General features: G+C 41.6%; 2 protein-coding genes and 1 long non-coding RNA gene across 3 annotated transcripts; 1 reads left to right on the top strand and 2 right to left on the bottom strand.

Annotated features, from left to right (window-relative positions):
• Window positions 1-18702: 18702 nt before the first annotated feature.
• On the top strand, window positions 18703-63175 carry LOC129479635 (uncharacterized). Its single transcript, XR_010120104.1, has 5 exons — window positions 18703-25193; window positions 42950-43812; window positions 49957-52691; window positions 53476-53577; window positions 62321-63175. It is a non-coding gene; the product is annotated as an uncharacterized lncRNA (long non-coding RNA).
• Window positions 39602-50106, bottom strand: POU2AF3 (POU class 2 homeobox associating factor 3). The gene is made up of 5 exons (XM_055273072.2): window positions 50035-50106; window positions 48006-48100; window positions 43658-43712; window positions 42030-42259; window positions 39602-40268 (listed from the first exon to the last, which is right to left on the bottom strand). Exons 1-5 carry the CDS (start codon window positions 50039-50041, stop codon window positions 39900-39902), a joined length of 756 nt encoding a protein of 251 aa, XP_055129047.1. The 5' UTR covers window positions 50042-50106; the 3' UTR covers window positions 39602-39899.
• On the bottom strand, window positions 62128-92982 carry POU2AF2 (POU class 2 homeobox associating factor 2). Its single transcript, XM_055273073.1, has 4 exons — window positions 92873-92982; window positions 67032-67074; window positions 64156-64457; window positions 62128-62889 (listed from the first exon to the last, which is right to left on the bottom strand). The coding sequence occupies exons 2-4, from the start codon at window positions 67036-67038 to the stop codon at window positions 62488-62490; spliced, it is 711 nt and encodes a 236-aa protein (XP_055129048.1). The 5' UTR covers window positions 67039-67074; window positions 92873-92982; the 3' UTR covers window positions 62128-62487.
• Between the last annotated feature and the right edge of the window lie 23741 nt (window positions 92983-116723).

Here is a 116723-nt window from a genome sequence, read left to right as displayed (position 1 = left end):
ATCAGTCCATGGAGTGAGTTACAGTTTGGAAGGGGTCTCCCTTTCCTGGTGATTTTCTGAGTTTCTAAAGGCCTCTGAGCTCACTGCCTTCATTGTTAATCTTCGTTGGCGTAATTGTTTTAAAATTATCCACACTATTCTGCTATGTGTCTTATTTCCAGATTTTGGAGGTGAGAGCACATCCAGTTATTTAGCCTTCTTTAGATTACCAGCATCATTGTCTTTTTGGCTTATTCTCCCTGAAAACCAGAACCTAGAAAACTGACACGGAAGGAAAGAGTTTGAGGTTTTATCTTCAGCTTTAGTGAGGCTCAAGTGAAAGGGAAGATCTATTAAAAATGCATTTGCCTTACTCTCTTTTGAGGTAGAGGCATGAAAAACTTGATCTGCAACTTGAAGAAGAGCATGGACAGTGCGATGTAGATTAGTGCTTTACAAGATTCTGATCCATGAGGCTGTCCAATTCCAGCATAAAACAGGGTAGCAAGGAGACAAGTATGTGGCTAAGATGAAGAAGATAGACATCTGGAAAAGAACAAAATCACATGACCAAGTGGCTCAAATTCTCTGAACATCAGGCTGCACTCATCTGTAAGTGGAAATCTGAAGATGTGTTCTAAAGCTAAACACCAATTTCTTGAAATCAGAAACCATAGATAACTTATTTTGCATTAACTTACTTCATTTGAGTGTCAAATATGAGACTCTCTCAATAATTTCTTGTTGAATTAACCGGGGGGATTCTCTGTCCACTACTTCTAAATATTGATATAGATGATTGCAAGTTGATTATAATGAAGTCTCCTTTATTGGATGGACAGAGACATGATGCTTGGCAGATGTTTTTTCTGAAAGCTTGAGTAGAAACATTCATAAGGTGGTGCTGTTAATCTGTTTGTCAGTTCTTCTACAGCTGTGGCTGCTGTGGAAGGTGTTTCATTCATTCAACACAGATTTTTAAAAAATTTATTTTATTGAAAGTTGACAATTTAAATATGTTTGTGGGATATGAATATAATACATTATGGGATACAATTTACAGATTGATGTTATAATTTATGAATACAATATGAAATACTTAAATCAAGCTAACATCCATTATCTCCAATGCTTGTTTTATGTGGTGAGAACATTTGCAGTTTACTCTCTTAGAAATTTTGAAATGTACAATACATTATTATTAATTATATTCACGATGCTGTGCAATAGATCTCAAAAAAAAAAACGTATTCCTCCTTTCTAACTAAGACTTTGTACCTTTTGAACATCTCTCCATTCCCCCATACCCCATCCTCTATAACTACCATTCTACTCTCTGCTTCTACGTGTTTGATTGTTTTAGATTTCACATATAAGGGAAAACATGCAGTATCTGTCTTTCTGTGTCTGGCTTGTTTCACTCAGCATAATGTTCTCCATTCATCCATGTTGTTGCCAATAATAGAATTCCCTTAGTTTTAAAGGCTGAATAGTATTCCATTATGTATATATGCCACATTTTCTCTATTCGTTCATTGCTTGAGGGACACTTAGGTTGATTTCATAACTTGATTATTGTGAATAGTGCTGTGATGAATATTGGAGTGCAGATGTCTTTTTGACACACTGATTTAAAATCTTTTTGGTAAGTTCCCGGAAGTGAGATTGCTGGATCATATGGTAATTCTAGTTTAAGCTTTTCAAGGAACGTCCATACAGTTTTCCATAATGGCTGTACTGATTTACATTCCCACCAACAATATACAAGGGTTTCCTTTTCTCTACATCCTTGCCAACACTTGCTATCTTTTGTCTTTTTGATAATAGCCATTCTGACAGGTGTGAAATGGTATCTCATTGCGGTTTTAATTTGCATTTCTCTAATGATTAGTGATGTTGAACATTTTTTTCATAAATATGTTAGCCATCAACACATATTTATTGATTGCCAACTCTGGGCTAGGCAGGCATCTTGGATTATTACAAATGTCTGCTTTGAAATAGTTTTCTAGCTCAGTGATTTCTTTTCAGTATGAGTGTTCATTCTTATATATGTATATTTAGTTATTTGTAAATTGTATACCCTACAAACATATAGCTAATTGTATGTATTATAAAATGTTCACAATAATAGGAATTTTAAAAGAGGTAAATATAAAAATAAGTATTTTAACTATTGTATTTATTGACTACAAAAATTCATTTGACCTCATTAACTGTAAATAATATCTAGAAGGAGTATCTTTGTGACATACTGATTTGAAGATCTGGGTTTAACTTCAATTGATTTTGGTGTTTTGTCACAGCTGAAAAAGATACCATACAAAGATATTTAGATCCAAATAAAAATAGTATATCATTGGCTATGCTAAATAAATTGCAAAAATTATTTTAAAATGTCTTCCATCAATCATGCAAAGGTGTTATTTTAAAATTTGGTCAGTAAATTTGCATCTTAGCTGATGTCAGCTGGTCTTACACACTTATTGAAGGAGTTGCCTTTTTAACCTATTGAGTTAAAACCACTCAAACTCTTTATTTGGAAAAATTTTCAGCAACCTAAAAAATTCTGTTTCTATATATTTTTTAAAAAGGCTGAAGATATGGAAGTTTTTATGGGTGACGCACACCTATATTGTTGTTAGCAACAATATCACATGATGGAAACATTCCTAAACATCTACTAAATTTTCACTTGCTAAATGTTCCCCTCGTTGCATGAATTTCAAAAAGCATTAATGTTATCTTGATCTTGATGGGCTGGATTAAGTACAAATTGTGTTTACTACTTAAAAAATATCTGCAGGTAATGTATTTTGGACAACCAACTTATCAACCAAAAAAGATCAGCAAATTTAGTGTGCTTGTATTTGTATTAAGTAAATAGATATTTAATATATAAATTATAATTCATTTAATTTAATGATATATAATTCATTAATTTAATTATATGATTAATTTAATTATATATAATTCATTTATTTAATTATATATGATTAATTTAATTATATATGTCATTGCTTTAATTATAAATGATTGATTTAATTATCTATAATTCATTGATTTTCTTATTTATATGTGATTCATTTTTAAGTTTCACAGTTCTTTGGGTGTCTTTAGTCAAGAGATAATCAGTGATTCTTTTTATGGCACAAAAGGGTCTCATATCATTATAAAGACTGTACATTTAGAGATGTTGGGTCTATAAAGTTAACCACACTGGTATCATCCTTAAATCTCACTGTGTTGCAATATGATGGGAGTGAATTCACTGAGGGCATCACTGTTACCCCCCATTTCCATGCATAACTTCCTCTTGTCCCTGAGGACCCTCTCAGAACCATGAGTCACACATAACTAAAGTGTGGAGAGCACCAGCACTATGGTGACCAACTCATCTTGGTTTGCCTGGGAATTTCTTGGCTTTAGCATTGAAAGTCCTGTTCTAATATATCCTTCAGTCTGGGGCAAGCCTGGACGTTTGGTCACACCAGTCCACATTAATATTGTCTGGTCCATGTTAATGTGGACTCGTGTGACCAAATGTCCAGGTTTATTATTTATATTTATTATTCAAATACAAATAAATCTTAATTTCCTTTTCCTTTGCTTATTTTTTCTTTTACTTCTTTTTCTTTTTTCAATAAATTAGGAGTTTCTTTTTGCATTCCAATGGATTGCCTCATGTGGTCCCTAAGACACACGCCTCCCACTTTGGTCTCTTTGGAGCTTGTAAAAGCAATTCTTGCTTAATAGATTTCTCACTCAAATTCCCTCTGGAGACCACAGGAGAGGAGTTGGCTCTGGCCTGAGGAACCCTGACATTATTTGTTCTAAGATGGGACTGGGTCCAGGGGCATCAGTGGTTCTGCCAGGGGGCGATCCTGGTGTTTGTCAGGAGTGGCAGTAGCATGGGATACACCATCTTTATCTGCTCTCCTACAACTAAAATCCACTTCTCATTAAAAGTTTTCTTTATCCAACCTATCCTAAGGTGACACTTATATGATAATGTTAACTCATCTGGGAAAACCTTAAGAGGAAGAAAACACACTTTTCGTAAGATCCAGATGTTGTCTTCCCCCACCCAAGCCCATTAGGTGGAAATCTATAACAGCAGTTCTCAGCCTTGGCTGCACATTAGAATCACTTGGGAATTTGAAGAATCCCTGTGTCCAGACTGTGCCTTTGGCTGATTAAAATGGACTTGCTGGGAGTGGATGCAGACATCAGGAATTTTTAAACCTCTTCCAGGTGACTCCAATGTGCGGTGAAAGCTGAGAACCACCACACATCTACCTTTCCCCTCCAGTGGTGGGTGGGACTGTGGTCGAGTCTGAACGCTAAGAAAGAGTTCTCAGAGGCAACTGGTGAGTGGCATGTAGCATGGATGCTGCCCTGTTCAATTAGAGGTTTTTTTTCCCCCTTACTAAACCAGGCAGGGTTATGGTAATTCTTACTCTCTTCATTAGAGAGTGAAAGCCCAGTGGTCTTAGCAGTCACTATAGGAGGTCTTTAGTGTAGACTGACTCAGCAAGGAGGTATCAGCTAAAGTGATTTTAAATGTCTTTTATCTGACAGCATGACGATTTCCTTTTCATGTGTGTAGACCCATAAGCAAATGCAAGAATGAAACATAAAGAAAATAGCAAGATGTCGGAGGCATCTGCCCCTTCTCTCACCTGTGTACTTTTAAACCTCAGTAGTGGATTGACATATTCAAATATGGGGCAAGCTGGGTCAGGTAAAAAGATAATGGAGAAAGCAACTATGGTAGAACCCCACATTTAAGACTTTATTTGAAGTCTACTCATTGCCTCCCTGGGCAAAGGGCTTTATGACATTCAAGCCAAACCAAAATTTAAAGAATGAGCCATATAGGACTGATGAATCTGCTTTTCCTAATTATAAGAACTAATGTTCCACAACTAGTGTCTTTATTTCCTATTTTCTATTCTACCTATTTCAGTGGAGAAAGGTTTTGGTGTCTGTAGTAGCTGAAAGAGCTGGAGGACTTGGGGCTCAGGAGCCTAAAGAAGATTGTCACCAACTTCTGGTAGATGAGAATGGAGACTCTTGCTTCCTTTACAATGTACTATAGCATTCATGTGCTGCATACTGTGCTACCTGCTAAGGAATTCAAAGAAAAGTCAGGTGCATCCTTGATCACAAGAAATTCAGAGTTATTGGGGCAAATGGAAGGTTATAATATAGTAAAACAAGTAGAGTGGTAGATATAAACACAGATGCTTTACATCTCACATTTGCTAAGGAGATGTTACCACGATCTCACTTAAGCCTCTCAGAAAGCAAATAAGGGATACACTACTTTATAATTTCCAAGTATAGGAAGAAGAAACAGATTTAAAGAGGTTAAGTCACTTGTCCAAGTTTACATAGTCAGTAAATGGTAGTGCTGGTGTTCAAATCCAGCATGTTCAATGTTCGTTCTTTTAATCCTGTAGCCACATAGAAACTGATGTTATTGGTGGCCATTTGGATGGCTACTATTTTTATTTTATCAAGCCTTAGCTCACATCAATACATCAAGTGTTTGTTGAGTGTCTTTCTGTCGTGGCAGACGCTATGGATGAAGAGGACTGGATGGTTGGAATGTTCCCACCTGGAGTGCCTCAGATCGTAGTAACTCAGCGGTCTATATAATGGGAGAATTCACTCCAAGAGGAGCAGACAGAGAGAAGTGGACATGAAAGTTTCATGCTTGTGCTTTGGGACATCTAGCCAGTTCTGAATTCAGAGTGGATATGCAGAGAGAAGGGCAATATTTTCTGCCAGCGTGTTGGTTGCTCTGTGCCCCTGTGATCTAGACTCTGCATGGTTAGTGGTGCCTCTCTTCAAAATCATATATAGGCTCTAGTAGCCTAATGGCATGCTAAACTTTCATCTTACTGTGCTGATTGCCTATGTATCAATTTCCAAACCTCACGGTTTTTGCTACCAAATGAAGTAATTTTATTTTCAACCCACAGTATACACACTCAGTAGATAGAGGAATAAATATGAATCTACATAAATAGACATATTTAATGGATACCCACAGATTATAGCTGGAATTCTTATCTTCTGGTACTTTTGTGGTCTCTTTTGAACTTTGTCCATCAGTTGACTTATAGCCAATGTATAGGTCAGCAGAGGCAGCAGCATGGCTGTGTGCAGGGGCTTTTTTTGGGTGTTTTGATCTTGCAAGTTGCAATTAGAATTCTGAGTTTGCCATGCCATCTTGGGCTCAGGTTCTTTTTCTCCATTAATCAAAGAGAGTATCATTTGCCCATTTCTTAGAATGAGGCATTTTGAGATGTGTCTGCAAAAGTACTTGATGCAAGTTGATGCCTGGGTGCTTTACGAAATCAAGGGGCCCGATTGTGGCAGCTTTATTTTCGTTATGCTCCTTTTTTGGGGATATATTGTTCACCGATTCAACAAATGCTTAGTGAGTAACTACTACATCCAGCCCAGAGCTTGGAAACTTCACAAGTCAAGAAGATGTTGCCTTACTTCTTTGTTTCCTGACATATTTAACACAAGTCAGAATATTTAAAAGACTAAAAGTAAATGTATTAAGCATTTTGGTCAGTTTCAACACAAAATACAGTTCTGATAAGTTATCTATCAAAATTTTCTAATCTGTAGATTTGGTTTAAAATGCTTTTCAGGAGATGGAAAGATGTGATCAATGTGACGTTTTTACAGAGAAAATTCTAAGTAGGTATTTCTCTTTATTCTAAAAGTGATTGTCTTTTGTTTTTCCAAATGACTCAGACTTACATATCCATGTTCTCACCTTGTAAACTGAAATCAGCAAGCCATCTTACTAAACAAAAATAGTGTAATCCTTTGTGTATATACCAACACAGAGTCCCAGGGCCTTGGGGAAAAGATGCAATAAAAATGCCTAAATAACATGGCTGACCTGATTTCCAGAGAAATTCTCTCTGCCTTGGGAAAGTGAGTTAGAGGAAAGCTTTTTCAGGGTTGCATCATTTGGCCCTATGCACCTCTCAGGAACAGTGACTTTCTGGTCTGTGTACTTGAAGACCAAGAGGAAGGCCGGAGATCCTAGTGAGGCTCAGGGATTTTGAGGAGCCCTGCCAGGTCCCAGTAGTGACTCAGCACTAATACACAGGGAAGAGTTCAGACTGCTATGCATCCGTTCACTGCTGTGTTCCATTATCACGTGGTTATATACATGAAATGTCCACTGATGACATGTCATAAGCAGAAGATTAGGCCTTGAATCTTAAACTTTTAAAATTTAAAAACAGTTGTCCAGGCGCAGTGGCTCATGCCTATAATCCCAGCACTTTGGGAGGCTGAGGTGGGTGGATCACCTGAGGACACCAGTTCAAGACCAGCCTGGCCAACATGATGAAACCCCATCTCTACTAAATATACAAAAAAAAAAACAACAACAAAATTAGCCAGGCAAGTCAGGCGTGGTGGCAGGCACCTATAGTCCCAGCTATTCAGGAGGCTGAGGCAGGAGAATCCCTTGAACCCATGAGGAGGAGGTTGCACTGAGCCGAGATTGCACCACTGCACTCCAGCCTGGACGACAGAGCGAGACGCCGTCTCAAAATAAATAAATAAATAAATACAGCTCACAGGTATGATAGAAACACTTTATAAACAAAATTTAAATACAAATTATTTTTCTTACAGCTGATATTGAAATAGAATCTCCTGGCTGGAAAATAATTACTTTCTTCCATATTGCAGTCATTTTTCACCAGTTTTTAGTCTGAAGTGAAAGTACCTTTTATATACTTAAATTATATGATTGTCAGAAGCTTTATCATACTAGTAACTGCAGTTATTAAAATTAGAATGTACACACAGTCTTACTGAAAATCCTGCATATTCTTTTGCTGGGAAAATGCAATGCAATAGTCCAGGTTGATCAGAAGCTTGGGTGTTGGATAACCCATTCAAGACACAGGTGCGCTGGTAAGCAGCTGGGGGAGGTATACCTACTGGGACTCGATTCTTTAGGTTTATGCCCCAAGGTTACCATAGAGAGTTTTGATACTTCACATCAGCGTTACTTTTTTTTTCTATCTATCATTTTATTATGAAAAATTTCAAACATGCAGAAAAGTTTAAAGAATTGTACAGTGAATGCCTGTAATCACCTAGATTCTACAATGAACATTTAGCTCTAGATGATCAGAAATCTATCAATCCATCTATTGACTCTGTATTTTTCTGTTAGATGCATTTCAAAGTAAGCTAAGCCATCAGTGCACTCACCCTAAAGACTTTAGGATGTATATATTAAACTGATATTAACTTAAGGTTCTTTCTTTTTTTATCGTGAGGTCAAATTTACATAGAGCAAAACATACAAATCTTAAGGATATCATTCAATGAGTTTTCGAAAATACGTACAGCTGTGTAACCCAAATCTCTATTAATATACAAAACAATACTATTAATCCTCAAATTTCCTCATGCTCCTTATCAATCAGTCTCCACCTCTATCTCCTTAGAGGCAACCACCAATTTCTTTTCACCATAGATGAGCATTGCTTGTAGAATAAGTGTGAACGGAATTACACAGCATGCAGTCTTTGTGTAGCTCTTCTTTCACTTAGCATAACGTTTTTCTATATTCATCTATATATTGTTGCATGTATAGGCAATTCCTTTTCTGCTGAATAGTATTCCATTGCATGAATCTACCATACTTTGGTTATTTATTCTCCTATTGATCGACACCTGGGCTGTTTCCAGTTTTTGGCTATTATGAATACAGCTGCTAAGAACATTCTTGAACAAGTTTTTTTTTTTTTTTTTTCAAGTTTGGCCAGATGTTTTTATTTCTTTTGGGTAAATACTTCGGAATGAAATTACTGGCTCATATAGTAGATATATGTTTAGTTTTACAAGATAACTGCCAGACTTTTTTCCGAGGTCGTTGTGCTATTTTATACTCTCACCACCAACAAATGAGAATTCTGGTTATTCCACATCTTCAACAACATTTCGGGTATTTCACCTAGGTTATAATTTGCATTTCTTTCATGACTAATGAAAGACATTTTGTCATATACGTATTTGATGTTTATTTATCTTCCATTGTGAAGTGTCTGTTTAAATCTTTTGACCACATTTTAATAGGGCAACTTATCTTTTTGTTATTGAATTATAGTCCTTTATCTATTCTGAATACAATTCCTTCATCAGATATACGTTCTGTGAATATTTTTTCCCAGGCTGCAGCCTGCCTATTCATTTTTCTACTGGTGTATTTTGTGAAATTTTAAAACTCAGTGCAGTACAATTTATCATTTTAATGGGTATGTATTTCTGTTTCCAATGTAAGAAATCTTTGCCTGCCCCTCAAATAGTGAAGATAGCTTATTTCCTTCTAGAAGACTGATAGTTTTATGTTTTACATTTAAATTTATAATTCATTTTGTGTGTGTGTGTGTGTGTGTGTGTGTGTAGTATGAGGCAGGAGTCAAGGCTAAGGATATTTCGTTGTCTAGCACGTTTATGTTGAAAACCCTTTTCTTTCTTTATTAGATTGCTCTGATGCTTTTGTTGAAAATTAAATTATATGTGTGATTCTATTTCTAGACTCTTTTCTGATCTATTGATTAATTTATCTATCCTACATCAGTATCATACTGTCTTAATGAATATAGCTTTATAAGAAGTTTTAAAATCAAATAAGTTCTCTAACTTTGTTTTTTTTCCAAGATTACTTTAAATATTTTAGATCCTCTGTATTTTCATATAAATTTTAGAGTCAGCTTGTCAATGCCTACAAAGAAAACCTGTTGAAATTATAATTGGGATTGTAATAAATCTTTAGATCAATTTTTAGATAATTGACATCTTAAAACATTGTATCCTCCAACTCATAAACATGGTATGTCTCTTCACAGATTTAGATCTTTTAAAATTTTTCTCAGCAAGGTTTTGTAGTCTTCAGTGCACAGGTCATGCACATGTTTTTAAAATTTATTCCTAAGTATTTTATGTTTCTGTAAAAAGAATTTTTAAAAATTTCATTTTCTGATTGCTACTAGTAGATAAAAATATCATTAATTTTTGTGGATTGACCTTGTATCCTGCAGTCTTGCTAAGCTCACTTGTTGATTCTAGTTGCTATTTATTTTACTTTATTTTATTTTATTTTTGAGATGAAATCTCACTTTTGTCCCCCAGGCTGGAGTGCAATGGCACGATCTCAGCTCACCACAACCTCCGCCTCCCAGGTTTAAGCAATCCTCCTTCCTCAGCCCCCAAGTAGCTGGGATTACAGGCATGTGCCACCATGCCTGGCTAATTTTATATTTTTTGTAGAGATGGGGTTTCTCCATGTGGGTCAGGCTGGCCTTGAACTCTCAACCTCAGGTGATCTGCCCACCTTGGCCTCCCAAAGTACTGGGATTTCAGGAGTGAGCCACCGCACCTGGCCGCTCTTTTTTTATTCCTTAGGTTTTAATATGTAAACATTTTATGTCTCAACTGAGATTTTCCTTCTTTTTTTTCCTTCCAATTGGTATTCTTTTTAAAAAAAATTTTATTGCATTGGCTCCAATCTCCAGTACAATGATGAATAGAAGCAGTGAGAGACAGCACTGTTGCTTTGTTCCCAATCTTAGAGAGAAGTCACTCAATATTTCACCATTATGTGTGATATTAGTTGTAGATTTTTTTTTATGGGCACTCTTCACTTCATCAGCTTGAAAAAGTACCCTTTTATTTCCAATTTGCAGAAAAGAAAATCACAAGTGGCGTTGAAGTTGTCATATGACTTTTTTGATCCATTGGGATGATCATGCTGATTTTCTCCCTCATTCACCATTAATAAAGTGAATTACATTGATAGATTATTTTGAAAGTTAAATTAACCTTTCATTCCTGGGATAAATCTGACTTAGCCAAAACATATTATTTTTCTGGTAAAGATTTTTTGTCTACATTCATGAGGACTATTTGTCTGTAATATTTTTCTCATAATGTCTTTATCAGATTTTTGTATAGCTGCATAAACTGAATTAAGAAGCATTCTTTTTCTGTTTTCTGCAATACTTCATAAAACATTGGTGTTACTTTTTCCCTGAAATGTTGATATAATTCACCAGTGAAATTATCTGGGCCTAGAGTTTTCTTTGTGGAAATGTTTTTGATGACAAGTTCAATTTCTTTAATAGATAAATGACTACTTAGATTTCTGAAAAACCTGTGTCATTTGTGGTAATTTTTATTTTTCAAGGACTTTGTTCATTCACCAAAGTTGTCAAATTTATTGGCATAAAGTTGTTAATACTATGTTATTGTTGTTCTTTTAACGACTGTAGAATCTGTAGTGATGTTTCCTCTCTCATTCCTGATATTGGCAACTTGAGCTCCCTCTCTTTTTTTTTCCTCAGCTTATCTAGCTAGGGTTTATTAATTTTCTTGATCTTTCTTGATTTTTCCAAAGAATCAGCTTCAGCTTTGTAAATGTTGTCTTTGCAAATGTTGTCTATTGTTTTTCAATGTTGTATTTCATTGATTTCTACTCTTTTATTATTTTTTCTTTCTACTTAATTTGGTTTTACTTCACTCTTCTTTAACTAGATCAGTGTTTCTCAGCCTTGGCACCATTGACATTTTTGATTGTACAATTCTTTGTTGTGAGGAACTAGCCTACACATTGTAGGGTGTTCAGCATCAACCCTGACCTCTACTCGTTAGATGCCTATAGCTCTTCCCCACCCAGTTGTGAAAACAAAAAGGTCTTTAGATATTGGGGAACAAAGTAACTTCTGGTTGAGAATTATCGATCTATATTTTAAAGATATAGCCTAAAGTCATTGATTTTTCTTTTAGTATCGTTTTTCTTTCCTAATATACATATTTAAATCTATAAATTTCCTTTAACACTACCTTAGCTGCATTTAAGTTTTAATATTTTTTATTTTCATTATTATTCAATTAGAAATATTTTCTAATTTTCTTTATGCTTTCTTGTATGGCCCATGATTTATTTAGATATATTCTGTTTAATTTCCAAGTATTTTGGCATTTTTCTAGATCCATTATTACTTCTTTGCAATTTAATTCCATTGTGAGAAAATATACTCTGTAAGATTTCAATCTTTTTAAATGTATTGAGACTTGTTTTATGAACAAACATTTAAGATTTATTGGGGAACATACCATGTTCTCTTGAAAAAAGGTAAATTCTGTAATGGTTGGGTGTAATGTGCTTAATAACAATTAACTAACAAACATTAATTTAGTCAAGGTGATAGTGTTGTTCAGGTCTTCTATGTATTTATTGATTAGTTTTTATGAAAGTGTTAAAATCTCTATTATTCTAAATTTATTTCTCCATTTAATTCTGTTGACTTTTGATTCGTGCGTTTTGAATCTCTGTTATTTGAGATATACACATTTATTATTGTTATGCATTTCTCATGAGTAGGCTGTCTTATCATTGTAAAAGATCCCTTTTTATCTCTGCTGATACTGATTGTTTTGAAATCTACTTTATTTGATATAAATATAGACACTTTAGTCTCCTTATGCTTACTGTTTGCTCAGTGGCACTTGTGTTACTTTTGTAAGTAGAAATAATACTGTAATATTTTATGTTTATATGGTATAGTATTTATGAAGAGATTCGCTTCTATGCTCTCCTTTGATATTCTCAGCAATCTTACAGATAAATAATATTGTGATCTCCATTTTACAGAGATAAAACTGAGTCCACAGGAATTAAGTGACTGTCCCAAGATCACAGCGGTGAGTGAGCACCAGCCTGGTCTCTGTTTTACCCTGATGCCTGGACTCTTTACCATTATGCTATGCCATTCTCTATAGATTAAGTGGAAGGAGAATTGGAGAGATCCTGTGTAGTAAATCACAGGATAGGTGAGGGTGAAGGTAGGAAGTGTATGTGGAGAAGGTGTCTTCTAAAGACACAGTGTTCATAGTTCCACTCCAGGGCTCAAGAGTGGCTGTAAAGGCCAGGCGCAGTGGCTCATGCCTGTAATCACAGCACTTTGGGAGACAGAGGTGGGCAGATCGCTTGAGCCCAGGAGTTCAAGACCAACCTGGGCAACGTGGCAAAACCCTGTCTCTACAAAAAATAAAAAAAAATTAGCCAGGCATGTTGGTGGCATGCGCCTGTTGTCCCAGCTACTTGGTGAGCTGAGATGGGAGGATCGCTTGAGCCTGGGAAGTTGAGGCTGTAATGAGCTATGTTCATCCCATTGCACTTCAGCCTTATTAACAATGCAAGACCCTGTTTCAAAAGGAAAAAAAGATTGGCTGTAAAGAAGAAACTTTTGGTTATAAAGTTGGTGAGGCATTGTCAGTAGTACTGGAGTGAATGGAATCAGTAAGTTCTGTCAGTGTCAAAGGAGGGGCTGGGCTGTAAATGTCACTGTCACAACATACACACATAATGGCCATCATCCAATTACCTTCATTATGTTGTATGTATTATAGTTTGGCCTAGAGGCAGAGGGCAGGATAAGATGGTCTCTGCTGGGCTACCTACCCTAAGATTCCATGACTCCTTCTTAGGGGAGCCACAAGAGAATCTGATGTCTTGTGGTGCCAGTCAGATGGATAAACTGACTTTCCTTGCAGGAGCCCTTCCTTGCTACTCATCTGGCAATCTATGTCCCAAGTGGCCAAGCTGTGGGTCCCTCCCAGGCTTGGCTGTTCCAGTTGGACCCAGGAGCTCAGCTATGCAAATACCCATTATGAGTTTGTATTTGTGGCAACCTCACCTCTTGTTTTTAAATCTCCAATGCCCACTAGGAGATATTCTGTCTAGAAAGTCTGAACAGTAGTTTTTAATTAATTTGTTTGTTTTTTGTTCAAATGGTGAGTTTCATAACCCATAGGCATGGACTTGTGATTTTATTAGATATTCTTAGCTTCATTACGGTGATTTATCTAACAAAATTGTATTTTGCTTTCATTTGCCACCTAGTCCAATGCTATAATCTACGCTTCTGCAATTTGCTGTTCCTAAGATAAGCTGTGACCTTCTGTACCTATGTTTTTGACATGCCCTTTTTCTCCTCATTGACTCACATCTAATGCCCAGTTCAAATACCACTTTATCTGAGAGCTACCCACAGACCCAATATGGCCAGGGTAAATGACTCTGAACTCCCAAAGCCTGTTGAAGAAATCCTTCCCCTTCCAGTGAACCTTGAGCATCCCCAGGAGGCAACTCACTCCCCTTTAGAAGGTGTGTATAGGGAGGGGCTGGGCTTTAGACCCCGTGGGGCAAGAACAAACCTGCTGGGAGAGGTGTGCACCGGTCACACCAGTCCTGAGTTGTCACTCTCGGCTCATCAAGTTGTCACGTCTGGGGAAGACTCTTTGCATTGACCAGTGGTGTCTATTTTTATTCTATAGTTGGATAGAAAGGGTTAAGCAGTTAGGCAATCCCCCTGCGGCTCAGTAATTTCTGGAGAATTGGCACAAGTAACTTGCATAATGCAGACTTATCTCCTGGATGATGCAGTGCCCTGCAACTCCAATGCAAATGAGCTCCAGCTGTCTTGGCCTCTGAGACTAAGGGGTCTGGCTGGGCCATTCTTGGGAGCCCTTGCAGATCACTCTTGGGAGCTCTTGTAGATCCTCCAGCCCAGGGGACAGACAGCAAAAGTCCAGACAGAACTTCTTCCTATGTTGTGGGTGAGAATTATGCTAGAGGTGACTATCACCACCTTCTCACCAGATAGGGTTAGGAATAAGGCACAAAGGGCTGATGGGCTCTTCAGTCTTGCCCCATTCTATTCCTTTTCATAGGGTTTATCCCAGCCACGCAGGTGTGCAAAGTCATCTTCTGTTGTCCTACAAAGCCTCTAATTATTTAATAAGCACTTATATAGGACTTACCATGTGTTAAGCACTGTTGAAAGTATTTAACAGATATTAACTCATTCCCTCCTATAGCAGCCTCAGCGTTCTGGCTCGGAGTCTGTGAGTGGCTATGGCGAGCATGACCTTTGAGGTCAGACAGATCTAGCTTCAAAGCCTGGTTCTATCACTTAGTAGATCTGTGACCAAGGGCAAGTTGCTTGGTGCCCGTCTGCCCCAGTTTCCCCATTTATAAGATGGGTCCTTAAGAGATTTTGATGAAGATTAAATGGGAACGTGCATGCAAAGCACTCAGCCGAGGACCTGATATTTTGCATGATGGGTGGCTGTGATGACAATGAGGAGGAAAACCTGCTTTCTTAGGGATTTCTCTCCGAAGCCTTGGGATTTGATGCCAATGTGCAATCCCCTGAACAGAAAACTGTCCCCTGTGTTCTAGGGAGATGTGGCCGCCACCCTTCTAAACTCTGGAATTCCACTGGGGGTGATCAGAGGTTCCACTTACATGGGGATCCCCATGGCCTCAGGAGATCTGCTGTCTGGTGAAATGATAAAGAAAGTACAGGAAGTCGTTAAACCAGAGATCTTACCAGAGAGTCTTAGGACACTGTCCAGGCAGAAAACTCAGTTCCGTGCATTTGTGCTTCTGATCTGATTCACTTCTTTGCCAGGTGCAGCAGAAACCTTGGCTTATGCCTGCAGAGGGAGTTAAAAGGGCCAAAGCTCATCACCCTTCTGAACATTTGCCCCTCCTTAGCTGGAGTGCTCTCTACCATGAGAAGCCCTCTTTGTGAAGAAGATCCCGAAGCTCTCTGTTAACAAGGCAGCCTAGGACATAGGGTCCCCCTCGCCGCATCTCCAGGCAGAAACTCCTATTCCAATCCTGCTCCTTTAGTGGAAAGGAGGACAGGAGTCTTGACCATCCTAAACCCATTCGCTGTGTTTTCACTTGAATATTCAGGGATCTGGAATGCTCTCAGGGAAAGCACAGCGAAGAGGCCCAGGTCCTGGATGTCACTGAAAGGTCCAAAGGCACCAGCTGGGAGCTGAGGATAACCTTTGCCCCTTTGTAACTTCACTTGAAGCCTGTCTTTTGCTAGAGGCCTGGGACTCTTAGACTCCCTCTGACCTCTGGGCTGGCCCCACTGATCTCTGGGCTGATAGGCCTGGATTTTGTTGGCAGCCTCAGACACCAGGAAGCCTGATGATCCAGCCCTCTACCCACTCCCAATCCCTACTTCCCCACTTACAAATTAGCCCGCTGGCAGAAAGTTAATGAGTGATTTATTAAGTTCCACAGGAATATCACCTCGCAACCCAAACCCAGATGACTAAAGAAGACTTTTATTTTAGGGTCTAACTAGTCATAAAACGTATTTTGCCGAGGAGCACAGATGTGGATTTTGTGCCTCAGAGCAGTGTTTTCGCTGAGCTGGTTCAGGAGGACATCTGTGGCTGTGGTGTGGGAGGTAAATCCTGCCCTGCACAGCTCTCCGGGGACTGGGTTTCCACTGAATCAAGATAAGGCAGGTAGAGCTATTGTCAATATTTAATCAGGATGCACAGGATTCGGTTCTGTAAAGGCAGCACTCAGGCCTGTGTTTGCAGACTCTGGAGGAGTGCCAAGGAAAGTGTTAGGCCCCTGGCCCGTGCTGTAAGGGCAACATGACATAGTTATTTGTCCCACAGTCAATCCCAGGAATTCAGATGAATATGCCATGCTGGATAGCACCTCCCAGGCTCCTGCATCTTTCATAGCAATGCCAAGGCTTTGTGTCTGTGCTTGGCTGGAAGGGACAAAGGTGGGAGCTCTAGCCCTTACTCTCCGGGAAAAACCCCCGTTTTCTGAATTGGATGTTCCCGGGCCCTTTCTTATTGTCCCTGCTGCTTTGTCTACCTTCTCTGCTCAGCCAGTGCTCAGCAGGCCCAACCAAGCCGGGGCCTTGCCCCTTTCTATTTCCCAATGACTCATCCTAGGGATTTTGTTTCCCTAGGGCTGATCTGCCCTCAGAGCTGAGGGGATTCCTGGGCTCTGCTGCATTGGGGACAGGACGGTGGACCCTGAGCAGCTGAGTCCTGGCTTCCGTGGCCTGCTCCATAGCGTCCTCTGACCTCAACACACAAGCACATCGCCCTTGGTTCCCACCCAGATTTCCTCCTGGATGTCACTTGCCCTCCCATTTCTCCCCTTGAGTGTGTGTGTAGGGTGCTGGGCAGGAATGAACTCTTGATATCCCCTGATAGAAGTCCTGGAGGTGTGACAGACTATTTAATACTTCCTGACAGATCTCCTCCAGTACCGTCACCCAAATCACAGTTCCTCACAGGGCTTTGGGAGCAATGGAAGCTTCCAATAATGATTGATTGCTTATTATGCTCTAGGCATACAGATAAGAGCTTTAAGCATTACCTCATTTAATTCCTCACTACCTCTGCTGAGGTATTTTCATCAACTTCATTTTATAGAAGAGGCGAAAGAGATACAGACAGGTTAGGTAGCTTATGTACAGTCACACAGCTCTCGAGTAGCCAAGCTGGGATGGAAGCTAAGGCCTGTCTGAGTCCACGCTGCATCCTTGATCACCACATGCCACCATTTCTCTACTGTAAAGAATTAGGACAACCTTATTTTAAATTTATTATAAGCATACAAGTAACATATGAATACATTATTCTTGGCCGGGCGCGGTGGCTCATGCTTGTAATCCCAGCACTTTGGGAGGCCGAGGCGGGCAGATCACGAGGTCAGGAGATCGAGACCACGGTGAAACCCTGTCTCTACTAAAAATACAAAAAATTAGCCAGGCGTGGTGGCGGGCACCTGTAGTCCCAGCTACTCGCAGAGGCCTTTCTAAGTGTGCACTTTGCCCTGGACTGTGACCTTGGCACGTGCCCAGCCCCTGTCTGGGCTGGCGGATACCAGGCATCATCATAAAGGCATGGAACCAGTCAGACGGTGATCCCTGAGGCCTTCAGACCTGGCCCTCTGCCCCAGTTATGGTCTCATCTGCCCTCAGACCCCAGATAAAGCAACTGAGCTGCCAGGCTGAGGTCTGTGCAGGCAATGCTTCTGCTCAGGCCTGAATGTGATGTACTCTGGCCTCTGATGGCGTATGAGGGAAAGCAGCCAAGTGTTATGAAGTGAACTCTGGCCCAGTCGACCTGGGCTCAAACCCTGACTCCATTTACTAACCTGATGACCCTGGTCAAATCACTTTACCTCTCTACACCTCAGTTTCTTCATCTGTAAAGTGAGGATAATACTACTGGTCTCAGCGCTTGTGGGTGGTTCAGTTAAAGGTGCCCACATTTGTCAAAAGGCTTGGCATAGAACAGGAGCTCCTTTTCTTTTTTACCTCTCTTTGGAATTGCTCCTTGTCTGATCAAGACATTGGTCCTGAGGCCACCTTCTCTGATCGTCTACTTTGTCTTCCTTGAGTCTAAAAGCATCAGGAAGGACCCAAAGCACCCTGGAGCTGGCCCTGTGCTTGGAGCCGGAGTGACTGACAAAGCCTAGCCAGGTTCCCCTTCCAAGTAGCCTTGAGAGGAGAGGCCAGACTGGGCTGAGACCCAGAAGGCAGCAACAGTCTCTGCAAGGAAAGTACCCAGAACCACTGGGGTAGATTCTTGTAAATTTCAGTTATATCTCCTGGGAACGAGTCCTGGCTTGCTTTGATAGATTTTTTTTTGGCTTTCAAGTTACGGCACATGATTTCTAAATCTCAAAGCCCTCTAGCAATATGCAAATGGTTTTAATTTGAGGTGTAACAGACAGGTGCAATTAGCACTCTGAAGCCAGCACTTTCTTGGTAGTTCCGGCCATGAAGCAGATAACTCAAAAGCAAGGTGATTTTTTTTCCTATAGAAATCATTTAGGTCTCTCTCATCTGGCGGTCTTTCTAGGCTGTGGTGTTGAAGAGGGTAACATTTAAGAACATTCTAAGAAGAAACTTTATTTTCCTGCTTTTGAATATGTCATAATGTTTTCTCTGAGTGTGTTTAGCAGGAATAAACTGGGGGCTGTTGCTTGGGTGATAGTTGGGTCAGTCTTAGATCAAAGAGGAAGCTGCCAGCCAACTCTGGGCCTTCCCTGGGGCTTGTTTTGGTGTTTCCTTGTCTAACTTTCCTTTTTTTCCTCAAACTTTTTGTGTGCTTTTCTTTTTTTGTGAGACGCTCTGTTCCAATAGGGGAATGGCCCTGACTACATTACTGGGTTTAAGATAATGGTTAAAAGCATGATCTTTAGAGTTGAACTAATGTGGGTTTAAATTCTGACTTTTTCCGTTTTCAGTCCTTGTGACTATGGACAGTTTATTTCACCACCCTAAGACTTGGTTACTTCTAGGATGGACATAAAAACAGCACCTGTTTCACTTTGCCAGGATTAAAAACATAATTATGTAAATCACACAGAACAGCAATAACACTTAAAAACTCTTACAGAATGTTTAGTAGTACAGGTTGAATATACTTTATCCAAAATACGTGGGATAAACCGTGTTCTAAATTTCAGATTTTTTCAGATTTTGGAGCATTTGCATTATACTTACCTTTTGAGCATCCCTAATCCCAAAATATGAAATTTGGAATGTGATAACGAGCATTTTCTTTGAGTATTATGTTGGTGCTTAAAAATGTTTCAGATTTTGGAGAACTTTGGATTTTGGATTTTTGGATTAAGGATGTTCAATCTGTATTATCAATATACTTAGGAGCGCCAACCCACCAGCAGCAACTGATGAGTCACATGACGATTCCGAACTGTGCTTAGTGGTCTATGGCGAAACGAGAGAAAGAACAGCCTGGTTCTTGGTTCTAAGGAGATCAGAGAAAGACGAGACTTACACATGCATGGAAAATGATGAGCTAAACAGATGTGAGTCAGTGTTTAATAAAATGCTAGGTTGAATTAGGCAGGTGATAAGAGGAATTGAAATGCAGGAAAGAGAGGTCACTATGAGAAGTGGGGGCTGCCTACAATTTACTGTGCATATACTATGTGCCAGGTTTCACTGGGCCTCTCAATCATTACCATAGCCCTGGGGAGTGGACATTTTTACCCCCACTTTATTCACAAAAGGGCACTAAGAGACGTGAAATGAGTCATCCAAGGCCATACAGCTAGAATTGGCATTTGAACCTAACCTGTAATGTGGCCGGCAGGCTTGAGCTGACCTTGAAAGAAGGGTAGAGTTCAGAAAGGCAGAGGTAAAAGGGAGCTGCATTCCTTGGCTTGCAGGTTTGTGGGGCTGTGGAACTGTGCCCAACAGGGAAGACATTAGGACTGTTGCTTGGGGCAAGAGAAGGCCCCGTTAGGGAAGACTGCCGGGCTTGTCATGCCTGGCAGGCCGTGGGCATCAGGGCCAGCCAGTCCTGGCAGGCAAAGACCACATATGGCTTCTGTCTTGCCACAGCCAAGAAATGAAACCTGATACTCACCCTGGCCCCGCAAGACGCCAGGTATTTGCCTTCTTATCAAGCTGGGCACATTCCATGGCCAAGTGGCCACCTGGGTGACTTCTGTCAGGGCAGATCTACTTTAGGCTGTGTGCGCATTTGCATTCCTGCCTGTCTGGCAAGTTTTGCATTTTGAGAGTCTGCCCTGGCTAGAGGGGGGCTGGCAGGATGGTGTGCTACCCATACTGCCCTCCGCAGCAATGGGACTGACGGCACCCTGGGACAGGCACTGCGTCTGGTGTAAGAGGACCTAGGTTTGAATCCTGTCCTACCTTTCTTAGTTGTATGACCCTGGGTGGGCCACCTCATCTCTCCAGGCCTCCATTTCCCTGACCATAAAATGGGAATGGTTAAAAAACCCCTACTTTTGGTTTCACGTTGAATATTAAATATCATAAAGAGGCTGACCTACCTTGGTAGGTGTTCCACAAAATTAATTACCATTTTTAATGGTATTAGCTGTTTCTGGAACATTGAGAGTCCTGAGCTTTAGAACAGGGTACAGGCAGCAGGGTTGGGAATGGTGGGGAGTGGTCAAGAATGAATACAAAAATGTGGTGTGAAGCTGCCATGATACCTGGCTTGCTTACCCTTGGAAGAGCCCCAGCTTCCCATCCTGAGCTATGAGAGGAAATTTGAGTAAGGTTTGGGCTTTTTGGAACTCTATGCTTCACCTGATTGCTCAGAAGGGCTGTGTGTTGCAATGAGACTTTGCCCCTAAAAATTCTCTGCTGGGCTGAAGTTGGGCTTGAGGAGAGTTTAGCTCAAATGTATTACCCAGCTGGGAACTACATCCCAAGTGAGAGACCATAGCAATCATATGTGCAAATGAAGCATGCATTTGGACATTATGCATAACAATATGCAAATAAGCATAATATTTTTTATCTTATATCTAGGGCTTAGTGGAAACAGAACACAATATGTGTCAGACACACTTAGATTTAAACCACAGCTTGCCTCCTGTATGAACTTGGGCAAGCTCCTTAATTTCTCTTAGTTTCCTTTCTCATGTGAGGAGGGCCATATTCCTTTACCTTTTGTTTCTCTAGGCACTCGCAACAGCCGTGTAAGGTTGGCAGTATTATGATTATTATCACGATGAGCAAACAATCTCAGATCACTTAAGTTGTTTGGCCAAGTTCACTCATCTAAGAGACCCAGGGTAAGAACAAGGTCTTGCACTAGGATCAAGCCCTACCTGTTGAAAACCTCAGCCAGGTCCCCAGGGACCCTGACAAAGGAGTCCTGAGCTGGCTGTCCAGTTGGAGACCTTGAGCCCTTCCTCAGACTTCCCAATCCCTGTGCTTTTCCCAACTAAATTCCTGTTGTCTGGTGATACCAACTGGATATTTGCATAGTGTATCTCAGAGAACAATCTCAGGCCAAAACCCTGATGTGTTATGAGAGGCTGGCTAATGATATCAGGCACCATTTTTCTGTTGCCGTGGAGCAGATGGGGTAGATTGACTATTCCAGGGGGGTGTAAAAATTTTCTGGATAGCTATTGCTAAGAAAGCTCATAAATGGGCTGCAAGGTGTTTCTATGGGGACCTTTATTGGGCTTTATGAAGAGTCACTAGGGAATCATCCAAAGGGCCCGAGGTTTTGATTTTGACTATTTCAGCCTGAAGTCAACTTTATTCTCAAAAACCTGCCTGACCAGCCAACAGCTCTGATGAACACAACACAAAATTGGGTGACAGTGGAGACAGTAGTTCTGGTTAATTCTGGGTTTCAGAAAATGGAACGACTCCTTAGAGGTGGCAGACCTGTAGATCAAATAGGAATTTTATTTTCCTCAGTAAATGAGGGGAAAATCCAAAGTGGCTAGAGGAGATGCTGTCGCTTTTGTGAATGCATTCTTAGTGTTTTCTTCATTTGGCCTTGCACTTGTTAGCAGGAGCACGTGGATGCTGACTGCGGTGAGGTGCCAGGGGAAGAGGAAGAGAGGCTGCACGATGAACTGCATTAGGCCAGGAAGAGCAGGTTTCTACTAATCAGGTTGCACACCAGCGTGAGATCTCAGTTTAATGTTTTGTCAAAGAAGCAAGATTGTCACAGGTAAGGACTAAAACTAAGGTATAAAAAGAAAGGAGAAAGGTTGAGAAGAAAAATGAAGAGGAAAATCAAGGAGGCAGAGGAGGATAAAGGAATGAAGGGAGAGAAAACAAAAGAAAAAGAGGGAAGGAAAGAGGAGGAAAAAGAGTATGGAGGGTATTCCATGACTACATCACAAGCAACGATGGAGAGAGGAGGCTGGAGAAGAGGCAGGTGATGGTTTCCTGAGTCAGCCCAGGGCTGGAGACACAGTGGTTTGATTGACAGTTTTGGAGGCTTCCGATTAGGGCTTAGGGGCTGCTGACCTCTTAGTTTCAGCTCCTCCTCTTACTCCCCCTATCCTTCCTGCTTCATGGGGTATAGGTGAAGGGAATAGAGGACAAAGAATATTTATCAAAGTTTTCCTTTAAGAAAAGGTAACTTATCTTAGTCCTTTTGTTCTGCTATAACAGAATTCCCGAGACTAGGTAATTTGTAAAGAACAGAAATTTCTCACAGTTCTGGAGGCTGGGAAGATCAAGGCACCAGCAGGTTTGGTGTCTGGTGATGGCTGCTGTGTGCTCCCAAGATGGCGCCCTCATGCTGCATCCTCCAGAGAGAAGGAACACTGTGTCCTCATGGCTGAACACGGAAGGGCAAGTGGGGGCCAACTCCTTGTGCCAAACCTCTGTATAAGGGTACTTAATTCCAAGCCCGAGGAAGGAGCTCTCATGGCCTGATCACCTCTTAAAGGCCTCATCTCTTAGTAGTATCACATGGGCTGACTTTTGAAGGGGACCCATTTAAACCATAGCATAACCCAATTCCGCCCTTCCCAGTGTGATAAGCTGCCAAAACCCATCATGTCTGTCTCTGAGTGAGCGTCTCTTCTTTGTGGCTTTTAAAGTGAGTTGTTTCCTTTTTCCTGGGGTGTCAGGTTGCAACACACAGTGCCTGCTTTCGCGTCTTCACAGGTTTCTCTTCTTTTCATCAATGCTTGTGATGTACTCACGAAACAGAGTCCATACTTTTCCCCTTCTCTCCTTCCCTCTTTCTCTTTCTTTTCTTTTTTATCCCTTCCTTTCTTTAATCTCTGCCTCCTTGATTCTCCTCTTCTTTGCTCTCTATCTTTCTCCTTTCTCTGTATACACTAGTTTTGGTCCTTACTTCTGACAATCTTGCTTCTTCAATAAAATTGTGGGCTCCCTGAGGCCAGCAACCATGTCCTGGACATTTGTCCACATGGTTCTCAGCGAGGTTTTGACCTTCCTGGTCTGTGACTTTGCTGCAAATACCAAGGCAAGATCACTGTCTTTCCTCACCCAGCCCTCCTGGGATGCATTTTTTGATTCTTTGAGCTGTCTGCTGTTGAAGCAGCTTTGGTAGCTGATGGTTGCCTTGTCTCTTTCCTGGATGGCTGGTGCCTACTCTCAGCCCAGTGTTAGCAGCCACAGCTGCTTGTTTTGGCCGCACAGACCCTTTTTCAAAGGAAAGAAGTGGTTTTGGATAGCAAGCAGGCAAGTCTAACACTCCCCCTTCTCTGCATTTCTTTATTCCCTTGCAGGCAACAAGAATTCTTGGTGGCTGGAAAAACTAAAAATATCTCTGAGCCTTACATTTCTGACTCACCGTGTCTGAAAACTGAACAAAAACAAACAAAACCCAAAACAAATTCTCTAGCTCTACTCCTAGGATATTATTGCAGACAAATACCATTATCCAGATTTCAAAGAGTGAAACCTTGGCTTTTCGTTGCTTGGGTTATGACCATGATGCAGAGATGCATGAGAGTAGGAAACAAGAAGTCTCCAGAGAAGGGTGGATTCGAAACCTTAAGGTTAAATAGCTAATGTTGCTGGTGCCCTTGATACGTACCAGGCACCGGCACCAGGATAACTGCTTCACATACATTTTCTTTTTTCTTTTTCTTTTTTTTTGAGATGGAGTCTCACTCTGTCACAAGGCTGGAGTGCAGTGGCACGATTTCAGCTCACGGCAACCTCTGCCTCCCTGGTTCAAGCGATTCTTCTGCCTCAGCCCTCCCGAGTAGTTGGGACTACAGGCATATGCCACCATGCCCAGCTAATTTTTGTATTGTTAGTAGAGACGGGGTTTCACCATGTTAGCCAAGATGGTCTTGCTCTCTTGACCTTGTGATCCGCCCACCTCAGCCTCCCAAAGTGCTGGAATTACAGGCATGAGCCACCGCAACCATTTTTTTTTAATTTTTTTTATTTTTTGAGACGGAGTCTTGTTCTGTCACAAGGCTGGAGTGCAGTGGCACAATCTCAGCTCACTGCAACCAGCTTCACGTACATTTTCATTGAGTCCTCAAACAACTGTAGGAGGCAAGCCAATGTTCCATATATGCCCATTTGTAATGAGAAAACTGAGGCTTAAGAAAGGCTAAGTAGTTTACCTTAGCTTACATACCTAGAGATGCAAACGTGGGAGGGACTCTGGTTCTCATTCTCTTCTTAGCTCTTATATTGTGCTATCTCCAAAAGGAAAACGATAATTTCAAAGTCATAGAAAGCTTTTAGGAATCAGGCTCTGGAGGGAGACAATCTCACCTAAAATGAGCTCTCAGAGTAATAAATCATCGCAAGAAGATTCTGAGGTTTGCCTTTATTTTGTATGTTTGGGTTCATTCGACTAGCCCTGTAAAAGTATGCTGTTTACTTCTGGACACCATTGCTACAATTTTTTGTTGCTGTCACTAGGTAAACAAGCCTCTTAATTCAGAACCAGTGGCACCAGCATCAACTGGGAGTTTGTTAGAAATGCAGGGACTCAGGCCCGACCCCAGACCTCCCAAGTGAGAATCTCCGCTTGAACGAGACCTACAGGTGAGTCATGCGCATGTGAAAATGTGGGAAGAGCTCACAGTCTCGGGATGTGGTTCTGGACCCTAAGCGCTTAGGCTTTTTCTCAGGAGTAGAAATAACTGAAAGCAGAGAAAATGGATTCACAATTCAGTCCCTCCTTTTTCCTATAGGAAAATAAATTTTGATTATTTAAAAAATATTTAACTACGCATGATGTAACTCATAACAATGACCAACTCCTAAGAATTGATTATTTAAAAACATCTTTTCTCCCACGTATTAACTCATTTAATATTCACAAAAAGCCAATGAGGTAAGCACTTTTCTCACTGTCATTTTGCAGAAAAGGAAGCAAGGCATAGAGAGGTTAAGTAAATTTTCCAAGGTCAACACACTTAATAGCAAGTAAAAACAATCTTTTTAAACAGTAAAATTTACCTGAAACTAAATACCTGGGAACACTTTAAGCATTGCGTGCACTGAACATCACCTGTTTCCAGTCTAACACCTAGAGACTTTCTGAGTCACTCCACAGGATGAGGTCCTCATAGCTCAACGAAAGCATTTAGCCACCTGTATACACTTACTAGAGAGAAGAACAGAAACAACAACCACTTATTAAGTGCTTCTATTTATAGCTAATAGTGCTTTACTACTTGCATTTATATTATTTTGTTTTTGTACTTCTACTTTTGCATCTTTTCTGATTTACTTTATAAAAGAAAACTTCACATGGCATTTTGAGGTTTTGTCAAAGGAACTGTGTCTGAATCATCTTTCCACTGCCCGGTGCTTGGTGCAGCATTTTGTAGCTGCGCAATAAATGCCTATTGAATGCAGAACAGCCTAGCAACTTCAAGCCCTTTCCTCTACAAAAAAGTCTTTCCATCTTTTTAGGGGATTTAAAATAAATAGTTCAAAGACATCATTTGAAACACAGATATGCTGGAGTAGTTTCCTCATGGAGGGCATGATACCATCTGTGCAGAATATCTTAGTTCTTTCTCTGTTCTGCGCCACGTTTTACTGCAGAGCTTTCCAGTTCAGCATTTTGTTGTCAGAGTCAATGATGCTCTCATTTTGCTGATTGGGAATGAAGTGGGTCAGTTGTGTGAACCACCCACCCCAGGAGAATTCTGTTCCAGAAGTATCCAGGAACTTTCCTAGGGGAAGAAGACACAGGCTATGGAATAGGCTGTGGAATTACACGGATTTAGGTTTGAATTATGTTGCTCTAACTTACTGGCTTGGGCAGTTGACTCAATCTATCTGAATCTTGGTTTTCTCGTGTATAAAATGGGATAATAATATCTGTTCCATTAGTTTGGTTATGGAGACGAAATGAGATAGTGCATGTAGGTAGTCTAGCAGAGGATCTGGTACACAGCAGACACAAAATACCAGGGGTTGGGGGGATTTTCAGAGGTGACTAGATGAAGTCAGCAAAACCATTATTTTCTGCTGAAGTGTGGGGAGAACATAAAACCCAGACAGGCAGAGAAGTCTTTTCCAAAGGCATGCATAGGACACTTCTCAGACTTCCATGTCATTGACAATGCTTTTACCATCTCCATTCCCTCCAAGACCGGATGACTTCTTGTCTCAGCATCTTAGAGGATCTGAAAAGGTCTCAGATGGTGTGGGCCATGCGATGATACCTGATTCCCGGGGATGACACCTAGTGTAACCTCTTTTTGCTCAGTGCAAGAAAAATAGCATTCTGCAAGTTGTTCCCAGGATGGCATCAGTTTTGAAAAAATTTTCTGAATAAGGTTTTACTCCATTGATTTCTGTCACTAAGTTGTAGCCCGGGAAGGTTAAGGCACTTGACCATTTTTATGTCCCAGAACAGATAAGTGATGGAACCAGGACTCAAACCAGGTCTGTGTGGCTCCAGAACCCTTAGGTCTGGGCTCTATCGCTTTGTGTGGAAATGGAATTGGTGTCTGGGAAGTTGGGTTTCTACTCTCTCTTCCTGCCACAGGAAGGAGAACTGTGGAAATGAACCCACCCTTCTCTCGAAGTAGAGTGAGAAGGAAAATCCAGGCTCAGGTCTGCATGGCTAACCAGATCAGAAGGCTCTTTCTGTCCTCCAGAGATGGCCTCCTCTAGTTAATCATTGAGCTCCTGCTCCCCAGCCCAGGAGAGGTGACCTGTCAGCACCGGGGTGGCATAAATGGCTGCTCACCAAGCAGAAGTTGTCCTCCAGCCATTCCTGGAGAAGGGCAGCCAAGCCCATTGTAGCTTTGATCCTTCCTTTTACCCCCTTGGCAAATGCTGGGGATGGAGAGAAAACTTCAGCCTTTGTAACCTTTGCTGCTGGTGAATGCTTAACATTCTCCAAAGAGAAATTTAAAGGAGCTGCCCAGAGAGTTCCCAGCTGTCTATGCCCAGTTCTGCTTAATAAGCCAATGGCACAGCGGACAGGCTGCTCATAAATAGTCTCGCTTCTCACACCCAACCGACTCTAACTGGCTGTTGCTGATGGACTGACAGTGGGAAGCTGCCTTGTGAGCCGTGAGCAAGTCCCAGGAACAGAGGCAGAGGAGGAAAGCCAGCTGAGCTTAGGTGCTGCAGAGTTCTAATCTGCCACACCCACTCCAGAGACCCTCCATGTACTGCAGCTCCTCTGGGCTCAGACTCCAGACAAAGTTTAGATGGATGTCCTTGCTGTATTTTTCTGTCTCAGATAAACGTGGTATGTAGAAGTGTTAGCGGAAAGGGGTCCGGATCCAGACCCCAGAGAGGGTTCTTAGACCAAGTGCAAGAAAGAATTCAGGGTGAGTCCCTAGAGTAAAATGAAAGCAAGTTTATTAGGAGAGTAAAGGAATAAAAGAATGGCTACTCCATAGACAGAGCAGCCCTGAGGGCTGTTGGTTGCCCATTTATATGGTTATTTCTTGATGATATGCTAAACAAGGGGTGGATTATTCATGCCTCCCTTTTTTAGACTACATAGGGTAACTTCCTGACGTTGCCATGACATTTGTAAACTGTCATGGCTCTGGTGGGAGTGTAGCAGTGAGGATGACCAGAGGTCATTCTCTTGGTTTTAGTGGATTTTGGCCAGCTTCTTTTTTGTTTTTGTTTTTTGGAGACAGAGTCTTCACTCTGTCGCCCAGGCTGGAGTGCAGTGGTGATCTCGGCTCACTGCAAACTCCGCCTCTTGGGTTCACGGCATTCTCCTGCCTCAGCCTCCGAGTAGATGGGAATACAGGCACCCGCCACCATGCCTGGCTAATTTTTTTTTTTTTTTTTGTATTTTTAGTAGAAATGGGGTTTCACCGTGTTAGTTGGCTGGCTTCTTTACTGCAAGCTGTTTTATCAGCAAGGTCTTTATGACCTGTATCTTGTGCTGACCTCCTATCTCATCCTGTTACTTAGAATGCCTGACCGGCTGGGAATGCAGCCCAGTAGGTCTCAGCCTTATTTTACCTAGCTCCTATTCAAGATGGAGTTGCTCTGGTTCAAACACCTCTGACAGAAGGATTTCCAGAGACAGGTGAAGTATTTAGGCTGAGAAGAGCTTGGGCTGGAGCCATTGAGCCCTTCCACATACTTCCCTGGATATGCTGCTTTCAACAGAGGGCTGTTGTAGAAGGAAGAAACATTTCTGTGTCTTGTTCAGGCCAGGAAAGCACATCAAATGAAGACATTAAGTCCCACAGAGAGTAAGTCAGTTCTCGCACTTGCCTGGCTGCATGCTGCCAGTGGAGAGGGAGGAATATTCCCAGGACCAGCATGGCAGGAGGTCATATTAACAAGCTTGACCGTGGCTCCTCAACCTGTGGAGTGATGATCAGGAGAATGCCCTCAGCTGCTAGAAGTCCCTTTGCAACATGGAGCAAATAAAATGAGCCACAGTGGAAGAAAGCCAAAGAATAAAATAATTTCGACAGGATGCCCAACTCGTGATCCCTCTAGGCCAGAATTCTCTAATAATACTAATGAATTTGTTGTGGGAGTTGGGAAGGAGGGTGCTTACTATTGGCCGGGGCCCATGCTTTTTATGAATTTATTTTAGAAATGTCTTTCGATAACCTTATAATGTTAGAAGAACTACCAAAAGTTGTGTTTTTGTGTTTGTCTTTTAATTAAGGCAATCTAAAAAATTGACACACTCCCCTTCTACCTCCTGCCCCTGCCCCAAGAAATCAGCTCTTCTTCAGTAGCACATTAGTGACCTGTAACCCATAAAGGAGCAGAGGTAACTTAATGTATAGCAAAGAACACTGGACTAAGAAAGTCCACTGCCTTCCCTCCAAAAGATGATTGTGTCCTTGGGCAGGTCACTTTGCCATTCTGGACTCAGTTTCCTCACCTGTGAACTGAGGATTGGCTGGACTAGACCCCTAGTTCTCAACCTTTACTGTGAATTAGGATCTTCTGGAGAGTTTGTGAAAAATACTAATTTTTATTGCATAGGGACACATACCTTTACAACACATAAATGCATGCATGTAAAAAATGGTGAAAAATGAATAATCTGTAGTCTAGTTAATAGCATTGTACCAATGTCAGCTTCCTGATTTTGATATTGTCTTATATATATTTAAGATGATAGTCACCATTGGAGGAAGTTAGGTGAAGGGTACATGAGACTGTATGTATGATTTTTGCAACTTCCTACAATTTTAAAATAAAAAGTTAAAAAAAAATCCTAATGCCCAAATTCCACGCCAAAGGTTGTGATTAATTAGTCTGGGACTTGGACGTCAATGTTTTTTTAAAACCTCCTCAGGTGATTGCAATGTGCAGCCATGGTTGAGAACTACTGAACTAGGTGATCTCCAGATCCCTTTCCAGCCCTAAAATATTATCAGTCAAATTTATCTAAACCCTTCTTGAAACTATTTACATGTTCGGTGTGCAGGGGTAAGATGTTAAGTTTATTACCTGCTGTATAAAAACTTTCTTGAATTTGTCCTAAAGTTACCCCTTCTTTGAGTGACCTAAGCTCTAGCCTCTTTCACTCCCAAGCATTGTCATCCTCTAGCTGTGTCCTGGAGCTGCATCTTCTCAACGGATGCCCTTTGCCATGACTCTGACCTTCTCCATGAGCCACCCACCACTCACTGGCTACCAATCACTTCCTATGATCCCTTGATTGCAACTCCCTGCAATAAGATGCTACCAGCTCCATATGATTCTCAGCAGAGAGGGAGGAACTGGGCAGGCCATGCTGCCCTTTGCAGTTTCTTCACTTTATACTTCCACCGAAAGCCTTATGGTATACCAGAATCAGAGGGAGCCCATTTGAGGATGCACTCCAATTCCTCATTCAGCTCCATGTCCTCTGATGAGTCCTCCTTTCAGAGAACTCCTTTCTTTGTACAGCCACTGTGAAATTCTTCACCCCATCCCCCTTTAGGGAAAGTGATGTCTATCAACCAAATTGATCCCTTTCCAGGATTCACCCCTTTCTTTCATCAGGATAATCCTAGAACTTCAGTAACCCACAGAGGAACTACTCTCAAAATCTGAGATAATCAACCAAGAATTACATAATGGAGGAGGGAAAGTGGTGGCTTCGCTAGGACTGTCCCAGGTGAGCTTTGGCATTCCAAGTCCAATTGTGACAGGTTAGGGGGCCAATGTCTCCTCTTTCCTCCTGATTATCCAGGTGGTAACTAGTGGAACACACACACACACACACACACACACACACACACACACACACACACTCTCTCTCTCTCTCTCTCTCTCTGTTCCATATTTCTCAAATAACAATTGTATGTTCTCTATCCATATTAAGCAAAAGAAACTTTTATTTTCTTTAAATTTTTTTTTTTTATTTCCATAGGTTATTGGGGAACAGGTAGTGTTTGGTTACATGTATAAGTTCTTTAGGGGTGATTTGTGAGATTTTGGCACACCTATCACCCTAGCAGTATACACTGCACCCAATTTGTAGTCTTTTATCCCTCACCCCCTTCCCATCCTTTCCCCCTGAGTCCTCAAAGTCCATTGTGTTATTCTTATGACTTTGCATCCTCATAGCTTAGCTCCCACTTATGAGTGAGAACATACTCTGTTTGGTTTTCCATTTCTGAGTTACTTCACTTAAAATAATAGCCTCCAATCTCGTCCAGGTTGCTGAGAATGCCATTAATTCATTACTTTTTATGGCTGAGTATTATTTCATCATATATATATATATATACCACAGTTTCTTTATCCACTTGTTGATTGATGGGCATTTGGATTGGTTCCACATTTTGGCAATTGCGATTTGTGCTGCTGTAAACATTTCGTATGCAACTATCTTTTTTGTATAGTGAGTTCTTTTTCTCTTGGTAGATACCCAGAGGTGGGATTGCTGGATAAAATGATAGTTCTACTTTCAGTTCTTTAAGGAATCTCCACACAGTTTTCCATAGTGGTTATGCTAGTTTACATTCCCACCAGCAGCGTTTAAGTGTTCCTTGTTCACTACATCCGTGCCAACATCTATTATTTTTTGATTTTTGATTATGACCATTCTTGCAGGAGTAAGGTGGTATCACATTGTGGTTTTGATTTGCATTTCCCTGATCATTAGTGATGTTGAGCATATTTTCTTATGTTTGTTGGCCATTTGTATATCTTCTTTTGAGAATTGTCTATTCTCAAGCCAATGTCTAGAAGGGGTTTTCCAATGTTATCTTCTGGAATTTTTATCATTTCAGATCTTGGATTTAAATCCTGATCGATCTAGAGTTGATTTTTGTAAAAGGTGAGAGATGACGAACCAGTTTCAGTCTCCTACACGTGGCTTGCCAATTATCCCAGCACAATTTGTTGAATAGGATGTCCTTTCTCTACTTTATGTTTTTGTTTGCCTCGTCAAAGACCAGTTGGCGGTATTTGGGTTTATTTCTGGGTTCTCTTTCGTTGGTCTATGTGCCTATTTTTATACCAGTACCATGCTGTTTTGGTGAGTATGGCCTCATAGTATAGTTTGAAATCAGGTAATGTGATGATTCCAGATTTGTTCTTTTTGCTTAGTCTTGCTTTGCCTATGTGGGCGCTTTTTTGGTTCCATATGAATTTTAGGGTTGTTTTTTCTAAGTCTGTGAAGAACGATGATGTTATTTTAATGGGAATTGTGTTGAATTTGTAGATTGCTTTTGCAGTATGATCATTTTCACAATATTGATTCTACCCATCCATGAGCATGGGATGTTTCCATTTGTTTGTGTCATCTATGATTTATTTCCACAGTGTTTTGTAGTTGTCCTTGCAGAAGTCTTTCACCTCCTTGGTTAGGTATATTCCTAAGTATTTTATTTTATTTTTGCAGCTATTGTAAAAGGTATTGAGCTCTTGATTTGATTCTCAGCTTGGTTGCTGTTGGTGTATAGAAGACTACTGATTTGTATACATTAATTTTGTATTCAGAAACTTTGCTGAATTCTTTTATCAGTTCTAGGAGCTTTCTGGAGGAGTCTTTAGGGTTTTCTAAGTAAATAATCATATCACCAACAAACAGCAACAGTTTGACTTCCTCTTCACTGATTTGGATGCCGTTTATTTCTTTCTCTTGTCTGATTGCTCTGGCCAGGACTTCCGGTACTACGTTGAAAAGGAGTGATGAGAGTGGGCAACCTTGTCTTTTTCCAGTTCTCAGAGGGAATGCTTTCAAGTTTTCCCCATGCAGTATTATGTTGGCTGTGGGTTTGTCATAGATGGCTTTTATTACATTGAGGTATATCCCTTGTATGCTGATTATGCTGAGAGTTTTAGTCATAAAACAATGGTGGATTTTGTCAAATGCTTTTTCTGCATCTATTGAGATAATCGTGGGATTTTTGTTTTTGATTCTGTTTATGTGGTGTATCACATTTATTGACTTGCATATCTTAAAACCATCCCTGCATCCCTGGTATGAAACCCACTTGATCATGGTGGATTATCTTTTCAATATGTAGTTATATTCAGTTACCTAGTATTTAGTTAAAGATTTTAGCATCTGTGTTCATCAGGGATATTGGCCTGTAGTTTTCTTTTATGGTTATGTCCTTTGCTGGTTTTGGTATTAGGGCAATACTGGTTTCACAGAATGATTTAGGGAAGGTTCCCTCTTTCTCTATCTTGTGGAATAGTGTCAACAGGATTGCTCTCAATTCTCCTTTGAATGTCTGGTAGAATTCTGCTGTGAATCCTTCTGGTTCTGGACATTTTTTTATTGGTAATTTTTAAATTTCCATTTCAATCTTGCTGCTTGGTATTGGTCTGCTCAAGGTATCTTATTCTTCCTGATTTAAGCTAGGAAGTTTGTATATTTCCGGGAATTTATCCATCTCCTCTAGGTTTTCTAGTTTATGTGCATGAAGGTGTTCATAGTAGCCTTGAATGATGTTTTGTATTTCTGTGGTGTTGGTTGTAATATTTCCTGCTTTGTTTCTAGTTGAACTTAGTTGGATTTTTCTCTCTTCTTTTCTTGGTTAATCTTGCTAATGATCTATTAATTTTATTTATCTTTTCAAAGAACCAGCTTTTTGTTTCATTTATCTTTTGTATTTTTTTTTGTTTCAGTTTCATTTAGTTCTGCTCTGATCTTGGTTATTTTCTTTCTTCTTCTGGGTTTGGGTTTGAGTTGTTCTTGTTTCTCTGGTTCCTTGAGGTGTGACCTTAGATTTTTTGTGCTCTCTCTGACTTTTTGATTTAGGTGTTTAGGGCTATGAACTTTCCTCTTAGCACTGCCTTTGCTGTATCTCAGAGGTTTTGATAGATTGTGTCACTATTGTTGTTTAGTTCAAAGAATTTTTAAATTTCCATCTCGATTTCATTTTTGACCTAATAATCATTCAGGATCAGGTTGTTTAATTTCCATGGATTTGCATGGTTTTGAAGATTCTTTTTGGAGTTGATTTCCAGTTTTATTCCACTGTGGTCTGAGAGAATGCTTGATATAATTTAAATTATCTTGTGGCACTACTCATGATAGCAAAGACTTGGAACCAACACAAATGTCCAACAATGATAGACTGTATTAAGAACATGTGGCCCATATACACCATGGAATACTATGCAGCCATAAAAAACGATGAGTTCATGTGTCCTTTGTAGGGACATGGATGAAGCTGGAAACCATCATTCTCAGCAAACTATCATGAGGACAAAAAACCAAACACCTCATGTTCTCACTCATAGGTGGGAATTGAACAATGAGAACACTTGGACACAGGACGGGGAACATCACACACCAGGGCCTGTCATGGGGTAGGGGAAGTGGGGAGGGATAGCATTAGGAGATATGCCTAATGTAAATGATGAGTTAATGGGTGTAGCACAACAACATGGTGCATGTATACATGTGTAATAAAACTGCATGTTGTGCACATGTACCCTAGAACTTAAAGTATAACAAAAAAAATTTAAAAAAAAAATTTATTGAGGCTTGTTTTGTGGCCTATCATATGGTCTGTCTTGGAGAAAGTTCTACTCACTGTTGAATAGAATGTATATTATGCAGTTGTTGGGTAGAATGTTCTGTAAATATCTGTTAAGTCTGTTTCTTTCAGGGTATAGTTTAAATCCATTGTTTCTTTGTTGACTTTCTATCTTGATGACCTGTCTAGTGCTGTAAGTGGAGTATTGAAGTGCCACTATTATTGTGTTGCAGTCTATCTCATTTCTTAGGTCTATTAGTAATTGTTTTATAAATTTGGGAGCTCCAGTGTTAGGTGTATATATATTTAGGATTGTGATATTTTCCTTTTGGACAAGATCTGTTTTCGTTATATAATGGTCCTCTTGGTCTTTTTTTTTTAACTACTGTTGCTTTAAAATTTGTTTTGTCTGTTGTAAGAATAGCTACTCCTGCTCACCTTTGGTGTCCATTTGCATGGAATGTTTTTTCCACCCCTTTTCCTTAAGTTTATGTGAGTTCTTATGTGTTAGGTGAGTCTCTTGAAGGCAGCAGATAGTTGGTTGGTGAATTCTTATCCATTCTATAATTCTGTATCTTTTAAGTGGGGCATTTAGGCCATTTACATTCAATGTTAGTATTGAGATGTGAAGTACCATCCCATTTATCGTGATTTTGTAGCCTGTATACCTTGATTTTTTTAATTATATTTTTGTTTTATAGGTCCTGTGAGGTTTATGCTTTAAAGATGTTCTGTTTTGATGTGTTTCCAGGATTTGTTTCAAGATTTAGAACTCCTTTTAGCAGTTCTTGTAGTGTTGGCTTGGTAGTGGCGAATTCTCTCAGCATTTGTTTGTCTGAAAAAGACTGAAAAAGATCACACACACACATGCTTCCATATTTCTCAAATAACGACTGTATGTTCTCTATCCGTGTTAAGCAAAAGAAACTTTTCTGAAGTATGACCTAATGGAATGGACACAGGTTCCTGTCTTCACTGAGTTTAGTGCATTATTACCATGCAAAGCTGTGTTGTCTCAGGTTTGTTCATCTTCCAGCCTCCACATCTTTCCCAGAGGCCTATAGAAGCATAAAAAATGAGGTCAATTACTCTGCCTTAAAGCACAGAGCCACCTGTCCCTGGATGGCCACCCTCTGGCCACCCTGAAATCTAGCCCCCATGGCTCTGAGATACCCCATTGCCCAAATGATGCTATTAGCAGGGCGTTTCCATACTGTCACCTGTAGGAGGAAGCAGGGAGCCATGAGGGGGGCTTCTCAGAAAAGCCTCACCAGTGAGTTGCTATGGGGTTAGTTATGTAGGTTGTGAGGATTTGGAAAGAATGATAAGTTCATGTTTACTTTCATCTAATTATTCACAATTTCACTGGCTTTGATCCTAACCCTTTTCAGCCTTCATCTTTCTAGAGTAAAGAGTGATTTTTAAAAGCATTTTTTATCCATGGGTAGCCTCCCCTCCCTGACTCAATCATTTCAGTTTTCCTTATCTGTCTATACCTTGCTCCCAAGTGTTCACCTGCTGGTTTAGGCCAGCTGCCAATATGTCGTGCTCTGGCAATTTCTTGAGATAATAGTTTCCAAATGTTTACTACCTTCAGCTTTGTCTCCTCTCTCTCGAGCTTCAAGAGTTGACTCCTAACTAAAGTTTTCTAAGAATTTTAAAATCAGTCCATGCCCATCCTGCCTGAAATCCTCATAATTTTAAATTTGTAAAATCACATCCCTTTTTAACCTTTGGCTTTGCATTTTGAAGGCATATAACATGTAATCAGTCTTGCATACAGCAAGCACTAAATTCACATTTTGGATTATTGATTTCGATAATGGTTCTGAATAACAAAATATATTCCTTCATGTAAACTTCCATTTATAATGTTATCAAATGCATTCGTGGTATGAGGAACTGGCTGTAGATATACCTGTGACATTTAAGGCAAAAGATAAAATTCCAGAGAAGATTATTCTTCCGTGTATAATGCATGGAAAGTGTACTGAGGCTATTGGAAATTCAGACAGTAACATCGGATCACCTGCGTTAGAGAACTCTTTTCCTGGTATATCAGTGCTGTGACATTGGGCAAGTTATCATATCTCTCCAAACTTTAGCTTCATCATCTATAAAAATGAGGACAATAATAACATATATCTTGTGTGATTTTTTTTGTGGATTAAGTGAGGTAATCTGCACAGCACCAGCCCATAGAAAGAGCTTAATCCATGTAAAGCTATTATTATTGTGCTGCTGGTCCTTCAAATAAACAATTTGGACATTGACTATATCAGTGTTTTTCAAGTGTAAACAGAAGATCATCTCTATCAGAATCAACTTAGGTATATTTAGGCCAGGCATGGTGGGTCATGTCTGTAATCCCAGCACTTTGGCAGGCTGAGGCAGGTAGATCACCTGAGGTCGGGAGTTCAAGACCAGCCTGGCCAACGTGATGAAACCGTGCCTCTACTAAAAATACAAAAATTAGCCAGGCGTGGTGGTATGCACCTGTAATCCCAGTTACTGGGGAGGCTGAAGCAGCAGAATTGCTTCAACCCAGGAGGTGGAGGTTGCAGTGAGCTGAGATTGGGCCACTGCACTCCAGCCTGGGTAACCGAGTGAGACTCCATCATACACACACACACACACACCGTCATATGCACACACACACACACACATACATTTACACATAACAAACAAACAAAAAAACAAAAAGTATCAACTTAGGTACATTTAGAATATGCAGATGCCTGGGCCCCACCCTGGATTTATTGAATTCCCCTTTCTCACACAGAGGTGTAAGCCCCTGGGTTTTACCAGATGCCACAGTATATATTGATGAGACGTGCTGCTGATGGATGTGCTGCCTGAGGCTACAGGGCTCCTGAGCTGTTCTGTGTGAGCTGCAGCAGCTAAGAGACTGAGTGGGCAGTGTCCACCCACTTAGGAATGCACCAGGTGACCCATTGGCCCAAATTTCTAGCAAGTTCTTACAACGGTTTTAAGGTGGAGTTACACATCGTGGTGCACAGGAGCTGTGCTCTCCCTTGTCTCACATTCCTCTACGAATGCTTTTCTGCATTAGATTTAGGGAAAAACTAGGAGCATGCGAGGAAAGAGTAAGTCCTAAGGAGGTACAAAAATGCTCTCTCTTTAAGCTGCAAGAGAATTGATTCAGGTGCCAGAGGACTGACATGGGGAATAAAAAAAGAATGGCATCTAGAAAAGGGGTATATCGGTGCCAACCACTGGACAGCTTTGGATTCTCTGCTCTCTATATCTTGGGAACACTTGCTGGGGGTGAGGTGGTGGGTGGACAGTATGAAGGGTCTTTGGTCTGTGTGAATAGATACTTGCGACAAGAGGCTAGTTTCAAGCCATTAAAAATCTAGTTTTACTGGCATCTCAGAAAGGCAGCAATTGTTCTGTTTCCCTGGCATGATTATCCTGTGAGGCAGGCTGCAACTTGTTCTATTTGCCCAAGCCTTAGTTGAGTCCTCAGGGAGGGCGGTCAGATGGTGACATTTCCAAAGTACATTTGTCTCCTGGTAGGAAGAAACCCACTGAAGTGGCAGTGAGTCAGTTTCTTCCTGAGTCCCCAGAGTATAGGACCTAATCTGGTAGCTCTTGTGCCTGGCATCTCTGTGTCCTGTGGACAATCCGGCCCTTTTGGTGAGGTCTGAGTTGATTGTTTTTGGGACACACCTTTGTGTATATGAGGAAGTTGGCATTTAATGATGCCATGGGTTCCTGAATGGTCTTTCACGAATGGTGGCTCAAATTTCTCAGCCCCGGAGAGGAAGGAACAGGGCTTTGCTATCTTTCCAACCCAAGCTTGGGTGCCTACTGGCTGGGTGACACTGGACAGGTGAACTAACTTCCCTGAGCCTCAGACTCCTCATTTTGCTGTCAGTGTTGTGAAGATTAAATTAGATAATGAGTGAGAATACTCTTAGATAATTGGGGCACATAGGACGTGCTCAGAAAATGGTAACTGTGGCCAATGCTGAAGGTACCCGTATTGCTGCCATTGTACTGGCACTTGAGACATGGCAAAGGCTCTTCAGACTTCACTTCAGGGATTAAGTCCTGTGCCTTAATGCCTTCAGCAAACAAGATTCAACAGTCTAGTCCCGCATAGGTAGATTAAATAACTCCTCTTTACCTTGAAAGACAGCTGGGCTTCTTCAAATAGATTAATCAGAGGAAGTAAACTCTAAAATTCAAGTGTAAACAACATAGTCAATCCTATAAATCAATATGTAAACATGAGTGATGTATATTTAAGAACCTAAAGCCAAAAATTCAGAAATAGAAAATAATGACTTCTAAACTTTGGGCTGCATTAACTGTATGGCAGCTCTCAAGGAAAAGATCAACTATTTGCTCAGAAAGTTTCCAAAGCAATGCTTTGGAAAGGAAAAAGAATGATCTACAGGCTAACATAGCTGTAGGCAACATGTGCTTTTTGGTTATCCTAACACTTCATTGACTAATGTTAGATAAGAGAAACTAATGGTTCATAAATGCATTTTTGTGATGTTGCTGTACCCCCTCATGAGGCAGGGTTTCCCTTTTCCAACATCCTAGCTGTGCCTACCCTCCATCCCATGAAAGCCAAGGTATCTCACTGCATTTTAAATGAATATATATATATGGAGTCTTGCTCTGTTGCCCAGTCTGGAGTGAAGTGGTGCGATCTCAGCTCACTGCAACCTCCGCCTCCTGGGTTCAAGTGATTCTTCTGTTTCAGCCTCCTGAGTAGCTGGGATTATAGGAATGCACCACCACGCCCAGCTAATTTTTTGTTTTTTTGTATTTTTAGTAGAGACAGGATTTCTCCATGTTGCTAGGCTGGTCTCGAACTCCTGATCTCAGGTGACCCTCCCACTTTAGCCTCCCAAAGTGTTGGGATTACAGGTGTGACCCACTTCCCCTGGCTCAAAGAAAAATAATTTTAAATTCATGAATCCATAAGATTAAACACTTGAGAGTAATTAGCAATTTCCAGAATTAATGGATAATGTTCAAATCAATTAAAAATTGGAAATTAAAAAAATCCAACAGTTAGTAATACAAAATTATTTATTAGTAAAAAAGGAGAGAGCATTTGTTCTTTACACAAAAAGTAAAACAATTGAAAGTTTCCTACAAAAATTTAAACTATGAGCATACAAAGTAGGAGTGGCACTGTGACTGGGTTTGAGGACTTCATACGAATGCCTAGCATCAGAAAATTGGAAATAGTGACATGTAAACTGTGCTTGGGATATTGTGTTACCAAGTTGCATATTTTGCAGTGTCATCTAGACGTGGTAGAAAAATAGATATACCCATGCCATGTTCTGAATTACTGTAATTTCTATTAACTATAGCAGATGTCACAGTTTGTTTCCCTCTTATAGAAATCACTGGTGGCGGCTGCTGAGGGGGCAAAGTCCACACAGTCTGTGCTCGGGTAGAAGTACTCTGCCGCCTGGAAAGCATCCAAGTCCTCGGCCTCACATGATGCGCAGTAGCAGATGGAGGTGGTGGCTGGGGAGAAGCAGCTGTACTGGGCGTGTGAGGACAAGTGGTGGTAGGAATGGTCCTCTGGGGGGTAGCCACAGGTTCTGGTGTCCAGAGAAGCAGGGGAATTGTAATTCTCTGGAGCATATGAAGGCAGCTGCACTGGTGAGTAACTGTAGTCTAAGGAGCCAGAGAGAATGGAGGAATTTGAAGGTGATCCTGGGATCTAGAGAAATGACAACCAAGAAACAAAGAGCTTAAGAACTTAGACAGGATCAAAAGAACCGAACAGCGTGAGTTTACCAACGCAGAGTGAGAAAATAAGGGGTAAAAAACCAAACCAAACCAAACAACACCCAACCCAAGTCTGCAGAAGTAATTTTATTTGCAGACTACATGATTTCATGACACCACAATCTATAGTTACCTATTTCTTTCCGAACAATAAATTGCCTTGCTTCACTGGCTTCCTTTGTTATAATCCTACTTTAGAGGGTGCTCTGTTCTGAAACCACAAAATCCCATTGTGCTTCAAGTCACCTGCACATCAAATCCTGCTGTATGCCACAATCTAAGCTGTAGGTGGCACCCTGGATGTTTCTCCACACCCTCACCATGGAGAATCAGGTGATCAGGCAAAGGCATAACTTGGATCCTCAAGGATCTTGGAGTAGCCCCGGCATATGCCAAGATGAGTCACTACCTGTCCCGCCACTAAAGTCTTGTTCCCTGGAGTGAGAGCTACTGTCTGTTTTCTCTTAAGCAAGCCTACAATTGTTACTGAGAAAACCTAACTTGGAGGCTGGGAAGGAACTGGGTCACTGGGGCCCCATATTTTCCCCGTGACAATGTGCATATTCTGCAGAGTTAATTTCCTATCCCCTCTAAAATTTAGTCTGATGCCCACACAGGCTTTCGACAATCCAAAAGCAAAAAGTATTTACATTCCTTAAAAAAGAAAATCTTGGCCGGGTGCGGTGGCTCACGCCTGTAATCCCAGCACTTTGGGAGGCAGAGGCGGGCGGATCACGAGGTCAGGAGATCGAGACCATCCTGGCTAACACGGTGAAACCCCGTCTCTACTAAAAATACAAAAAATTAGCCGGGCGAGGTAGCGGGCACCTGTAGTCCCAGCTACTCGGGAGGCTGAGGCAGGAGAATGGCGTGAACCCCGGGGGGCGGAGACTGCAGTGAGCCGAGATCCCGCCACTGCACTCCAGCCTGGGTGAAAGAGCGAGACTCCTTCTCAAAAAAAAAAAAAAAAAAAAAAAGAAAATCTTACAATTTAAGGTTTACAAAACAAACCTGTGAGTCTCTAAAAGACAACTGAAATAACTAATTTCCACTAATAGAAACCTTACTTCATTTTGAAGGATAACACATTTTCAAACATTTGAGATCCACCGAGAACAACCAATTTAATTTTTTTCAAAGATTACAGCTTCATTTTTACTAACCATCTCAGACCCAAACGAGTCATTGTGCTTATAGCAGACTAAAACAATCAGTTAGTAGAGCCAGTTCAATGACAAAACAAAGCAAAACCTCCCCCTAATGAAATGAAGTTTGTTACCATATATACACAGCCTTAATTCCATTTCCACGAACTCAAAATTCCGTTAAAAAATCCAAGAGCCATTGTTTAAACCACTGACTTCCAATTAGTAGGTGTCTTGACTTCACAGTTTAAAAAACATTAAATGAATATTGCCAGGAACCTCTTTTTATTGCTACACACCAACTTACTTGGTGGCCTAAAAATCTAAATCTTAGGAAATCTAAATTATGTGTGTTTCCACAGGTTTATGCCCTGCAGTGTGTGGCTACTTCTATACATTGACTTTTAAATTCTTCTCTGCTTGTTTCCTTGGATGATTTCCTTGCTGATAGTTTTTGTATGATTTCCCATGAGATGGTGCAAACTCACAAAGCACTATTACCCCATAGTTAGCGACAATCAGGTATATAAAGAACTGAGATAAATTACCAGGCTCTGGTTAAAGCAGAAAGGGGTGGCCTGGAAGCCGTCTGGGAAATGGTGTGGAGCACTTTGTGTGGAATTGAGCAAAGGCTCTGGGTGCATCTCTGTCTGAAGGTAGGAATCAAAGATCTGGTCAAGGCAGCTTGAGTTTTCTTCACATGAAACACAACTGGAAAATTCTCCCCGTTGAAAATAATTGGGCGTGGAAGAAATTGGTTCAGGCTCAAAATACAGTCCTAGAGGAGAAAGGAAAAAGGCAGGTTTTTGCAAAACACAGATTTGAATGGAGATCTATACTCTGAATATTTACTATGTCTGGGGGAAAAGGGGCTTAACAAGTCCAGAAGAGTAAACGAGAATGCAATTTTAACTTTTTAGTTGTCCTAGCTAATTCAAGCTCCAGGGAAATGAACATGGTTAATAATGTGGAAACTGGCTGTAAAACTGGTTAGGGCAAAAATAAAAGGATGGTGACCCAATTTGTGTCCAAGTGTCACAGTCAAATAATGGCTCAAGTTTCCCCTTTCTTGGGCTGTAAAACCATGGACATCCAGCCCCTACCGGCAGTTCACGTAAACCTCTCAGAAGTAACTGACAAAGCTGTTGAGGCTTTGAGAAAACTTCTGATGCTATGGGAAATAATTCTCTTGACTTAGGGTGATTGCTTTTCTGAACTTTTCACTCTTACTCAGTAACTTAAGTTTGGAGGAGAGAATTTTGAGAAGTGATTTAAATGAGAATGCAAATAATAATCATGGAAACCAGGAACATAGAGTACCAATTAGCACGATTGGCTCAGAAGTACAAAAAGCAAAAATGTTTTCTCAGTGAACATGTTAACATCATAATGTGATCAAAGTAAGTTTTTAAACATCAAACAAGAATAATCAGCAAACATTACTCCTTTTCCATTTTATTATTAATAGGCCCAATTTGTGATAATTATCTGTAAATGCTGGAAGAAGAGAGGATTCGAGGGTGCTCATCAAAGGGACTAAAGGACACTGGGTTCTTCTTGAGGTCTCAAGTTCCTTTAAGGTGAAGCTACAGTGACACATTTAGTGGGGAGCGGCCATAGGCAGAGGTTTCCTTATATACGACCTCCTTAAACTCTTAGCTGTTGAGTAGCAGAGGTAGGAGTGTTTATGTAATTGAGTTATTCTTATTGGGCTGAGAAAACCTACACTTGTTTGAACTGCTTTCTGGGAAGAGAGAAGGGGAGGGAAGCCCCTGTCGGCTGGAAACTAAAGGAACAGAGCAAAGGCATTATTTGAGTGCCTCGGGATGTTCTGTATTCCATCTAACAGTGCACTAAAAAAAGATAAGTTCCTGAGAACAATTCTGATTCTGTAGTTCAGTTTAGTTACTTGGCGATGAGGAACTGGAATAAATGTGAAGAACAAACTCTTGGGACAATATAGCAGAGAGTAGAGAGTTCAGAAATGAAGACAACATTTGCGCTTGTTTTCTTGCTGGGCTTGCATGTGGAGTGACTATGCCTTTTTCACCTTCTGATTGGTTGGATTCCAATTAAATGGTGGTGCCTATCTTAACCCCTGAATCAAGACTGAAAGACTTTTGAGATGGACTTTTGAAAGAGTGTTTGAGGGAACTGTAATGCCGGCTGTACTGACCTGCAGAAGATGGTGCAACTGGTTCTGAAAGGCGGACACTGCTGCCTCCGGACCGCTGTCAAAGCAAGAATATCACCGTGAAGCAGGCTGAAAGAAAAGCTCTAAAGGGAAAGCTAAGACATTTTGATGAGGACGATGTTTCTTTCTGCTGTAAGGTAAGCCAGATTCTTCCTTCTCAGAAAAAGTTGCCTCCTTTTTTTTTTCAGTATTTGACAAATTTTTATACAAAATATATTGTAAAAAACAAGTGAAAGGGAAAGTGTCAACAAATATTTTATAGAATTTGAAAGACAGATGCATAGAACTGCAGTAGGTGTATTAAGTCCGTGTAGAATTTAAAATGACTTTTGAGGTTTATAATCCTTTTAAGATTCAATCTGGAAAATTGCATTGGAACAATGAAAACCTGAAATCAAATCATAAAACAGACTTCTTAAATACAACCAAGATTGTGTTTTATCTAGATTCAATATTTATGTTTGCTTGCTTGGGGAGTTTTTTTCCTAATATCAGATTCTTCTACTTAAATTTTAAAAGTGATTAATTTTGACTAAAAAATTTATGTAAATAATTTTATGTGGTAAAAATGTAACAGTTTGAGAAAATGCAGCAAAAGGCTTCCTATTAAACTATTCGATTTAAAATTATTAAGGACTAACATTTATTTAATCTCAACTATCTATGGCTTAGTCAATTATTTTTCTCAAAAATTTCATATACCATCTGGCTACTTAGCCTTAGGGATTCGTTTCCCCAAAGAACACAATTCTTAATTTTGTTAATCCTGAGTAGCTAAAAATATTCACATGTTCTTAGTATACATGAAATATTAAAATAGAAAATATTTTCTTAAAGCTGTAGTTGGTGAGTTGGAACCTACTTTCATTCTAGTTAATGGTCGGGAATTATTCTAGTACTTTGTATGTTTTGTACTATTTTCTATAAAAGTTGCTTTTATTTAAACTACTCTATTTAAATACTTAAAAGTTTATGAGACTGCTCTTTTTAACTATTTAAAGTAAAGCAGCCTGCATTTTTCAGTTGAATTGATAATTATACTGAGTAATTTAGGTTTTTTTTTTTTTTTAAATTTCAGGTGGTGGCTTTAAAGTTTAAAGGGACCTGTATTGCTCTGTGATTCTGTGCTGGGAAGTCGAGCTTATCACACCTCTTTTGGGTTACAGGGCATACTCACTCCCATACTCAGAGCCACAGGGAGAGCTGTGCAGGCAGCCACTGCTGAAACAGGAGGCAGTATTAATTTTGAAAATGATCCATGCTGTAATGTCATGAACCAGGAAGCTGGAATCCTTTACCAGCTCTTTATGCAAATATTTGGCTGCAGCTTGAGCTGAAGGACTTGGAAGGAGTGGGTATTAAAAAATCTGCCTCATTGTAGAGCTTTCCTTAACCCCATTCCTCCCCCAGATTGGCCTGTTTGTCTGCCTCCTCCCCATGTTATCTCCCTGAGGTGTGTTTACAATATCCTACTTGATATTATCTTTCTAGTCATGGGTTCATTTTCTACTTTGCTCCAAGAATACAAAGAAAGGCAACTCTCTCTTAGATTTCAAACAGCACAAAAATTCACAATCTACAATTTATAAAAACACATCAAGGCTGTTTAAAAAATTAATGATTTAGAAAAAGAAAGGTAAATGATATCTTTTGATAACGACTAACTCAAGTTTCCTTTTACCCCAAAGGCAAGTGTGTGTGTGTGTCTGTGTGTGTGCGTGCATGCGCATGTTTGCAAATTGATCTGGCTGAAATAAGTTTTTTAAAATCAAGTGTTCCAATCTGGCATACACACAGTTTCTTCTGGCACTGCCTGAAGAATAGTTGAATTCTTTACTGAATATCTGTCTCAACCTATAACTGCCATTCATGATTGCCTTCTTAAAATTTCAAATTGTGGATACTACTCTGACTTTATAACAAATTAAGAGATTTCTTGCCGCTTTGCAGTATTTGATACAATTAACCCTCCCCTTGGCTTAAAGTTTCCCAGAGGCATCCTTCAACAAATGAACAAACTGGGGATCATCTCTGTTATACCAGAAAGGTCTACTCTAAGAAGCAGGCATACATCATCCCTTGGTATCTGCTACCCTTGCCTACTAAGTACACTCTCACAGCTTCCTTAGAATCCCAGATCCATCCGATGGCTTCCAGTGAGGGATTTTACATCTGGCTCTTGTAATTAAATTATATGCGTGTTACACCTGCTTGCTTGCGAGGGCATGGGCTGATGCAGTCTTCTGGGAAGCAAAGTAGAGCAGGTTTTACTCTGCCTGTTCCTATAAGATGCTGGTTCAGAAGTCCTGCTTTATTTCTCAGGAGGGAATTCAGAAAAATTTAAATAAGTGAAACTACTCTGGGGAACAGAAACTGATCAGATACACAAGTGAAGTGTCTGACCCTCGCATTAGCTCCTGTAGCCAGCTAAGAAGGGAGCAGTGGCTAAACTGATCTGTAAGGGCCCAGTAGCAACAGAAGTGCCACACTCACATGGGGCTCTCCAGGTGCAGCTGAGCAGACCTCTGGCAAGTACCAAAGCTCCTTAAGGAAACGTTACATTTTATTATGAAAGTCTTGATGACGTTTTTCTCCAGAAGCATTTTCCAGTTCCCTTGTACCTGGTTTTATTAATTATATAACCATCTCTGAACTGAAGGGGTTGAGGCTATCAGACTCCTGCTTAGTATGGTCAGATCTGCAGAATGATGAATTTAGAGAATAAAGAGCCAACGGAAGGGTTTTTATATTACACTGAGAATAAGACCTTAGTCCTACTTTTAGCAACTTCAAGGTTTTGAATTTTGCCTGTAATCGAGGTACAGATCTCTGATCTACTTACCTCTGCTGGTTGTTATAAAAACTAAATGAAATTGTGGCTGTGCAAAGGTGCTTTAAAAGAAGAGCCACTGTGAAGTCCTCTAGAAATGTAAGGGAGTGTTAATGTGTTACCTGAAATTCTGCACATGGAGGTCCTAACTTCTCCAGCTGCATGTGCTGTATACGCCAAATTGCAGCTGGCTCACATCTGAACTCTAAACTCTGAGCAAAGGGTGTGAACGAACATTACCAAGTAGCTGGCTTTCAATCCTTGGTTGGAATATTAGTTGCTTTCCCCAAATAATATTATTATTTCTCAAATAATGACAACTAACATTTATTGAGCACTCACTATGTGGAAGGCATTCTTCTAAGGGCTTTGCGTGCAATAACTCCATTAACCCTCACAAAATCCTATCATCCCCAATTTGAAGACGAATAAACAGAGGCAAGAGAAATTGGGTAATTTGCTTGAGGATACACACCATGGAGGAGCTGAGACCTGAGCCCAGTCCATCTGGTTCTAGAACCTGTGTTTACCTCCCCTACATCAATTGCTCCCTCCCATTTCATGAAGTCCCACTGTCAAAGGCCTATTTCATGAAGTCATGCATTGCACATGAACAGCATCAGGCACAAAAACTGTTGTGGGGCAGATGCCAATGGGCTGGAGAAGGACAAATCCTAACATAGGCAATATGAGCCCCAGCTGTCAGATCCTATGTTCACACCCAAACCAACCCCCAAGCAATTGTATGATCGAGGCTTTTTAGGGATGAGCTGCCCCCTCTTGGGCAATAACCCCACCTAGTTTATTTGGTTCTGCTGCTGCCCTGAGTGCCTTTGGCAGTACTTACCGTAGGAAGGTGTATAAAGTGTCAGGGTATACCCTTATGACTGCTCAGTTCAATTTTGTGATAACCTGAAACTGCTTAAGGTGTTGATACATTTTAACGAAGTGGTCCTGTACTCCAGCTGTCTCTTCTGCAGAGATAGGGCCCTTTGCTGCTAGATACTTCGGGTAACTGATGATTTACAGATAAATGATCTCAGAGGGTGAGTTCCAGAAGAATGAGGAGGGAAGGGAGGATGTTCTACACAGATGCTATCCTGGAAGGGGCCCCTAAAATGAGGTGAATTTCTGGGAGAGATTTTCTATGGGTCTGCAAGGGCTGTGCATACATACACTGTCTTCCTAACAAAACGATGTCTACTTACCTGCTGGCTGCTTCTCCCCCTGCAGAGGACCAACACACTTTTCATACTTTACTTTCACCCATGGGGAATGGATGGGCTCCCCCAAATCCTGAGCCCCACAACATGCCCCAGCTGTCCTCTGTAGCTTCCCAATTGGGATGCAGCTGGGTACAGAAGTCATAGGAACAGCAGAGGAAGGCCAGGTCTGGGGATGGTGAGTGCACGGGGCCTTGAGTGGCCTCCACAGCTTGCAGACACAGGGTTGAAAGAGGCCTGGCATGGGCTGGGGAGTGAGGGAAGGGCTTATGCTTACCGTTCCCCCGGAGGCCGCCTGATGTGCCCGTCTTTGCTGCAGCAGCTCCTTCACTGTGATCTTCACTCGGACACCTTGATACACCTTCGGTTTTTCTGGAGAAAGGCAACTGAGTCAGTGGTCAAGTCCAAGGTCTGGGTTCCAGGGTGCAGAGTGGGGGCCCCTTTTATAGGCTATGGCACCCAAAGCCAAGTTTCTAAGTTCAGAGAACACACACAAAAAATGTCAAAGGATGGTAAAAACCCAAACATTTCAAACTTGAAAGAACGAAGAGTGGCTGAGCAGGTTTCAGGGCCCCAGTAGGAACAGAATCCATGGAAATTTGTGGGGCCATCCACCCCTGGCTGGGCCTCAGTCCTAGGCCAGTAGCAAACGGGTTTTTCTGCTCTGGAATGTGGAGACCAGTGCAGCGCAGCCCACCACTCTGGTTAGGTCGGGGGAACCTTGGCTTTCAGACCCAGACAGCTGAGAGAGGGTATTATGGACCTGGGGAGGGGCCAGGTCTGGGGCAGGGGGCTTTCTCTGATTATGGCGGCTGACGTAGCCCACCCCACTGTGATGTTCCCACTGGCATGGAAGTCCCGAGTCCCTTCCTTCTCCACCTGGCCAGGTGTGGCTTCTGGACAGGCTCCGACCTCTGCGTGCCCTTGGTCTGGAAGCCAGCCCGGGAGCAAGCGGTGAGGTTTGGCCAGCCCAGTCCTGGGCCGGCGAGGGACCTGCCAGACTGACCCTAGTAAAGGGGCCAGGCCCGAGGAACTCCCTCCCTCGCTCCCTTCTGTCTTTTCCTTCTGCCTGCTCTCTCTCGCCCCTTTTCTCCGCCTTTTCCGCGCTCCATCTTGCCCTCCTCCCTCCTTCGCCCCCGCTCCTGCTCTCCCCTTCTTCCCTTCTCTCCCCACCCCCTCCCTTTCTGGAGCAGGCGTTTCTCCGAGGCGCACTGAGGCTCCGGGGCGAACCCGCGCAGCGCGAGCTGGGGAAAGCCGTCCGGTGCTCCCGATGACCCTGCACTCCGCCGGGAGGCCTCCCTTCGGTAGGGGCCGCCCCGGGGCTGGCGGGGCCCGGTCCGACTGCCCCGGCTAGCGGCAGGTGGCGGGCGCGCGCCAGAGGGGTTCGCTGGGAGGGACCCCTGCGCGCTGGGAGCAGGGGCAACCTGGGCCCCCGGCCCCGAAGAGCCGCAGTGAGTAGGTTGGGGACCGGCTGTTAGGCCAAGCCGAGCCGGGCGAGCTTTCAAGGTGGAGGTGGCCGCAGGAGTCCGGGGCGGCTCCGGCCCTGACCACGACCCTGCAGTGAGCGTCCAGGAATCGCGCGGGGAGGAGCTGGGTGCGGCGGCCGAGGGTGGCCGCGCGTTCAGCCTGGGCGCCTGGCGACAGTGCCAGGATGCCAGCGCCTCGCCTGGCCACTGCGGGGACCGCAGCTGGACAGCAGGGATCCCCCTCAAGCCGGGTTCCAGGAGTTAGGGTCTCCTCAGGAAAGGAGATTGCGCTCTTCCTAGCCCGGACCCAGGGAATCCGGTGCCCCGCCCGCAGGGTCCAGGCGCCGCGCCCTCTTCGCGCTCCAGCCTACTGCAGCCCCACCACCCGGTTCCTCGATCGGCTCCGGACTCCGCGGGCAGCGGGCGCCCCTCGGGGTCCGCGCAGGACCGCCACAGCTCGGCTCAGTGCAGTCGGCGCGCTCTGCCCCCGTCCCAGGCTCATTGTGAGCCTCTAGCTCCCCCCGTCGCCGCTTCTGGGCGCGCAGGGTCCGCGCCGCGTGTCCCAGGACACAACAGTGGATACGTGGGAGGGTGGGCAGGGGCCTGGGGTACGCGGACGTCCGGAGCGGCCAACTCGGCCTCTGGGCCTCTGCCCTCCGGGACAGGCGCTGAGTGGGAGCGGCCACAGCGTGGCCCGCGTCCTCTCCGGATCCCCGGCCCTTACTCGCATGCCTTGACTTTGTGCCTCTCTGTTCTATGCAGGAAAAGCTGTGGAAACACCCCCGGACTGAAATGCCCCTGGCCCGCCTGACCCGACCCCAGGAGAAGCAGTCGAGTTACCTGACATCGTGGTCAGCAGGAGCTGGGTCGGTGGCTGGATGCTGCAGCTGCAGGGACTCAGCGCCTGGGAGGGCTCCTGGGCAGGGAGAGAAGCAGAGATGCAACATTTTTAAAGTTTCACAAAGCATCCGGCTGCACTCAGGTCCCTGGAGCAGGAGACAAACAGAATTAATGTTTTATACCTTCGGGTATAGGTTTGAGTTTTTTCCCCCTCATGCCAAGTATTTAAAACCTCTAGAAACCCATGATTTGACAATCAATGATTGCGCGATACTTTCAATTTGAATATTCAAAGGCTTAACAAAATGGACTATCTTCTGCAGAAATCCTGCACACAGGCACCCCACAGAGAGTCCAGAGAAACAGGGAGTGAGACCCCTTTGGGTCCTGGCCCTTGCTTTTATTATATTTTGAGCATTTTGTCCTCCTTCCCACAGATAGAGCAGATGTCCTCAAAGATGCTCTGTATTTCAGCCTTCAGGGCAGCTAGGGAGCCATGAGTGACTTAGGCTGCCCTGGCCATGAACACCAGAGCCAGACTGGCTGCCCAGACTGATTCCCGCATCCCCCATCTGTGTTTTGAGGGGAAATCTCAGGTTTTGGGGAATGAACATGGCAGCTAGTGGGTGTGGCACAGCAAGAAGTCGCTCTGGGCCCAGGTGGCAGGCCAGCGGGCCTAGCAGAGGCCTTTGCTCTGCACCTCCTATTTTTCTGGCTCCGCCTGGCTACCAGCGGGCTTCCCTCGCCCTTTCATCCCGCTGCCTATTAAGACCCTTTGCTCCTCCCCACAGAGCTGGGAATGCCAGGAGCCTCATCCTCTGGAGACTTTCTGACTCTGGGTTTCACCACTGCACTGTGAAGTGCCCTCTTTGCTTTTTCTCACTCTAGAGCCACCCCTGCCTTTTTGCTGTAGGAGCACATGTTAGGAAACAGTGACAAGTTTGGCTCCTGCTCATTTTAACTGAAAGGACGTGGACTTAGGTACAAGCCTTCTCCCGTTGGGGTGAGAAGGGGGAGGGACTTGGGATCAGGCTTCTCCCATGGTCCAGGCCCAAGCCCCTCACTAATGGCTTGGGATTCTACTGGGTCATCTTCTGTGAGTACTTACTGTGCCTCTTCCATGTGATTTGGAAGATGAGGAGACAGGAATGGTCCACAGAGGGAGAGAGTGCCAGGCCAAGTCCTCTCATAGCCACCCACCCCCTCCACAGAAGGGGACAGCAAGAGAAGACAGACAGGCATGGTGGGGTTCCTTTTGCAAATAACCATGGTATTTCCAGGATTCAAGACCAGGCCATGGTTTTAGGCCTCTGCTGTTTGTTCTCTGAGTTCTCAGAAATGCGAACAGTGTAGTTTAGCCCCAAAGGCCTCTAGAAAAAGATTGGGGTGCCCCCAAATGTGTCAAATACAAAGGGAAACTCACAGAGCTTAGGGAAAGGGCAACTGAGAACGACAAGACTGATAGGAATTGCTTGGCAGCTGAAACCACATCTCTGGGAGAGAGTAGCAGGCCTGGGAACACCTGAGGTGGCACCTGGCAGTGGAGGGCAGGATGGATGTATTGAAATCTGACAGCTTTTGGAGCTTCTTTCTACAAATGCCCCTGAGCCTGTGTCCTAGGTTTCCCTGATGGACCAGACCTGAGGAGGGGAAGGACAATGGGAGTGGAGATAGCACCTCTCCTCCCTGCATACCTTCTTCCCCGCTGTGCCTAGGCATCGCCCCTTCTGAAGGAACAGTGAACCAAGCAGCTTGGAATCTAGGGATGGTCTCTTGTCCTCATAGCTTCTTCCATTCCTTCTTTTCTTTGCTGCTCTCCTCCTTTTTGTTATACTCTTTTTTTTTATTTGCTTTTAAAAACTTTCTTCTTTGTTGCATTTTTGTTTACTTCTTTCCTTGTTTCTTTGTCTCTCTTCCTGTCTCTGCTTTCTTCCATTTCTTGTCTGCACTACTGGTTTTCTCCCTGACTTCACGTGTCTCTGTGTTCCCCTGTGCTGGGGTGTCCTCCCAATGCTTTCAGGCTTCATCTCCTTCCTAACCTCTCCTTTCATGTGGAGATGGACAGGGATGGCAGGAGCATTGAGTGCTCTTGGCAACACCATTGAAGATGATGCTGACGATCAGCTACCCTGTGGAGAAGGCAGGCCAGGCTGGGTGAGAGGGGAGCTCCTGGGAAGTCAGGGGGTCTGTAAGGACAGCAAGGATCTCTTTGTCCCAACCCCCAGCAGCCTTTGTGGGTGCTTCTGTGTTGGCCTTGTTTCTGGGATGGCCATCTCAGTGCTGTTGCTGGCTAGCAATTTCGGAAAACTAGATTTGTCTAGGCCTGAGCCCTGTTTTGAGAAGGAAGCTTCCCTCTGGTTTGTAGCCCAACATTAATGAGTTTTGGTTCCTGTTGTTTCTATAATTACAAAACTCCAGCACAGGTATTTAAGAGCCAAAGGCCATGCTTGTGGAAGTAAGGGAGAATCTTTCTAAATGGATCCTGCAAATCCTCCTTACAGATCTGAGTGGATGATCAGGCCCAGAGCAACCCTGAGACCCCAGGTACCCACAGCATTGGCTGTTCTTCATAGGAGACTCAGAGAAGACCTCATAGGAGACTCATTATTGTTTACTGGACATCAGGTGCTGTATTGTGTAGCATTCACATTCCACAGGTGAGGAAACAGGCTCAGAGGAATAAGTGGCATGCCAAGATCATCGAGCATATCAGTAGCAGAATTAGGATTCAGACTTTGATAGGTCTAACTTCAAAGCCCTGGCTTTTTTTTTTTGAGACGGAATCTCACTCTGTCACCAGGCTGGAGTGCAGTGGCACGATCTCAGCTCACTGCAACCTCTGCCTCCCGGGTTCAAGTGATTCCCCTGCCTCAGCCTCCTGAGTAGCTGGGATTACAGGCATGCACCACTACACCCAGCTAATTTTTGTATTTTTAGTAGAGAGGAGGTTTCACCATGTTGGCCAGGATGGTCTCGGTCTCTTGACCTCGTGATCTACCTGCCTTGGCCTTCCAAAGTACTGGGATTATAGGCGTGAGCCACCATGCCTGGCCTTTGCTCTTAGCTATTGATGTTGTCTTCCTGATCTTTTCTACAAGAAGCTTTTAAACTTTTTGGACTTTAACCTACAATAAGAAATCTGTTTTACATGTTCACGTATATCTATAACAACATTTATATTTCTAAACAAAACTTTTTGTGAAACAACATATACCTACGTATATGAGGCACTCTGATATTTTCTATTGTAGTCCACCTTTTCCGTTTCATTCTATTTATGGAAAATATACGTTGGTTGGGTGTCACTATGTTAATTTAATGACCCACTAATAGGCTGTGAGTGACACTGGAAAAATACCTGCTTGTAAGATATGCGAACACATGTTTCAAGGTTGTTTGTGCATGTGGAAATATTTTGGGGTGTATCTGTTTTACCATCAGTTTGTACGAGGAGACCAAGACAGTGTAGCCTGCTGACTTGAGAATGTTCTGTAAGGACTGGAAACACTAGAAGCTTGAAGAAACGCCTGGCTGGAGGTGAGGGTGAGCTGTTAATTACACTGATTACTGTTTGTGCCTCTCAGACTGAGAACTCTTCCTTCTTGCTGGGAGCATTGCTACCTCTAGGATGTTTGCCCTGAAGTCCTGATAGTCTCTTTGGGGTTTTAATAAATGGCTGAAAAAATTGTTGTGGGGTTTCAACAGGCATTCATAGGCACCCTTGCTTGGCAATATAACATGGCTTTTGATGTTTAGGTGTTGGAAGGGATCTTTGAAGTGCTGAGAGGGACTCAGTCTTTTTCCAAAATCTCTGCTTGTGTCTGTCCAGCCTCTGGCTCCACTGCTTGGCTGAGATCCTGGCCCATAGTAGAATCTGTGTAGAGGAAATGAGAGCTCACTATTTGTGAGGCAGCCTGTTCCACTATTGGACTGCTTTAAATGTAGTGATCAGTGATTATGCTATAATCCAATCATGTATGAATTGGGCACCAACTATGCACTAGGCATGGTATCAAGTACCAGGAGTACAAAAATAAGTAAACCTTGATTTCTGCTATCAATTACTCTCTTCTCCTACTTCTGTACTACTGCTTTTCTATTGTGAGTTTGTTTAGTTCATTAATTGGTTCATTCATTCATTCATTCAACAATCATATACTGATTAGCTACTCTGACCAGGTCCAGTACTAAGTCTAAAGAAGTTATGCTCATCCCATCTCCACCCCAAGCCTTCTCCTTTTGAGACTCCTCATCCAGTTTCTCTAGTTCTTCACATATCACTGTTTTTCAGATCTCTGGCTATCCTTGCCATTGACCTCAGAAATCCTGTATTTGACCTTGACCTTCTTATACCCAGTCCCTACCCAAAGTGATGGGAATGGAATAGATTTCTTTTGAAAGTTTTAAACTGAATATTTTGACTGAAAAATTTTGGCAGTCTTTTGTCTGCAAATGACACTGCAGAGCATTGTTTTCTACCCCCCCACGTAGGAGATTTTATTCAACTTAAGCACAGGACTTTCAGTATAAGGAAAAGGGATAGTTTATTCCCTCCAAATTTGACTACAGCTCGAAATTGTCTTTATTAATGCAAAGTTCTTTTGTCACCTTGACTTTGGGACACTGTTAACAAACCTTGTGAGAAATATCAAGTTCCAGAAGATTGAATACGTGCAGGAAATAAATGTTTTTTGGGTCCTAGAGTGAACATTTGGTCCATATGAAAATGACCAAGAAGACAATTAGGTGAAGGTTTTTTAAAGATTTGTGCTACGTCAGTCTCTTCCCATAAGACATATTCAAAGTTTTAACTTTTCCTTAAGAGGCTTCCATGGGGAGCAAGCATTTGATAATTTATCCTTTAACTAAGAAAAACACCACCGTACACTGCTTGAAGAGTTCCTCTTCTATTACTTAAAACGTTTTTATTGTGCAACATTTAAGGCATACAAAAACATATAAAGAATACCATGATGAAAATCTATGACTATATTATCAAGCTTAAGAAATAAAACAGTTGAATGATCTTTCATTTATGACTAAATTAACTTATTAAAACCATTAAAACTTTTGGATTATTCCTGTTAAGATATTTTCTTTTTTTTTATTATTATGCTTGGTTCTTGGGTACATGTGCACAACGTGCAGGTTTGTTACATATGTATACATGCGCCATGTTGGTGTGCTGCACCCATTAACTCGTCATTTACATTAGGTATATCTCCTAATGCTATCCCTTCCCCCTCCCCCACCCCATGACAGGCCCTGGGGTGTGATGTCCCCCACTCTGTGTCCAAGTGTTCTCATTGTTCAATTCCCACCTATGAGTGAGAACATAAGGTGTTTGGTTTTTTTGTCCTTGCGATAGTTTGCTGAGAATGATGGTTTCCAGCTTCATCCATGTCCCTACAAAGGACATGAACTCATCCTTTTTTATGGCTGCATAGTATTCCATGGTGTATATGTGCCGCATTTTCTTAATCCAGTCTATCATTGTTGGACATTTGGGTTGGTTCCAAGTCTTTGCTATTGTGAATAGTGCTGCAATAAACATATATGTGTCTTTATAGCAGCATGATTTATAATCCTTTGGGTATATACCCAGTAATGGGATTGCTGGGTCAAATGGTATTTCTAGTTCTAGATCCTTGAGGAATCGCCACACTGACTTCCACAATGGTTGAACTAGTTTACAGTCCCACCAACAGTGTAAAAGTGTTCCTATTTCTCCACATCCTCTCCAGCACCTGTTGTTTCCTGACTTTTTAGTGATGGCCATTCTAACTGGTGTGAGATGGTATCTTATTGTGGTTTTGATTTGCATTTCTCTGATGGCCAATGATGATGAGCATTTTTTCATGTGTCTGTTGGCTGCATAAATGTCTTCTTTTGAGAAGTGTCTGTTCATATCCTTTGCCCACTTGTTGATGGAGTTGTTTTTTTTCTTGTAAATTTGTTTGAGTTCTTTGTAGATTCTGGATATTATCCCTTTGTCAGATGAGTAGATTGCAAAAATGTTCTCCCATTCTGTAGGTTGCCTGTTCACTCTGATGGTAGTTTCTTTTGCTGTGCAGAAGCTCTTTAATTAGATTCCATTTGTCAATTTCAGCTTTTGTTGCCATTGCTTTTGGTGTTTTAGACATGAATTCCTTGCCCATGCTTATTCCTGTTAAGATATTTTCTTAGGGGGAAATTTAGCAGGTATATCTATCAATTTTCCTAATCCAAAAGAGCTAATCCAAAGATACTGTATGTTTGGTCCACATTTTATTCCTCTTGGAACTTCTAACATTTTTTACTGTTCTTTTTTTTAATTGTACTAACAATGACATTGCATATTACAAATGCACGTATGTTATTTATCAGAGATTATAATTAGAGGATACGTTTTTTTTTCTTTTTTGAGACAGGGTCTCATTCTGTCTCCCAGGCTGGAGTGCAGTGGTGCAATGATGGTTCACTGCAGCCTTGACCTCCTGGGCTTGAGCAATCCTCCCGCCTCAGCCTCCCAAAGTGCTGGGATTACAGGCGTCGTGAACTGCCACACCTGGTCAGAGGATACTTCCATATCGAAAATCAAATATAATATAATGTCATCATTTGCAAATAACTATAGAAGATTTTAATGTTTATTTAGCTTGACCTTTGAGGATTCTTGTTCCTGATTTATTTATCATACTTGTTTTAGTCACACCAGAGATAATGATCAAATATTGAATAATTTTTATTTATAAAATTTCTTAGCAACAGATCATAGTACATGTACATACTAAATGAATATATCAACATTTTTCTGTGCTATTTCAAAGGTTCAGTAATTTTACTTCATAAAGGTATCTAAAAAGACTAAACCAGTCATCTTAAATATATTACCACTAAAGCCCAATATCCACCTACTGTCTGAATTTGGAGAGAGTATGGCTAATGTTAGATACTAAACATGGTGAGAATCCTCTCAGATACTGGTTTCAGAGAGCTGTCACCCATAGAACCAAGGGCTAAAAAGTTACTCATCTTTATGGTGTAATTTTAGTTCAATCTAACAAAAATTTACTGAGCATCTACAATGTTCTGGGCCCCGAGCCAGGTGCTGGGACACAGAGGTGAGCCATTCATGAGTCCTCCCCATGAGTCTCTTTAGCTGGAGAACCACTTTGTCTAGAGCGTGTGATTTTGCACTTAACCTCTCTAGAGTCTATGGTGTGTGAGATGAACGGTGTAATATTGTTTTGCATAAAGAGGATACTGTAGACAGAACCCAGTGATGGAGTGTTAAGTAAAGAGTATAATTTTGGTGTGTGGTTGGTAGAATCACTATAATGTAATGTGACTTAAACCTTAGACATCAATCGTTATTTTGGTACTTTAAATATAACTGATGTTTTATTCCTTATGACTATACTATTTTGATATTTAGATTAAATATTGAAAAACTGATCACAAAGATACTATAATACTTTTATACATGTGTGTACGTATGTATAGATGTATGTACATATGTCAATGTATATTTTACTATTGGCATTAGTAATTATTTTCCCTTTGTGCAATTTCTTTTAGAGTGCTTCTGTCTTCTCCTCCTACCCCAATAGTACCATGAAATTGTATTATTAACTGAGCTATAGCAAGTCATAATGATCATTTGAAATCATTTATTAAATAACCGAGGTAAAGATGTAGTTTTCTTCTCTCCTTGTTTTGGGGTTTGTATAATATTGTAAGAGGAATGCAAATGCCTTCAACTACATACTGCATGTGTTTCATGGCATGATTGTCTATATTGCAGCTTTTGCATGGGCAAATTGTGCTTGATTTCTTTTTGGCATTATCATCTAGTCAGCTTTCTTTAGTGGCTTGAACTTGACATACCATCTCTGATTACTTAAGTCTTAAATATATCCTGTGTCCTTACAAGACCTGAAAGAGATGGAGGGTTGAAACAGAGCTCTTTAATTTTCTCTAACTTTCTCCGGAAAGTTGTAAGTCAGTGAGTCAGTCAGTGTAAGCAGGTTTAAGGAAGGTGAGGGAGAGAAGAATGCACCTATTTTTGTATGTTGGCACGGTACATTGTTATGAAAAGGTGCGGTTAGTCCCCACATGTTGTAGAAAATTGGCTGGGCGTGGTGGCTCACGCCTGTAATCCCAGCACTTTAGGAGGCCAACATAGGTGGATCACTTGAGGCCAGGAGTTCCAGACCAGCCTGGCCAACATGGCGAAACCCCATCTCTACTAAAAATACAAAAATTAGCTGGGTGTGGTGGTGCATGCCTGTAATCCCAGCTATTCAGGTGGCTGAAGCAGGAGAATTGCTTGGACCTGGGAGGCGGAGGTTGCAGTGAGCCGAGATTGTGTCACTGCCCTCCACCCTCCAGCCTGGGTGACTATCTCAAAAAAAAAAAAAAAAAAAAAAAAAAGAAAGGAAAGAAAACACAGAGTACTTGAAAGAAAAATGGGATGGGATAAGGAAATAGAATTAATTTTCCTGTCATAATTTTGTAGTTTGATTTCACCTTTTAACAAAGTATTCCCTGAACAATAAAACAGAATCAAATTAAAATATATGTAAAACAGAGACACGTTGTCAAACTAAACAGAATTCTTTTTTTTTTTTTTTTTTTTGAGACAGAGTTTCACTCTGTCGCCAGGCTGGAGTGCAGTGGCGCAATCTCGGTCACTGCAACCTCCGCCTCCCGGGTTCAAGCAATTCTCCTGCCTCAGCCTCCCGAGTAGCTGGGACTACAGGCGCCCACCACCATGCCCAGCTAATTTTTTGTATTTTTTAGTAGAGACGGGGTTTCACCATGTTAGCCAGGATGGTCTCCATCTCCTGACCTTGTGATCCACCCGCCTCGGCCTCCCAAAGTGCTGGATTACAAGCGTGAGCCACCGCGCCCGGCCCAAACTAAACAGAATTCTTAAAGATCACTTATTATTTGGAATTATTAGCACCAGCCCTACTCCCCAAACCCCTTTTAGACTAGATAACTGAAGTGGACACTAGCAGGCATATGTGGGCCTGAGTGCGTCTCTTTTTTATAAGTTAATTTAGTCAAACGTTATGAAAGGGATTGGATGCTTTAAGAAGAATGTAAACATCGTCATCCTCCCTGTATTTACCTCCGTTCCAAGGTCTGGTTGTTGAGCTCTCTTTGTCTGAGAGCCAGTGCATCTTCAAGTCATTAGGAGATGAAGGAATGAATGAACATGCATAATATGTAGTGTCACTTCTCAAAAGAAGACATTTATGCAGCCAACAGACACATGAAAAAATGCTCCTCATCACTGGCTATCAGAGAAATGCAAATCAAAACCACAATGAGATACCATCTCACACCAGTTAGAATGGCGATCATTAAAAAGTCAGGAAACAACAGGTGCTGGAGAGGATGTGGAGAAATAGGAACACTTTTACACTGTTGGTGGGACTGTAAACTGGTTCAGCCACTGTGGAAGACAGTGTGGCGATTCCTCAAGGATCTAGAACTAGAAATACCATTTGATCCAGCCATCCCATTACTGGGTATATACCCAAAGGATTATAAATCATGCTGCTATAAAGACACATGCACATATATGTTTATTGTGGCACTATTCACAATAGCAAAGACTTGGAACCAACCCAAATGTCCAACAACGATAGACTGGATTAAGAAAATGTGGCACATATACACCATGGAATACTATGCAGCCATAAAAAAGGATGAGTTCATGTCCTTTGTAGGGACATGGATGAAGCTGGAAACCATCATTCTCAGCAAACTATCACAAGGACAAAAAAACCAAACACCTTATGTTCTCACTCATAGGTGGGAATTGAACAATGAGAACACTTGGACACAGGGTGGGGAACATCACACACCGGGGCTTGTCATGGGGTGGGGGGAGGGGGGAGGGATAGCATTAGGAGATATACCTAATGTAAATGACGAGTTAATGGGTGCAGCACACCAACATGGTGCATGTATACATATGTAACAAACCTGCATGTTGTGCACTTGTACCCTAGAACTTAAAGTATAATAATAATTAAAAAACAAAAAACAAACAAAAATTCAGAGTCATAATCACGTGAAAGTTAAAGTTATGTGGACACATATTTACGATTTACACAGCCACTACTGTGTTATTGATACCCAGTAAAATGGTAAGCAGTAGAGGACAAATCATTTTAAACTTTACAACACCAATCTAGGAAAATGACCCTGAGACCCTTGGGAAGACCTCTATACCTGCAGAGAGGGCCAGATCTCTTCTTTCTGATGCACAGGCCTGCTCTTCAGGTATGAGTAACTGCTGAATGACAGATGGTTCTACCAGCCATATTGGAAACCAGGACTGAGGTTGCAAGTTCCTGGATTTAGGAAAGAACAGCTCCTTTCTTGCACTGTGAACATTGCCATTTTTCACTGAAGAGCAAGCACTAAGCAAAGCAAAGTTCAGGCTGCCCAAAGTTGCTGGTAGAGGGGGAGGAAGTTGGGCAGGGGGCCTGGCAGTGCTGCCTAGGAGCAGAGAGACCCATGCGTTCACTCTTGATCTACTCCCTGAAGAATGCTGTGCCTGGAGGGAGCCGAAAGGATGAGGTGAAGGAAAGCTCACTACCCAAGCATTTCTGGTGGCACTCCATAAACTAGAAGTGTGTTTGCTTAACCAGAAAATACCCTGAAGGCCTGGAAAAAAAAGGAATATCAATTATTTGCTTGTAAGTGTGAATTAATCCCTTTATTGGAATTTCTGGGCTTCTACCTTGCTGAGGTAGAGTATGGGTCAGTCACAGAGGATGTGATGGAGATTGTGTTGAGGGTCTTTGGGCAACTAGAGGGAAAATGAAGGCCTTGGCCTCCAGAAGATGGAGAGAAATGGTATTGGATCAGGAGGGACCAGAGGGTGGAAAAGATGTGAGAATGAAGTGCAGAAAGACAGGTGGTAGGAAGCTAGGAAGAAGGGTGCAGGTACAATCCGGGGGCCTCCACTCATGCATCTGCAGTCTCAGTGTATACCAGGCATGTATGACGAGCTTGGCCTCAGATAGGCATGCTGGAATTATGCTGGGAACCCAATTAGCCAAGGAACCTACACCAATCAAATGTGGACAGATTCATGCTTCAGATGTCAGTATCTTCATTGACACATAGTAAGAGCTGTACATTTCCGACCAGTAAGCCACCAAATAGGAGGTGCTGTTTGTCAAGCCATTGGCTCACACATGGCGATATGTCCTTCTCCAAAGTCCTTTTGCTTCTTGGTGTTTTGTGGTCTGTTTCTTGCCAACAGCTTAGTCCTATTTTCTGTATTTTCTTTAAAGGGTATGAATTTGGTTGGGTGTGGTGGCTCACGCCCATAATCCTAACACTTTAGGAGGCCATAGTGGGTGGATAGATTGAGGTCAAGAATTCGAGACCAGCCTGGGCAATATAGTAAGACATTGTCTCTACAAAAACTTTAAAAAACAAAGTAAAAAATAAAAATACTAACTGGGCATGGTGGCATACACCTGGGTCCTAGCTACTTGGGAGGCAGAAGTAGGAGGATTGCTTGAGCCCAGGAGATTGAGGCTGCAGTGAGCCATGATTGCACCACTACACTCCAGCCTGGGTGACAGAGTGAGACACTGTCTCAAAAAAAAAAAAAAAAAAAAAAAAGAATAAATTTCCATTTGATTACAGAATGCCTATTTTATTCATTCATGCTGATAACTGTAGGTTTATTCCATCAGAGAGACAATGTCTGGTTTAATTAAGGCCATCACTGATCAGAAAAAATTTTTGGCCTTTTTTGGATTGAACTAATTTGGGGACATCCTGGGCTTTAGGATAGAGTCAAAAAATAACTTTGTTATGTACAAAGCCATAGTCTCCTGATCTCATCCTATTTTATGGACAATAACGTATTTATAGATTGTGCCTTTTTTTTTAACTGGGCTTTTACAAGTCACTATAATACGCCATAAATATATGTATATAAAACACTTCAGTCTTTCAAGTCACATGCTATGAGTTTTATGTGGTCATAGCTATATTATGTCCTATCCAGTGTCTTTTACTGCAGAATACACATAGTTTATAACTAAGAAACATTTGACAGAAAAATCAGTATTTTTTATGATCTGCATAAACTTTTTAATGTAATTTAAGAAAAACAAATCAGTGCCAAAAATGATACTTCAAGGATAACAGAAGATTCAGAACGTAACGGGTTACAACAGTTCCAAAAAGAACACATTGTAAGGTTATCTTACTAGAATACGGGGTCTCTGATACATTTAATTAACATTCTGTTTTATTTCAGTGGGGCTACGGTGGAGAGGATTACAGATAAATGCCCTCGTCCACTAACAAAGGGCGGCATTGAAGCTTATTCTGAAAATCCAGTCCTGGATGAGCTGACACACCTAAAACGATCTTTGGAATATACCTCAAGTTAAAGAAAAACCCAGAAGTCCTTTGGCCCTCCCCTCAATAAGCTCTGCGGCATTCATATGACCCCCAGGCAATACTCCCGTCTTCTTTCACCCAAGGAGAAGGGTCATGGAGGGAACCGGTGTCTGCTTCCTCATCTGGGGAGAGCGGCCCCACCTTAGGCGGTAGGTCGTTTGACACTGTCATGAAAGGGGTGAAGGGGTAAGGAGGCGGGGTAGGGTACCCTGGAGTGTGGTGCAGATCTTCCAGAGCATGCAGCGAGTAGGACTGAGTCCCAGCCAGGGAGGTCCCCCAGCTGGAGCCCCTGTGCTGGGCGATGCTCCCGGACTCAAGCTGGGAGAGGCAACTCGTGCTGGGTGGCAAGGTCTGCAGGGCATCGGCAGACACAGGGTCGGGCTGGCTGAGACCGTCGGGCAACGTCTGCTCCCATGAGTCCCTCTGAGGAGAATGGAAAGGCCACGGAGGTTATTCACTAGGTGACACTCTGATGATACGTTGCATGCTGCCAGACTGTGGCTTCAGGGCAGCCTTCGTCCCCTCTCTCTGCTGCCTGAAGCCTGGCTCTCAGGCTGCTCTTCTCTCTGGCTTTTGACACCAGCAGTGAAAGTTTTCCTCCCTTCCTACTCTAGAATTAGATTTGCTATAGCTATTGAGATTTCTTTTCCCAGAAGACAACATTAAATGAATGAAATGTGAGACTAATAAAATGCACATCTATGCAACATTTTACTGTGTACAATGCACTCTGTCTTGGATTCTTTTTGAGTCTCCCATTAGTCTGGGTCCTAGAACGCCCTTTACACAGTGGGGAAGGTCAGCGCTTGGCCCGCTCCTCGGAGTAGGCCTTCAACTCCATGGTGAGCTTTTGAGGGGACTAAGAAGCCCACTCTGTCCTCAGTAAGGCAGGAGGAAAGAGGCAGGAATCCCGTAAGTTTGGAGCTAGAAAGATTTGGATTCATTCATGGCTCCTCCTGACTCTGAGCCCAACATTGCTCATCTGCAAAATGGGACTTCCATACATATATCCTGAGTTGTTGCAAGTACTGAATGAACACATCACATTTCCCGGCATAGAGTATACTTAATAATGGGAATTCTCATCCTCTCCCTTTTGTCTAAACTCCTGTCTTTAGAGATTCATTCCTTTGCGGTAGAAACCTTTATGATTCTCTATGAGCATTAGCAATCTTCAGATCTTTATGAACTCACCTGTTTGGAAGGATTGAGAGAGAACAAGGATTTTTAGGCTAAAAATATGGGGAAGGGGAGGCAGGGGACTTGGAAAGAAAGAGGACCCTCCTTGGGAGATTATAATCCATCTCATTACTGCCTAGCATGTCTGAGATGCAGCTTCAGTGTTCCTTCCTTAGGGGCTGCAGGAATGATGACGACTGGCACTAACAGGGTGGGGGAACATCAGGCAATATCAGTAGAGCATTAACAAAATGGATATAAATCCTGCTGTACATTCCTCCCGGTTCCAAGCCCTGCGTAGACGCTCCTGGCTGTCATGGCTAACAGGGATCCTTGAACAAAGCTCCCTCGGAGGTTGTACTGGCATCTCCAGGCAGCTGCAAAGCAGCCTCAGGAGTCTCTAGGGTGAGCCAGACCTGGCTTCAACCCGGATGCCAAGCACGGCGGCTGGGCCAGAGGGCGAGCCTCGCCTCTCTTCTACTCCCTCACAGGAGGTCTCTGCATACTCACAAACAGGAAGTGAGCTGGGTCTCCGGGGAAGGGCGGCGGCAGGAGCGGTGGCAGGGGCGAGGCGCTGAACAGAGAGCCCGCGTTGGGCGTCAGCGCCGGAGGCCGGTAGTCTCCGTAGGGCTCCTGGGGGAAGTAGGGCTCCAGGAGGGCCGCATGGCTCTGGCCTGCGGAGGACTCACAGGGAAACGGCTTCCCCACGCTGGAGGTGTAGACGTCATTTGAAAACTGTTTACTGTTGTGGAAGTCTGAGTCAGATAAGAAAGATCTTCTGACACCGTAGTAACCTGACGTGACCGGCGAACCTGTTGCCAAATGAAAAACACATGGGCAGAAAGTTCCTCCCAGGGCGGTCAAGGCCTCGGTTGCAGCTGAGTCTCTGCCTGGGAAACGATATTACTAACGCGTGCCTGACTCCAACGCTAACATGGAAATAGAGAAATGTCTTGAAAAGCGTGAAATATTCCTGCATTAGCCCAAATAACTAATGTTCGAAAACATTGTCGCTTTTAGGGGTGAGTTCATTTTAGACAGTACCGTATCCGTTCATTCATTCACATTTACTGAGTACCTTCCAGGTGACCGGCGCTGTGCTAGGAAGAGATAAATGAAATAATCTCTTGGCATTCATATTTTAACCAAGGAAGCATCTTTTTCACAACATCGGAGCTTCCTCTCCATATACATAGAACTGTTAACGAGAGGCTGCTCCTGCCTGTTATCTGAGATCACTATCTCTGGATAAGGTAACACATATAACCCCACCTCAAATCAGAGGCAGGCTGTACTCTGTCTTCTAATTCTTCACACATTGACCTTACACTGGGTCGCACGCCTGGCAGACATCAATAAATGTCTTGCTTTAGGATTAGACGGCTACACAGAAGCCAATTTTAGAGTCCTGTAGTTTTAGGGCTTTGATGAGTTTTATGTTATTTGCTGCCCTCTTGTGGCCTCATGGAATCCTTCACTCAACTCACCAGGGCCCAGCAAGTCTAGGAAGACAGTGCCGGCTACAGAAAGTTTCCCTTGGTGGGGCAGGCTCGGTGGCTCACACCTGTAATCCCAGCACTTTGGGAGGTCCAGGCTGGCGGATCACGAGGTCTCGAGCCAACGTGGTGAAACCCCATCTCTAGTAAAAACACTACAAAAATCAGCTGGGCCACCGTGCCTGTAATCCCAGCTGCTGTAGTCCCAGCTACTCAGGAGCCTGAGGCAGGAGAATCACTTGAACCTGGGAGGTGGAGGTTGCAGTGAGCCGAGATCTCGCCCCCAGCGAGAGTCCGTCTCAAACAAAAAAAAAAAAGGAAAAAGTTTCCGTTGGTGGAGAGAAAGAGGGACAGAAACTGATAAGAGCTTCATTTAAGGTAAGCCCAGCAGTGAAATGGTTTCCAAAGAAAAAGGTGTGTTTGCTCAACACTTTCTAACCCCCGTAGCTCAGTTGTAGCAGAAAACACCGATGATTCAGAACATGTTTGAGGGCATAGACTTGAGTGTGATCTAATGCTAACACTAACACCCTTAAGTCATAGGTCACAAAAAGGCTGAACTGGAGAGAAGATATAAGTGCCTGTCTTCCTTACCTCACCCCAACCACAGCAGCAGACCACTTCTGAGCTTCTGATTCTATAGACACAGAATTCCAGCACGTTTCATAGGACGTGGCACTTTATATTATGCTCATTCCTCTTTCACCTGAGTCACAATGATCTTTCCAGTCAACCTGTGAGCCCAAGGGGGGCAGAGCTCATGCCTTATACATTTTCTTTAAACCTAGTAGTATAACACTGTGTTCAAGAATGACATGTGAATTTATTCATCCAGAAGAAGAAATCAAAATTCCCCATCAAAACCTATAGCACGATTCTACTCACTTCACTTTCATCTTATATTCTATAACTTCTAACCTGCTCTTGCATTTGAAAGCTGCAGTTAGGGTTTTCATTATAAGCATACTTCCTTGAGAAAAAACTCTGTGCAGCTGAACCTTAATATAAATAGATCAGGTTCTGTTTCACACAATGAAATTATATTTATGAGAGTGGTTAAGGTTGAGAATATGAAAACAAGGTTTCTAGGCTCTCATCTATACTCCCAATTTCCAAATCAAAACCACCACAAAGAAAAAAGCCTCTGCTCTCTTAGCATGGATTTTTCTCTGTACAAAGAGAAAGGATAATTTCTAGGTAAAGAGAAGCTATAGAAATTTTTTTTTTCTGTAGAAGGCAGGAGATGCAACCAAATTTCAATGGCAGTATATATGATTTGGAAACAACATACAGACATTTAAATATTCGGGATCCTCGATTGATTGCTCTTATTCCTTTCCCTTATCCAGCTCTGAAGGTGATAAAACTATTAGGGGCTGTGCCGCTTCTGAGTTGAACTAAATGAGATTGTCTTTGCCTGTGTGTGTTTATACGAGAATGTCCAACAGTATTATTAGGAATTCCCCTTTTACATCCCCACAGGAGTATTTAATGAGACATAGGCATTGAAATGAATTCAAAATGCTGAACCAGGTGCCTGACTCCCTCTGCTCGCAGGCTGCTTTCCTCTTTCTGTTTGAAAGCAGATGCCTCATCTATCAGATCATGGTGTCAGAACTTTAGACAATTTAAAACTGTATAAAGGGCATAATTTATATTGCCTTTGCCCCAAAAACTTGGGATAAAAGGGCTGCTTTCAAGACAAAATGAATTTTAAATTCAGAAATGACTGCATGAGTTCTGTCCTTCGCTGATTTTGTGTTTTAGACAAAACTATTTTAAAGGAGCAGAGTTTTGGAAGTGTTATAAGGTCGTTATGAAAGAATGGAAGCCCAGATGCTTGATTTAAATTCAAAAGGGAATAATTGCTTATTGAATTAAAGTACTCACCTGGCATCTGCACAAATGGAGACGGAGAGGAACTGACACTGCCCTGGAAGGTAAACAGAATTCAAGTGTTTTCTTTAGTCGTTAGTTTGAATTTGATAAAAATTAGCAATATACCTTACAAGCCTGGTTTTATGATATTCAGAAATATTATCTGGGGAGTTGGGTTGACCCTCAGGTCAACCGAGAATAAGAATTCAAGTACCATAGAACAAAGTTTTACAAGGGACGAAGAGAAACCACACTTTTACATTTTGATAAACATGCCAGAAAGCGCTGGCTGGATGAAATGTGGTAATTTATCCTTCATTTTCTACTGTTCCAGTTAACATTCCCTCATCCAATATATATTAAGTGACTATACATATGCATATCCAGTAGCCTCCCGTTACCCACGAGGGATATGTTCCAAGACTCCCCAGTGGGTTCCTAAAACTGAGGATAGTACCACACCTGATTGCCATCATGTCATCCACCCACAAACTCAATGCCTTTTCCATTTTAGCTAAGAATTTATCATGCACTGCGGCCACAGTTTTGCAGTTCGAGGTGCAACAGCAAAACTCGCATGAATTTCTTTCTCCTTCTTCACAATTTCACAGACAAAAGATTTGTTCTTACCACACCAATGTCTGAGCTCACCATACATTTTTTTTTCTTTCCTTATTAAGTTGAGAACGTTTACTTTTTCATTTAAAGGAAGCACATTCCGGCTTCTCTTTGGCGTATCTAGATTGCCAGCGTCACTACTCTTGTGCTTCAGGGCCATTATGAAATACAGTAAGGGTGACTTGAACACAAGCACTGCCATACAGAGACAGGTGATCCAATCACCGAGTCGGCTACTGAGACACTAACGGGCAGGTGGTGTAGACAGTGTGGATCGGCTGGACAAAGGTAAGATTCAAGTCCTGGGCAGCACAGAGTGGGACTGAATGAAATTTCATCACACCACTGAGAAAGGCATACCATTTGAGATTTAGGAATTGTTTATTTCTGGAATTTCGTATTTAGTATGTTCAGACTGCAGTTAACCATGAGTAGCTGAAACCTCAGAAAGGGAAACCGTGGCTAAGGGGCGCCTACTGTATGTGTGTATGTGCATACATGCACTTAGTGTTTGGCTTCAGCACTGAAGGGCCACTTCAATGTTTTCTGTCTGAATCCATGTGGAGGAAGAAGCTCCACCAACTGTGGGGACCTTGACTGTGATGTGCCCTCAGTGCCTAGAACAGGGTGTAGTTCATAATAGACATAAAAATATGTGGAATGAAGACACAATCTTCAAAGAACCCACAGGCTAGAGAGCAGGGAGAGGTTGGGGAATGTGGTGGGTTGCATTATGTGCCCCCTCCAAAAGATATATATATATCTATATAGATATATATATCGATATATATATCTATATAGATATATATATAGATATATATATCTATATATATCTATATAGATATATATATATATTTTTTTTTTGAGATGGAGTCTCACTCTGTCACCCAGGCTATAGTGCAATGGCATGATCTCGGCTCACTGCAACTTCCACCTCCCGGATTCAAGTGATTCTCCTGCCTCAGTCTCCTGAGTAGCTGGGATTACAGGCACGCACCACCACACCTGGCTACTTTTTGCATTTTTAGTAGAGATGGGTTTCACTATGTTGGCCAGGCTGGTCTCGAACTCCTGACCTCAGGTGATCTATCTGTTTCGGCCTCCCAAAGTGCTGGAATTTCAGGCATGAGCCACCCAAAGATATATTGATATCTTAATCCCTGATACCTGTGAATGTAATGGTATTTGCTAATAGGGCTGTTAAAGATGTAACTACTTAAATTAAGATGAGGTCATACTAAATTAGGGTGGGTCCTAAATCTCACTTAACTGATGTCCTTATAGGAAGAGGAGAGGGACGCACAAAGATACAGATGCAGACAGGGCAAGGTCATGTGAAGACAAAGGCAGCAGTTTGAGTGATACAACCTCAAGCCAAGGAACATCGAGGATCGCCAGCGACAATTGCCAGCTAGGAAGAGGTAAGGAAGGAGTCTCCCCAGAGGCTCCAGAGGGAGCATGGCCCTGCTGACACCTTGATTTTGGACTTCTAGCCTCTAGAGCTATGAAATGATACATTTCTGCTGCTGTAAGTCATCCCATTTGTGGTAACTTGTTACTGCAGCCCTAAGACACCAGTACAGGGGTGATTGATGACAAAACAGAATATTCGGTGTAGTATGAGAAGTGGCAGGGTCGGAAAGATGGGGTGATGCGGGCACCTAAACTGGTGTTAGTGTGTCCGGAATTGGTGGGTTCTTGGTCTCACTGACTTCAAGAATGAAGCTGCGGACCCTCACGGTGAGTGTTACAGTTCTAAAGGTGGCGTGTCCAGAGTTTGTTCCTTCTGATGTTTGGATGTGTTCGGAGTTTCTTCCTTCTGGTAGGTTCATGGTCTCGCTGGCTCAGGAGTGAAGCTGCAGACCTTCGCGGTGAGTGTTACAGCTCTTAAGGCGGCACGTCTGGAGTTGTTCGTTCCTCCGGTGGGTTCGTGGTCTCGCTGGCTTCAGGAGTGAAGCTACAGACTTTTGCGGTGAGTGTTACAGTTCTTAAGGCAGCGCGTCTGGAGTTGTTCGTTCCTCCGGTGGGTTCGTGGTCTCGCTGGCTTCAGGAGTGAAGCTGCAGACCTTCGCGGTGAGTGTTACAGCTCATAAAAGCAGTGTGGACCCAAAGAGTGAGCAGTAGCAAGATTTATTGCAAACAGCTTTAAAAGAACAAAGCTTCCACAGTGTGGAAGGGGACCCCAGCGGGTTGCCGCACTCACAAACCCCGAGCTAGACACAGGGTGCTGATTGGTGTGTTTGTAAACCTTGAGCTAGATACAGAGTGCCAATTGGTGTATTTACAATCCTTGAGCTAGACACAAAGGTTTTCCAAGGCCCCACCAGTGTAGCTGGATACAGAGTGTCAATTGGTGCATTCACAGACCCTGAGCTAGACACAGGGTGCTGATTGGTGTATTTACAATCCCTGAGCTAGACATAAAGGTTCTCCACATCTCCACCAGACTTAGCAGCCCAGCTGGCTTCACCCGGTGGATCCTGCACCGGAGCTGCAGGTGGAGCTGCCTGCCAGTCCCGTGCCGTGCGCTCGCACTCCTCAGCCCTTGGATGGTCGATGAGACTGGGTGCCGTGGAGCAGGGGTTGGCGCTCGCCGGGGAGGCTCGGGCCACACAGGAGCCCACGGAAGTGGGGGAAGGCTCAGGCATGGCGGGCTGCAGTCCCGAGGCCTGCCCCGCAGGAAGGCAACTAAGGTCCGGTGAGAACTCGAGTGCAGTGCCAGTGGGCTGGCACTGCTGGGGGACCCAGTACACCCTCCGCAGCTGTTGGCCAGGGTGCTAAGTCCCTCATTGCCCAGGGCCGGCAGGGCCGGCCGGCTGCTCCAAGTGCGGGACCCACCAAGCCCACGCCCACCCAGAACTCCAGCTGGCCCGCAAGCCCCACGTGCAGCCCCGGTTCCCGCTCGCGCCTCTCCCTCCACACCTCCCTGCAAGCTGAGGGAGTGGGCTCCGGCCTTGGCCAGCCCAGAGAGGGGCTCCCACAGTACAGCAGTGGGCTGAGGGGCTCCTCAGGTGCTGCCAAAGTGGGAGCCCAGGCAGAGGAGGCGCCGAGAGCGAGCGAGGGCTGTGAGGACTGCCAGCATGCTGTCACCTCTCATTAGGAATGGGGTGGGAGACACATCTTGCAGTATGCAGTGCCTAAGCTGACCTCTGAAGGAAGAGTATCTAGGTGTGTAGAGTCTTAAAATACGCAAATCATGGCTCCAAGATGTCCTGGAGCAAAGTAAGTGGAGAGGGTGTAACTTCTGTGGAAGTTAAGAAACCTCAACATCCAGTTCATTGAATCTGAGCTCTTTTGCAGTGACTCTAATGATTCTATAGACTCTCAAGAGTTGGAAGAAATTTTATAGAGTCTCATTCAATGATTACATTCTCTCCATATTACTAACACCAGGTGCATCTAATATCCAGGCACAGAGAACTTAGCACTCTCTGAGGAAACCCATTTCTTCTTTAGGAACTTTTACCAATTACAAAGTTGGCTGGAAAGAATAACTTTCCTAGTTCTAATCCCTTTGGTCTTTATAGAATAAGTTTAACACTTCTTGCATACAGAGCCTTTCGAATATCTGAAGACAAGCCTATGAAAAATACCATAGACTGCGTGGCTTAAATAACAAAAATTTATTTCTCACAGTTCAGGAGACTGGAAGTCTGAGATCTAGGTGTGGTTTTTAGTGCGGGCCCTCTTTCTGGTTTGCAGAAGGCTGGCTTCTCACTGTGTGTTCACATGGCTGAGAGAGATAGAGATAGAGAGAGAGAGAGAGAGAGACAGAGAGAGACACAGAGAGAGATCATCCCTCTGGTGTCTCTTCTTATAAGGACATTAATCCCATTAGAGAGATTCACCTGCAAGATCTAATTACCTCCCAAAGGCCCCTCCTCCAAATGCCATCACACTGGGGATTAGCACCTCAACATTTGAATTTTAGGGGAATGCAAACGTGCAATTGCAATCTGTAGTATCAACCTCGAATTCGAACTTCTCCAGGCAAAGTATCTTCCAACAACTCAGAAGCATCATGGTAATTAAGAGTAAAGCCTCTGAAACCAGAGTGACTACATTTGAATCCCAGCTCTACCTCTTATTAGCGGTGGGATCTTGGGCACATGAAGATTAAATGAGATTATTACATTGAGCTCTTAGAATAGTGTCTGCGACAGGGTAAACAGCATGCGTGCCTTAGCTATTATTACTGTTATGCATTTGTTGGTTCCTTCAAATCTGTGGTATATTTCTCCAAACCTTTTGATTTATGGGTTTTCCTGTTTAATATTTTAACACTTTTAAGTGGCAGAAGGTAACTCTTGGGCATGTAGTGGTCAGAAGTAGGTCCCCTAATATTTCTATGATAAGTAAAGGGGCAGTGATTAAACCATAGATGCACTTGTATTTGGGCACATATTCCCGTGTTGCAGGCACCCATGTTATCCAGTGTTACCCTCCCGTTTTCAGCTCTGTGGTGTGGCTGGGTTCCTTTGAAGACCTGTGCCAACACATATGCCTTCTGGCTTCAGCCTCAACCTCCTTCCATGTTAAGTAGGATGTGGCAGGGGGTGATAGCTGTCCTGGGTGCTGCCCAGGGAGATGTCCCGTTGTTCTTCTCCCACCTTCTCTTCCTGCCTGCTTCCCTTAAACTGCTCTGGCCAAGGCTGGGGCCAGGATCAAGGCCCCTGTGAAACACAACACATCTGCCCAATCTGATGAGCATCAGCATCAGCACCCTATTTGCCCTTAGCATGTTAGCGATTTATTTATCAGCTGGAATGGCTCTGCCTCCTGCCTCTGCCCCAGGCAGGGAGAGAGCCCAGTCTATGTCATTGTGGCTGACACAGCTTCTTCACCTTTTGACATCTCTGCTCTAAAAGTTTTTCTGTCTTTCTCCTCCACTGCCAACAATCTCCAGCATCTTCTACAATGCCTCCTCCATCTTCTGCCCAGGCTTAATTATTACTGTGGAACTGACAGTACCAACTCCTCCCCAGCCCAATTTTTATACCAGAAGTCTCTACAAAGATTTCACAATTAAAGGTCTAGTGGATTTTATTTATTACTTGATGAAGCTTTTTGTACTCTTGTCTCCTGTATGATTTTGTTCTCTACCTGCTGTGGAAATTGTACTCTCTATTTTCATTCTTTGTGATTACCCTTACAATTTTACCATGTATATTTAACAAAACCTACAAACAATATCTTAAACCTGCAATTGACAGATAAGAACTGTCCCTCTTCTAATTTATGGGTGTGCTATTCTCTTTTCTTTTAGCTTGTTTCTTGTTATTAAGCTGTCACAAATTAGACATCAATATCATCATTTAACTCAGTAATTCTGTATTAGATTTACTAATTTGAATTAAGGTTCAAATGTCTACCATTTGCTTTGCTTACTCCTTTCCCAGACTTTCTTTCTAGGTTCATTTCCTTCTTCTGAAGTAATTTTTTGGAAAATTCCTTAAGTGTCAGTGGTGTTGACAGTAAACTCTTTCAATTTCTATTTATCTGAAAATATTATTTCTTTTGACCTTGTATTTGAAAGATAATACTGCTGGATTCACCGTTTTAACTTTATAGTTTTTTTTTTCTTAGCACTTTGAAGATACCATTCCACTGTCTTTTGGCTTCCACAATTGCTGTTGAGGTGTCTGCTATCAGTCTTTTATACCATTATCTTTTTTTTCTTTTTTTTTGTGAGGCAATCTCGCACTGTCACCCAGGCTGGAGTGCAGTGGCGCAATCTCGGCTCACGGCAACCTCTGCCTCCTGAGTTCAAGCGATTCTCCTCCCTCAGCCTCCCGAGTAGTTGGGACCACAGGCATGTGCCACCATGTCCAGCTAATTTTTGTATTTTGTATTTTTTTTTTTTTAGTAGAGACGGGGTTTCACCATGTTGGCCAGGATGGTCTCAATCTCTTGACCTTGTGATCCGCCTGCCTTGGCCTCTCAAAGTGCTGGGATTACAGGCATGAGCCACTGTGCCCAGCCAGTATCTGCTATTGGTCTTTCAGTTATTCTTTGTGGCAGTCTTTTCTTTATTTCTGACTGTTTCCAATATACTCCCTTGGTCTTTGAGGTTCTTCGAGTTCACCTCATTTTATCTAGAGGCAGATTGCATTTTATTTATCTTGCTTGATATAGAATGGGCTTCATGAATCTAGGGATTCATGTCATTCATAAATTCTGAAAAAATGTCAGCCATCATCTCTTCAAATATTGTCTTGTCTTTATTATGACTGTTCTCTCCTCCTGGGACTCTCTTTAGATACATGTTAGAACTTTTACTATTGTCCTCAAAATCCCTTAACCTCTCTTTATTTTCTCTGTGTCTGTGATTCTTTCTTCTATATTTTGGTAGAGATTGGCATAGATTTCTTCAGATGTGTTTTCAGTTCACTAATTCTTTATTCAACTATAGTTAATTTGTTATTTAACTCACACATTGAATTTTTATATTCATGATTTTATATTTTTTTCATTTCTATAAATTCCATTTTATTTTTAGAATCTATTTTGTAAATTTTGATAGCCTCTTGTTGAGTGCTCATTATGTATTAAGTGTTATGTATTTTGTATTCAGTAATTCTAATATATGAAAGTTCTGGGAATTTAAATTTATTGTCTATTGTTCATGTGGACTCATTCGTAGTGGTTTGTTTTCTTATGCATGGGTGATCTTTGATTGAAACTCACATCTTGTTGGCCTAATCTGTGAAGATCTGGGGTCCTGAATTGAGGCTGCTTTCCTCTAGAAGATTTATGTTTCTATCTATGGGGAGCCAGCTGCCTTCCAGGTTCCCCACATTAATCCTGGAGTCCAAGGTTCAGCCTCCCAACCTTGGAAACAGTTCAAGAACCAGTCTTCACATGTAAAGCCAATTGGACACCTGTCCTCAGGAAACCTGTCTTTTTGGAATGATCACCTTCTCATCATTTGGTGCTTTGCTTTCTGCTCAAACCCTTTTTTCAATCTCCCATGCCAACTCCTGCCCCTACCCCCAGCTTTGGAGATTTCCCTTACTTTCTGCTAGCTCAACAACTCACTAAAATTTGTATTATGTAAGATCCAGTTTTGTTGTGGGAGAGCTCTTCTCAACTCCCCCATACCAGAGTTGAATCTGTAAATATTGAACCTAGATGTAGATACCTTCCTGGTTTTAACACAGCACAAAGCTTTTATTTTTCCATGACTTCCAACATTTTCCAGCAGAGATTTAAGTTATAACAGAAATAATTCATAAGCACTTACTTATAGTAATTTCATAAACACACTGTTGGCCATTGCTATGGTCAACTGTGTTATATGTATCATCTCATTTAATTCTCACGACCACCCCAGAAGATAAGTAATATTATTCTCATTTTGCCAACGAGGGAACCTGAGCATAGAGAGAATAACCTGATTTCCCTTCTAGGAGAGGATTGGTTGTGGCGATGGTGGTAGTAGGTGGAATTAGACAAGGGCCTTTCTGATATCAGAGCCCGTTTCTTAACCACCACACCAGTCTGCTTTGGAAGCATTTTAATAACTCAACAATTAAAAATAGAAAAGCATCCTAGTTTGAAAAAATTTAGTATAATGGAGACTTAGGGACGTCCAGAGAGATCATATAATTATATAAAAGCTCACAAAGAGGATTGGGTGGGATGCTTTCCTGTCTGTCTGTCTATCTGTCTCTGTCTCTCTCTTTCTTTCTTACACACACACACACACACACGCACACACACACACCCTTAATCCTTTGAGTGACATTCTACTTTTGAAGGGGTCAGCTTTATTGAGATATAATTTACATCTAATAAAATTCACAAAATTTAAGGGTACAATTTGATGAATTTTGGCAAAATTTGATGAACACTTGTGACCTACCACCACAATCACGATGTAAAACATTCTCATCAGACTAGTCAGTTTATAGCTATAATTAATGCTGCCCCCTCTGTGGTGACCTGGGAAATATTTTGATGGATAAACACAAAAGTCAGTGATAATGGACCTCTTCAGTTGGTATCACAGACCCTAGAAGACTGCTAAAGGGCCTGCATGGGGCTGGGAAGGATGCCACTGGGAAGATTTCAGAGCTGCCACTTGCTTCTCCACCCCTTTTCCAGATTTCACGGGTCAGGAGAGAAAAGCCTAAACCAGGGTCCTTCAGCATGCGCACTCATTGTCATTTCCTATGTGAAGGGAAATCTTACATTTCTTTCCTGGTTCAATATATTGTATTCACACAGTTGCCTCTTATCCTGCAAATCCTCCAAAAAATAACATTGAAATTAATATTGAAGAGCCCATAACTTTTGACCAAGCGAGATGGTATATAATTTTTATTTTGCATACTGCAAACAACAGGATCCTGCCATGCCAGCTAGCCAAATTTAGAGGTTTATATTTGAATGAAATTTGCCAGCCTGCAACTTCCTGCAGCTAACACGGCAGCCTCACAGCTGCCCCCAAAGCCCCTCCATGAAAATGAGTTAATTTGAACTAATAGGTCACCAAGGTAGTAAAGTGATAAGATTAGGAGTTTCCCTTGAGTACATTTATAGTCATTTTATTATCCTATAATAATATTTTTAGGTGCCAACCTAGTTGAAGGACATATTGAAATGTACTAAGAAAGTGATGTCTGACTAGCATGACATGTTTCACACTGCTGTATAATTTTATTTCTTAATTCAAATTGAGATAAAATTTAGTTTAGAAAATAAGTCTTCAAACTTAAAGGTATTGCTACTAATGCTTAAGTAATAATAATCATAGCCACTTGTGAATAGGTGATATCTCTCTTTGAGACATTCATAGTATTTTATACATTTAATTTTTCATTGTCATCATTTCTATGGTTGTGAGGCAGGTGGAGCTGATGATACCATATTGAACATTCTGACACTACATTTTAATGTCTACATTTAGATCCACCATAGGTCATATGGTTTTCCTCCAACTTTGGAATTAAAGGAAGGTTAATGCCGGATGTCAACACAGTTAGTCTTTAAATGGGCACTGATGTTAGGTTGGAACATCTCCCCAGGAAAAAAAAAATGGGTATAGAGATTTACATCCCTTAGTTAACAGGAAAAGTATATAGTAGAACCAGGGGCATTTCAGTTGGTGTGAAATATTGTGTGTTGGCTAAACTATCTCAAACATATTCTTATAAATCTTATTACTTTTGCAAAGTTTGAAACAGGTTTTGATTTATAGGCCACTTATCTGAGTTATATATTTAATTGTAAATAGAAAAAATACTCTATAATAAATATAAACTACAGTTATAAGCATCTGCTATGCGTCAGAAAAGGGGGAAGTCAATGTGTGGAGGATTTGAATTGGGTGCTGAAGGCTGAGAGGATGCAGAGAGGAGAAAGGAAGCTCCCAGGAAGGAGGAATTTTGTGAACCAAACACAAGGTGGGAAAGCACAGCTCTTCTTCAGGGAATAATAGGCAAGTTGGCTTGTCTAGAGCAGAAGTTTCATTTCATTCATTCTATTAAAATGTATTCTGTGCCTACTCTGCACCAGGATTGTGGTAGTTTCCAGAAATACAAAGAGGAGTAAGACATAGATTCTATTCTTGACAGCACACAGTTTCATCGCAAAAACAGGTGCATAAATACATATGTAATTGGTGTAATAATAGAAATAAGAGTTGTGGTTGAGAAGACTAGCATTTCCTGGTGCCACTTCCTGCCAGACTCTGTGTCTGGCACTTTACATATGTTAGTGTGTCTGTGTGATCATTTTTAGTGACAACTAATGTCTGGGTTCTTTATGTACTCTGTAGAGTGTGAGATGATTTACATGCATTATTTCATTAGTTCATCACCATTAACCAATGAGATAGATTGTTATAATCCCTAGCTTATTGATGGGAAAACTAATAGATACTTCTGAAGGACTTGTCCAGGGTCACAAAGCTGCTAAGTGACATAGCCTGAATTCTAAATGTGATTTAGTGCAGGTATGGGGGTGGGGGCAGGGATGAAGGTTGCGGGGGTGATGAGGTGATTTACTGTCTTGGGGGAATGTGATTTAGCACATCAAAACATAGGTGATATCTGAGTCTGGTTCTGAAGGCTAGATAAAAGGAAATCAGTTTAAGGGCTATTGTTGCTGGAGGGAGAAGCAAAGGCTTAAAATGTGAGGAACTGCATGTCACATACCTGGAAATGCGGGCAGGAAGTGTGAAGACAAGAAAGCTGAAGAGAAGCTGGAGGAAGATGCAGGAACCAGGTTATAAAGTTCTTTTTTTTTTGAGATGGAATTTCACTCTTGTTGCCCAGGCTGGAGTGCAATGACACAATCTTGGCTCACTGCAACCTCCACCTCCTGGGTTTAAGTGATTCTCTTGCCTCAGCCTCCCAAGTAGCGGGGATTACAGGTGCCATTCACCATGCCCGGCTAATTTTTTTTTTGTATTTAGTATAGACGGGGTTTCACCATGTTGGGCAGGCTGGTCTCAAACTCCTGACCCCAGGTGATATGTTATTCACATAAAAAGATTAAGTGATTTGCTCAAGGCTTTCAAATATATAGGGGTAAAATGAAGACTAAAATGTTTAAATTCTCTCTCAGGAAGGGATTTTGCCACAAAAACATTAATTTATGCACTTTTTGTAATAGTGCATGTAATTATCTAACAAATTTTGATTTTCATTAACTTGTTGGTGCAACAACTTAATTTCTCTTTAATAAAATGCCATAGCAAATTTTCTGGGAGAATTTACATGAAACTCACTGGGGTGGCCTTTGGGATGTAGAACAAGAGAACTAGGGACAGGGAAGACTTTAGTGAGCTTCTGCTTTTCACTTTAACTCTTGTTCTGTCTGAAATTTTACACTGAATTTCTTTTGTAATTAAAGCAACTATTTAACAAAAATTAATAAATAGACTTTAGGTCATATATTTATTGCAAATCTCAAAACTTTTGAAAACTGTGATGTCAAGTGTCTTCAGTTGCTGGGATATAAACTATTTTATGTCATTTGGAAAGCTCGGATGGTTGCAGAATTCCCATTTTCAGATAATTTCTTAAAATTTTACTGTTAAAACTCTCCTGCTTGGCACAAAATAATGTCCAGGCTGTCTCTGTGAGAAAGTGATTTCTGTTGCCTAAGTTACAAAATGAAACACGTTTTTTACCCCTGGATCTTGGCATGCCTTTGGAATGCTATTTGTATTTATGTAGCTAAGTTAGAACAACAGGAGTCACTGAGATGCACTTTGGTCAGAACGGAATCTGCAGAACTACAGCCCTGCCAGATGGACTTGCCACGGCTGTTCCTCTGCAAAAACTGATTATTTTTGCAAGCTGCATGAATTCACCACCAGGAATTATTTTAAATTTTATGACATTAAAAAAACCCTGCAGAACCAATAGAGCAGCTGAAAAAATAAGTTGCTTGCAAAAGGTTTGCCTTTATTATTATTTTTAAAATTTCTGTGATTGTGAGGGAGCAGGTGGTTGGGTGGGGAACACGGAAAGCACTGGGAATGTGGTTCAGATCTCTAAACAGGGCAGGACAGTGGGCTAATTAAAGTCAGACAATAGGCCATTTAGAAAGCCTTAGTAAAGCATTCATTCAAATGAATGCCAAGAATATAGTGTGTACCTCTGTATTCAAACATTGGTGTTTTGAGTTTACTAGACACTGCCTGCTCAGAAAATGTTTCTTTTTTTTTTTTTCTTTTTAAATTCTTTGTAGGCTCATGGAGGGGGTTAGCTGGCCATGTTAACAAGCAATATGCAAAGCACTGTGCTATGAGATGGAGCAAAAGGTATGGGGAGATGTTCCCTGGGCGAACACTGATTCCCTTTATCAATAACCTTGCAAAATTTCAAATGAGAAATAGATTCTTCTGCTGGCATTCATGAAAAAGTAGCAAGGATAAGTAAGAATATTTATAAAAGAAAAATTGCAGGTTTCTTAAGAGCCTTAGCAGTCAAACACAAAGAGAACAACAGGGATTTCTAAAAATTTAAGAAAAATAAAGATGATATGGAAAGAAATAAAAAGCTAAGAGAAGATAAGAAAAATAAAGCAGGCTGGGTGCGGTGGCTCATGCCTGTAATCCCGGCACTTTGGGAGGCTGAGGCGGATGGATCACCTGAGGTCAAGAGTTCAAGACCACCCTGACCAATACGGCAAAACCCTATCTCTACTAAAAATACAACAAACAAACAAACAAACAAAAAAACAAAAAAACATAGCCAGGCGTGGTGGTGTGTGCCTACAGTCCCAGCTACTTGGGATCCTGAGACAGGAGAATTACTTGAACCCAGGAGGTGGAGGTTGTGGTGGGCTGAGATCATGCCACTGCACTTCAGCCTGAGCAACAGAGCGAGACTCTGTCTCAGAAAAAAAAATGAAAAAAAAAATTAAAAAAAAAAAGAAAAATGTAGCAATAACCAAGAAAACACACACTGGGCCACCTGATGCCCATTTGCTATGCCTAGGCAAACACAGACAATCTTACTAAAATCAAAACATGTTGTAGGGTAGGTTCAGGTTATGAGTTGAAGAGGTGAAAAATAATTTCTATGGTAAATTTTAAGAAATCAGAGAAGATGGTATTTCCTGTAATTGCAGTGGTGCCAACTGTTTGGCACTCATGCCTGCAGAGCTCAGGATGCCTCAGTCCAAAGCTTATCCTTTTTCCAACCACAGATTCAATATACTATCCATGTGTTATGTTCTCAGATGTGACAATATGCTGATGGCTGCGGAGTCTGTGATTTCTTCCTTGGATTTATGTATGACCAACTCCTTAATTTTAAGACCTGTGTACCAGTTTTTGCTCTTACTTGTATTCAACTTCTTCTTCCTTTTGGCATTGTCATTGTTTTTTAGCACAACCATTAGAATGCCAAAGAGAAGTAGTACAGTATTAGATTTCTACATAAATATAGGTAGATAGATAAAGGGTTCTATCTGTTTCTAGCATGGAATCCTGAAAACTGGCTTAGTATCTAGGAAATGAGAACATTGGTGCTCTTCCTCTCCCCATCTTTTCTCATACTTTCATAAGAAGGTGAAGCCTTAGGGAAATTATTCTCCCCTTTCCTTATCAGCTGTTATATTTATTGAGAATATATGTAAGGCTCCATAGTGTGTACAACTATGAGAGAATTCCAGATACCATGGGGGCTACAAGAGCATTGAAGGGGTGGGTCACCAGAGACAGCAGGTCAATTGAGCTGGTAAACTCTATGTTTCACTGGGCTCAGGAATCTCTTCCAGCCCTCAAAAGGGGGCTGATATTGTCTCTGCCTTCTAAAGTGGAGGAAGTGGCATTCTGCATCCAGTCCCATGAGTGAGTCATGGATGCCAGCCTCTCAAATAACTTGGCGATATTCAGAAAAGAAATCCAAAGACATGCCAGGGGGAGTAAGCTTCAGGTAAGAAGAAAAGCTCAGAGAGAAATGGGTCACATGAGTAGGCCCCAGTGGTCTCTAGAGAACAGAAAAGAGGCTTCTGCAAGGTCAGGATGGCACACTCTGACTCTGGTTCAGGAAGCGATTTCATCTCATACAGAGACGGCCAGGTGCCACATACAGCCCCACGAGGCCAGGGGGTCCAGGAGTGGTGGAGAATGACCAAGAGGGACTCTATTCAGTGTTCTCCATATATTCCCCCCGCTGGATGCAGCTGTTTCTGGGACAGAAAACAGGTTCTGGGATAGAACTGGAGATAAATTCTATAAGGAAATTGAAAACTTCTTGGGTCTAGTGTCTTTTAAGATGTCTGAGTATCATGGGAAAGGAAGGTCCTGGTACTGGTTTGGGCTGGGTGTGGCATCATCTCTTGAACAGTCTACAGGCACACTGTGGGGCTGATTGGGGAGACAAATGTGTTCCCGAGAGGGAGCAAAAGTCATAATTGGGGCCACCCGTCACACACGAAATCTAGAAGGTGACATGATTGCTGAGCAGGAGGGCCTGAAGCAGAGTGACCACTCCAAAGCTCACCCATCCTTGGGCTGGAATCATAATGTAAGACGGCAATAGGGTGGGTGAAGTGAAGACCTGGAGTCCCACAAACCTCGTTCCAAATCTAAGCCTCATTACTTTCTACCTGATTCTTATTTTTCTGATCTCAAAAATAGATATGGGTACCACCCTCTGAAAGCTGTCGTGCTTGTGTTGATAAATGAAATATATTTTAAAATAGATAAAAGAAATTATTTGTAAAGTTCTTATTTCAGAGCCCAGTGGTAAGTGATAGTTATTGTTATTATTCATTATTATTTACGCTAGAGAGAACTGAACAGGTGGGAAGGGGACTCAGGTCTGAACGTCAACTCAATTGTACCCCCATGCCCATCTTTGACTAAATATTAACGTTAGCATCAGAACTTTTGGAGGCTACATAATCATTTTTCTGCTTTATGTGTTTTTTCTATTCCCTATATTCCTGTCTAACTCAGATTGCAAAACTCTAGTTGAACTAGAGAAAAGGGAATTTATCTTTTTCAGATTACAGAGGGGGTTCAGCTTGGCCTTGGATGTTGGGGGTAGGGGTGCCAGTGGGTGGGACATGTTCTGAGGTCTGGGAAAATCTACTGAGTCAGGAGGAGAAACAGCTGCACCCAGCAGGGGAAACACACGGAGAACACTGAATGCTGACCCTCTCCCATCTGCACCACTCAGAAGATTTTTTAAATTCAGGAAATGCAGGCTTCAGAAAGTCACATCCCTTGTTAGGTCAGCAAATTGGTGGCAAATCCTGATCAAAATATTCAGACTTTTATTTCTTTCTTCTTGTCATTTGAAGCTGTTTTTTTTTTTTTTTAAATTGGCAGTTCATGATGGATAAGTATAATTATAGTTTTGTTATCCTAAACTGATTGAGGTTTGGGATATTTAGTACTACAGAATGGGAGCAGTTGAAATTATCTTAATGAAATGCACCAGTTTGGAGTTTCAACTCTAGCCATCTCGACTGGAAGAATGGAGGACAGTGGTATAGCTCAGTCAGCATGTGGGTAACTACAGCTTCCACTGTTTTTTTTTTTTTTAATTTATGCCTAGGAATAAAGTCTTCAAACCTACAAAAGTTACCCAGTAGGCTTTCTAATGGTTTCACTTATGTATATTATATTAAAATTAATAGTAGTGATGACAGGAGGATCTAACTTTCAAAGCTGCTCTCCAGAGCTCCCTATAATCCAGTGCCTATCTACCTTAGTGTGGCATACCTTTGCTGAGACATTTATCAAGTACCACTATGTACCAGATACTGTAAAAACCATAAAAGCTGCCGTTTGCTGAGCATTTACAGCATGCCATATGCTATACTAGGTGCTTTGTAGACATTATCAAATTTCACTTTCACAGCACCTTCCATGGTAGCTATCACCGTTCCCATTTACATGGGAGGAAACTGAGGCCCAGAGAAGTGAGATCAATTTCACACACAAGAGTCAGATCCTTGGTCTGTCTGACTCTGATATTCAGGCACTCAACCACTTTACCACACTGTTATTCTTCCTGGGCTGGAGGCTCCGAAAGGAACAAACAGAAATAGCAAGATGTTAGCCAGCTGAGGGACAGATTTAAGAAAACAAGAAGTGACAGTGCAATGCAAGAATATTTAAGCAGAAAAATATGCTGGAGGCTTTGGGAGCAGAGGGGAGTGTCTGAGAGACCTTAACAGGCAAGACGAGAACTGAATTTTGAAGGATTGTGCAGGCCTCCCAACCTTCTCTTTCACTTCTCTACGCTGCAGACAAAATTGGTTGACCCGCTGCATGTCACAGGGAATTGCTTCCTTTCCCCTGCACCTTTGCCCCTTCCGTGTGTTCTGCCTGGATTCTACTCCTGCTCACTGCTCACCTGGGTCATCTTCTTCCTTCAAAGCTTAGCTCGTGGCACACTTTCCTCCAAGAAGTCTTTTTCTCTTTCCTTCCTTCCCTGCCTTCCTGCCTTCCTGCCTTTCTTTCTTTCTTTCTTTCTTTCTTTCTTTCTTTCTTTCTTTCTTTCTTTCTTTCTTTCTTTCTTTCTTTCTTTCTTCTTTCTTTCTCTTTCTTTCTTTCTTTCTTTCTTTCTTTCTTTCTTTCTTTCTTTCTTTCTTTCTTTCTTTTCCTTCCTTCCTTTTCCTTCCTTCCTTCCTTCCTTCCTTCCTTCCTTCCTTCCTTCCTTCCTTCCTCCCTTCCTTCCTCCCTTCCTTCCTCTCTCTCTCGCCTCCCTCCCTGCTTTCTCTTTCTTTTCTTTCTTTCTTTCTTTCTTTCTTTCTTTCTTTCTTTCTTTCTTTCTTCTCTCTCTTCCTCTCTCTCTCCTTCCTTCCTTCCTTCCTTCCTTCCTTCCTTCCTCCCTCCCTCCCTCCCTCCCTCCCTCTCTTGCCTCCCTCCCTGCTTTTTCTCTTTCTTTCTTTCTTTCTTTCTTTCTTTCTTTCTTTCTTTCTTTCTTTCTTTCTCTTTCTTTCTCTTTCTTTCTTCTCTCTCTCTCTCTCTCCCTCCTTCCTTCCTTCCTTCCTTCCTTCCTTCCTTCCTTCCTTTCTTCCTTCCTTTTTTCTCGTGAGTCTTGCTCTGTCACCCAGTCTGGAGTGCAGTGGTGCAATCTCACCTCACTGCAACCTCCGCCTCCCGGGTTCAAGCGATTCTTGTGCCTCAGCCTCCTGAGTAGCTGGGATTACAGGCATGCCCCACCATGCCCAGCTAATTTTTGTGTTTTTAGTAGAGATGGGGTTTCACCACATTGGCCAGGCTGGTGTCAAACTCCTGACCTCAAGTGATCTGCCCACCTTGGCCTCCCAGAGTGCTGGGATTACAGATGTGAGCCACTGCACCCAGCCCAAGAAGTCTTTTTCTGCCTACCTGCTTCATGCTTTGCTCTCCCTCCTCTGAACCTCCCTCATGTTTACTGATGGTCACACTCAACTCTTTTGGCATTTGGAGCAAAGCCATCTTTTTATTTTTAATCACTTATAATTTCTTACCCCACAACTGAACAGTACATTTCTTAAGGCCAATGAATTCTTATATTGTTTTGAATTCTAACAAACATCACTCCTCACATGCAATTGAGTGTTTAATAGCAATGGCATTGATTGAGCACCTACCATGTGCCAAGCCCTTGGCAAATATTAAATGTAATCCTTATGACAACCTTGCAAGGTAGATGTTATTATCTTCCTTTAGCAGCAAGGTTAAGTAACTTTACTGTTACATCGCAGTTGGCAAATGGCAGAGCTGGGATTTGAATTCAGGTCATCTGGATCTAGAGCCCAAACTCTTCGCTATGCTGCGTTTTCTATGTCTTAGAATATGAACTTCAGGCTGGGCACAGTGGCTCACGCCTGTAATCCCAGCACTTTGGGAGGCCGAGGTGGGCAGATCACGAGGTCAGGAGTTCAAGACCAGCCTGGCCAATATGGTGAAACCCTGTCTCTACTAAAGATACAAAAATTAGTTGGGCATGGTGGCGCTCGCCTGTATTCCCAGCTAGTCAGGAGGCTGAGGCAGAAGAATCACTTGAACCCAGGAGGCGGAAGTTGCAGTGAGCAAAGATCACGCCACTGCACTCCAGCCTGGATGACAGAGTGAGACTCTGTCTCAAAAAAAAAAAAAAAAAGAACTTCAGTAAACCCGAGTGCTGTAGGTTCCCAGACAACAGAGTAATCTGAAACATCAGCTCAATGGTGCTTCAAATTGGGTAAGAGCTAGTTGTCTGAGACTCAGGTCTATTTTAAATCCTAAACAATGAGATTAGGATTTAAATATTTAAAGAAATGGAAATATTTGAAGTATGAATAATGATAATAACAAAGATAAATGGAATAAACATTAAAAAATTTAAGTCTTAAAAGTGAATACTGAAATATAGCTCAGAAGCTACAAAGCAGCTGATATGTAGGATGAACAAGTCTAGACATACAGTGTACAACATGAGGGCTGTAGTTAATAAAGTTGAATTGTTAGGCATTTTTGTTAAATAAGTAGATTTTAGCAGCTTTTGCCACAAAAAGTAACTAAGTACCAGTAAGTAATAATGATTCGAAAAGCAAACACTTGAGGTTGGAATGAAAAAAACAGACCACTTGGAATAGTTAAATTTTGGTCTGTACTTGTACAGTATATATATAAATCAAGGCCTTGATGAGATAGGGGATATATTAATTTGCTTCACTATAGTGGCAATTTTACTATATATATGTATCCCATAAGGTCATGTTGCAAACATCAGTTATACACAGTAAAATTTATCTGAAAAAAATAAACACAGAAACTAGAGAAATCTTAGACGCACGGCCCAACTCTCTGCTTTTATGGACAGGGACACTGAGGATCAGAGAAGAGAAGGGAATTACCCAAGACCATTTGCAGCCAGAAGAAGGGGTTCAAACAGACGAAAGAAGGAGCAGCTTCTCTTTTGGTGGAGGAGAGATGTGTTACCCAAAGTTTCAGGGAAATCAAAGAAACTTGGAGATGATAGAATATACAACTTCCAATTGCATGTATTTTTTCCTCCTAATACTTCACAAGAAATCCAAATGCAAATCACAGATCTAGACGTCACAATGTTTACACTTGTGGTAACTGAATTGTGCACATGATTGGTATAGCAAAGCAGCAGCTGAATGTGTAACTAAACAAATGTCCAACTAGCAGTCCTGCTGGAAGGACAGACAGTTTTAGGGACTAAGATAGACAGTGCACATCTGTTCTGCAGTTAGAGTCTGCCCGACTTTATGGCAATTGCTGTATGTCATAAACACACCAAATGGTGCCTATTCACCTTCTGTTCCTCCAAAATTTTCCATCAAATACTTACTATTGTCATACTTCTATCCATTGCTTGTAATATTAACCCTCCAAAATAATTAGGAAAGATTATTAACCGAGAAACCCAGCTGACGGTATTGCCTTATCCTGTATGCCCTTGATGTAGAGATTTTAGCAGCGAAATAATTTCAATGTAAGAATTTAGGATAATGTACAGAAAGAAAATAACTGTAATTCTGATTTGAAAAGCAAACACTTGAGATTGGCATGCAAGAATCACGCTGTGCGGAAATAGTTCACTTTTGGTCTCTATATGTAGAGCATGTAAAAATCAAGGCTGTTATTATCCAAATATATTTCTCACTTGGGATATTTCTCCTTAACATTTTACTCAATTCAGACCTTCTAAAAACAGAGCCAGAAATCTTCATTTATTTTTCCTTAGGTTTATGTAGGATATTAACTTGAAGGAACTTTCATGTCTATTTTCTTACTGTTCCTGGCTATAGCATTTTGATGAATGAGCAGAGCAAGAGAGCTGTTACTTTGTCCACAAATCAACAAAATAAATTGAACACCAAACCCTGATTCCTAGGCTCAATCTTAACCTCCCCTACACTACACGGCACTTCCCCATCTCCCCAACAGTTTCAATTCCAAGCTGATTTCCTTTTCCTACACAGCAAGTTTTACATTTTTTCCCCCTCATGTCAGCTGATGTATATTCAATAATTATAAATAAATCCATAAGATAGCTTAAGAAAAACTTGATTAAAAGGAACAATGGTCTGAAAATCACTCACCAACTTTCAAAACAAAACTGAACAATTGTGGCTATTAGGCTTATTGCTTTTTTTCCCTATGTATACTAAAGAGGTTATTGAATTTTATGATGTTATTTGAAAATAATTCGATGATTAGCTTTTATAGAACTCAGTTGAAATGGTGTAGTTGAAAAAATGCACCAATCAGAACTTAATTATGTGTGTGTGTGTGTGTGTGTATTTGGTACTAGATGGTGCTGAATGGCTCACATTTATATATCTTGGTAGAAGATCTAGTAGTGTGGTAAAGAATAACAGAAAAATTCGAGAAAGAAAAAAGAAAAGCCATTATTTAAAGATAGACATACGGCCGGGCACGGTGGCTCACGCCTGTAATCCCAGCACTTTGGGCGGCCAAGGCGGGCGGATCGTGAGGTCAGGAGATTGAGACCATCCTGGCTAACACGGTGAAACCCCGTCTCTACTACAAAACAGAAAAAATTAGCCAGGCGTGGTGTCAGGCGCCTGTAGTCCCAGCTACTCGGGAGGCTGAGGCAGGAGAATGGCATGAACTTGGGAGGCAGAGCTTGCAGTGAGCAGAGATGGCGCCACTGGACTCCAGTCTGGGCGACAGAGCGAGACTCCGTCTCAAAAAAAAAAAAAAAACAAAAAAAAACAAAACCAAAAAAAACCCCAAAAAACATGCATAGCAATAGTTGTGAAACCACAGAATTGTAGCTAAAATGTATAGAAGTGGTTTTAATTTCTAGACTATGGTAAAAGTCTCTTTTGGTGCAAGGGATATTTTTTCTTGTTCCTACTGCAAAGATGTGAAAACCATTTCATGGTATCAAAAACAGATGTTCATGAGGGAAGCTGCGGTAAAGATGGATCAACAGAGTCTTGTTTAAATTTATCAGTGTCGTCACAAACAAAAGAGCAGCAATTTGGGCATCCAATAGATACTTCCTGAAGTATACCTATCTGTGGGGGACATAGTTTTCAGAATATGAGGAATATGTGAGTATTAGTTTTCTAGGACCGCTGTAACAAATTATCACAAACAGGGTGGGTTTAAACTAGTAACAATGATTCTCTCATAATTCTGGAGGCCAGAAATCCAAAATCAAGGTGTTGGCAGGGCTGTATGCCCACCAGACTCTAGGGGGGAATTTGCCTTTGCCTTTTCAAGCTTCTGGTGGCTGCTGGTAGATATTCCTTGACTGTGGCCTCATCACTCCAATTTCTGCTTAAGTGGTCACATTGCCTCCTCCTCTTTTGTGTATCTTCTCCCCTGTGTGTGTGTTTCTGTCTCAAAACTCCCCCTTGTGAGGGAGGATACTTGTGGATACATGTGATTATACTGAGAACTCACCTAAATAATGCCAGGTAAGGGCCTCTTCTAAAGATACTTCATTTAACCACAAATTCTGCCATGTAAAGCAGAACTCACCGGTCCCAGGGATTTGACATGGGATATTTGGGGCTCCATTTTTTTTAACCTATCACAATGTGCTTATGGTAAACCACATGGTAGGGCCTCTGACTGGTCATTACTCATGCTGTCAGCTGCAAATTTTGAGCATGTCTAATGAATGACTTCTCTAACTGAACTTACTTGAAATATGAGAATCATTGTGTCCTAGTGCATTGGTATGAAAAAGGGGAGGTGGTCTCAGTATGAGCCATCGAAGCAGAGCCCCACAGTGTCTCCCATAACATGATGTTCCATGATTCTTTCTTATTGGGTTGCATTTGCAACGGGGACAGAAATAGGTCCTCAAGAGTCAGTGACTAATGCATATGATATCCTTGAGATTTATAGATATTCTAGAGTAGTGGTTGAGAGGATGAAACATCAGTAGGTGGACAGTAAGGGCAATTCATGCAAATGTCTAAAGTCCAAATAAGTGCATTTTGGGACTTTATGCATTTAATTATCTGAATTTAAAAAGTCAGTGAAGTGAGGATGAGCGTAAGATAGTAGTGTTGAGATGCTGGGTGATATGATGGGGACGTGAGGTTAAGGATGAGTTCATATCATCTATGCACTTGATGCCTGAGAATAAATACCATGGTTAGAACCGGTGCGTACTGTTTTTGTTCTAGAAGTTATCTCTACCTGGTACATTTTCTTTTTAAAAAACCCCTTTGTTTGCATGTATCAGAGATTATTCTGTTCTAGTCCCCACTGGCCATTCCCTTTAAATATGGAATGTGGGCTAGGCATGGTGGCTCACGCCTGTAATCCCAGCACTTTGGGAGGCCAAGGTGGGTGGATTACCTGAGGTCAGGAGTTCAAGACCAGCCTGGCCAACATGGTGAAACCCTGTCTCTACTAAAAATACAGAAATTAGCTGGGCGTGGTGGCACACACCTGTAATCCAAGCTAATTGGGAGGCTGAGGCAGGAAAATTGCTTGAGCCCAGGAGGCAGAGGTTGCAGTGAGCCGAGATTGTGCCACTGCAGTCCAGCCTGGCTGACAGAGCAGGATTCTGTCTCAGACAAAACAAACAAACAAAAAACAACAACAACAACAACAACAACAAAAACAGGAATGTGGAATTGGAGTCATCTGCTACTTGTAAATTGTGCAGCTTTGAAACAGTTACTTCCCTTCTCTTATTCTCAATGCACTCATCTGTAAACTGGGAAACTGTGTAAATATCAATCTCAGGGTTAGTGTGTCTATCAAATGAAACAACACATGAGAAAGTACACTTTAAACTGTCCTTACATAAATGTTATTATAGTCTTCATATTACATGACTATGCTGCCTGGTCTTTTGTCTTCAGCATTCAGTCTAGGGCTTGGTTGCTAAGTTCTTGTATTTTTCAAATGTGTAAGTATTTTTTCTTTCCACCAGGTTATTTGGTGTTCAACGGCACAAACTATATATTATATATGTTTCTTGTATCCACTTTATCCGTAAGAGACCCAGTATCACTGGGTCAATAGCAAGAGCTCAGCAAGTTCTTATCTGAAGAGAGATGAAAACCTTGGCTGTGACATGTGAGGCTTAGACACTTGCTCTTTGCTCTTTGGCAAAGTTCTCAAACAACGATGTGCAAAGGCACCATCCAAGGAGCTTGTAAAAAAATGACACAATGACCATGCCTTGGCTCCAACCCAATAATAGTAGATATGGGACAGGTCCAGGGATCTGTATTTTAAAATGAAATAAAATAATATGGCTTATTATTAATTATGTCTAGATTGTCTCATTTTATAAAAAGTAAAAACTCACCAAAAAATAAAGAAAGGAAACAAAATCCGTGACTTGATAGTCACAGATCTTGAGCAAGAAGTCATATTAGGTAAATTTTAAAGAAAAAAGTATGTCCACCATTTGGATATATGCCTTCATGCCATTTAATATAACTTTTCTTTTTCTATAACTCTGGTATAGTGCCTTATCATTTGTATATAGGCATTGATAATGATACAAGGTGTGAGTTACATACTCATTCACCCTGGGCAGGCACCATGTTTGTTCCTTGACAATGGATATTACCCTTATATGTAACTCTTGTCTTTCCAATTGATAGTTTGCCTGAAACTTTCATCAGCTTTCATAATTTAGTTGCTGTTTCATGTTAGTTGCAGTTACTGTGGTCAAGCAACCCATGTGACTTCCGCTTGAAGCTGTGGTTCATTTTAAGAAGATTCTGAATTCCTTCTCTCTCTCTGTCAAGAGACTAGATTTGGATTGATATTTTATTTTTATTATTATTACTATTTTTGAGACAGAGTCTCACTGTGTTGCCCAGGCTGGAGTGCAGTAGCATGAACTCAGCTCACTGCAACCTCTGCCTCCCAGGTTCAAATGATCCTCCCACCTCAGCCTCCCGAGTAGCTGACATTACTGGCACGAGCCACTACACCCGGCTAATTTCTGTATTTTTAGTAGAGATGGGGTTTCACCATGTTGGCCAGGCTGGTCTGGAATTCCTAGCCTCAAGTGATCTGCCTGCCTCTACCTCCCCAGGTGCTGGGATTACAGGCATGAGACACTGTGCCCTGCTGTATTGATATTTTTATCACACACCCCAGGTGATTCTGAGCAGGCACTGTGAGAAGCATTGAACTAGGAGCAGACAAGGAGCCAATTATTCAGATTTCTCTGTAGCAGATAAGCTCCATTTATTTAACTAGAAGAGAGGTGGTGGCTTAAAAGAAAGGATAACGACTGGGCGTGGTGGGTCATGCCTGTAATCCCAGCACTTTGAGAGGCCGAGGCAGTTGGATCACAAGGTCAGGAGTTTGATACCAGCCTGGCCAACATAGTGAAACCCCGTCTCTACTAAAAATACAAAAAAAACCCAAAAAACAAAATTAGCCGGGCATGGTGGCAGGCACCTGTAATCCCAGCTGCTTGGGAGGCTGTGGCAGGAGAATCGCTTGAATCACTTGAGCTCGGGAGGCGGCAGTTACAGTGAGCCGAGATTGCGCCACTGCACACACACACACACACACACACACAGACAAAGGATAACATAAAATATGCAACTAAAGTTGTTCTTGGATGGGAGGAAATTGAATGTTCATTTGAAATATGTCCCAGGAGTTTGATTTTGGAGCAGAGTTGAACATGGTGCCAACATTCTCAGCAGACATGCTGGAAGAACCAGTACCCTCTGTGTATCAGCCCCTGCACTAGGTACTGGACATGGTTGTCTCATTTATTTCTGGTCATCTGCTCTCATGCTCTGCACCCAGCAGGTGCCAACAGTTGCCTGACATTCATGTGATTATATTTTACTTGATAGAATAGGTGTTTATATATTGATCTTGGTAACCAAATGATATTGCCATTCTAGAATCATTTCTGGAGATCTGGTGCAACTACTTAAACATTTGGGGTATACAGTAGAACTATTTATAAAGACATGGATGGCAGATAAAGATTTTAGACTCAGAACTAGGATTTTAGACTCTCCTACTAGGATTTTAAAATCTCATTTTGCATGTTGCAGAGAAGATTTTTTTTAAGTTATCTCTGTTGGGTTTATAATAACAATTATGTGACTGAAGGTGAGTATTATTCCCACCAACCAAGCCCTTGGTAATCCATGGCTTGGGGAAATGAAAAAGTCAGGACACACCATCTTTTAATTGCCATGAACCACAGTAGCTAGCCAGTAAGATCACAGAGCTCCTGGCACGCCTGCTGGCTGCTAACAGACGTGCCATGATTAGAGATATTTATAGCTGGAAGGGACCCCAGAGGCCATTTTGCCTAACTCATTTCATATTGGGTCCAGAAGAGTAAAGTGACTTTCCCAGGGCCACATGACTGGTTCCCGGCAAGGGCCAGGGCCCCTCTCTACTGGTGTTCCTCCACTCCACCAGGCTCCTCAGTCAGGAGGAGCACCAGCATTTATTGACTATAATTTATGTGATTTACATGACATCCAGTTATGAGGAAATAAGAATTCTGTTTCCAAGGGCATATAGTCAATAGCAGATGAACAAAGACATGAAAACTCTTTCAAAAAGGGCATGAAAACCAGCATAAAATAGACTAGGATGAGACTGAAGTAGAGGGAGTGTAAGTTAAGGTGTAAATGCTGGCACCACTAAGTGAGAGAAAGATTGTCCGTCACGGAGTAATTCTATACTGCGTGCCAGTTAAAGGAAGGCTTTGTTTTGAGAATATCAGACCCAGGAAGTGGGGGATTGGTGTGTGGATAAAGGGAGAGGAGAGAGAACCTGCAACCACCTCAGAATGTATTAAATTGGGACTTACGTTAAGTCTTGAGTTACTTGTCTGCCTGGATCGTTTTTCTGCCAGGAGATCTTTGACTGTGTGCTTCACTCTCACGCCTTGATACACTCGTTTGCTGTAGTCTCCTGGGACTTAAGCAAATGGAATAGTCACAACGAATGTGGATGGAATCATTAGGTTAACCTCCCAAAGGACATATTTAGGGGTTGATCATTGTGGTCATTTTCTTGATAGAATGATAGAATTCTTGGATTTGAAGTGTCTTTGATAGAGTAGCTTCAGTAGATTCCTGTCTCCTGATCTTTGATAGAGACTCATCTAAGCTCTACTAAGTGACAGAAACACCCTTCCATCATCTACACAACAGCTCTTCAAAGTCCCTTCCTTATATTCTGGCTTGTCAAGATTTACTCTGGCAAGGTTTACAAATTATGCTTTAATCACAAGACCAAAGATTGGATGCAACTTGAAATGATGCTTCTAAATACATGAGGTAGAAGTTAGATTTGTATGATTCAGGTTACAACATAACAGTATTCCTGCCCTATTATACCTGATGGGAGTGAGCAGGTCAACAGGAGTTTTAAGAAGATTATGTTCCTAAGAAGAAAGTTGTTTGTTATTGGTTTACTGCACTAAATAAATGTTTTGTTTTTGAAAATCGGTGATTCAACATGAGGAGTTACTGCTTCAAAATAAGGCTGAGGATAAATAAGGAATCATTCATTCATTTAACAAATATTTATTGAGCACTTACTATATTCACTTACTGAAGATGTTGTAGTGCTTGGCAATTTACATGTATTGCTTCATTTGATCTGTTTTACAGATGAGGAAACTGAGGTCTGGGACTAAATTATTTGCAAGGTCTCACAGCTGCTTATAAGCAATAGAGCTGGAATCCAGACTTAGGTCAGTTTGTAGTATCAACAACCAGAAAAATATGCTGTTTTCACCATGAGGGAATTACAGAGAGATAACAGACTATAGAGAAAAACGTTTCCCCAAGGTTCTAAAATTGACAGCATTGCTTCTAGGGATAGCAAGAACCTTATTACTGAGGATGGTGAAGAAATAATAAGAGAACATTTTGTTTGGCCTATTCTAGAAAGCATTTATACACCGTATTAGTGGTTCCACTAAAGGAATTCTAAGATGTTTCCTAACTCTATAATTGTTATAATTGTTGTTCTGTAGTAGGTTAGACAACTTCCATTTAATTAAAATTAAATACATTATAGTTGAGGTGTTGCTGGCTTACCAGCAAATTCAGCTGGTACAGAATTCAGCATCAGTGTGTATGGCAGAATATAACCAAAATTATTCTCTAATCTGGTTGAATTTGTAGATAGTCTAGAATATATTTGATTTGTGAGTCAAATTGGATTGTAAAAAGAATGAAAGGAAGGAAGAAAGGAAGAAATTAAAGCTACAACCAGAGGTAGTACGGTGCACTGGAGAAAAGAGGTTGCTGGTAATCACAGTTACACATTAGTCACTGGCTTGGAACAATAACAATCTCTCAGTTTCATTTTCCTCATGTGTAAAATGGGTGTAATCACCTCTTCTTAGCTGTCTTCAGAGGATTAGAAGGCAAAAATAGGATATACATGTGAAAATTCCTTGAAAACTAACAAGCTTCATACAAAACACCGATACAAAATGAAGAAGAAAAGCAAATCCAGGTTCCAAGACAATGAATTATTTAATTCAAGTAAAGCCACATGCAGCCTTATTTCAGCAAAACAAAGTTATTTGAATCATCATTTGTGTCTAATTTTGACAGGATTTGGTCTATATATGCTGTAATTAAAGAAGCTTGAAATACTTCTTTGAAATCAGCCTCAAATCTAAAGCTTACTGACCTTATGATTGTTCTAAAGGAATCTAAATGTTGCTTCTAGAATTGTGTGTGATGCTCTACTTTTGGAAAAGCCTAAGGCCACATTGATTTATCGATTATTGATTGTTTTCTGTGTGTCAGAACTGGGGACACAGAAGAACATGGCTATCTAGTGGGGAGAGAAATACTTTAAAAGAAAATAATTGTGATGCAAACGTGCTAAGTGCAAGAACAGAAATACACCTAGGATAGTCAGAGAAACCCAGAACGCATCACTTCCTTGCAGCGGGGAGAGAGACTCAGGGAAGGCAAGGTGATACCTGAGTTGGGGCTTAAAGCAAGGTAGGGTGTGTGTGGTGATGGCAAAATAGGTAGGAAGACAGCACAGGCAAAGTCCTGGAGGCAAGGACAGAAAGAGGAAGTGGCAGGAAGTGAGGCTGGGGAAAAGAGTAGGGGTCAGTCATGATGTTTCTGGTACAGGGAAGAGTTTGGAATGCATCCTGTAGGCAATATGCCATTGGGGGCTTTTAAGAAAGAGATGATGTTGGTTGGATTTGCACTTTAGATAGACTTTTCTGGCAGCTGAAAGGAAGGTGGTTTTGAGAATCACAAAGCTGTGGGAAGATCAGTCAGGAGGGTTCTAGAATAATCCAGGCAAGAGCCGATGGGGTCTGAGTAGTGGTGGATGGGAGGGCAAGGATCAGACAGGTTTGAACATTATTTAAACATGAGAGAGAAGAAGATTCAAGGGTGAATCTCAAGTTTCCACCATGGAATTGCTCTCAGTACATAAGTTTCAGAACCATCGTGATGTGGATGGTAATGAAACCAAGAAAGAGGATGAAATCCCTTGGGGGAGTGATTGAAAGATAGAGTCACATGGTGGCACACATAGAAAAGAATAATGAGCACCTGGCATACTGGGGTAAACAGGTCAGGCTACTTCCAAAAGCTGAGAGGATCAGTATCTTTGGAATGCCTATAACACTGATTTCTGACACACAGTTTTGGAAGCTGTGGACTAAATGATTAAAGATGGAAGCCTGGGGAACAGTGACATTTGAATGGTTGTCAGAGGAGGAGAGGAGAACCCTATGAAGAAGATATGGGAAGACTAATTGGAGAAGAAACAGGAAAAACCAGGGGAATAAAGCATCCTAGAATTCTGGGGAAGAGATTTCAAGAAAGAAATTTAAAAAAATCAGAGGCAACAGAGTAGTTCAGGAAGATAAGGACAGAAAAACATCTCTTGCTTTCAATTCAGTGGTTGGCATTGAGTTTACCAAGAATAACTCAGAAGTGTGGGGTGGCTGGAAGCCAGACAATAATGTCAATGGAGGAGGTAGACACAGGAAGGGGAGACTATTTATTCTTGAAGTTTGAATGAGAAAGGGAAACAAGAGATTGAGTGATAATTAGAATTATGGTGTCAAGGAGACGTTTGCTTATGTTCTTATATCTATTTATGCATTTATGAGTTGGAGAGAGTTGAAAATACTTGAACAGGACAGAGGGAAGACTAATGGCTTAGAAGAGAGGGACAGCATGATGGAAGGAGGTCTTGAAAAGGCAGAAAGAAATTAAGGTCAAGGGCACAAATTGACCCTCAACTTCTGAGACTGAAATACAGAAAGGGTGTGGGTGGGGTGGTGGTATGGCCAGTGACTACGACGGCTCTAGTGCACATCAAGCAGGCTGGCATAGGAGAGCAATTCAAAACTGGGCAGAACCAGGCAGGGGTCAAATTCAGACAGACAAGTCAAAGAATATACATCGGTGATTCTCAAATGTGATCCCTGGACCAGCAGCATCAGCATTGTCTAGGAACTTGATAGAAATGCAAATTCTCAGACCGTACTCCAAATGTACCGAATCAGAAACCCTAGGGTGGGGCCTAGCCTTCTAGGTGATTCTGATGCTCTCTGACGTTGGAGAACCACAGATATACGTAAGAGTAAGGCCTTTAGAAGGTTCCTGTGGGGTGGGGTGGTCAACTCTAATCTATGCAGTCCTGGTTGAGCAAGAGGGGGAGTATCTGACTGACTGAGGTCGATGTGGACTTAGACAACTCTGGGAAGGAGGAGGGCCTGGGAGTTGAGGTCCAGGCTGGATCCTTTGTATATTTGCAGACTGTCTCTGCTTTGCTTTTAAAAGTGCTTTTTAATTGATGATTTTAATCTGAATTAGCAATCTATACTTTGTGTGTATGCCAAAAAGCCTAGGGGAAATACATCTATTCTAAATAAGTTTAACAAATAACCACATGGTGATTAATAGAGGAATAAAATTCATGAGATGGCAAATATCCAGATCAAAACTTCTGAAGTTTTGTCATAAAACAATCAGTCTTATGTACCAGTTGGCACCGACTTAGTGCAAAGCATGGGGCTATATGCCACAGGGGATGCAAAATAACTTTAGAACATATAGCAGATGTCCTCAAAGAGATCTTATTTTAGTGAGAGAAATCAGACATTCACGTGTGAAAGAGCAGGGGAGGGGGAAGAGTACACTTTGTATTGTTGATGAAAGTTTTGTGGGAAGGGATGGGACTTAGGCTGGATTGAGAAGCATGTGGACAGGTTAGGAGGAAGGAGAATGGCCTTGTAGACAGCAGGCATCTGTGAGCAAGAACAAAGAGACAGGAAGCAAAAAAGACGTGTGCAGGGGTAAGGAATGAGTACAATTGGAGATACTAGATTTAAATGCCATATAGATGCCAGACCTGGACTTCAGTCTTGGATATCCATCTATGATTGGATGTCTAGTAGACATCTCAAACTCCACACATCCAAATATGAACTCCATTCTTCCTTTCCATATTTGTTTTATCTGAAACTTTTCCTATCTCAGTTGATGGCAGCCCGTCTTTGTAGTGACTCAGTCCCGAAGCTGTAGAGTCATTCTAGACTCCTCTCTCTCATCTCTCACAGCCTGTTCTTTAGCAATTCCTGATGGTGCTACCTACAAAATACATCCAGAGTCTGCTGACTTTTCTTTACTCCTCTGCTAATATCCAGGCTCCATCCACTGCAATTTCTATAGTAATGTAGATTACTGCAGCAGCCTTCCAACTGTTTTTCCTGCTTCCACCTCCACCCTGCCCTGGTCTAGTTTCAACACAGTAGACGGGATGATCCTTTGAAAAAGCAAGTTCAATTGTGTCACTGATCTGCTCTAAACCCTACAGTGGTCCACCATGACACTCACAGGAAGAACCAAAGTCCTCATAATGGCTTTAAATGACCCTGTTCCCTGAAACAGGGTTTCATCTCCTAAGACTCATCTCCTTGCTTACTGTACCCCAGCATTTCTGAAGCACCCCAAGCACCCTTCTGCCTTAAGACTTCTGCGCTGGCTGTCTCTACTGTCCAGAGTACTCTTTTCCCCATTATCCACATGGCTAAATGATTTTGTCTACTTCAAGTCTTGGTTCAAATGTCATCTTCTCAAGGAGAACATATTTCAAGTTGCATCCTCCCCAGAAAATATTCCTGATCCCCTTACTCTACTCTAGTTTTTCTGTCTGTGCAGCACTTGCCACTCTATTATGTCCTATATCGTTTCCTTATGGAGTACATTTATTGTTTATTGTCTGTCTGCTTCTTGCTAGAATGTAAGCTCCACGAAGTGGGGGCTTTGCCTGTTTTTACTCATGCATGCATCCCAAGTGCTAGTGCCTGGAACACAGGAAGCTTTCAGTAAATATTTGTTGAAAACATTTGTTTTTGGTTGAAAATAATGGACATGTTAAAGGTCTTAAAAACTTGGCTGCAAAAATTTACAGTTTATGTTGTAAGGTATGGAAACCACTAAATTTTTTGGACAGAGAGTATTATGGCTCTTATATTTTTTGGAAGTTCAGTCTGAGGGTAGATTCTAGAATGGGCTGGGGATGAGGAAACCGAGAGGATGGGAAATGGTAAAACAGGCTAGCCAGAAATACTGTAAATGACAAGGAAGGGACATACTCAAGGGAAAACACACAGACACACACACACACACACACACACACACCCAAAAAACAGCGCTATGATTAATAAGAGAAGTCAAGAAGGTCAGGGAAAGAGTTGGTTTTGATGGGGAAGAAGAATGCAGTATTTTTAATATGTTGACTTTGAGGTTGTGGTGACATGATAAAATACAAAATAAAAATATTCTGGAGATATGAGAACCTGGACCTGGTAAAAACTGTACATCTAAGAAGCATCTTTAGAATTATGGTAATTGAAGCTAAGAAAGTAAAGTTCTCCAAGGAAGACTTTGTAGCCAGAGAAGAGTAGAAATTCAAGCCTGAAGTCTTGGGAAATGCTACCATTCTGATGCCCAGGGGAAGAGAGGGGCTGGAGAAGTACTTCAAGAGGGAGGGGTGCAGGGAGGAGAGGCCAGAAATGTAGGAATATACCAGAGTAGAGGCATCAGGAAAATGAAAGAAAGAGGGTTAGAGAGAAAAAGGAACAATCAGTGTTGTCAAGTATCTGGTATTTAGTAGTTGCTCAATAAATGCTTACGAAATAAATGAAATGCCTTAGAGAAGTTGAGAAAAACGAAGGTAAGAAAGACGGTGGAGTTTGGAAAGGTGAAGGTCTTTAGAAAATGGGAAAGAGCAGTTTCCTAAGATGTGAGGGTGAAATCTTTCTCTGGGGTTTCATGGGAGTTTGAGTGGTAACAAACCAGGACCAATGGGATAACCAAGCTCTGAAGCAGGAGTACAGGTAAGTGAATGCTTACATTTTGCAACAGCACAAAAGGTGAATTAAAGTAAATTTGAACAAAGCAATGGAAACTGGTACAAATTATTTAAAATATCATGCTGAGTATTCTTCATGTTTTTGAGAATTCTGAAAGTTTCGTAACCTATCCTACCTCCCACCTTCTTTTTTTTGGAGAGGAACGATATTTAGAGTTTAAAAATTTTACCAGGATTCCTACTCCAAAACATTTTTTTCTCCTGTGCATTTTCTCCTGTGTCTATTTAAAGAAACCACACCTGCATACACCAGGAGAGCTTAAGAGTTTTTATTCAAATACTCTAGATACAAACTTGCATTCAGATCAGTTGTTGAGAAAACAAAGACATGTGCTTCCGAAAAGAAAGCACAAGCAAATTTAATAGGAATCGACTCATCCTCTAGAATTTGGAAAAAGATGTTTTTTTGCACTGTAGGACTGTGTTTGTGTCTATGCAACAAGTTGTCTCAGTCACGTCATCTCCTTCTCATTTACTTTAATGATGAAGAATTTAGTCCATAGTAGATTTAATGGTGATGTTACCTTAAGATTGTTTTTCAAAATTAAACATTTTCTCCGTCAAATCAAACACATATTCTGAAATCAATTTGTCATTTAAAATGCAGGTGCTTTTTAAACGTTTTAGTTATTAAATATCAAATACACTTATGGCACTTAAAGCACCTTCTTATTTTTACTGTTTTTGATGACATTCTCTGAGGTACCTGTTACCGCTTTTAAATTATTTAATGTTTTTAAGCAAGTTTTTGTGACTTTACATGAGGGAATAAAGAGACAGTTCAAACGAAGAAAAAGAAAGAAAAAGCAAAATCATCCCATAACTTTAGAAATAAAGAATTTATATTCTGAGTTATGTGATGGACAGTGACACAATTAAGATGATAGAGAATGTCTCTCCGAATTATAGTCCCTCTTGACCCTAGAATGTAGCTACACTGTCACTCAAGACAGAGTAGAATTAAAATCCAGAATGGGTCATTGGTGGATGGATCTATGTTTGGTCCATTCTCTGCCTGTCAGGGAAATGCCAAGAATCAGGTCCTGGACGGTGCAATGGCAGTATAGTGTGTTGGGTCAGCGTCTGGCTCAGGTACCAGCTCTGGTGTTGGCATCCCTCCCCTCACCCCACTATCCCAGCTCAGTCCGCATTACTCAGGATCAGACTCCTCTCACAGAAGGGAAGGCAGATACCCATTAGGAATGAATAGTAAGCCTTACGCCCACTAGGAGCTCAGGGTTAGTGGTTTCACTTCTAATCTGGGGAGATGATATGTTAGTTGTATTGTGGAAAACCTCCAGGAGAGTACAAGAAAAGGCCACGCGGATCACGAGGTCAGCAGATAGAGACCATCTTGGCTAACACGGTGAAACCCCGTCTCTACTAAAAAAAAATACAAAAACATCAGCTGGGCGTGGTGGCAGGCGCCTGTAGACCCAACTACTCGGGAGGCTGAGGCAGGAGAATGGCGTGAACTTGGGAGGCCGAGCTTGCAGTGAGCCGAGATCGCGCCACTGCACTCCAGCCTGAGTGGCAAAGTGAGACTCCGTCTAAAAAAAAAAGGCCACATATAGTCTCCAAGCTCATAAACTAATCTTGAAATATTCAAAATATTAATTATTAAGCAGAAAATAATACACATGATGAAATCGGTTTTTTTTTTGGTTTTTGGTTTTTGGTTTTTTTTTTAAATGGAGTCTCGCTCTGTCACCAGGCTGGAGTGCAGTGGCATGATCTCAGCTCACCGCAACCTCCACCTCCTGGGTTCAAGTGATTCTCCTGCCTCAGCCTTCCGAGTAGCTGGGACTACAGGTGCCCGCCACCACGCCAAGCAATTTTTGTATTTTTAGAAGAGATGGGATTTCATCATGTTGGCCAGGATAGTTTCGATCTCTTGACCTCATGATCCGCCCACCTTAGCCTCCCAAAGTGCTGGGATTACAGGCATGAGCCACTGCGCTTGGCCTATTTATGAAATCTTAAACTTGAAATAAAGACTAACTTTTAAAGAAGCTAGGTCAAATCAGTTAACGTATTAGGATTTTGTTGAAGTTTGATTTGCCTACACTGTAGGTATCCACAAACTCCTCCCAATGTACCTTCATAGCTGAATCCAATACCCAAAGAAGGTGTAATTAACACCTTGTAAAAATAGCTGCACTCTCATGTTCATTGCAGCATTATTCACAATAGCCAAGATACGGAGACAACCTAAACAGCCATCTGTTGATGGATGAATAAAGTAATATGGTCTCTCTCTCTCTCTCTCTTTGTGTGTGTGTGTGTGTATGAATATATAAAATTCAGACTTAAAAATAAGGAGATCCTGCCATGTGCCACAACTTGGCTGAAAGTGGAGGACATTATGCTAAGTGAAACAAGCCAGACATGGAAAGAAAAATATTGCATGATCTCACTTGTATGTGGAACCTAGGGAAAAAAAAGGTCAAGTATATAAAGAATAAAACTAGTCACCATAGGTAGGATTGAGATGGGGGAGGAAATGAGATGTAGATCAGAAAATACAAAGTAGCCAATGTGTAGGATGGAAGTCTAGAGATATAATGTACCACATAAGGACTATAGTTAATAACATTGCAGTGCATTAGGGATTTTTGTTAAATAAGTAGATTTTAGCTGCTCCTGTCACAAAAAAAGTAACTAGGTGATATGATAGATATATTAATCTGTTTCACTATAATAACCATCTTTACTATCTGTATGTATATGATAACATGCTGTGAATCTCAAGTATACACAATACAATTTATTTTTTAAAAATTGCCACAGCTAATAACCAATTTTATGTTGCAAAAGATAGATGCTTTTAGGGCTCTTTCTATCTTCTTTTGAGATCAGACTTTGAAGAATTGCAGCATTTAAAAAATATTAGTTTTTCTTTTAAGGTACTTTACAAGGCATTTTTGAAATGTTCCCTCTGTCATCATTTGTTAACATTTAAAGTGCTGACTTTTGCAATCTTACATTTGTTCCCGAACAGGTGGGCTTTGCTCTCTGTTGACCATTCACATTTGTATGTCAGGATGAACAAGTGGGGAAAGATCTATATTTAGTTAGAATTCATGAAATAACAGCTCAGACTCTTCCTTATCATATGTAAATAGAATGACCTTGCTTCTTAGCCTTAAAGGCCTAAAGCAAGATGCATGAATAAGAGGTGTTTCAGGTTCTATATGAATGTGAATGCTTCTTCTGCACTTTCTCTATAGTTGAGAGCTTACTGAAAATTGTTAAAAAAAAATTTCACTATATATTCGAAAAGAATGCTTTGATATTCAAGTCCTCATTTTATGAAAATAATGTTCAATTGAGTTGATCTTTCAGAATATCTCTGTAAACTCAATGAAGCAAAACAAAATCTAACAATTAGTAATTAAATGTAACTAGAATTAGGAAAATGTTACCAAGAGTTCTAAATAGCTAATCCTTGATCTGTGTTTTGTATTTTTATATGTTCTAGGCCAGAGTTAGGAGATTTCTCCTTAACCTTTGTTTTATGTTATGACTTTGTGTTATCAAAAATAAAAATTAGGATTAAAGTTTTTTTAAATTACAATAATTGATGTTGACTTACCACTCTCCATTCTGGATGTTTCTGGTGGATTTCCTTCTTAACAGCAGTGCAGAATTTCTTGTGAATGGTGTTCACTCCTTGGTAAGGGGTCCTGGTTTGCTAGAAAGTTCAGCCTGACCCTGGTGGGAAAGCCTTCTGCACACGATAGTGATGCTTCTGAAATGACTTGCTCTAGATTTGATTAAATGCAAATCCTTTGGTGTGTGTTTCTCTACAATTTGCATCCTCAATGTAGATGATATATGAAGGTACTTTTTCCCTCCCTATGAAGATTTTTATTCCCCATGAATGAATTTCCATTAGGAACAAACTCTCTTAAAAGTTTATTATGAAAACAAGGAATCTCTTATTTCTTTTATGAATAACAGTGGAATTTTCCATCCTTTTAAATTTAGAGGTTTTTTTTAAAAAATAATATGTATGTATATATGTATGTATGTAAAAGCCCATATTTGCCAGTAGATACTATGCGTATAGTACTTAGGTTATGGGTACATGACTTTTAAGAGATGGGCATCTTGCAGGTGGAGATGAAAATTCTAAGAAAATGTTTTCAATTAGGAATAGGGATCACAATTAATGTCACTTTAATACAATTGGTTTGCCTTTTTATTATGTCTAAAACATAAATATATGATGTATAGCTGAGGTCCCTAATCCTATTAGTACATCAGAATCAGTTGTGAAGCTGGTTAAAAATATCTTTGTCCAGCTCCCACTGCTGTAGAATTCAGAATCTTTTGAAGTAGGGCCTGAATAGCTATGTTTCAAAACAAGCTTTCTCATTTTTTAAAAAAGAGTCTTTTTGATACATAGTCAGTGTTGTCAACTCTTCTAGAGCAAAAAATTTTTAAAAACCAATTTTTAGGTACTTTCTGACATTCCTCTCATTCATCTTCAACTGCTCACAGTTGCTGCTTAACCTAATTTTGGTTCTACCTCCCAGTTCTAAACAGAGTTAGAGTTCCTTGACATCTTCCTAGGCATTCTAGATTTGTACAACACGTGGCATTTCAGGACTTCCAGTGGGTATCATCTAGTGGTTCTCAAGCTTAGCTGTGCCTCTGGTACTCTTGCCTGATGTCAGACCAATGGAATCTAGAATCAAAATATGTTCTAGAGACTCTGGAGTCCTGGAGACTGGTTGAGGGGTTTTGCAAAAGTCCAAACTATTTTCACAATAAAACTAGTCAGTCATTTGCCTTCTACTCTCCCATTCTCTCATGAAGGTACAGGGGAGTTTTCTAGAGAAAACTCAGTGATATCACAACAGATTGTGGTATCTGATATTGGAGAAGCAGATATGAAAATCCAGCTGTTTTCTATGAAGTTAGTTATTAAGAAAGTTTGCAAAAATGCAAAGCAGTTCCACTCTTCTCATTCAATTTTTGTTTTGGTTTTGGAAATATATTTTTTAAATAAAAGTTTATGTTAACATAATGATTTATTATTGTTTTTAAATGAATTGTTTTAAAATTCTTAGCTTTGATTTTTAATATAATAAATAATATGGCTATAACTCATATTAAGTAAAAAAGCTCTTGGGGGTCCTCAATAATTTATAGGAGAATAAAGGAGTCCTGAAACAGGAATGTTTGGGAACTGCTTCTCAAGAAGGACATCTGTAGTTTAAATGAGCTTCTAGGGCATTCTAATGCACAAATCTGAAGGTGTCTGCACTTGTGGTTTCCACATTTATACAAGAATATCAAAATACATTTGTCTCAATTTCCCAGCTTCCTGTACCTTTTTCCTTCACTCCTTTAAGCAAATGAGAAGAAAAGGAAAGCGTGGTCACACTGACCCGACAGCCACCAAGATTTGTATTTTTTTCCAAGTAGGGGAGCCCTAGGAGTCATCCCAATCTATTCTTGCTAACTCTTTGTACCAAAAGCTCTATATTCAAATGAAACGTAACATTATTAAGTGAACTAGTTACAATTTCTTTGTAGATACCTAAGAAGCATGTGGATTCTTCTAAATACTGGGCTTTTAAAAGTGGCTAGAACTTTTTAAACCTTTCAAGCAAAAAAGGGAACCATTTAAAAACAGATATGACTCCCCATTGCTGATAGAATAAAGATGAACCTTCACGGCATGGCACCTAAGGCTCTCCGTGACCTGGTCCCATCCTACCTTTCTACCTCATCTGTGCTTGCTTCCTTCCAGGCAGCCTGTGCCCTGGTGCAGGTTTTTCATAGTGTGGTCTTGGGCCACCTGCCTCAGAATCACCTGCAATGCTTATAAAATTCAGTCTACCCTAGATTGACTGAATCAGAATATCTGGTTATCATGCCAGATAACCTGTGTTTGAAGCAAGCCAGATGAGTGGCAAGATTAAAGTACTACAAATCTTTCAAGATTCAGCACAAATGCTACCTTCTCCACGTAGATTGTAATTTGCTTGTCTATTCACCAAGATTGAGTTAATAGCCCATTTCATGGTGCTCCTTGCATGAATCTCTGTAACGGAACTGATTTCATGCTGCTTTCCATTCTTGTCAGTGGTTTGCATATCCATCCCCCAGCTCCAACTGTATTGTCTCTTTGTCTCTTTTCTTCTCTATAGTCCCACAGCACTGCACTGTGCTTATGGTGCTGTGCACACAGTAGGGCCCCAGTGAGGGCCAGCCATGCTGAACCCTCTGCAGAATGCATCAGAGATGATGGTTTCTGGGTAAGCAGCAATGTATAAATGATAAAGTATATCAAGGAGGAGTCCATTATTTTTCATGGTAAAGAAACATGGCCATGAGTACAGTAGTCCCACCTTATCCACAGAGGATATGTTCCAAGACCCCCAGTGGATTCCTGAAACCATAGATGGTACCAAACCCCATATACACTATGTTTTTTCTTATACATATATGCCTATGGTGAAGTTGAATTGACAAATCAGGCACAGTAAGAGATTAACAATAATAACTCATTATAGCAATGTACTGTAATAAAAGTTATGTGAATGTGGTCTCCATCTCTCTTTCAAAATATAATATTTTTGGACTGCAGTTGACTATGGGTAACTGAAATCTTGGAAAGCCAAACTGTGGATAAGGGGGAATTACTGCATAATATTTGTCTTTCCACAAACCAAACAGAGCACTGAAGAGTTTCTACCCATCTCCCTGTGGGCTGGACTATGTCTGAAATTCAAAGATGCAATGAAGTTTGATGTAGAAATATTTAGTGCCCTGTAGAAGCATTTGGGATATGAGATGTCATTGGAAGAGCTGAAGTGCATTGAAACTGAGAAATTGATTGCAATAAACACTTGCCTGTTCTTCAAAATACCCTCTAGTACATGTGCTGTATTTGCTTAGATGCAATTACTTATTCCAAATTGATTACACATGATTAAATATATTTCTTAAAATCTCAGAATAGATTGTTTTCTTATACCAAGGACACAAGTCTTCCATAGAACTGGGGGGATGGTTTCTACTGGATCCATGTGGCTTTGGCTGTTTGCTTCAGTTGCTGAGGGATTCAAAAACCTGGTACCTGTGTTATCAGGCAGGTTGCTGGGTCATATCAAGGTCTGATGATGGTCTGGGGCACCTTGTTAAGAAGGAGGGAAAACAAGGGTAAGTTTGGGTAGAATAAACACAGATCTATAGAGCAGAGAAATGATTGGTAGTTTCCCCCTTTATCTTGTATTGGGAACACCCCTCAGATACTCCAAACCACAACGTTTTTATATCAGCCTCCTTATTCATTCCAGGACTGGGCACCTGCTCTTTGAGTTGGGTAGCTCCTGATGACTTGGCAGGGGTTTTGTCGACAAGTTTGCTAAAAGGTAGATACAGTGAAGGTAAAGGTGTGGAGGGCAGGTGTGAGGGACCCTGAAGCAGGCACACCAGGGTGGCAACGAAGGCACCTTCTGTTTTCCTTATCCCGCCTTTGTTCTAAGGCTTCCTATTTCCCAGGCCTATCCATACGGGCAGTGGAAGGAGCAGGTAGGGCTGCTCAGCGGTGTGGGCTGATCCCGTGCTCCATTGGCACAGTGCATGGGGGCCCAGGAGCAGGTGAGAGAGGATCCATGAGGAGGCAGAGGAGAAATGTGCTGGTGACACAAGAGATGCCCTGAAATGGAGAACAGAATGGGCATGAACAAGCAGCAATATATAAATGATAAAGTATATCAAGGGGGAGTCCATTATTTTTCATGGTAAAGAAACATGACCATGAGTACAGTAGTCTCACCTTATCCACAGGGGATATGTTCCAAGACCCCCAGTGGATTCCTGAAACCATAGATGGTACCAAACCCCATATGCACCATGTTTTTTCTTATACATATATGCCTATGGTATATCCTCACATGCAGATGCAAGTTTCTCTCCTCCCTACACTGGAGAGATGTGAAGAGCTGTTTGACTCAGGAACCCCTGAAAAGGTTGCTGTGTCTGCTCCAGTGACACAAACTCAAGTTTCTGGGTCTGCTCCGTTGACCACATGCTTCTTTGAGGAGTGCAGGGTGACCTCTGGTGAAGGATGAGCAGAAGGAAGAGGCTTGTCCACCACAGTTTGCATGCAAAAGTGAAGATGGCTTGAGGACAGAGCCAGTGGCTGACCCGGGGTACAGCGAAGGGCAGGAAAGGTACCAGAGAGCCTACTCCAGGCCAACTAAACTGTTACTTAAAGAAACTGCCCTGGGATTTGGAATGGGATGAGCTGGGCACTTACCATCTGGATCTTTCTACGTGTGGTCAGTTTTGTGGCCACCAGCTTTCCCTTGAATCTGAAAACAGCTGTCTTGCAAATACCATGGCATCTGGGCATATGGAAGCTCAGTTGGAGAATAAAATGTGGATGAGAGACTGTTTCCACTGGAAGGGGCACTTGAGATCTGACAGCTTATATTCCTTGGTTTACATGGGAGAAAACCCAGTCCTAGGTCTGCTGGATCAGAGTAAATCACCAGCACTGGGGAAATGGTTAAATTGACCCTGGCATTTTGTTTGGTTAAATTGGAGCTACAGACATTCGGGGGTCTAGAGTCCCCACCTGAGGGGTATGGCTTTGGTGATAAGACATGCTCCAGGGAGTGGCTGGCCCATAACCATGGGAGAAGATGGATGAAATGGGCTGGGGAAGCCTTTGGGATGCAGTTATTTTACTTCTCAGGGTACACCATTTTGTGACACCCAATGTGCCCTCCAGAAAGCAATGAGAGTGCTGAAAGTATTTCTTTGGGGCAGGGAAGATGGCTGGATTTATTTCTGAGCAGTGTGTAGAGCCTTGGTCCATCAGCCTCACACTTAGAGAAATCAGTCAGTTCCCCAAGCCCATTCCCAGAATTCAAGAGAGAAGGAGTTTTAGAGATTGGTAAAAAAGCTGAGTGAGCTGGGCTGGTGGTCTTGAAGGTGAATGCCTGCCTGCTCATTTCTATCTCAACTCTAATACTTCTTCCTTTGATAAAGAGTCTGCCTCTGGACCCTTTAACTACGGTGTCATGAGGGAAAGAAGCAGAGATGCTAGGGACATAAATAAACCCTCTTCCCAACTATGAGTTAGTCCTGGATTATAAAAAATGCCAGGATTTTAGAATAATAAGTTTCCTATATATATATTCAGTTATACATACATATATACACATACACATATGTATATACACATACATATATACACGTTATACATACATATATACCCATACACATGTGTATATACATATGTATATACACATGTGTATGGGTATATATGTATGTATAACGTGTATATATGTATAACATATGTATATATATATATAATGTGTATATATGTGTATGTGTATATGTGTATAACTATATATATGTATATTATACATACATACACACATATGTATATGTGTATATATGTATAACTTAATATGACAGTTGAAGATTTTGACTATGTAAGTCAAGAAACAGATTTAAGTAATTTTATTGAAATAGAGATTTTGGGCTGGGCATGGTAGCTCATGCCTGTAATCCCAACACTTTGAGAGGCCGAGACGGGCGGATCACTTGAGCCAGGAGTTGAGATGAGCCTGACCAACATGGTGAAACCCTGTCTCTACTAAAAATACAAAAATTAGCTGGGCGTGATGGCGCACACCTGTAGCCCCAGCTACTCCGGAGGCTGAGGCAGGAGAATAACTTGAACCCAGGAGGTGGAGGTTGCAGTGAGCCAAGATCACACCACTGCACTCCAGCGTGGGTGACAGAGCAAGACTCTGTTGCAACAACAACAACAACAACAACAACAACAACACAAAGTAGGGATTTTCTTTCACATTTATGAGGTGCAAGGCAGCCAGCTGGCCAAACGGTAGGAGGCCCTGGCCAGATGTGTTGTGCTCACCCACTCTGCAACATTGTGACATTGTAAATAGCTGACCCCTTGTGTCTACAGACTTCTCTTAATTCCATAATTGCAGAGTGACTGTGTTTGTTGGTGTCATTATTATGTAACCTATGGGCAATGGTACTGGTGGTGTAACATGAAATAGTACCCAGGTCCAGATGTTAGATTCAGATGTTATGGCTTGCTAAAGACAGCTTTTACAATCTTTTAATTCTGCTAGAGTTTTAGCAAACATATCTGGGTAAAAGAGCTAGCCAAGTCCATTCAGGGATTCTTGCTTTCTGGCTGGAGGCTTGGCTTGAAGCCTGGCTTGAGCACATCTCCAGGAAGAACCGAGCGGATGTGATAAAACCACCTTCAGAAATAGTCTTTATCCAGATACAGCCAGGTATGCATTGATGAGAAGGGTTCTTTCTCATTGATCTAGACAAAATATGGTATCTCATTGAAGGTAAGGTGCCACTGATTGTTAGACACACCGTGACTTTATGTATCACTGAGAATGAAGGAAAAAGCTGCTTTAGACTATGCCATAATGCCTAGCAATACCCCTGAAACATAGATTAGTCACAGAGCCTCTCCTTACTTTGGAGTTTTTTTTTTTCTTTTAAATCAATTTTGAGTGACTTGGCAATTTCTCCTGCTTTCAGTTGCCTTGTCTGGCATTTAAAAGGCAACCCTTTTGCATATTTCCTATCAAAATGATGTAACACACCTTTGTATACCTGTAAGTATTTACCTAAGGTTCCATGAATACTAGGCGTTTGCTTTGTAAGAAAACACAGAATTGTGACAATTCCTCCAAAAATGAGTATTTGTTTTACTATTGCCAAATTTATGTTCACAGCTGTTTCTGTGCTTTTTGTGGATGTGGTCATTTCTAATTTAAATGCTTATCATAGTGCACTCTTTTTGAAGACATTTGGAATGACATTTAAATCCATTGTAGGTGGTACTAACAAGGCACCTCACCTGTCCACATTTGCCTGCGACAGTCTAGGTTTGCTCTTGTCATGGCGTCCCATCTGGTTAGTGTCCCTTTTCATTCTCAAAGGAGTGCGGGTTTGGAGGATAAAATCATGTGGTCGTCTTGCACATACCTCAATGGAAGTGACAGCATAAACAGCTATGTCTAAGTTGTCATGATGTGGGCAGTCACAACTACACCACAACCATTGCTTGAACAACTGCGACTGTGGGTACAACTCCATTTCAGAGACACTGAATGTAGTAAAAGATACCTATGTAAAAACATAGGTATATTCCAGTCCATAGGATAAGAAAGAACTTTTCTAAAATCGATGTGCCTGAGTGTTCATTTTATCAAGCTGCCTTCCCTTTCCTCTAGTAAGAAATACAAGTTAATTCTCATTCAGTCTTTCAAATGGATCACCTACGGTGTGTGAGGAAATTGCAAAATCCATTCTCTTAAGGGGCGGATGATTTAGTGGGGAAGACAGACATAAATGAATGATTAGAATGCAGTGTGAGAAGTGCCATTTGGAGACTATTATCCCAGCCCCCCAAGTGTTTATATCAGTGTAGTATTTCGCAACCATTTAAAAATCCATGTTTCTTTTTGATAAACATTAAAATCCCCTCCTCCTAAAGATTCAGAAAGTGGCTTCTTCCTCTTCATGTTTTCTTGTCCTCCTTCTCTTTGTCCTTCTTCAAATCACTGCTCTAGTTCTGCACAAATTAAGATAATACAAAAAGTGCTGGAGCCCTAATATGGCACAAATGTCCAGGGAGTTATAAAAGGCCTAGAAAAGGGATTCAGAAAGGAGGAAGGTCTTTTAGAGGAGTTGGCATTTCAGCTGAGTCTTGCAAGATGCGTGTATATGTGTGCATACATGTGTGCACCCACATTTTGAGATATAATTAAAAGTCTCCTACGTACTCATTCTTTCTGCCATAGATGGTCATTATTATTAGTTTCTTGTGTATTTTTTCAAGGGTTTCTTTACGTACTTACTAGTAAATACAAATATAAATTCTTATCTGGTTCCCAGCTTCTTCTACAAACAAGTTAGCACACTATACACTATTCTATTCCCCCTTCCTTTTATTCTTCCTAACTTAATTACCTTGGAGAATATTCTTCTAAATTTCTGCATAGAATTCTTTTGTATGGATGTGTGATCATTAATCTTATCAGTTTCCTACTTATAAACATTTGAGTTGTTTATTACAACTCAAGTTGCTATTACAAACATTACTACACTATTCTGCTATTGCAAACATTGCTATAGTAAATAATCTCGGACATTCATCATTTCATCTAGTGCAAGTAAGTATATCTGTAGACTAGATTCTCATGATGGAATGTTGGATCAAAGGTTATGTGGATTTTAAACCTTGATAGATACTGCCAAATTACCCTACATAGTCCTTGTAGATTTTCCCTCCCACTAAGAATGATGAGAGTGTCTGTTTCCCATAACTTCACTGACAGTATGCATGATAGGGAGAACAGTGGCCCCCATAGATGTCCAAATCCTAACCCCTGGAACCTGTGAATATGTTAGGTAACACGGCAATGAGGAATTAAGTTTGATAATCAGCTGACTTTAAGATAGGACTTTTTTCTGCCTTATCCAGATGGGCCCAGTGTAATCACAAGGGTCCTTCAATGTGGAAGAGGGAGGCAGCAGAGGAGTCAATCACAGGAAGATGTGATAATAGAAGAAAGACAGAGAGAGGAGAAATGCTGCTGCCTTTGCAGATTGAAGAAGGGACCACGAGCAAAGGAACATGGGCGGCTTGTAGAGGCTGGAAAGAGCAAGGACACAGTCTCTCCTGGAGCCTCCAGAGGGAGCACAGCCCAGCTGACACCTTGATTTTAGCCCAGTGAGACCCAAGCTGGGCTCTAACCTACAAAACTGTAAGATACACATTTGTGTTGTAAACGTAAAAGCCTTTAAGTCTGTGGTAATTCGTTACAGCAGAAATTGAAAACTCTACATCACGTTATCAAATTTAAGGACCTTTGCCAATCTAAAAGTAATAAATGCTCTCAGTGTAGTTTTACTTTGCATTTCTCCTATTAGGAGTGAGATAAAACATCTTTTTATACATTTATCTCCTCTCCTGTGACCTGTCTACTTTTATATTGGGTTGACTGGTTTTTGTCTTATCAAATTCTAGGAGTATGTTATAAATTAAGGCTCTGTAATAGGAGTTGCAAATAACTCCCCCTAGTTTGCCATTTATCTTTTTATGTTGCTTATGTCTAATATTTGTAGTTTTTTATTTTGTACAGAAGTTTTTATTTTTACTTAGCTGAATATATCAGTCTTTTCTCCAGGGCTTCTATTTATGGGGTCAAAGTAAGTAAAGTCTTTTTCATGCCAGGTTTATAAAGGAATTCTCCTTTGTTTTCCTTTAGTATTTTTATTATTATTCTAAAAAATATTTAACTCTTGCATCCAATTGAAACCCAGACAACAAAACTATTTTTTGAATACTTTGTTTCTCACACTGATTGAGATGTCACTTATATCATAATCCAAATTCACACATATATTTCAGTGTATATCTTGACTTTGTCTTCTATTCCATTGGTCTATTTATGGACCAAAATGACATCACTGAACCACTGACATTTAATATTTTAATATTTGGTAGGGCTAGTCACTCCTCTTCATTATTCCTTCCCAGAGTTTTCCTAGCTATTCCAATAATTTATTTAATTATTCATATGAATTTTAGAATTAAACTGTCTAGTCAAAAAAAAAAAAAAGAAAAGAAAAAGAAGGATAGAGAAGAGAAAATAAAGGTGAGTCAAAATAGAAAGGAGAGAACAGGGGCAGGGGAGCCTGAAACTTTAGGGAGCTGAGTTACAGAGGCTAAAGGAAAGGTGAAGGAGCGAGTTGCAATGTCAGTCCTGATATGCCCGAAGGGCAAGTCCTTGATGGTCAAATAGAAGAAATGCCATCCTCTGCCTTGGTCTGAATACTGAGGGGTTGCAGGGGCTGGGGTGCCTGGAGAGCAGATGTAACAAAGCCCAGGGGCAGAGAAACATCTAGGGTATCATTCTTAGAAAACAACAGAATATCGATGCCTGCAGGGTCAAGGGTTCCATCACACCTTGCACGCTGCTAACCTGAACAGACTTGGGACCAAATCTGTACAGACTGACTATCATTCAACCTGGCATAAATTGACACTAAATTTGGCCACTTCCTGAATCTGATTTTGTCTGTTTTCCACCTCTCCTGTCTGATCCTTTGAATGCTTGAAATTTCCCCATCTTCCCAGGTTTTAGAGGTGGAGTGAGGGAGCCCAATCAGCTGCCTAGTTTCCTGAGGTTGGACCCTGGCACAAACCCTTCTTATCAAGCATCCTTAATTGACTTCACCAGTTGACAGCCTCATCTGCACCTGACACCAATGTATGAACATTGCTCAGAGTTCTAGAAGCTGTATTTAAACCTTTTCCCTCAGACTGAATCTCCTATCTGCCCTCCTTTCCCATAACTCTCCTCACTCACTTGCCTAATCTAGACTATAGTTCTTTTTGGGGTCTTGAAATCCATTAACCTGACCTACCAACCTCTCTCACATAAAAGTGCTTGACCCCGGCTGGGTGCGGTGGCTCACGCTGTAATCCCAGCACTTTGAAAGGCTAAGGTGGGTGGATCACCTTAAGTCGGGAGTTCGAGACCCCTGGCCAACACGGCGAAACCACGTCTCCACTAAAAATACAAACATTGGTCAGATGTGGTGGCACGCGCCTATAGTCCCAGCTACTCGGGAGGCTGAGGCAGGAGAATCGCTTGAACCCAGGAGGGGGAGGTTGCAGTGAGCCCAGATCGGGCCATTGCACTCCAGCCTGGGCAACAAGAGTGAAACTCCTTCTCAAAGCAAAACAAACAAACAGACAAAAACCCAAAAACAACATAATAGTTCTTGACCAGGCTGGCATAAAAAGGACATCTTTTAATGATGTGTAGCTGTAGGCTAGAGGGGAATACAGAAAGGAGGCTTTGAGCATGAGTAGTTTTTGCTTTCTATTCCCTTTTCCTGCCTTGGGCGATCACGATTTCCCTCCTTGCCTCCTTTCACCAGGGACATTCATTTGGGAGTATTTTCAGTTTAAGCCACTAGGTGGTGCCTCAACCCTACCCGCAGCTCGCCAAAAGGGCTTGCTCCGACAGCTGGGCAAGAGCGAGGATTTTTTTGGGAACTGAAGTGACCTGGAAGGAATGTACTTTTTTCTTTCTGAAAATCGCGGACATCAACTTGAATGCTCCCTCCATGACTGGTTGCAGAGAAGGAATCCAATTCCCGACCTTCCCTGCCTATCACTCTAATTCTTTCCCCCACCCTTTGCTGTGGATCACTACATAGTATGTACTAATTGGCACATAGAGGAGGTGCCTCTTTCTTTGAGTGGTCTGGGCATGCAGAACTCTCTAGTTTACCACAGGTGGAAGAGCCATGTGGTTAAGGGCACAGGCTCTGGATCTATAGGGCCAGGTTTGAATCCCGGCTCCACTTACAAATGATGTAAACATGGGCGAGTCACATAGCTTCTCTGTGCCTCAGTTTCCTCATCTGAGAAATGGGGAGAAAGACATTGGCCTGTCTCAGGATTGTTCCATTGTCGTGATGTAGCTGTTATTTATTAGCACTGGATTTATTTGATCCAGTTAGACACTAGATCAAACCAAGCAAACTTTGGTCCTTGGTAGGCTCCATTTGCCATCTTGCTGGCCCTCATGATAAAATACGAGTCCACATCTTTTCTAGTCTTTTCTCTAAGAAGGATCCTTGGTATGCCTCCTCCTTCCAGGACTGAGAGAACGCTACTTCTACTTCTGACCACAAAGCTGATACAAGATTGGTAATCTGCTCCCCTGGCCTTGAATTTCTTTCTGTGGGAGGCAGAACCTCTACACTGTAACTCCAGCTTTCCAACTCAAAGTTGGCTGCCCTGCACACCCCATCCTGCCCACAATCAGCTTGCTCTTGGCACTCCCTTCCCTTGTAACCATTGTGCATCTAACTTGGCATTTTTGTTCTGGTTTACATTTCTGGGTACTCTGATATAAAACCTTTGAAATCAGTTTGGTATAAAAGCATTTATTCAGTGATTCTTATGGCCAGATACTGTGCTAATATGCTTTGTATCTGCTGGGCATTGTCACTGGAGTGTGTGTCTTCCCTCCCAGCGGTCTAGGAATGGGAACCGGCTTTCCTCTCTGTCTCCACATTGCAAACAGTAGGGACTGCAAAGTCATTGGTTCACTGGCCAACTATTGGACGCACGGAGCTGTGAAGGGAGAGAACAGAGTCAGCCCCCTGGATACAGTAGTCCTCTATTCTTTATTAAGTTTAAAATGAAATTCCCATCTTCTTAGGGGCTTACTCTGAAAATCACTGAGGGAATAACCTCTACTCTATTGATAACAACTCTTGGCCTCTCCGACTTCTCTGAATTGTTTGTGCTTTATGTCCTTCCAATTTGTCCTCCAGTTAGTGGCTTCTTGACCGACTGTTGGGGGTAAGTGAGGACTGGATAATGGGGAAAATAAAATCTTCCATGAGCTCAGGATTTTTGAGATGATCCCCCTCAGGTGTCAGGGTCTTGAAGCCTTGGGATCCGTTCCCTGCCGCTAAACAGCTGTTTGATTTCCTCAGCTGGAGAACTAGCCCTTCCTTCCTGACCAGCTCATGCAGGAGATGAACATTTTGGTTAGGAGAGGATTTCTGTGTCTACACACAAAAGATATAAGTAGTCTCACTCATCCCCGACAAACAGATTTGTGCCTTGCATTCTGTGGTGAAAATATTTTGCCTTTTTTTTCTTTTATTAAAGCTTGCACATTTTTTGTTGAAGGCTGCTGAAGGATGTTGAGTGGTCCTTCTCCTGATATCCCTAAATGGGCACTAGGGTCATAGCTGGAAACAAGGGGTGTGAACTATCTTCCATTGTAAGGAGACCCACCAAGCCCTGGAGGTCCCTGGAAGCCACCCCCACCCAGACTGGTTAGGAGGTAATGAGTAGCTCCTTCTACCATTAGCCACTTGTATCCCTCTCGCAAGTCTACATAAGAAAACTAGGAAGGGGGTGCTATGGTTTGAATCTGTGTGTTCCCCCGAAATTCATTATGATGGAACCTAAGACCCAATATGATAGTATCAAGAGGTGGGGCCTCTCAGAGGTGATTAGGCCATGAGGGCTCCACTCTCGCAAATGAGATTAGTGCCCTTGTGAAAGGGTTCAAGGGAACTAACTTGGCCCTTTTACCCCTTCTGCCTTATGCCATGTGAGGACACACTGCCCCTTCTGCCATGTGAAGATGTAGTAAGAAGTCCCTCACCAGACACCAAATGCTGGTGCCTTGATTTTGGAC

This window comes from Symphalangus syndactylus, chromosome 3, assembly GCF_028878055.3.
Source record: "Symphalangus syndactylus isolate Jambi chromosome 3, NHGRI_mSymSyn1-v2.1_pri, whole genome shotgun sequence".
Taxonomy (NCBI): domain Eukaryota; kingdom Metazoa; phylum Chordata; class Mammalia; order Primates; family Hylobatidae; genus Symphalangus; species Symphalangus syndactylus.
The sequence above is the reverse complement of the archived record's forward strand: the minus strand, read 5'-3'. Positions and strand labels throughout refer to the sequence as shown.

Bases quoted from the DNA above. Each gene is read 5' to 3' on its own strand.
- POU2AF3 (XM_055273072.2), bottom strand. The intron at 42,260-43,657 runs GTCAGTACAGCC...TTTCTCCTCTAG, and splicing joins AGTTGCACCATCTTCTGCAG to GACTGTATTTTGAGCCTGAA. The intron at 40,269-42,029 runs GTAATTTATCTC...TCATTTCTCTAG, and splicing joins TCTGCTTTAACCAGAGCCTG to ATCCCAGGATCACCTTCAAA.
- POU2AF2 (XM_055273073.1), bottom strand. The intron at 62,890-64,155 runs GTGAGTATGCAG...CATTCTCCTCAG, and splicing joins ACCCAGCTCACTTCCTGTTT to AGGGACTCATGGGAGCAGAC.